This window comes from Saccopteryx leptura, chromosome 1, assembly GCF_036850995.1.
Source record: "Saccopteryx leptura isolate mSacLep1 chromosome 1, mSacLep1_pri_phased_curated, whole genome shotgun sequence".
NCBI classification, from domain to species: domain Eukaryota; kingdom Metazoa; phylum Chordata; class Mammalia; order Chiroptera; family Emballonuridae; genus Saccopteryx; species Saccopteryx leptura.
The window spans coordinates 259,963,702-260,074,024 of NC_089503.1; the positions used below are offsets into that span (position 1 = coordinate 259,963,702).

Consider the following 110,323-nt stretch of genomic DNA (forward strand, 5'->3'; position numbering starts at 1 on the left):
GGTTCGAGACCCCGAGGTCGCCAGCTTGAGTGCGGGTTCATCTGGTTTGAGCAAAAGCCACCAGCTTGAACCCAAGGTCACTGGCTCCAGCAAGGGGTTACTCGGTCTGCTGAAAGCCCGCGGGCAAGGCACATATGAGAAAGCAATCAATGAACAACTAAGGTGTTGCAAGGTACAATGAAAAACTAATGATTGATGCTTCTCATCTCTCTCCGTTCCTGTCTGTCTGTCCCTGTCTATCCCTCTCTCTGACTCACTCTCTGTCTCTGTAAAAATAAATAAAATTAAAAAAAATTTTTAAATAAAAAAATATATATTGTTTTGATTGATAGTGATACAGTTTGGCTGTTTATACAGTATGTAATTATATTTTTATTAAAATATATTTTTATTAAAGTAATATTGTATATTAAAATTTTTTACTCACATTTATTCATAAACAAATTACATAATAAAATCTTGTTTACTTAAATGAATCGTTTTTGTATTTAACATTTTTTTTGTGGCAGAGACAGAGAGTCAGAGAGAGGGACAGATAGGAAGGGAGAGAGATGAGAAACATCAATTCTTCATTGCAGCTCCTTTAGTTGTTCATTGATTGATTTCTCATATGTGCCTTGATGGGGGGGGGGGCTACAGCAGACTGAGTGACCCCTTGCTCAAGCCAGCGACCTTGGGCTCAAGCTGTGCTCAAGCTGGCGACCTCAGGGTCTTGAACCTGGGTCCTCCACATCCAGTCCGACGCTCTATCCACTGTGCCACCGCCTGGTCAGGCCATTTTTTAATTTTAATATTTTGTCCAGCCCATGAAAAAAGTTTTCTTTCTAATCTGGCCCGAGGGCAAAAACTGTTGGCCACGCCTACCCTAGATCCATTAACCAGCCCCATGCAATGATCTAGGTGTAACTCCCATTTCTTCCTTCATTCATTCCACATACATTGATTGAGCACCTACTGTGAGTCCAGTGATGGGGACACACATGAATGACACAAACAACCCCACCTGCCAGCACATAATCTGAAGGAAGAAGGTAACAAAGTTTCGAGGAGAATATATGGTGCCTCTTCCACGGAAGGTAAAGGGGAGTGTTTTAGAGTTCAGTAATCTGGGAGAGGTGTCTCCAAGAGGTGCTGCTGAATGAAGGAGCAAGTCAGGAGATAATCAAGGTCAGAGTATGACAGTGGGAACAGCAAGTGCAAAGGCCTTGGGGCAGAAGCCAATTGGCCACATTGATGCAGTGCAGAGAAAGGTGGAGCTAGACTGGGGACGCCAAGGAGAAACAAAGGAGGGGAAGGAAAGTGAGGGTGGCAGAGCTTCTACCAAAAGTAGAATGGGTAGTATCTGTTCCAAGGCCAGTGGGATTGAGGGAGGAGGAGTTGGTGATAGAGCCCGGACTGGACTGTATTTTCACCAGTTACTTCAGGAGTCTGGGGACATTATCCCACTTGCCAGAGCAATGCCCAGAGGGGGCAACGCGACTTACCTGGAGTCACATAGCCCAGACCTAACCAGAACGCAGCCCCATCCCCACCCCAGCCCTCCCAACAGAGGCTGAACTTGACACCCACCCCCATCCCTGGGTCTCTGGCCTTTGCCCAGCACCAAGAGATCTGCTTTTTTGTTTAAAGCAGCCTGCAGCTTATTTAATGTTTAGTCTTTTTTTGAAGACCCAGAGACCTAAAATCTGTATAAAATGGAAAGCCCCCAAGAAAGAGAAAAAAAGGAGCTAAGCAGGAAGCAGAAAGGGGTGAGGCAAAGGGTCTTCCGTGTCTGAAGCTTGACCTGTATGGTCCCGGGTGCTCAGTACCCCGCAGAGCTGGGTGCAGCTAGAAGAGGCAGTCCCCTAGAGGCTAGGCTCCAAGGACTGAAGAGGGCGAGCTTCGTGGGAATGGGTGACAGGACCCCGCAGGGCGGCCAGGGGGGAGAGGCGCCGGCCTGGGGGGGGGGGGGGCGTCTGGCCTCGCCGCATTCCTGAGGATCGAGTTACGGGTGAAACCGCGGCCTCTCCCTCCACTCCTACCCGCTTCCGCCCTTCCTTGGAGCCGGACAGGCAGCCCCCCACCCCACCCCCATCACCTGAGTCCAGTGCAGGTGTTTGTCGGGCCACAGGGAGGACCCAGGCCCTGCTCTCTGGGTTGGCACTGTCTCTTTCTAGTGGTACTGGTTTCTCACAAGACCATTTTGCAATTCACTGGCCATCAGCCCCCTTCAGCTAGAATGGACCCAGACTGATACCTGGCAGAGTTGGCTTTATGACTGGTGGCCCTGCTGACCATTCCCCAAGACTGTGGTGTGTACCCAGCCTCCTGCAGGATCGGAAGAGTGCTCAGTACAATGTTTGAGGCTTAGCATGAGAGTTGAGTCCAGAAGGAAGGAAAATACCTCACATCAGCCTCCCCCAACCCCAGTACAGGCAGGATCCTGCACTCACCCAATGTACATTTAACGTGTACTTGCTGTATACCCAGGCCCTGATGAGGCCCTTTCACAGGTGGACATTGGGGGAACCAGAGAGTTTGGGGCTCAGAGAGTGTTAAATTCAGTTTCACTAGACCATTTTCAGAAGTTGATTTGTTTTTTGTTTTCCTTTGGGCCAACCTCAAGCACCATCATTCATCAATTCCACCACCCTCTATTGAACACCTACTGTGTGCCAAGGCCTGTGTGCTCGCTGGGTGAGGGTTTTCAGCCTTCCCTCATCACCTCCTGAGCTGATATTCTCATGGGAAACAGGAAACAACATAAGAAGCACATAAGTACTGCCATTTTTCCTTGAGTTTGACCCCCTTTTCTGTTTTTACTTCAGTAAGTATATTTCAGAAGGGAACCTTCATGTCACCACCAAGAATAGAAAAACAGTTTCTCTTGCCATAAATAGAAGGAAACCTATAAAAAAGATGAAATGAGAGCAAAATGCAGGCATTCCCCCACTTCCCCAAGGGACATTCTGGACCAGGCCTGGATTAGGAATGTCCAAATGTCCAGAGAGCAGTAAAGTCAAACCAAAGAAATCTTCAGGAGGGATCACAAGGACCCACGTTTATCTGTCCCACGGGGGCCCCAGCACACAGTTGATGCTCAATCAATGTGCCTAGCCTCAGCTCCGCAATGAGCACCTATTATTTAAAAAAAAAAAAAAAATTCAGGGGGGGAGGGGAAGGGTGGGGCACAAAGAAAACCAGATAGAAGGTGATGAAAGACAATTTGACTTTGGGTGATGGGTATGCAACATAATCAAATGTCAAAATAACCTGGAGATGTTTTCTCTGAACATATGTACCCTGATTTATTAATGTCACCCCATTAAAATTAATAATAAGAAATATATATATATTTTTTGTATTTTTCTGAAGCTGGAAACGGGGAGAGACAGTCAGACTCCCGCATGCCCCCAACCGGGATCCACCCGGCACACCCACCAGGGGCGAAGCTCTGCCCCTCTGGGGCATTGCTCTGCCACGACCAGAGCCACTCTAGCGCCTGGGGCAGAGGCCAAGGAGCCATCCCCAGCGCCTGGGCCATCTTTGTTCCAATGGAGCCTTGGCTGTGGGAGGAGAAGAGAGAGACAGAGAGGAAGGAGGGGGTGGGGGTGGAGAAGCAAATGGGCGCTTCTATGTGCCCTGGCCAGGAATCAAACCCGGGTCCCCCACACGCCAGGCCGACACTCTACCGCTGAGCCAACCGGCCAGGGCCGAAATATTTTTTAATACATTTATTTTGGTTCAAAACCCCAGGCTTGAGAAGCAGCTATGAGTTGATGCTTCCTACTCCCTACACCCTTCTCTCTCTATCTCCTCTCTAAAATAAAAAATTTGTTTTCAATTTATTGGCTGATTTTAGAGAGTGGGAGACAGAGAAGCATTAATTTCTTGTTCCATTTAGTTATGCATTCATTGGTCACTTCCACATGTGCCCTGACTGGGGATCAAACCCACAACCTTGGTGTTTTGGCTGCTTTTTTTTTTTTTTTTTTTTTTACAGAGAGAGAGAGTCAGAGAGAGGGATAGACAGGGACAGAGAGATGAGAAGCATCAATCATTAGTTTATCGTTGCGCATTGCAACACCTTAGTTGTTCATTGATTGCTTTCACATATGTGCCTTGACCACGGGCCTTCAGCAGACCGAGTAACCCCTTGCTGGAGCCAGTGACCTTGGGTCCAAGCTAATAACTTTTGCTCAAACCAGATGAGCCCGCGCTTAAGCTGGCGACCTTGGGGTCTCGAACCTGGGTCTTCCGCATCTCAGTCGCATGCTCTATCCACTGCGCCACTGCCTGGTCAGGGAACCTTTGTGTTTTGGGAGAATGCTCTAACCGAATGAGATAACAGGCCAGCATCCTCCCAAGGCCCTGTGGGGTACTGACCCATTTCAGGGACAAATGAAGGCAGTAGTGGTAGCAGTGGCCTCTTGGCTGCTGTGGGGCAGCTTCAGGTTGGTTCAGTTAAGTGGAAGCTCCCACTTCCTCCTCAAAATCTTGGGGCTGTCCCCACCCACAGTTCTGTGGGCCCCTGACGTCCTTCTCCAAAGAGCTGTGAGCACCTGATGTCCTCCCCTGGCTGCCTGGAGATTGAGGAGGAGGTTGTGTTAATCAATAAATGCATGAATAAATAATTAAATGAATGAGTGGATGGAGTAATGGATGAGTTAATGAAATAATGAATAAGGCAATTAATGAGCTGCTGTGCCTGGCTGGGTGCTTGTTGGTTAGAGTGCTCTCCAGATACACCAAGGAAGCTGGTGGATTCAGGGTCAGGGCAACCAATGAATGCATAAGTAAGTGAAACAAATTGGTGTTTCTCTCTCTATATATATAAAACCAATAAATAAAAAATATTTTTAAATTATACTTATTTTTAAAAAGAGCAGCTTCATTCATACTACCTAGATTGCAAATCCACTCTTGAAATTTTTCCTTAAAATCCCACCGCAGCCCCTCAAGGAGGAACATCTGTCTCCATTTTTCGGATAGACGCAGGGAGGATCTGAGCAAAGCCTGGCTCCAATCTTGCTTGGTAGGGCTGATTGGAATCCAGGTGCTTCTTTGCAGGGATGGGAGGCCGGGAACTGGGGGCCTGGCCTGTACAGATGCGAGCGGCAGCTGCCCCCCCCCCCCCCCCCCCCCCCGCGCGCAACTGCTGGCGGGGCCTCTAGGAAAGGACCCGGCCCCAGTGAGAGAGAGTAGATTGAGTGGGGGCACGGCAGGCAGCGGAAAGAGCAGGGAAGAGGCAGAGCGGAGTGGGGAGCAGCAAGGGGCTCCAAGAAATAAGGTTGGCCACGTCCCCACCCCTCCCTACCCCACTCTAACCTCAACACTTAAGGCACTTACAAGCCAACTCTTCTCTTGGTCAAGGGGGCACAGACCCTCTTCTGAGCCTGCACTCCCCTGAATTTAGCGCTTCCCCCCTGCCTATCTCCCTTCCCCCGTGTCCTCGCCGAGAGGAAGTGGTGAGGTTGCGGGGGAGGGCCCCCCCCATTCTCACTTCCCCTGGGGCAGGGCGGGACTGTAGGGTCCCTTCCCCCGCCGCGAGAATAGGGAGCCCCCCACAGGTGTGGGAGCTTGGGAGCCGCAGGAGCTGGGGGCTTGGCAGGGACCCAGTGACCTCCCTAAGTTTTCTGGGCTTCCCAGGTTCTCATCTGGAAAATGAGGGTAAGAAAGTCAACCTTGAAACAGAGAATTGCTCGCTTAGAGGACCCCGCCCCGAGCCCGAGGAGCTCCCCCGAGGTGAGGAGACTCAGCTGGACACAGGCACGCCCAGGCCTGGAGGGGTCTGGGCCAGGCCGAAGGAGGGATGTCGCAGTAAACAGAACTCGGATGGGGCGGGAGATGCATCCTCGGCAGAAAGAATGGCGGCGCAGGCAAAGTCCTGGAGACTGGATGGGACCTCCCGCGATCTGGCCTTGCCCGGGACTGTCCTTCGTCAGTCCCCACAGCCTGGTCCTCCTCTGGCGAGGGATGGGAAAAAGAAAGGATCATGGGGATCTAAGCGTGGCCAATGGCAACGAAAGAGTTAACTCCACAGGGCGGTGGACTGGGTGGCAAGGGGTCTGGTGGCGTAAGCGCCTACGTCAGGGCGAGGCGGGACTGCGTAGACGGAACGCTAGGGCCACACGGGAGGCCGATGGTGCGCTAGTTGGTTGGGTCCGTCTGCTAGTTTCCCGATGCTGCGCCCACATAGCGGGAAACTGAGGCACAGGGAGGGATGGGGCATATCTAGTGAAGCCGAAAGGCCGGCCCTCCCCTCCCCTTGCTTGCGCACATTCCCTTCCGCCGCCCCCTACCTATAGCCCACGCCCACACGGAGATGGCCCCCAAGGTCGCTCGCTTGGAACGAAGTGGTTTTATTGTCTTGTCCAGTGCGCAAACCATCCAAATGATTGCTGAGTGGCCAGGGCTGTGTCCCGCTTAGTTGTCACATCTGCGTGGGCCCCAATTTCCTCAACCGGATGATAGGGAGAGAGCTAACATTCACTGTGGGAGCACAGCTCAGTCTTTGGGAGTGGAGCGGGGTGGTAGTAAAGGTCAGAATAGAGAGCCCAGGCATCTGAGTAGGAGACCCTGCGATGTGGAATTCGAATTCCTGGCTGGCCCCCGCTCCCCGCCTCCTTTCCTTCCTCCCCTCCATTTCTCTCCCTTCCTCTGTCCCCTAACTCCTCCCTTCCCCTGTCTAGCCAAGCTGGCCGCCTTGCAGGGCTGCTAATTAAATGCAGGGCTGGTGTGTGTGAGTGAGTGTGTGTGTGTAGGGGAAATCTGCACACGGTTAACCCCTTCCCTGCTGGTCCCTGGAAGTCTGCCCTGGCTGGGGAGGAGACTAGTGTCCACTACTGAACTCCCCATCTGCCCAGGACTTGAGGTCCTAAAACGAGCCCATTTGATGAATGGGTAGACTGAGGCCAAGGAGCTAGTTCCAAGATTCTGGGTTAGGACAGTTTAATCAGGGCCTCCTGCTAGTGGTGTGTGTGTGTAGGGGGGGGGGGGATAGTGGGAAAGAAAGAGGAGATAGTAACTGAAATAAACAAAAAGCTAAAGGCAGAGTTGAAGGGAAGGAGGATAGCAGGAGTGGGAAGAAAGAAAAGTTTAGTGGAGCTAGAGCAGCAGTTCTCAACCTGTGGGTCGCGACCCCAGCGGGGGCTCCAACGACCAAAACACAGGGGTCGCCCGGAGGGGGTCGCGACCCACAGGTTGAGAACCGCTGAGCTAGAGGGAGGAGGAGAGACAGCTGGGAAAAGCTAGAGACAAAGAGGAACATGTTTATCAGTTGTGTTTTTCACTGGGATTCATGGCCCTTGGCTAAGGTCTAGAATGAACCAGTCTTCAGTGTTGTTGGCATAAAGAGAAGATGACCCTCTATATCTTTACAATGAAGACGGAGTGACTCTCCTACAGCAGCACAACTGGGGCTGGTGGTGACCCAGTGGCCCCCTCAGTATGTGTGGTGATGGTTGAGGGGGTCACTCACAGGTGACCCCAATCTGTCCTGGAGACTCCAGGATAGGCTTCCTGGCCTGGCTTGCCCACTGCCCACTGACTTCTGTTCTCACTATGGGCCTGAACTGAGGGCCTACCTGCTCAGGGAGCTATAGGTCACCTCCAAGCCTCCATTCTGTCCTTGCAGTTCTGGGTAGGGTGGAGAGAATCCAGATACTGGCCTTTCACTGCCTAGCCCTTCTTTCACTCTGCACACTGGCTACTGTCATTCTTAAGCTGGGTACACTAAGGCCCACATTCTTAGGGTGGGAATAACTGGAAAGACAGATAATATAAAACTTATCAGGCAGTGACAAGAGTTGTGAAAAATTTACAGAGAGGGAAAGTAGAGGGGGTACAGAGATCCATGACACCTTCAGCAAAGGGGATGCTTTAAGAGTACCCCAAGTTAGGGTATTCCTGAAAGCTGAGTAGCATATGCAAAGGCCCTGAGGTAGGAATGTACAATATGTTGGAGGAGAATCCAGGAGGAGGTCAGGAGTGGGTTTGAAGAAGGCAGATGGGGGGAAGGTAAGGGTGGAAGGATCACAGGGGTACCCAGGTCATCAGCAGCTAAGGTGGTAAGTAGTTGGAGTTTTCACCAGCCCAGGTAGAACCCATGACTACTCTCCGTACCTCAGTTTCCCCACCAGTGCCATGGTCCATGGGAGGCTCAGGGGCCACAGGGGCTTCCTTGGGTCACAGGAACCCATTTTCTTCCTTTTAAGTGCCACCCTGGCCTCCCCACACTCTGTGGCTATTTCAACCTGTCTCTCTGTCACCCCCTAGCTCTGCCCATTCCTGCTGTCCACTGCCAGTTCTTGTCCATGATGTTTCCCTAACTGCAGTATCCACTGCTTGAGACAGCTCCTGCCCCCTCCTAGGCAGAGCCTGGAGCCCCTACAGGGAGCTGGAGACTCAGGAGGCAGAGGGGCTGAGAGGAACGAGGGAAGGTGGTCCTTGAGTGCTGTAAGCAGCCTGGGTAAAAATAGCTGCACCCGTCTCCAATGACGTAAAGGTGGCTGCAATGATGGGGGATGTGCCAGAAGGAGCATCTGGCAGGATCCAAGTTGCCATGGCAATGATGACTCAGGCAGAGGCAGGTAGCAGCATCTAGTACCATTGGCCTGCCCCTGCCCTGTGCTCACAGTACCCTGCCAGGCCCCCACTCCACAGCCTCTGCTCTGGAGGTGGCTTCTGAGACTGAAGAGGGGTGGCAAGGTCCTGTGATGGCTGGATCATTTCCTGTACCAACCCATCCTGACCCCCACTGAAAGGTGCTGAGCCCCCATCTTGCCCTCTCATTCTATCTCTTTCAATCTCTATCTCAGAGTTCAGTCCACACATCCCAGAAATGAAACTGCTGTCCACCCCCCTCTTCTCCCTGTCATCTGTTCTCCAGCCACACCAGCCCATTCCCACCTCAGGGCACATGCTGATCTATGCCTGGAAGACCCTGACGGTCTTTAACTGGCATTCATGTTTAATTCTTGGTTTCCTTATTATGTTTCTACCCCCATTTTCAAAGTATAAAGACTTACGAGGTGGCCTGTGGTGCCTCTGGAGGCCTGTCTGCCTACTCTGCCTTAATTTACCCCACTGGGAAGTGAGCAAATGGGCATGGTGGTCACAGTGTGAACTTATGGAGGAGGTACAGGTTAAGCACTTATAACTGTGCCTAGCAGAGAGCAACAAGCACTTCGTTAGAAACAGCCCAAGTTCCATAGTTGGTGAAGGATGAACACAGTGTGGTCCATCCATACAGTGGAATAGTATTCAGCCACAAAAAGAAATGAAGCACTGACACATGCTACAACATAGATGAACCTCGAAGATAATGCTGAGTGAGAAAAGCCAGACACGAAAGGCCACATGTTATATGATCCCATTTATATGAAATGTCCAGACAGGCAAATTCGTAGATACAGGAAACATTCCTGGTTTCTAGAGGCTGGGAGATGGAAGAATGGGTATGGGGTTTCTTTATGGGATGATGAAAATGTTCTGGAACTAGAGGTGGTAACTGCACAACATTGTGAACATATTAAATGCCACTAAATTGTTCATTTTATTTTATTTTTTTTGACAGAGAAAGAGTCAGAGAGAGGGATAGAGACAGACAGACAGGAAGGGATAGAGATGAGAAGCATCAATTCTTTGTTGTGGCACCTTAGTTGTTCACTGATTGGTTTCTCATATGTGCCTTGACGGGGGTGGGGGGCTACAGCAGAGCAAGTGACCCCTTGTTCAAGCAAGCAACCTTTGGGCTCAAGCCATCGACCACGGGGTCATGTCTATGATCCTACACTCAAGCCGGTGACCCCGTGCTCAAGCTGGTGAGCCAGTGCTCAAGCCAGATGAGCCCGTGCTCAAGCCAGTGACCTCAGGGCTTCAAACCTGGGTCCTCCGCATACCAGTCTGACGCTCTATCAATTGTGCCACCACCTGGACAGGCTAAATTGTTCATTTTAAAATGGCTAATTTTATGTTAATGAACCTAACCTCCATAAAACTAGTAAAAAGTACACTGGGTAAAACTAAAGAAATCTGAATAAAGTGTGGACTTTAATCAATAATGGCCAGCTTGCTGCATCTCTAAGATGGCCAGCAGACAACTGTCCTTGGGCCTTTGCACTTGTCATGCCTCTAGCTGGAAACTTTAGGAGACTGAGAAGCTATATCAGACCCCAGTAGGTCAACTCCATTTGCTCCCCTCACCTCTGGCCACCGGAATAGTCAAGGTGCCTGTTGGTTAGGACAGAGTATGACCAAGTGTCTGAGATGATGTCAAGGATATCTGGGTGACTTGGAGGAGACAATCTGCTCCCCAGGGGAGGAAGAAGGACCTACAATCTATGTGGAGTCCCTCAGGGAACGGTTCAGTCCAGCTAGGGGGTCTGCTGGGGAGCCTGCTTCCTGCAGTCTCTTGAACATAAACAGCAAGAACCATTTTCTCATTTTTAAAGAAAACTGAGGAAGATCTTCCTGGACAGTGTTGCTGCACCCAGGTAACCCCCCCAAAACAGATTCCTAAGGGTTTCAGAAAAGGCTGCCCTTCCAAAATGTTCTGGGGAAACCATATCCTAGTCTCCATGGTGATGAGGGAGGCCACCACACTACAGTCCACATGCATTTAAGGACACCCTCCATCCCTGGTCACTAGGGACACTCAACATACTAGAGGGGCATAACATGGGGGGGGGGGGAGACAGACCCTGAGCTGCTCACAGGGATGGTTTCAAAGGAACAGAGAAGGGAATGAGGGAGGAAAAGACTCATGAGGACCCACAGAGTATTTTTAGGCGCTGAATGCAGCCCTGAAATATTTCCATGGCCACTCCCAAGAGTGAGCTGAGTGACTATTTCGATGCCTGGTTCCAGTGGAGGCGGGGTGAGAGTGAGTCACCTCTGGGTGGCTGGGCCTAGCCTGGGAGAAAGCTCTTAGGGTAGGACTGGGGGCCTGCAAGGTGACTGCTCACCAGGCCACGCATCTGGTGCCAGCCTCTGGAGCCCACAGATGGCACAACTTGGGGCCCCCTGGACAATGGGCCAACCATGCTGACCCTAAGTCTTATGTAGAGATGAAGCAGTCCTGAGTGAGGCTTCAAATACTGCACAGGTACTGAAGCTCCAGGCTTTCAAGCATGAATGAAGCACTTGCTATATCAAGCATCCCTCTGTCTGTAATCCTAACAGACACCCATGAGGTGGAGTCCAGTTACCAGCAAGGAAACTGAGGTATGGTGGGATTAAATCTGCCAGTCCTCACGTGTGCCTTGAACCCTGTCCCGCAGTTGAAGTACAGTAATAGGGGAGTGAATTTTTTTTAAAGACTATTGATTTTACAGAGAGAGGAGGGGGACAGTGAGAAATATCAACTCACAGTTGCTTCATTTTATTATAGTTGCTCATTGATTGCTTGTTGTATGCGCCTTGAACGGGCAAGCCCAGGGTTTTTAACAGGTGACCTCAGCATTCCAGGTCGAGGCTTTATCCACTGCTCCACCATAGCTCAGGCAAGGAGAGTGAATTTTTAAGCAGGAGCTGAACTTGCCTGCTCCCTGTCCCAACCTACTCCAGACTCCTGACTGTTGGACACATGGAACTGAGAGAAGTTAAATGGACCCTCCAAGTTCAAGGAGGCAACAAAGGGAGGAACTCTGAGGAGGCTCTGGAGCTGTGTGACCTAGGGCGGGTCACTTACCCTCTCTGTGCCTGAGTTTAGAAGCAGGCCATAATAGAAGCTCAGGGGCTTTGCTTGTTCCCTCCACCTATTCTCTTCCCATAGCCAATGTCTTCTTGTTCTTTCGGAGCTGGTGTGATTATGTCCTCTCACCGAGGCCCCCCCTCCACACTGTAGAAAGGTCTTACCTCAGTGTCCTGGGCTTCCTGTGGAACAGAGACACCATCTATCTGGGTGCTCAAAGCACCTTTGCCCCTTCCATCTCAAGGCCTCCACCCTGGGCTGAGTCCTTAGAACTACCTCTTCCTGTTCATCTGGCTTCTACCCTTACCTCAATGTGTTCTGGAATGCTCTATGGCTTCCCATTGCTCAGGGCCTGCATCCACCACACCATTTCCTGCCCCCTCACTTTGCTCTCATCATCAATCTGCACAGAGCCTTTGCATAGTCTGTTCCTCTGTCTGAATACTTCCCCAAGGTGGCTGGCTCCCTCAAGCCCTTCTCAAGTATCACCCTCTTGCCTTCTCTGACCACCTCTCCTCCTACCCTTGCTTTCTTCTCCCCCAAAGCACCTGGGATGGACTTGTGGCCCCAATTATTCAGTCCCAAGCCAGCCCTCTGCTCTCACCATGGTTGATGACTTCTCTCACTGGAGTTGAGTGGATATCAGGCCTTCTGTACCCACCACTGGCTAAACAGCCGTTTGTCCACAAAGGGATGGCAGAGGATACTGGGGTACATCTGAGCCACTGGAGACACTGCCAGTGTTAGGAGGTGCCCAGCCCCACGGTCCAACTGGAGGGTGGGAAGGACACCTGCCATCAGACCGCCTGGAGGAGGTGGAGGCAGAAGGATCAGGACAGGGCTGTGAGGAGTGACTCAGACATGTGTGTAGGCAGGGGTGACACAGAAAAACAACCGAAATGCCCTCTCAGATGGCGGCATTTATGTTCCAAAAAGGGGCTCTTGGCCCCAAGCTTTCACACCTGAGCACATGAGGCTCCCTGATGGCAACCAGGAGCAAACTCCAGGGGGAGGAAGGAGGTCACTGCCGCACTCAAGAATCTTCCACTCTCAGCTGAGGGCACAGACTCTGCTGACAGATCATCAGGACAAAAAGATTGAGACCCTGGGCTTTGGGTTTCTTTCCTTGCTGAGGGGTTGCGAAACTGGTTTCTTGAAACCAAGATGAAAACAGGGCTGTCCCAACAGCCAGCTCAAGACAGCCTTCAGGAAGCCCAGGCACCTTAGAGGCACGGCTAGGGTGGTGGCTTATACCAGGGTGAGACAGGACAGCTAGCCAGGCTCTTTTGGAAAGGTCAGAGCCAGCTGGGCGTGGCAAGATTACCCAGGCTTGGGGCTGGCCAGTGCTAAGTGCAGGGTGGAGACCAGAGACAGGTTCAAGTCCCTGAATTTCAGAAGGATGCTTGGGGCCCCTGGACACTCCTGGTACAAATCAGTCCAACCACCAGGAGCAGGAAGGAGCAGGTCTCCAAAGGACTTCCCATTGCAACCCATGAGACACCTGATCCCAAAGCCCCCATTTCATCAAAGCTCAACCAGACAGAGAACACCTGTGGCAGGGGAGCCCAGCCTCCTACCAGACTAGGGTGATGAGGGGTTGGAGCAGGGAACAGAGCTCTTCCTTCCCCACCAGTCCTTCACTTCTTGCCCCTTCAGCCCTGTCAGCAGCCCTGACCCCCAGCCCATGCTGCTGGGGGACCACCACCCACATCTCTGATGAGGGAGATGGGCCCCTGCCACATCCCCAACCCAGGCCAAAGAGCTGCTCTGCTGTTAAGACAAGAATTCAGGCAGCAGTGGGTCCCACAAGGGGTGCAACCAGGAAGAAGAAAGGATGGAGATATAGAGGTTGGGGGGAGGGGAGTAGACCACATTCTTGAGATTGAGTGGAAAAATCTAAAACTGCAGGTATCTTCCAGAGTCAGAGACTAGTCTAGCACTTTGAGGATCCCATAAGTGGAATTTCCAGGGCAATGATACCTTTTATCCTGCTCACTCCTCAAAACAAGTCTCAACATAGTGACAAGTGGCTGGTACTCATCTCCCAAAACCGGTGCCTGAACTTAGAAAAGTTAAATCAGTCTTCAAGGACAGCTTTGCAAAGGTGTGGTTCAATGTGTCAGGCAATGTGGATGGCAGTGCCCTGAAGAGGAAGGAAGCTCAAGAAAAGCCGCACATTCCTCGGGCAGTGGCCTATCTCTTGGTGAATCCTGGTGCGAACGGTGCTTGCAAAACAGGGTGGAATGTTGGTGACAAGGCTGGGCCTTGTGGGTGCCCACTGGCTCTAACAGCATCAACTCTCTCTATAAAGAGGGAAGGGGATTACAGGCAAACCTGGGGCAGCCCCCACCTCCACGCTGGTCTTGGACCTTGTCTTTCATAAGGAAATGCCAATCGATATAGATAAGTGCCCTGTTCAAATGCTTACCTTCAGCAAAATGGGCTCTAGCCCTCGAAAAGAAACTTCTTTACAGGGCTGTGACTTCCCCAGGATACCACATCCTAGATGTGTCCAGCGGTTCAAAAGGAATTTCAGATTTGCAGTTTGCAGTTGTGTTTTGTTTTTATTTTTGTAACACAAAGAGGGAAAAAGGAGGCAGAGGGACAGGGTCCAACCATGTCCCTATAATAGCTTCTGAGGCACATGTCTATTCGTATTTGTTTTGAAAAGACAACTTCAGGGCTGTTTCAGGAAAACTCCCTGGACTGTCCATTGCAGTGCAAAGAGCTCAAAATGAAAACGTCTTGACTATTTGCCACACAGGGATCCAACAAGAGATACAAAAGAAAACTGTTTATTAAATGCCCCCCTTAACACAGGGGCGAGGGCACTAAAGATATGTTAGTAAACAGAACCTTCCAGGAATAAGTTGGCTGCAACTTCATGAAATCAAAAACACCAAATAACATTTCCAACTGTAGACATGCTGGCTTAAATACAAAGAACTTTACCTAAAGAGGAAGATCACAAAATGCACAGGTGTGTGTGTGTGGGGGGGTCTTCCCCAACACCTGCCTCTTGTTTCTGTTCCAGACAGACTCATGGACTGGAGCAGACATGCAGCCTGCCTGCTGTGGGACTCAAGTCTCTGGGGGATGCAGGGTCAGCTCACTGTTTGCTCGCCTGCCTGCCTGGCTTCTTTTCTGGTTGACCTCTGCCGGTTCCTGGGATCCCGCCTCGGCCCCGGCCGCCAAACACACCTGCAAGACAAAAGTGGGGGCTTCAGGGGTGCCAGGCTCCAGGGCATTCTAACCCCTCTGAGCCTCAGTGTCCTCTGTAAAGTGAGAAGAGCAGGATGAAAATGTGGGGTGGTGTCTGACCAGAGCTGATCATGGATGGTGCTCAAGAATGTTTTCAGTGTGACAAAGGAGAATACCAAACCTCCCAGGGAACAGAGAATACAAGGGAGGACAGAGGTGAGCCACAAGTCACACTGGGGCTTGAGTCAGGCTTCCTGGGATAGAGGTCCCAGGGCTGGGGTGAGGGTTGGGCTGGGATAGGGGGAGGTCATTGGAAGAACAAAGCCAGGGCTTCCATGAGTGGAGAGCAGGAACCAGGGGTGGGACTCTGGCCAGGGATGAGACAGAGAGCCCCAAATCTGTGGCTGAGGTCTGCACTGAGGATGCAGGACCTCCCTCACACTAACACTGCTCTGTGGGTTGCCCCAACTCACTTCTCATGAGTTAAGACCAGCTCTGCCAAGGGGGCTTCTGTGAGATTTCCACCTGCTGCTGAAGTCACTGGGGCCTTTTTCCAGACAGGCCTGAGCAGGCCATTCCCCTCACCCTCCCAGCAGCCTAGTCAGCAGTAGTGGCCCCTAGGGTGAAGAGTCTGGCCTCAGGTATGAGACACTCTGAGACCCTAGGGCCTCACTAACTCCCAGTCCCTGCTAACCCTCCACCTGGAGTGCCTTCCCACCCTCTTCCCTGTGGCTCACTCCTAACTCCTGAGCCTGGCTCAGGGCTGGCTCCAGGTCTGGCATTCAGGAGGCCTCCACAGACAGAAGAGACAAAGCCAGGCCACTCCCAGAACAGGAGCCTAATCAGGGAGGTAGGGTTTACAGATGACCTCTGAGCTTGGGCCCCGGCTGACTATACAAATTTAATTCTATGCCAGAGTTGTCAAATTTTATGCCAGAGTTGTCATCTCGAGACAGTGAGGAGAAGTCTATCAGAAAGGTGTGACCAGCCCTGGCTTGTTGGCTCAGCGGTGGGGTGTCAGCCCAGCGTGTGGAAGTCACGGGTTAGATTTCTGGCCAGGGCACACAAAAGCGCCCATCTGCTTCTCCACCCTTCCCCCTCTCCTTCCTCTCTATCTCTCTCTTCCCCTCCACAGCCAAGGCTCCACTGGAGCAAAGTTGGCCCGGGCGCTGAGGACGGCTCTATGGCCTCCACCTCAGGCACTAGAATGGCTCCAGTCACAATGGAGCCATGCCCTAGATGGGCAGAGCATCGCCCCTGGTGGGCATGCTGAGTGGATCCCAGTTGGGTGTATGTGGGAGTCTGTCTCTCTGCCTCCCCGCTTCTCACTTCAGAAAAATACAAAAAAAAAAGAGTGTGACATTGGCTTTATATCAAGAAGTCACGTCAGGGAAGGGTCCTGTGCCAGGCCCTTAAGTTGAGGCCCTTGCCTGCGGCCTGATGAGGTGGGCACCACCAGACTCTCTCTACAGAGGGGAAACTGAGGCTTAGGGAAGTGCCAAGTCATGCCTAGATACAGGCAGGTATGGAGACAAGTGCTCCAGGCCCAGGTCTGTGTGGGCCCCAGATCAATCCGCTGGGCAGGACCTGGTGCTCAGAGAGCACCAAGGCCTCAGCTAGGATTCTGGGCTGGGTTTGGGGGCGGGGGCAGGTGACACTCAGCAGCAGCAGCAGCTGCTCCACAGAAGAGCCTGTGAGTCATAGCCCCCTGGCTATGTTGGGGGCAGAGGCTCAGAGCCAGGCCTGCTATACTGTGAGAGCACCAGCCAAGAACGTCAACACTGGGCCGAAACAGATGTTATGTGCTCCAGCCACCCGTGTGTGTGTGTGTGTGTGTGTGTGTGTGTGTGTGTGTGTGTGTGTAGGGCCTACCTCGCCCAGCACCCCCCATGCCACGGCCTTTCTGCTGCTTCTGCTGCTGCAGGCCACCACGGCCACGACCCTTGGCGACCACTTCTTCCTTGACCATGTCGATGATCTCGTCGGGGATGCGTAGGTACTTGATGGTGCTGCCACGGATGTAGCACTCAGGCATCCGCCAGAACTTGTCACCATCCTGCACAAGAGGGAAGCCAGGTCTCAGATCCATGGGGGTTCCTGTAGAGTGGGTACAGACAGCTGGGTGGTCCCAAGCCACCTGCACCTGGCATCATACCTATAGGCTGCCAAGTTCACAGTTGGGGTCTCGACAGACCCTTAGCACCCTGGGCACATGAGGAGGGGCAGGACTACATGGGAGCCGGTCTCCATGGCCTCAGCCTGTCCTCGAGGATAGGTTGGGGTTTGTTACCTGCAGCCCAAAGTCCAGGGTGGGGGGCTATCCCACGTACAAGGTGCTATCGTAGCCCAGTTCCTGTCTGCTCCTGCTCCAGGCTTCTAGAACCCATTTTCTAGAACCTTTTCTATGTGCCTTGACTCATTCATTCATCCAACTGTTTCCTAGCAGGGTCTGGGCTTGGTGTGGGACACAAGGCAGCAGGATGGAGACCCTGCGTGACAGGTGAAGAGGGCCTGGAGTGGGGTAGGGAGGCAGGTCTGCTGCTCACCAGGGCCGGCTCCTAAGATGTCAGTTTTTAGAAGAGCTAACTGAGGCTAGAGAGATGAGGGAGCTCACAAAGTCAAAACCCTGTAATTCTAGAGTCCCCCACCCCATACCCGAGGACCAGCATAACACCTTCCCCTGACGTCTCCTCCTGCTGCCCATGGACAGCAGTCCCAGGCCTCTTCCATCAGGTTCGTTTCCCAGCCCTACCCCTGTTGCCCAGAGCCAGAGGCCTGAGTAACCTTCTCCTCCCCCCACACTCTTAGAAATCAGACCAAGACCTCTCCCTGCTTAGACCCCAATCAGGGCCCCCTTGGCCCAAGGACCAGGTCCAAACTCAGTGTGGCTCAAGGGCCCAAGATCCAGCCCCACCCTGAATCCCTTTTCTCAGCACTTAACACATCTTCCAGATGGAACTTTCTGAAACACACAAGGAAGGCTTCTGGCCCCTAGCATTTTACACACGCTGTTTCCACCTTTTCTTGTCTGGCTAACTCTGGTCCTTGACCGGGCTTGCTCCCAGCCTCCCTGAAATCCCCAGTCCTCCCACATGACACTCGCCAGAAGACTGATCTGGCCCAGCAGCACTCAGCAGGTCAGATGGAACTTTCAAGGGCTGACTCTTCCCAGGAACATACACAGCTCCCATATTACATAGGAACCCCACAAGGCCCTGCACATTCCTTTCCCAGAAAGAGTGGGCAAGGGGCCAAGTCTGTGGAGATGCAAAGTATAGCCAGACAGAAACAGAAGGATTCTGTGGAAGCTTGAGGCTGGGGCTGGCTGCTCCTTCCTTGGCTTTCCCTCAGCCAAGGACAGGCTGGGCCCAGTGAGCTCCCTATGGGAACCAGGGCTCACTCTGCTTTCCATGGTAGGAGCTTAGCGCCTCGCAACTGGGGCTTCCCCTGGGATCTTCGCCCCTGGAGTCTCTGAACTCCACCACCCAGTGCCCAAGGGATTTTGAACCTCACCCCAACCTCTCCTCCCCACAACCACCTGGTCACAGAGACACCTTTCCAGGAGAGTCACATTTCTAGGCTTAGATGACTCTGGAGACTGGACCATCTTTGCCCCAAACATGGTGCTTGGTTCTAGGTTGCACATGTGCAAAAGGACATATGGATGCAGGCTATGCACTACACAATGGAGCTGCCCAGACACTGTTGCCTGGCATGTGGCAAGACCAGGAGAGAGCTTCTGGTAGGCTGGTGTGGAAACTCCACAATGTACCATTACAAGAAGCAGGTCATGGTGCTGTGGAGGTGAGGGAAGGGGTCAGGCCCACCAGGCTGCCTGTTGGGGTGTGACCTGTCTAGAAGGATGGACCAGGGGCCTTATGCTGTGTTATACTCTGGCGTGGCAAACCCTAGAGGCACGCTGCCCACAAGCTCAAGTGGCTTGTGGGATCCCCCTTGGCTGGGACCCCCCAACAGCTTCTTTTATAACCTAGGGACTGTCACTGGCCAGAAGGGGACTAAGACTGGAATCCAGGCAGGGAGAGTTCATGCACATTAGTGAGAAGAAGCCCAGCCTCCACCACTGTCCTTGTCCTCATGGCTCTGGGGTCATCCTAATCTGTGACCCCAGGGACCCCTCTGCCCTGGTGCCTCAGGTTCTAGCCCTGCATTTCCTGGTTTCAGGCCTGGGGAAGTAAACAAGTCTCCTGGTCCATGGGGCCATAGGGCCATCCTCGTCCCCTGGTGACCTGGATACCCCATGGCCCGCAGCCAATAGCAGCCAAGGCTGACAGTAGGGTTGGGTCAGCCTGCCCTAGAAGCCAACCCCAACCAGTACAGCAGGGACGTGTAGCCAGATGCGCTCCCTCAGGTCTTAGTCCTTCCTGGTAAGGGGTGGACGCGGGGGGGGGGGGGGGTTTAGCAGCTCAGTATCTGCTGGGCAAATATCCCCACCCACAGGTACAAAGTCCTCACAGTTTCAAAGTCCAGGGCACAGGGGGACTTGGAGCCCTGTCCCTTAGCAATGTTGCTCTATACCCAGCCTAATCCCTTAGGCCACACCCCTCCCTTAAACCACTCCACCACAGAATGACTTGTGGTAGGCTAAGTAAGCCCCACTACTCCTTACAAAAGGTACAAGGAAGAGCCTTCACCCCATTTAGAAGCCTGAATGCTGAGGTTCTGTAAGCCTCTAGTACAAGAGAGTACTCCTGGCACACTGCCCCTACTCCCCATGCCTGCCTACCACACTCAATGGCCCTCAGTGTCACCACAGACTGGAGCTCAAGGCACTCACCCTGGACGTGCAGATCACCTCGCGCAGGTTGATGTTCATCCAGTTGTCACAGCTTACCAGGTGCCCATTGTATGTCTCCCCATTTTTAAGCTCCACCAACTGGAAAGAAATGGACTCCAAGTCAGCCATAGGCCCCAAGGGAGGTGCAGCTCTACCACTAAGAGCAGCCCTGACCTCATACAGATGTGTCCTCAGCTCCTCCCAGGACCTGGGGTCGACAACATGCAGTGCCCATGCCCAGAGAGGCCAAATTGTACAGGTACATGTTCTGCTTGCTTTGTAGACTGTGCTGGGCATAACAGATTTTCTATGAGTAAATCTTTTTTTTTTTTGGTAGTGGTAGTGGTGGGGAGACCCAAACAAACAATATATCCACGTGAAAATGCATACACAAACATTCACAGCAGCCAACATCTACAAATAGCCAAAAGGTAGAAACAACCAAAATGTCCATCAACTCGTGAACGGATAAACACATTGCGGTCATCCACAGTGGAATATAATTCAGGCATTAAAAGGAGTGAAGCACCTGACCAGGCGGTGGCGCAGTGAATAGAGCGTCGGACTGGGATGCAGAGAACCCAGGTTTGAGACCCCGAGGTCGCCAGCTTGAGCGTGAGCTCATCTGCTTTGAGCAAAGCTCACCAGCTTGGACCCAAGGTCGCTGACTTGAGCAAGGGATTACTAGGTCTGCTGAAGGCCCGTGGTCAAGGCACATATGAGAAAGTAATCAATGAACAACTAAGGTGTCGGAACGAAAAACTGATCATTGATGCTTCTCATCTCTCTCCGTTCCTGTCCGTCTGTCCCTGTCTATCCCTCTCTGTTTCTGTTAAAAAAAAAAAAAAGTGAAGCACTGACACACGCTACAACATGGATGAACCCTAAAAACATGCTGAGTGTAAGAAGCCAGACACACACAGACCACATGTATGATCCCATTTGTATGAAGTGTCTAGAACAGGCAAATCCAGAGACACGAAACAGATTGGCGGTTGCCAAGGACTGGGTGAAAGGGATGGGGAGTGACTGCTAATGGGGACAGGGTCTCCTTTTGGGTGATGAAATATTCTGGACCCTAATAGAGGTGATGGCTGCATAACATTGTAAATGTACTAAAGGCCACTGCATTGTTCACTTTAAAAGGTTGAGCTGTATTGTATTTGAATTATACTGAATAAAAAGAAATAAAACAGGCCCTGGCCAGTTGGCTCAGGTAGAGAATCAGCCCAGCATGTGGACATCCAGGATTCAATTCCCAGTCAGGGTACACAGGAGAAGCGACCATCTGCTTCTCCATCCCTCCCCACAGCCATTGCTTGCTTGATTGTTCAAGCGCATCAGTCCCAGGCACTGAGGATGACTCCGTGGACCCTCCACCTCAGGCGCTAAAAAATAGCTCAGTTGCGAACATGGCCCCAAATAGGGGTTGCTTGGTGGGTCCCAGTAGGGGAGCATGCATGAGTTTGTCTATCTCTCTTCCTCTCACTTGGAAAAGAAGAAGAAAAATAAAGAAAATAGATTGAAAATAATGCGCATCATGTGATCCCATCTATGTTTGAAATAATTGTGTAAAAAATAACATTTACATATACACACAATATCACATAATTTGTTAAGTTGCCAGAAAATGAATTCAGGGAGCTTCTACTCGAAGTGTCTCTCGTGTTTCAAAAACTTTTAAAACATGTTTGACATTTTTAATAAGCATATATTGCTTTTACAAGCAGGAGAAATGACTCTGGTCCTGACCTGTGTGGGAGGGAAGAGAAAAAGCTGCTGTTTGGTGGACAGGGAGGGAAGCAGGTTTGGCTGGAGGCACCTCACCCTTCATCCAGTGTTCCTGTCCCTGTGCTGAGGCTGGTCGCTACTGAACCCTGCCATCCCAGATGGCACATACTCACCATGGGGTGATTCTGAGCCGTCTTAAGCAGTGACAGTGGGAGCTGAAAGGCAATCAAAGGCACAAGATTTGTGTGTTAATCAGCTCCTGGGAGCCCCACGCCTCTAGGCAGGATCCCATGAGAGCACCAGGAGTACAGGAGTGCACGTCTAACCCCCTAAGAGGCATTCACCTTATTCTGCACAACCCCAGGACACACATCTGCCTCCCAGGTTAAGAAAGTGTCTCAAGCCCCATCTGTCTTCTCAGAGGCAGCTGCCACCTGGTCCCAGTGCTGACCTTGGAATTTATTTATTATTTTGGTTTTCTTGAGCGAGGCAGGGAGAGAAAGCCAGGAACATTGAACTGCTCCTGTATGTGCCCTGACTGGGGAATTGAACCAGCAACCTTCACGCTCTGGGATGACGTTCCAACAAACCAAGCTATCCAGCCAGGACTTAATTTTTTTTTTTTTTTGGTAGAGATTGGGGGAGGGGGGTGGTAAGGAGGCAGGCATTCATCTGTTGTTCCACTCAGTCACGCATTTATAAGTTGCTTCCTGTGTGTGCTCTGACCAGGGATTGAACCTGCAACCTTGTCGTTTTAGGACAATGCTCTTAACCAAACTGAGCCCAGCAGCCAGGGCCTTGGAATATTTTTTTTTTTTTTTCATTTTTCTGAAGCTGGAAACAGGGAGAGACAGTCAGACAGACTCCCGCACGCGCCGCCCGACCGGGATCCACCCGGCACGCCCACCAGGGGCGAGGCTCTGCCCACCAGGGGGCGATGCTCTGCCCATCCCGGGCATCGCCATGTTGCGACCAGAGCCACTCTAGCGCCTGAGGCAGAGGCCAAGGAGCCATCCCCAGCACCCGGGCCATCGTTGCTCCAATGGAGCCTTGGCTGCGGGAGGGGAAGAGAGAGACAGAGAGGAAAGCACAGCGGAGGGGTGGAGAAGCAAATGGGCGCTTCTCCTGTGTGCCCTGGCCGGGAATCGAACCCAGGTCCTCCGCACGCTAGGCCGACGCTCTACCGCTGAGCCAACCGGCCAGGGCGGTATTTTTTTTTTATAACTCACGCTGTGCATTTTCCTTAAACCCTCCGTGCTTATCAACAGCATCACAGCACACAGGCCCCTCCACTGCTGTGTTTTGCTCAACTGATGACTGAGATGCATCCACATGGATACATGCAGTTCCAAGTCTTTCATTTCCAGCATCTCATAAGGTTATCGTCACCCATTTACAGATGGGGATACTGAGGCTTACAGACCAAGAATGTTGCCCAGCACTAGAGTTAAGAGACAGAGCCTGGCTTGACCCTGTCTGTCTGTAGCCGGAGGGCAGCCCCAACCGGACTAAGAGGGATTTGGCCAGACACAATGGCGAGTCTACCTTAATCTAAGGAGGCCACATCTGAACTGTTTTCAAAGACAGAAATTCTCCAGGTTCAAGGAAAAAACATTCCAGAAAAAGTTTGTGGTTATTGCAAGAGATGGTAGATAAAAGACAGGACCTTCTAAAGCTCACCCAGATAAGGTGAACTTTTAAGATATATAAATATATTTTAAAGATTTTAGAAAGGGGAGAGAGAGAAGTGGGAGGAGCAGGAAGCATCAACTCCCATATGTGCCCTGACCAGGCAAGCCCAGGGTTTCAAACCTGCGACCCCAGCATTCCAGGTTGATGCTTTATCCACTGCGCCACCACAGGTCAGGCCTAACTTTTAAGATTTTTTTTTCCATTATTACTGAATTTCTTTCTAATAACAAACATGGGCCCTAGGAGCATAGCTTAGTTGGCTGGAGAGTCGACCCCGTATGCAGAGGTTGTGGGTTCGATTCCTCGTCAGGGCATATACAAGACTTAACCAATGAATGCACGAGTAGGTGGAACAACAAATCAATGCTTCTCTCTCCTTTCCTCTCTCTATAAAATCAATCAATAAATAAAAATTTAATGTTTAAAAATAACAAATATGTAACTGGAAAAAGAATCAGTTTTCATTTTGGTGACACAAATCAGGACCCATACACTGGAGCCACCTTTGACTCTCCAGAAGGGTGACTCAGGTAGCAGTGCTTGGGTCCAGGGTCCAACGGCAGGTCATTCAGTATGGCTAGATGAAAGTTCTGACCTCAGGGCTCCGCAGATGAAAAACTGTCTCGGTGAGGAACAAGGCTTTGCTTCATCCTGCCCTGGCCTCACACTACTGATACAATATGAGGCAGCTGTTTCTCTAGGTGGTGGAACTGGAAGGCCGGAAATGGCCTTCTACCCCCACAAAGTGGTGGAACTGTGCAGGCCGGAAATGGCCTTCTACCCCCACAAGGTGGCTTCCCATGAAAGGGCTTGGGTGGGAGGGGAAAAGATCCATATTCCACAAGCCAGGGGAGTCGCCAGGGGAGGTCCAGCGACAACAGGAAGCCAGGCCCAAGCCCACTTCCTGTACTGGCTTCCTGGACGGGCAAGATAAGAAGAGACAGGCCACGTGGAAAAGGGGCAGTTGCTCCAAGGACAGGCACGTTGGGGACTGATGTGGCCAACCCGCAGCTCCTGCCCTCTCATTTTGGTGCATCTGCACCATCTGTGTGACACTGCACCCAGGCTGTGAAGGAGAAACAGGAGGTTCAGATCCATACTTGGGGCCATGCACCCAGATCACCTTTTACTATGGAGAAGCTGCAGGTTTTCCTTGGCAGTGGGAATGTGAACCAAGGTGATGAGATACCTGGGTCCTCCTCCCACAGCACTGGAGATGGGGCAGGGGTAGGCCAGCCCTGGAATGTGAGAATGAAAATGGACTCAGTTGTCAAGAGGTGGAGGGAGGGCCAGAGGAGAGAACTGCCGAGGGACACAGAGCAAGGTCCTAGTAAACCCAGTGAAAGTAGACTGATGCCTGTCAACAGGGGTCCTACAGATGTCTTTTTATGTCATACACAACCCCTATGCTGGTGATGGGCTTTCTCAGGTCACCACCTCGTCCCAGCCTCTAAAAATACAGTTCTGGAGGATCCATAGCTTCTGTGATTGTCGCTGGTAGTGCCCTATCCACAAAGCAGCTAAGAGGACATCTGAAACACAGAGGGGACCAGCACCTGCTCCCAGCCCTCCCCCTGACTTCCCTAACAACCACTTCCCAGGCATGCCACAAGGCCAGACCTGACAAGGCTCCGACGAACTGGCCCACTCTGCTCCTCACACACCATGCAGGTTCCTACTGCTCAACCTCTGTTTCTGCAGTTCCCTCTGCCTGGGGTGCCCTTCCCCAGGCCGGCTGCTGATCATATGTCATGCCAGGCCCTCATAATAACCCCATTTAGGAAATGAGGTTTCCACCTGGGGCACCCTCTGCTATTTCCATTATAAGAGGTAGCCAGTCTCTAATTATCTTGTTTACTTGTCTCCCTGGCTAGACTTGAAACATCACACCTTCTGCTAGACTGGAAAACTCAGAAGGTATGGACTTTGTCTAGTGCCAAGCACTGGGCCACGCACATGAGACTCAGTAAATATCTGCTGAACAAATACAAGGGAAATACACATACTACCCAGGGAGGCACTTAGGGTGGGTGCAATGCTCACCCCACTGCACAAATAAGGAGAGGCTCAAGGGAGAGGTGGCATCCAGGCAGCCCTCCACTGCTGCAATGACGAGGAGCAGTGGCCAGAGCTTGCCAACTACATCCTCGTCCCCAAATTGTGCTGGAGACAGAGAAAAGAAAAAGGAGAGGATACTGGAGCCCTTAAAACTCCATGGGAGCCTGACCTGTGGTGGCGCAGTGGATAAAGCATCGACCTGGAAATGCTGAGGTCACCGGTTCAAAACCCTGGGCTTGCCTGGTCAAGGCACATATGGGAGTTGATGCTTCCAACTCCTCCCCCCCCCTCTCTCTGTCTCTCTCTCCTCTCTAAAAATGAATATAAAAAAAAAAAAAAACTCCATGGGAAAGAGGAAGATACATATGAACCTGTCAAGTGAAACGAAGCAGGGGCAGACACTCAGTTCTGAGGGTCACTGGGCCATCTGGAATTGGGAGAGTCAGAAAAGCTCGAGGAGAGAGGATTCCTTTTTCTGGGCTTTCTCACAAAGATTGGGGTCTGGTTCTCAGGTCTGGACAAATCCAGGACTAGACCCAATGGGTTCCTGAGGCTCCCAATTCAGGAAACTGTCACGGGCCATCCCCACATACACACCCAGCTCCCTGCTTCCAGCCACCAAGACCACAGGGAACTGGGGGTGTGTCATGCCTTGTCCACTCCTGGACACTGAAAACGAAGATGCACAGTAAGTTGTGCTGCTAACATTCTAAGAGCCTTGCAAGCCCTGAAATTCCCCCAAATTGGTTTAATTTGATAACTCAGACGGGCCTTCTACTCCCTGGCACTCTCGCTTCCCATTATAAGGTTAGATAACATAGGATTCACTCAGGCACGCATCCCTGCCAAATTCACTCTGTTGCATTCAGCGGGCCCTTCGGCGGTCCTCCTCCTCTCCGGCCGGTTTTCCCGTCTTCAAAATGGGAAGACTGCGGCTAGGCCGCTATACTACGATTACACGGTCGTTCAGCCCTAAGTTCCCCGAGACCAATGCATCTTGAGTACCCTAGGCGAGCCCCATTCTCCGTTCTCAGTTTCCCCGCCTCGGCCGAGGAACAGGACTTGAGGCCCGGATTATACGGTCGCTCTGTGTCGCTCCTTCCCAGCGCCAGCCCCGAGGGGCCTTGGCGGCCGTGTACCCCGCCTCCTGGCGAGAGCTCACCATCGCCCTGTCCTCACCATGATATCGATAGGGACCTGACCGGCTGGTCACTTCCGTCGTCGCCGCCGCCGCTCACGCACCCACTAGTAGTCGCCCCGCTGCCCGCCACTAGGCTGAATGGAGTGGCAGCAACTTGAGCCAGTCAGCATGGGGCTCAAGAGAAGGCCACCCTATCCACGTGTAGTAGGGCGGGGCCTGCTAGGCACAATGGGCGGGGCGAGTCGTGCTGCCGGAGGAATAAGGGAAGAGCCGTAAAGCGCCTCAGTGAGTGCTGCAAAAGGGAGCGGAGCAACGTGCTCCGGCGCTGGGGACCTTCTGGGTAAGGCCCACATGCAACATGGTTCCAGCTTGTTGTTGGAGAAACTGAGGCTCCATGGTTATTAGGAAGTGCTTTCGGGCTCCTACTTTTATGAATCTCACTATTGTAGTTGGACCTTATCCAAGGCACATCTTTTGGTAATTTGAGATCCTGACTATGCCCTGCTGAGCCTTAGTTGTCTCTCCTGTAAAATGGGTGTAATGATAGTGTCTGCTCTAGAAGGTTGCAGTGAGGAACTAAAACTAGTTAAGCCATATGAAAGCACTTTGGACATCTGACAGATACTAAGCACAGTGCATGGGCATGCAAAAAATATGTATTGAGTTCCTACTACTTGCCTGCTCTTGGAAACACAAGTGAACAAACCTGATAAAACTGGCCCTCCTTGGGCTTAGGAGCCTATTGGGGAAACAGACAATAAACAAAATAAATAGGCAAATGTATTCTTCCTTTGGGTTGCTGTAACAAATTACCACAAATTGGGTGGCTTAGAACTTGATTCAGAGTTCTTTCTTTAGAGAGGACAGACAGGGAGAGTGATGAGAAGTATCAACTTGTTGCGGCACTTTAGTTCACTGCTGCTCATATGTGCCTTGACCCGGGGGCTCCAGCAGAACCAGTGACCTCTTTCTCAAGCCAGCGACCTTTGGGCTCAAGCCAGCAATCATGGGGTCACATCTATGATTCCACACTCATGCCGGCGACCCCACGCTCAAGCTGGAGGAGCCTGCACTCAAGCCACGACCTGGGGGTTCCAAACCTGGGTCCTCAGCCTCTCGGGTTGACCCTCTATCCACTGCACCACCGCCTGGTCAGGTGATTCAGAATTCCAAAGTTGGGGTCAGCAGGTTTGCTTCCTACAGAAGGCCCTGAGGGGCCATTCCTTCCATGCCTCTGTCCCAGCCTCTGCTGGTTGTTGGTAATCCTTATAGTTCCTGGGTTTGTGAACACATCACTCTAATCTCTTTCTCTTCACAGGGCTTTCTTCTGTGTCTAAATCTTCCTCTCCTTTCAGGACACACCTTTCTCTTAATAGACTCACTTTAAATCCAAATTAATGCTATCTCGAGATACTTAATCACATCTGCAAAGATCTTATTTCAAGTAAGGTCATACTTACAGGTACTGGGGCTTAGACCATATCTATGTTCTGTTAGCGAATTGATCAAATTCAGAACCCATATAAAGTGCCAGGCACTTATCACCACTGGACCAATACTTGTCCTTCTTGTTTTAGTTTTCCTCCCTCCCACACACACAAGCCGGTCCTGAGCTGAGTACTCAAGGGCAGAATAAATCAAGGGCATATAGTGTTTTTCAGGGGATGGAGACTTGATACAGGGAGGGAAAGAATCCTGGAGGGACACCAATGAGTAGGTGACACAGAAAGCAACGGGTCAGTCCAGCTGAGGACCTCAGGGAAACATCGTATGAGCTCATGTCTCATCGTGGTCCCGTCCAGGGTCAAGGCAGCTGGTCCGTATATTCTCCAAGTCTCATCTATCATCAGCTCAGTGCTTCTCCTAGGGGAGCTGCTGAGGTCAGGGGTGTGTGCAGGACGCTGGTAGGCAGCCAACAGTGATGTGCTAATTGGGTTAGAGGGATCAGGGTGACCTGCCAACCCTTGTTTGTTAAGGGTAAAGGCCACTTGATGTAAACAACAGAAACCGGGGTACATGAAATGTCCCAGCATTAATACGGTGGTGGAAGTAGGAAGAAAATCTTGTGCTGGATTACTCTTTTCTGACTTTTCTAGACTTTTCTATGTGCAGAGGCTTTCTTCTTTCGCTGAACTGGCCAAGTATTCATCCTCAAAAATACTGCTTGGGTGACCCCATGTGGCGGGCTGAGGTCACTGCGGTTTTTGTCGGCTCTTTCAACATAGGAGTGGCCAATCAGAGTTCTCCATTCTCCCTGCTATAGTGATTGTTTGAAGGAGAAGCACCTGACCAACCAAGGCCAATTAAACTCTGTCTTGAGAGTGTTCTTGAAGGCTAGGAGAGAGAAGAGTGCTTTTCATGGAGGTTAATAGTGAAATAGTAAGATAATGAAAGCCCAGGGCCATCAGGTTCCAACATATACAAGAATTCAACCTACATGGGAGCTACTTGTGGACAGGAAGGCATGGTTTAAACCAATGGTAGTCAACCTGGTCCCTACTGCCCACTAGTGGGCGTTCCAGTTTTCATGGTGGGTGGTAGCGGAGCAACAAAAGTATAAATAAAAAGATTTAACTATAGTAAGTTGTTTTATAAAGATTTATTCTGCCAAACTTAGTGAAAATCCGACATAAAGTACTTGGTAAGTAATTATTATTATATGCTTTAACTTTCTGTAACTCTGCTTTATAAATTTTATAAAGTAAAGTTACTTCCCTACTTTATAAATTACCATTACTGTGGAACTGGTGAGCAGTTAGAAAATTTTACTACTAACAGAGATACAAAAGTGGGCGGTAGGTATAAAAAGGTTGACTACCCCTGGTTTAAACCCTGGATCCAGCTATTCCTGAAGCCATTGGGTCTGACTTTCCACTTATGTTAAGGTGACCGACTTTTTTACAATGGAAAGAAGGACAAAAATAAATTGAAGAAAACAATATAAATAAAAGAAACATTTTATTCATTGCAACAATAATACATTATAATATGATAAATGCATAATAAAAACATTTATAATATTTTATACTGTAATTATGCTTACATGCCTATTAACTTTTAATAATTATAAGAGAAAAGTACTAATTTAGATACAAATACCTCACATCACACACAATGGATCGACTGCATCGATCGAATATGGACATTTACAGATTAGTCTTCCAATATCAAAAAAGAAGACATGTAGGAGGACACTTTTCAAGGGAGGACGGAACTTACAAAAGAAGGACTGTCCTCCCTAAAGAAGAACGATTGGTCACCTTACTTATATGAACTCAAGAAGTTGTTTTTTATTGCTTATCCACTTGGAGTTTGGAACTCTGTTCCTGGAAATTTTCAAAACCTGAACATAGCTTCTCTGTGAACTCTTCAATTTTGGGTCAGAAAAAAAATCTAATCATTCCCTCTCTTATACTTTGAACTTTAGTACCTGACATAGATTTTCATCATAACCTGTCTTGTGCTACTTTTAATTGCTCTTTTGTACACTTAGGACCTCAGGACTCTGAATTGTAGGAGTAAAAACTTGAGAGGTTGCATGAGCTACTATTTGAGGCAGTCAGCATAGTTCCTCCTCCTCCCTCATAATGGACACATGACCCAAGCTCAACCAATTAAAGGACTTCCCCTGAGCGGTGCTGGAATTGCAGAGTTAGGGTAATGTGAGTCCTGTACAGGACAAGACCATCTCTCTCCACTTCAGTCTTGGCCCTGTTTGATCCACCTGTACCTGATGCTTCATAAATCCTTGCCCTTTTTAATCACTTGAATCAATATGCCTATTTTTTTCATTCTAGTTGAAACAGTATTTCTGTCAGCAGAAACTTAGAGTGTGGACCAATGTACTTATCAAATTAACAAAAATACCCTACCCTCCACTAAAAAAAAAGAGGGAGTATTGTTAAATCCAATGCTGGCAAGGTTATGGTTAAGCCAGTAGAGAGAGAGAGAGAGAGAGAGAGAGACACACACACACACACACACACACACACACACACACATTTTTGCAAGAGAAATATTTAGATAGACAAGAAGAGAAAGCAATGAGAAGCATCAGCTTGTAGTTGCGGCACCTTAATTATTCATTGATTGTTTCTCATATGTGCCTTGACTGGAGGGCTCCAGCCAAGCCAGTGACCCCTTGATCAAGCCAGAGATCTTGGGCTCAAGCCAGCGACCTTGGGCTTCAAGCCAGTGACCTTTGGGCTCAAGTCAGCAACCATGGGGTCATATCAGTGATTCCATGCTCAAGCCAGCAATTCCATGCTTAAGCTAGTGAGCCCATACTCAAGTCAACAACATTGGGGTTTTTTTTTTGGTTTTTTTTTAATATTTTATTTATTGATTTTTTTTTTTTTTTAGAGAGAGAGAGGAGTGAGAGAGAGAGAGAGTGAGAGAGAAAGAGAGAAAGAAAGACAGAAGGATGAGGAGCAGGAAGCATCAACTCCCATATGTGCCTTGACCAGGAGAGAGAGAGAGAGAGAGAGAGAGAGAAGGATGAGGAGCAGGAAGCATCAACTCCTATATGTGCCTTGACCAGGCAAGCCCAGGGTTTTGAACCGGCGACCTCAGCGTTTCCAGGTTGACGCTTTATCCACTGCGCCACCACAGGTCAGGCCAACAACATTGGGGTTTTTAACCTGGAACCTCAGTGTCACCACCACCGGTCAGGCCCAATAGACATAGACATATATTTTAAGTGGGAAAAAATTGGCATTATGTCTCAAAATTCATAGAAGTATCACCCACTTCAACTCAGTAATCCATTTCTGACAGTTTATACTGAGGTCTTATAAATAAAGGGAACCACCACTCTGCCAGGCCTTGCAGCAATGTTGCCAATTCTAAAATAGCAGAAAGAACATAAAGGTCCGAGAGCAATCATACACTAGACAGAATATTTTCCATTCTGGACTTAGTGTGCCACTTCCAAGAAATAGAATAGAGCAAGGGGAAAATAGTAAGTTGAAAGAAACTAGAATAGTGGAGACATCTGTCAGATACCACATGTAGTGAGTGAATGGTGATCCCCCTCCACCCTAAAGACATGTCCAAGCCCTAACTCCCAGAACCTGTGAATGAGACTGTATTTGGGAAATGAGTCATTTCAGATGTAATTAAGTTAAGGATCCTGAGATGAAGTCACCTAGAATTTAGGATGGAGCCAAAACCCAGCAACTGGTGTCCTAAGAGAAAGGCAAAGGGCCCTGGCCAGGTAGCTTGGTTGGTTAGAGTATCATCCAGATATGCCAAGATTGCACGTTCAATCCCAGCCAGCGCACATACAAGAATCAACCAACGAAGCCTGACCAGGCGGTGGCGCAATGGATAGAGTGTCAGACTGGGATGCAGATGACCCAGGTTCAAGACCCCCGAGGTCGCCAGCTTGAGTGCGGGCTCATCTGGTTTGAGCAAAAGCTCACCAGCTTGGACCCAAGGTCGCTGGCTCGAGCAAGGGGTTACTCGGTCTGCTGAAGGCCCACGGTCAAGGCACATATGAGAAAGCAATCAATGAACAACTAAGGTATCGCAACGAAAAACTGATGATTGATGCTTCTCATCTCTCTGTGTTCCTGTCTGTCTGTCCCTGTCTATCCTTCTTTCTGACTCTCTCTCTGTCTCTGTAAAAACAAACAAACACAAAAACAAAAACTAGTGAAGGTATAAATAAATAGAACAACAAATTGATATCTCTTTCTCTCTCAAATCAATAAATTAAAAAATAAAAAAAAGGAAAGAAAGGCAGAGGGAGATTTCAGACACAGAGAAGACAGAGGCAGAGACTGGAATGATGCAGCCACTAGCCAGGGAATACTAGGAACCCCTAGAAACTAGAAGAGACTACAAAGGACCCCTCCCTTACAGCCTCCAGAAGGAATGTGGCCCTCTTACACTGATTTTGGACTTCTGGCCTCCTGAACTTCGAGAGGATAAATTTGTTGTTTCAGCTTCTCACCTTTGTGGTCGTTTATTATGGCAACCCCAGGACATTTATCACCTGAACCAAGAGATCCAAGTTACATTTCTGTGATAAGCCATGTGGTATCAGGGGTCCCTGATATAATGGGATGAGAAGAGCATCTCACCTCTGTGGGCTTCCCCAAGCACGAATAACCCAATTCTAATTGTGACAGGAACATCAGTCAGATACGGATTGAAATCACCCTGTAGGATGTATAGGCAGTTCTCCCCAAGACTGCCAAGGTGATGAACAACAAGGGAAGACCCAAGAGCCATCCCCTACCAGAGAGAACTGGGGAGATGTGACAATGAAATGCAATGTGGTTTCCTCTACAGGGTTCTAGAACAGGGAGAGAACACAAATGAAAGAACTGGTGACATATGGATAACACCAGGAGGTTGGTTAATAGCAATGTATCAATGTCAATTTCTTAATTGTACAAATGCATCTGATAATGTAAAATGTTTACATTCTGGGAAGTTGGGTGAGGGCTATAGGGGAGTTTCTGCACTGTCTTTGCAAGTTTTCTATAGATCTGAACTTATTCCAATATAAAAAGCCTGCTGTGCCTGACCAGGTGGTAGCTCAATGGATAAAGCATTTACCTGGGACATGGAGGACCCAGGTTCAAAACCCCGAGGTCACTGGCTTGAGCATGGGCTCATCCAGCTTGAGTGCAAGCTCATCTACTTGAGTGCAGGGTCACCAGCTTGAGCACAGGCTCACCAGCTTGAACGACAGATCACAGACATGACCCCATAGTCGCTGCCTTGAGCCCAAAGGTCAGTGGCTTGAAGCCCAAGGTCACTGGGTTGAACCTAAAGTTTCTGGCTTGAGCAAGGGGTCACAGGCTCAGCTGGAGCCTCCTGGTCAAGGCACATATGAGAAAGCAATCAATGAGCAACTCAAGTGCCACAGTGAGATGCTTCTTACCTCTCTCCCTTCCTCTCTCTGAAAAAAATGAGAGAGAACCCCATTGATACACTTGAACAGGATCCCTGGATTGTTTGGGTAGCAGTGAACACAAGCCTTTACCCTCTTTTTTTTTTTTTTTTTTTGCAAGAGAGAGGCAGCTAGAGAGGCAGACAGGAAGGGAGAGAGATATGAGAAGCATCAACTCATAGTTGTGGCACATAAGTTGTTCCTTGATTGCTTCTCTTATGTGCCTTGACCAGGGGGCTCCAGCTGAGCCAGTGACCATGAGATCATCATGATCCCAGGCTCAAGCCAGTGAGCCTGTGCTCAAGATAGATGACCCCATGCTTAAGCTGGTGATCTCAGGGTTTTAAACCTGGGACTTCAGCATCCCAGTTCAATGCTCTATCCACAGCACCACAACTGGTCAGGCTACCCCCCTTACTCTTGGCAGTAGTATGGGACTCAGTTTCTCACCCTCAGTGCTGTCTCTGAGTGTTACCAGTTTCCTCCCTTTTTTCTGATGCAATGAGGGGAAATGAAACCCATTGGCTTCCCTCTCTTCACATCCCAGGCTTCTAGCAAGATGGGCACTTTGTACCAGACACTTAATACATGCTCAAGGTATAAAACCTGATTCTGGGTGAGATTTTCATTCTGTTCTCTTCTGCCACTTGGTTCAGGTCTCACTCACACAGCCAGACCTGGCCTGCTCTGAATTTTGTGAATTCTACCTGAAGCTGCTAGAGACTCAAATAGCCAGAATATTTGATCTCCAATCTGAGCTTGCAAACAGGGATCTGGGGCCTGACCAGGCGGTGGCGCAGTGGATGGAGCATTGGACTGGGATGCGGAGGACCCAGGTTCGAGACCCTGAGGTCGCCAGCTTGAGCGTGGGCTCATCTGGTGTGAGCAAAGCTCACCAGCTTGAGCCCAAGGTCCTGGCTTGAGCAAGGGGTTACTCGGTCTGCTGAAGGCCCACGGTCAAGGCACATATTAGAAAGCAATCAATGAACAACTAAGGTGTTGCAACGAAAAACTAATGATTGATGTTTCTCATCTCTTCGTTCCTGTCTGTCCCTGTCTATCTCTCTCTCTGACTCTCACTCTGTCTCTGTAAAATAAAATAAAATAAAATAAAATAAAATAAAATAAAAAACAAACAGGAATCTGGGTAGTCCAAAGACCTCTTCCCTGGGTATGCTGAGGCCTGGGCCAGAGCTAGCTGGTACTTCAGCAGTATTCTGGCTAATTGGGACCAAGACTGCTTGGAATGAGATGTCAGTGACGCAAGTCTAAGGTCCTGTTTCTGGGGCTGTGGTCAGAAACTCAGCTTTAATTTTCTGTTTTTGGAGGAATCTCTGATGAATGTTGGTGAGGGACCAGCTGTGTGCCAGGCTTGTACTGGGTGCAGGGACACGGATATAATAGAGACACCCCGTTGGTATGAAAGTGGTAACCTCTGTGTCAGAGGAAATGGGAAATAAACCAGAAAAGCAGTACCTTTTTCTGAATGATTTCTGAATCATTGTTATAAGAGGATGAATTAAGGAAATGAGACAGATCTCCTGGGGTGATGGTGATTTCAGCCAGGGGTGGTAAACAGGGCCCCTAAGCAGGCAGTGACAGCAGGGGAGAGGAAACAGCTAGGTTTGCAGTAACTGCAGGGCGTATTTCTGACAGAGGGGACAGCAAGTGCAGAGGCCCTTGGAAGACTGTTGGGGCTAGACTGGGGTGAGTATGGGGAGATGGAGGGAGGGGAGGCTGAGCTCTCTGGGTCACATCAGCCTCCTTAGTAACATAAATGACTGCAGAGAACCTTCCGGTAAGCAACTGTTTGTTCCCTAGCACAGCCTCCTGGCCTAAATGTTACTTCTGTGACCCCAGGAGGCTCTAGCCGAGAGGCCTGCAGAATTGTGCCTCAGGTTCCTCATCTGTAAAACGGGATGAACAAATCTTGCTCACAGGAAAGAGTGGGGACCCCCGATTATTCACGCAGGCAGTCAATGAACACTTACGGAATAAGTGACCAAGCTCATCCCCAGAGCCTGATTCAGTGAGTTCAGGCGGCCACACCCTACGGGAAGAACTGTCTCCATATTACAAGTGGGGAAACTGAGGATGGTAGAGGGGGCAACCAGGCGTCCCTGAGTTGACCTCCCGGCGTCGGTTCGCACATGCATGCGTCTCGGGCCCCGGGGGCGCGCACGCCGAGCGGGGCGGGGCGGGGCCAGGGGCGTGAACGTGGCTGGGGCATGGGCGGGACCGGGGCGTGGCTGGGGGCCGGGCCTCGGCAGCGTAGAAAGCGCCAGTCCATACTCTAGCGAGTCTAAGGCGCAACCCGAACGCCATGGAGCAGCCCCGGAAGGCGGTGGTGGTGACGGGTACGCACTGATGGCGGCGGCGGGGGCTGGGGGTGGGCGGTGGCCGTGGGTGGGGCGCGGTTGCCCGGGTCAGGCAGGTGTTGGAAGTCGTGCCACGTTATGAAAGATGTCATTGCCAACGGGAGCTCAGCTCGGTCCGTTCAACGTAGAAAGTGGAGAAGGGGGCGCCCCTGTTGTCCCAGTGTCAGGGTCCAGACAGGCAATGTCGTGGGGGACCAGTCAAGTACCCCGCGCTGAGCAGGCTCCTCTGGCGTCCTTCTTTCCACTGGTAGACACAGTGACCCCCCGGGCACCTGCCCTGTTCTGTCTGCCCGGCGGATGCCCTGGACTGGATTCCTCCTCCCTGTCCCTCCCAAGGTAGGGCCTGTCCCCACCCTCGGCCCCAGGGGACAAAGGTCTATTTGAGGGCAGGCACTGTACCGGTGATAGATGAACCTTCTGACGGCTAGTGCTCCCTATCCAGCGCTAATAGGGGCCGCTCCACCACAAGGCAGGACAGGTGGAGCTCAGTGGAGCTCAGGGGATCTCGGGTGCCTGGCCACTCTCCCAATTAATTGTCCTAGGGACCATCTTTTTCAAAATATTTTCTTCCCGGGCTGTCTGTGGGTGAGTCCGGCCCCCACTGTCACCAACTCCCCTAAACTAACTACCTTCTGGAGGAGACTCGCCTCAGGACCATGTAGGCGTCAACTTCTGCCAGGAATGTGGCTGAGGGTCATTTTGACTCACTTTCTGGAATAGTCCCAGTGGGAAATCCAGCTAAGGTTCACACAGTTATTCTGTGGCCGGGGCTGATCCTGGATGGAGTTCCCAGGAAAGGTGAAGATGCCACCTAACAGGTGCGTGTAATTGGGGGGAGGGTCACCACCCCCTTGAAGCCCTCCTATATCAGACTGGGCATTTTCCTTGCATGAGTTCACAACACCTTAACTGTCTCCGTGTTGCAGAGGGGGAAACTTAGGCTCACAGAGATCACCCTGTCTGTAAGTGTCGGAGTTGGGACTTCTCAGTTCATGCCAGGAGATGGAGGAAGTGAAGAGGTCCTGACTGAGCTCGGGAGAGGGGGCCCAGCTGTTCCAAGGCACAACATTCTTCCCAGTGTCTTCCCTTGACACTGCTTGGGCCCCTCAGCCCAACTGGAGTGAACCACACTTCCAGGGCAGCCTGTCTTGGAGATGTTTATTTTTTTTAGGCAGGTGACATGGTAACGAGAAGAGGGAAGTCATGGATTCATGCATCTGTGTTTGAATCTCAGCTCTTTCGTCTTCTCGCTGTGTGACCTTGGACAGCTGGCTTTACCTCTCTGGGCCTCAGTTCAGCTCCTATAAAATGGGCCCAGGGGCCTGACCTGTGGTGGCACAGTGGATAAAGCGTTGAACTGGAACGCTGAGGTTGCCAGTTCAAAACCCTGCACCTGCCTGGTCAGGGCACATACGGGAGTTGATGCTTCCTGCACCTCCCCCCTTTCTCTCTCTCTCCTCTCTAAAATGAATAAATAAAATAAAAATTAAAAAAAAAAAAAAACGGTCCCAGGAAACACCCGTTCCTGAAAGGGGATGGAGTGAGGCTGAATGCCACAGTGCGCGCAGAACACTTAGCACATTTCCAACTGACTGTCTTGGTTTGTAAATGAGGCTGGAGTATTACCAAGTGAGGAAGAGGGTGGTAGGATGGTATTGGGACAACCTGGCCTGGGAGACACCCACATGTGTCCTTTAAGGGCCATTCTTCATTTAGTGGTAACTCATGAAGCACCTACAGCCCCCTGCATTTTCTGAGTGGGGGAGAGGCCCTGCAGGAAGACAGGGATAAAAATAATTGTACACTGGGTCAAGGACAGGGGAGGAAGCTGAGAAGGAAGCAAGACTAGCCTTTTCTGGGGCAAAAGGAAGCCACTGGCCTTTTGTTGGGCACAAAAGTCACATGAAAATAAGGACAGAAAAGGACACACAACTTAAGAGCAGACAAGTAGGGGGCAGTTCTGGAGCACTACTTTGTGTGCCCCAGAACTCAGGACAGGCTCCCAACATTGTCCCAGGGCACAGCTGCTCCTGTAGCTCCCTGCTCTGTTCTCCCTGGTGGAGGCAGCAGCCTGACCACCTGCAGTGACATGCTGCTTTTGCTTTTTTTTTTCTAGGGTTTGGTCCTTTTGGGGAGCACACCGTGAACGCCAGCTGGATTGCAGTCCAGGTAACTTGATACGAAGGGTAGGAATCAGTCTTGGGGCTGAGCTCCCGCTGGCAATATTTGGCACCAAAGAAAGGAAGGAATCTACAACTAGAACCTCTCTCGTGAAGCTTCCTGTGAAATATTTCAGTGTGATGTGTACATCTTCCCAGTTAGCAACCTCTGTAGCTTATGTGTGTTGAGAACCTGCACCCACCTTATGGATGAGGAAACTGAGGCCTGAAGAGAATTATCTGAAATCACACAGCCAAAAAACCAGAGTAGCATTGCCCCAGCCAGGTTTTGGGAGAACCTGGCAGGGATATTGGGGGATATATTAACCTTGTAGAGGGGGTGTGCCGTGACCCTCTCTAGAAGAGAAGGCTGCATATTGTGCGGGGGTCTTTCCCGCTGTATTGAGCAGCGTGTCAGCCATTGAGCCTTCCAGTTTCTTTGTCAGATGGGGCATTTGGAGGAACAGACTAGGGAACAATGGGTAGAGAGAGAGAACATTTTCTCCTTATATAAATCAGATCTGCATCACTTCTCGGCCTTTTGGCTAAGATCAAGTGTAAATCAGATCTGCAGAGCCCAGAGCCAAATTTGTATTAATCCTAGCCCATTAGCTGCTTGATTTAAAGCATATCCTGCTTTCTATTCCAGAGATCTGAATTTGGATAAAAATCCAAGTTGAAACTTTGATGAGTCAACCCCTAGTTGGAGTCCCCACCATTTTATCACCCCCCTACTCCAGTCCTCAAATATCTTTCTTTTTTTTTCCACACCATTTTGTGAGTGGGACAGAGAGATGGGCTCCCCAGGACTCTGCAGATGGGAGCAAGCTCAAGGCCTTCCTCATAGCACCCGCTCCCTGGAGCCCCAGACAAAAAGGAAACAGCATGTTTCTGAAGACGTGTGTGTCTGGCTTTGTGCAAGTTTCAGACTGGAGCCTTCACGGGGCTGAGTGGACACAAAGCCATGTGTCTGAATTCCTGGGCCCCAGACACGATGATCTGCATCTAAATAGGAGAAAAATCAATTAAATAATCTTTGGAAATCCCCCCCCCCCCAGCTTTGGGACTTGGATGGAGGGCGGGGGTGGCTGCTTTTTATCCTGCTCCCTGAGGGGAAATACCCCTTCTGTTTTAGTCACTCATCTCTCCAGACTTTGCCTCTGGAAGACTTTCAAATTTTCTTCCCCAAGTTTGTGAAACAAGAAAAGACTTTCCATCATTACCCAACTAAAGACACTAACCTGCCCAGATCTGATTGTTAACATTAGAAAAAACAAAAACTAGAGTGGTATGGATATCCCCTGAATGCCTGTGCTCATATTCAGGCGCATCTGTGCATCACCTGCGTACGAATCAAGATTTAAAACATTCCAGCCCCTTCCCATTCTTTCTCGTTTTAGAACCCTTGTACCCATCGCTGCCAAACCCCCCTTCCCCAAGGTGTAAACCCCTCTATTGACTTTATTGCCACTACAGGTGAGTCTTGCCTAGGCTAGAATGCCGTGTCAGTGGAGTTGTGCTCCTCCGGGGTCATCTGCATGATCCACCCAGGGGTTGCTTGCAGCTGCCGTGGGTGCTTTTTAGTTGACTGGGATAAAGCAGGTTTGCCTGTGAAAAGAGTGCAACTGTTGGACAGGTCAAATGCATACCTCAAGAAAATAGACTTGAGTGTGCTTGGTGTGGTCCAGACTCAAGTTGCAGGAGCAGCTGATGTCTGTCACTTGACTCTGAGTAAGGGGGTTTGGTTACACAGAATGAGCAGCGTCCTTTGCTGTCCCAACTGATTTTTCAGAAGCCCAAGTTGTGATCTGTAGAAGGAACCCCTCATTTTCTCTCAGGAACTAGCTAACTTCTTTCTCTGTCTGTCTCTTTTCTCTTCCTATCTCTCTCTCTCCTCTCTCCCCTTCTGTCTCTTTCTCTGTCTTAATCTGTGTCTCTCCTTTTTTATTTTTCTTTATTTTTTATTTATTCATTTTTAGAGAGGAGAGAGAGAGGTAGAGAGAAGGGGGGAGGAGCTGGAAGCATCAACTCCCATATGTGCCTTGACCAGGCAAGCCCAGGGTTTCGAACCGGCGACCTCAGCATTTCCAGGTCGATGCTTTATCCACTGCACCACCACAGGTCAGGCTGTGTCTCTCCTTTTTAATATCTCTATATCTCTGTTTCTCTTTTTTTCTATCTCTTTATTTTTCTTGGCCTCTCTGAGAGTCTCTCTCAGTCTCTCTGTGTCTCTCTTCCTTTCCTACTCCATCTCTCTCTGTCTTTGTCCTTCTTTCCCCTTTCTTTCTGTAACCTTTCTTCTTCAGCCCTGGGTGAACTTCCACCAGCCGTATCAGGAGGTGGGAGTCCTGGGGAATTGAGGGGTGATCCCCCACTTTGGTCTTTCCCCAGCATGGTGCTCTTCAGCACGTCTTGCAGGATAGACTACATTTTTCATATGTCCTGTCTCTCCCAGATGGCATGGGACACCAACTGCGTGTCTCTCTTGCTAGGAGGCCCAGGTAGGTGTAGGTGTCAAGGGCCCCTGGTTTGGGGCCGTCTTGAGCATTCCCTGCCTAAGCAAGTGAGGAGCTGGGTCACAGGTCTTGGTGACATTATAGAACAATTACTGCCACAGTGAGTCTAGACAGACCTGCTAAGGATATTAACCAGGGAACAAAGGGGGTCTTTGTTGTGGGGTCAAGGGAATCAGTCAGATGCGTCCAAGTGGCAGTCTTGTCAGGTAGACACGGTATAGACAATGCACCATCTGGGCACCCAGCCCATTGCCTTCCTTTCATGGAGTTCATGGAGTATGCTCAGATTGTTGTGGGACTTGGGGTGTGCTGCCTGCCCCCAGGAGTCCCAGTTGGTCCTATTGGAACAGAAAGTGTTCAGAGGTAAAGAATTTAGCAAGATTATGGGTCAGCCCTGGCTGGATAGCTCAGTTGGTTGGAGCGTCATCCCGAAGCACAGAGGTTCCCTGTTTGATTCTCGGTCAGGGCACATACAGGAGCAGAGTTATGTTCCTATTTCTCTCTCTCTCTCCCTTCCTCTCTCTAAAAAGAATCAATAAAATATACATTAAAAAAAAAGATTATGGGTCAACCACTCCTCATAACTTCAGATGAACATCATAGCTGCTCTTTGACCTCCATTGCCCTTTTCTTGGTGGGGTGGGGAATGGGAACAAGGGAGAGAGATGAGAAGCATCAACTCATAGTTGCATCACTTGTTCATTGATTGCTTTTCATATGTGCCTTGACTGAGGGGCTCCAGCTGAGCCAATGATGCCTGCTCAAGCCAGGGACCTCAGAGTTTTGAATCTGGGTCCTCGGTGTCCCAGGTCAATGCTGTATCCACTACACCACCACCAGTCAGATTCCATTCCCCTTTTTAAATTTGGGAATAATTTGCATAAAGTAACATGTACTGGTCGTCAGTGTTCCTATCACTTAGAAGAAAAGTATTTATGCCCATGTCTCCAATAGAGAACATTGTCATCCACCCAGAATGTTCCTTCCAGCCTCTCTATTCTACCCCAGGGACAACTGCCATCCTGAGCTCAGTCGCCATAGAAGAGTTTTGCTTGGTCTTGAATGTATGGCCCAGCCTCTGTACCCAAGTGTGCCTGTTACTTTTGACCAGCCTGCTTTGGGATGGCTGTGGCACTTTTCCTGATTTACCCTCTCCTCCCATTGACATTGGCATTTGAGGACTTCAGGGGTTTCTCCCTAAGAATAGAGCAGCAGTGACACTCCCTTCAGGCCCTTTGAGAATAGGTAGGTACCTCGCTGTGGGTCTGCTGGCTTCAAGGTGTGTGCATATTCTTTGATGGTGGTTTGCATAGTTTAGGTTTTTTTCCCCAGTTGGAGAGGCGTAGGTGGGCACCCAGAGAACAAGAGGAGAAAAGCTTAGGTCAAGTGGTAACTCGTTCTAAGGTTTCCAGCTCATTTCCTACCACTAAGATGACATGGGCAAGTGGCGTTCATGGGAGAAGTGGGCAGAGAGGGTGTGTAGGGAGGGTTGCCACCAGAGCGGGACGTCCAGCCTTGACACATCACATGTCACGGTGGCCACTGGAAGGGTTTCTCTTCCCCAGAGAGGATTCCTTGAATTGGATTGGTCACTAATCAAATTAGCAGCATCCTTGGTCTTTCAGCCCTTAGAGGTGATGCCACCAAATTGACTTGCTTGGATTTGTTAGGGGCTCAGTTTGGGACAACTTCCTGACTGAAACTCTGAACAAATAGAGACGATCCTTTTAAGTCCCCACTTAGCCTGAGAGATGGATCCTTTTCATTTCCAGCCTTTAAACCTATTTTCTGTTGCCAGAAAAGACTGCCAGGGCCACAGGATGAAGACACAGGGTGGGACAGGATAATTTCAAACAGTGGAGAGCAAGAGGGTAAGAACAAATGGGGTTGTGGTTGGTGGGGTATAAGGATAGATGAGATGACACCCAATGCCAAGATAGAACCTTCGCTGGAGACTTCTCCCCGCCCTGCAGGCAGAAGAAGTAACCATCTTTATCCCCATTTAACTAAAAGGTTTTTTTTTTATTATTCATTTTTGGAGAGGAGAGGGAGAGACAGAGGGAGAGAGAGAGAAGAGAGACAGAGAGAGATGGGGGGGAGGAGCTGGAAGCATCAACTCCCATATGTGCCTTGACCAGGCAAGCCCAGGGTTTCGAACCGGCGACCTCAGCATTTTCAGGTTGACACTTTATCCACTGCGCCACCACAGGTCAGGCATAACTAAAAGTTTTTTGAAAAAATATAAGAATAATGCAAAGTAGTCTTCATGCCCAGATTCCCCAAATGTTAACGTTGTATTACATTGACTTTTTCTCGAGAGAAATAGATAAAAAGATAAGACTAATTTAAAATTTTTTTCTTGACTTCTAAGTCATTATTTATTCTGGTAAAATATATATAATGTAAAATTTACCTCTTAAGCATTTTCAGTGTTCAGTTTAGTGGCATTAGGTACATTCACATTGTGGTGCTGTCATCACCATCACCATCTCTAGAACGTGTTCATCTTCCCAAATGAAACTCTGTCCCCACTAAACACTGACTCCCCAGTGCTGCCCCTCTCCCAAACCCTGGCATGTACCATCTACTTTCTGCCTCTAAATCAGACTATTGTAGGGACCTCATATAAGTATTTGTCCTTTTGTAACTTGCTTATTTCACTCAGCATGATGTCTGCAAGGTTCATCCACGTTGTAGCACGTGTCAGGATTTCTTTTCTTTTTATTTACTTACTTATTTATTTTATTGATTTTAGAGAGAGGTGGAGGGAGAGAGAAAGACACAGGAACATGTGCCCTGACTGGGGAACCAACTGGCAACGTTTGCACTTTGGGACAAACTCTAACCAACCAAACTATCCGGCCAGGGCTCTCTTTTTTTTTTTTTTAAAGAGAATTTTTATGAGTTTATTTGAACCAAACTGACCCTATATGTCAAGGAGCAAGATCTCAAATATTGCCCAGAATTTTTTTTTTAAGGCTTAATAATATTCTACATATGTATATACTGCATTTTGTTAATCCATTCATCGAGTGGTGGATATGTGTGTTTTTTTCAGCTTTTGGCTATTCTGAATAATGCAGAATATGTGAACAGAGGTATACAGATATCTGTTGTCTTTTTCAAATCTTTCAGGGATGTAACTAAACATGGAATTGCTGGATCATGTGCTAATTACATATTTAATATTTTTGAGGAATGGCCATACTGTTTTCCATAGCAGCTGCCCCATTTCAGATTCCCACCACACGCCATAGTGCACGATGTTTCTTTTTTTTTCCTTTTTTTATTCAGTGAGTGGAGGGGAGGTAGAGACAGACTCCGGGATACACCTCGACCAGGATCCACTGGGCGAGTCCACTAAGGGGTGATGCTCTGTCCATCTGGGGCATTGCTCTGTTGCTCAGCAACCAAACTCTTAGCATCTGAGGTGGATGGAGGCCATGGAGCCATCCTCAGCACCCAGGGCCAGCTTGCTCCAATTGAGCCTTGGCTGTAGGAGGGGAGAGAGAAAGAAAGGAAGAGAAGCAGATGGGTGCTTCTCCTGTGTACCTTGACCAGGAATTGAACCTGGGACTTCCACACGCCCAGCTGATGCTCTACCCCTGACCCAACTGGCCAGAGCCACCAAAGGTTTCTGATTTCTCCACATCCTCACCAAGACTTATTATTTTTTTTAATTAAAAGAAAAATAGCTGTTCTGATGGATGTGTGGGTATGAGGTGGTATCTCACTGTGCTTTTTATTTTCATTTCTCTAATGACTAATCATGTTGAGCATCTCTTCATGTGTATATTATTGGTCATTTGTATATCTTTTTTGCAGAAATGTTTATTCATGTCCTTTGCTTGGTCTAAAATGGGGTTAGCTTTTTTGTTGTTTTGGTATTGAGTTGTAGGCATTTTTTATATATTCTAGATATTAAGGCCTTGTCAAGTATGTGATTTGCAAATATTTTCTCTCATTTCACTATGTTGACTGTGCCCTTTGCACTAAAGTTTTTATTTATTTATTTATTTATTTATTTTTACAGAGACAGAGAGAGAGTCAGAGAGAGGGATAGATAGGGACAGACAGACAGGAACGAAGAGAGATGAGAAGCATCAATCATTAGCTTTTTGTTGTGACACCTTAGTTGTTCATTGATTGCTTTCTCATATGTGCCTTGACCGTGGGCCTTCAGCAGACCAAGTAACCCCTTGCTTGAGCCAGCGACCTTGGGTCCAAGCTGGTGAGCTTTTGCTCAAACCAGATGAGCCCACGCTCAAGCTGGCGACCTCTGGGTCTCGAACCTGGGTCCTCCGCATCCCAGTTCGACACTATCCACTATGCCACTGCCTGGTCAGGCTAAAGTTTTTTATTTTTATGGAGTATAATTTCTCTATTTTTCTTATGTTATCTGTATTTGGTGTCATTGAATTTGTTCTTTCTTTTTTCATTGATTTGAGAGGGGAAGGAGAGGGGAGACAGAGAGAAGCATTAACTCATTTCACTTAGTTGTTCCATTTAATTGTGTACTCATTGATTGCCTATTGTATGTGCCCTGGTGGGGGTTGAAGCTGTGACCTCTGGCACGTGAGGTCAACACTTCATCCACTGAACCACCCAGCTGGAGCCTCACTGAAATTTTTTTTGTGTGTGTGACAGAGACAGGAACAGATAGGGACAAACAGACAGGAAGGGAGAAAGATGAGAAGCATCAATTCTTCGTTGCAGCACCTTAGTTGTTCATTGATTGCTTTCTCATATGTGCCTTGACCGGGGTCTACAGGAGACCGAGTGACCCCTTGCTCAAGCCAGTGACATTGGGCTCAAGGTGGTGAACCTTGCTCAAACCAGATGAGCCCACGCTCAAGCTGGCAACCTTAGGGTTTCAAACCTGGGTCCTCCACATCCCAGTCCAACGCTCTATCCACTGCACGACCACCTGGTCAGGCAAAACCTCAGGAAATTATTTTGTCTTTTTTCCAGCGAGAGAGACAGAGACAGAGGCAGACAGAAAGACAGACAGGAAGGGAGTGAAATGAGATGCATCAATTCTTTGTTGCAGAACCTTAGTTGTTCATTGATTGCTTTCTCATATGTGCCTTAACTGGGGGGGGGGGCCTCCAGCTGAGCCAATGACTCCTTGCTCAAGCCAGCAACATTGGGCATAAACAGCGACCTTTGGGGTTAAGCCAGCAATCATGGGGTCAGGTGTATGATCCCACTCTCAAGCCAGGGACTCGCACTCACTCTAATGAGCCCACACTTAAGCTGATGAGCCTGTGCTCAAGTTGGCAATCTTGGGCTTTCAAACCTGGGTCCTCTGCATCCCAGGCCGACGTTCTATCCACTGTGCCACCACCTACTGTGGCTTATTGAATTTTAAAAATTGATTTTAGCGAGAGAAGAAGGAAGAGAGGGAGAGAGAGAAAGGAGAGACAGGAACATAAATCTGTTCCTGTATGTCAGGGGTCGGGAAACTTTTTGGCTGAGAGAGCCATGAATGCCACATATTTTAAAATGTAATTCCATGAGAGCCATACAACGACCCCTGTACATTATGCATTATCCAATAAAAATTTGGTGTTGTCCCGGAGGACAGCTATGATTGGCTCCAGCCACCCGCAATCATGAACAGGAGCGGTAGGAAATGAATGGATTATAATACATGAGAATGTTTTATATATATATATTTTTTTCATTTTTCTGAAGCTGGAAACAGGGAGAGACAGTCAGACAGACTCCCGCATGCGCCCGACCGGGATCCACCCGGCACGCCCACCAGGGGCGAAGCTCTGCCCACCAGGGGGCGATGCTCTGCCTACCCTGGGCGTCGCCATGTTGCGACCAGAGCCACTCTAGCGCCTGAGGCAGAGGCCACAGAGCTATCCCCAGCGCCCAGGCCATCTTTGCTCCAATGGAGCCTTGGCTGCGGGAGGGGAAGAGAGAGACAGAGAGGAAAGCGCGGCGGAGGGGTGGAGAAGCAAATGGGCGCTTCTCCTGTGTGCCCTGGCCGGGAATCGAACCCGGATCCTCCGCATGCTAGGCCGACGCTCTACCGCTGAGCCAACCGGCCAGGGCTGTTTTATATTTTTAACGTTATTATTTTTTTTATTAAAGATTTGTCTGCGAGCCAGATGCAGCCATCAAAAGAGCCACATCTGGCTCATGAGCTATAGGTTCCCGACCCCTGCTGTATGTGTTCTGACCAGGGATCAAACTGGCAACCCCTGCACTTCAGGACAGTGCTCCAACCAATAGAGCCATTCGGCCAGGGCTCATTGAATTTGTTTTTGTTTTGTTTTGTTTTTGTTTTTTTCAGAGACAGAGAATCAGAGAGAGGGATAGACAGGGACAGACAGACAGGAACGAAGAGAGATGAGAAGCATCAATCATTAGTTTTTCATTGCGCATTGCAATCTTAGTTGTTCGTTGATTGCTTTCTCATATGTGCCTTGATCATGGGCCTTCAGCAGACCGAGTAACCCCTTGCTCGAGCCAGCGACCTTGGGTCCAAGCTGGTGAGCTTTTGCTCAAACCAGATGAGCCCACGCTGAAGCTGGTGACCTGGGGGTCTCAAACCTGGGTCCTTGGCATCCCAGTCCGACGCTCTATCCACTGCGCCACCGCCTGGTCAGGCTGAATTTGTTTTTAAGACAAAAATGTGGCCCTGGTCAGTTGGCTCAGTGGTAGCGCATCGGCCCAGTGTATGGATGTCCCAGGTTCGGTTCCTGGCCAGGGCACACAGGAGAAGCGACCATCTGCTTCTCCACCCCTCCCCTTCCCACTTCTCTCTCTCTCTCTTTCTCTTTGGCCTTCCCTCCTCTCACTGAATAATAATTTTTAAAAAGACAGAAAAGCCCTGGCCGGTTGGCTCAGTGGTAGAGCGTCGGCCTGGTGTGCAGTAATCCCGGGTTCGATTCCCGGCCAGGGCACACAGGAGAAGCACCCATCTGCTTCTCCACCCCTCCCCCTCTCCTTCCTTTCTGTCTCTCTCTTCCCCTCCCGCAGCCAAGGCTCCACTGGAGCAAAGTTTGCCCGGGCGCTGAGGATGGCTCTGTGGCCTCTGCCTCAGGCGCTAGAATGGCTCTGACTGCGGCAGAGTGATGCCCCAAGATGGGCAGAGCATTGCCCCCTGGTGGGCATGCCGGGTGGATCCTGGTCGAGCACATGTGGGAGTCTGTCTGTCTGCCTCCCCGTTTCCAGCTTCGGAAAAATACAAAAAAAATAAATAAATAAAATAAAAAATAAAAAGACAGAAAACAGCTCAGTGGGTCTCCTCTTGGGAATAGAGCTTGAAGATTCATTTATAAATCCTGAAGTTTTTCCTCTGTCTCTAGGGTGTTCTGAGTCTGAGGTCAGAAAGCATCTTTGATTTGACAGCATCACTTGCTTGTAAAGAGGTACTGATCTTGCACTGCAGCAAGACCACGACCACTTAATGCCTTTTATGTCTCAACATTGTGCAAGAAATATGCACAAGGATGTTTGCTGCAGCATAGCTTTTAATTGAGGAAAATTGGAATCCATTTAAGTATTCCTGTATAGGGGAACATTTAAATCATGACAACTAGTTTCCAAGATGGAATATTATTATTATTATTATTATTATTATTATTTATTCAGTGAGAGGAGGGGAGGCAAAGAGACAGACTCCCACCTGTACCCTGACTGGGATCCACCCAGCAAGCCCATTAGGGGGCGATGCTCTGCCCATTTGGAATGTTCTGTTGCTCAGCAACCAAGCTCTTCTTAGTGCCTAAGGTGAAGGCCATAGAGCCATCTTCAGCACCCACAGCCAACTTGCTCCAATCAAGCCTTGGCTGCAGGAGGGGAAGAGAGAGTGAAAGAAGCAAGAGAGGGAGAGGTGGAGAAGCAGATGGGCGCTTCTTCTGTGTGCCCTGACTGGGAATTGAATCTGGGACATTCACAAGCTGGGCGGACACTCTGCCAGAGACATCCAGCCACGGGCCCAATATGGAATATTATGCAGCATGGAAAAGGGAAGGAACAAGATGTATATGTGGCCTTGGCCAGTTGACTCCATTTGTTGGAGCATTGTCCCAAAGTGCAGAGGTTGCCAGTTCGATCCCTGGTCAGGGTATATACAGGAACAGATCAATGTTTCTGTCTCTCTCCCCCTCTCCCTTCCTCTCTTGCTAAAATCAATCAATAAAATTTTTTTTAATGTTTTAAATCAATTTCACACAAAAACATAACTCCCTCCAGCCATCTGTTCCAGCAGCTTTCTGCAGCCTCCTGTGCTCCAGTGTTTGGGGTGCAGGTGTGTACTCTGTACTCTGCCTTCAAATGTCCAGCTGTGGTATTTCTCTGGGGTCCTTCCTGGTTCCATATGTCACCAGACTTGGCGAGAAGAAAGGAGTTACAGTTCCTAGTGTTGGCATTTGAGAGTCTCCGTCCATCTATACATACCCATTATGCCCCACTCATCTTCCAGGTGTCCTTATTTCTGGGTGACCTGATGCACCCTCTTTGGGGAGCAATTTGAAATTATCTGTCAGTGAGAAGGGACCTGCTTGTTCAAGTGTCAGATACTCTCCAGAATAAACTGCAGTGATCGGTGCAGAGTTGGAACAGCATGGATAGCAAGGTCAAGGCGACTGGATGAGGAAATCCTGAAGCCACTGCAGGAGATGCAAGAACTCACCTATGGCAGATCCAGCAAGACCAGTCACACAAATGCTTCACTCTGTGGGACCCGCCCACAGAGCTGGATAACATCCACCAGTGGTAGCATTTTCAAATTACTGCATGAGACCTGAGAATGATGTGAAAAGCCTTACTGGTCATCATTAATTGGAGTATTAATTTTACTGTGAAGAATGCCTAGATTTTCATGCGGAGCTGAAATCTTCATCCCCAAATATCTCTGCTTGCCTCTGGGTGCCAGGCTGTCAGGATCACTGTCCCTCCAGCAAATCTGGTTCTGTACTGTGCTTTGGGCCAGCCAGGTGGTAGGCTTTGCCTGCATGGAGTTAACAGGCAGCCCGCTGGTGGAAAGCATTGGTGTTTCCCAAGAAAAGTGTGCATGCAGTAATCCATAGCCCATGTTTGTATGTAACTCATAATGGGTTTTTTTGTGGTTTTTTTTTTGTATTTTTCTGAAGTTGGAAGCGGGAGAGACAGTCAGACAGACTCCCGCATGCGCCCGACCGGGATCCACCCGGCACGCCCACCAGGGGGCGACGCTCTGCCCACCAGGGGGTGATGCTCTGCCCCTCCGGGGCATCGCTCTATTGCGACCAGAGCCACTCTAGCGCCTGGGGCAGAGGCCAAGGAGCCATCCCCAGTGCCTGGGCCATCTTTGCTCCAATAGAGCCTTGGCTGCGGGAGGGGAAGAAAGAGACAGAGAGGAAGGAGAGGGGGAAGGGTGGAGAAGCAGATGGGCGCTTCTCCTGTGTGCCCTGGCTGGGAATCGAACCCGGGACTTCCGCACGCCAGGCCGATGCTCTACCACTGAGTCAACTGGCCAGGGCCTGTAACTCATAATGTTTTTAAATGACCTCATGACCAAGATGGTTATAGGCTCCCTATTCTGCTATGTACCATGCAGCAAGTCTATAGATAATTCTTATCAGGTATAATAGAGGGGAAAGTGTAATAACAACAAAAATAGTACTAATAGTAGACAACATTATTTGAACATTGCTTGGAACTCTTAGTTCACTTCATTCTTATAACCACCGTGTGAGGTAAGTATGTTTTTATCCCCATTTTACAGATGAAAAGACTGAGGTTCAGAGAGGATGCGTAATGTGCCCAAGGTCACACAGGTAGGGTTCAGACCTGAGAGCCTAGCTCCAGAGGCTGTAGCCATCAGACCTCTGCCACTCATGGACCTGCAGAAGGAGTTCGAGAAGAGTGGGTGGGGAAGGGGACGAGGGAACAGCTTTAGGGTGGACCAGAACACCTGCCTACCCACTGTGCCCAGAGTCAGGAAACCTGCTGTTTTCTGAGGGTTGTCTCTGCAGCCCTCACCTAATGCCATGACACTCCCTCTCCTCTCGCATTTAGGAGCTAGAGAAGCTGGGGCTTGGTGACAGTGTGGACCTACACGTGTATGAGATTCCAGTTGAGTACCAGACGGTCCAGAGGCTCATCCCCGCCCTGTGGGAGAAGCATAGCCCACAGGTGAGTGGGGCAAAGGCAGGTGCTTCCTTATCAGGGTTTGCAGGTGGGCGGCCCACTGGGATGATTTGTGTGGCTTTGTTCCTCTTTTGATCACATATACCATATTTCCCCATGTATAAGATGCACCTTAATTTGGGGGCCTGAAATTTTAAAAGAAATGTATTAAAGTTATTGAACTCAAGTTTTATTCATCATAAAATTCATACAACTCCTCATCCACACGAAAAAGCAGGAAATGCAAGTAAAAAAATCTACAACCACTGTATTATAAGATGCACTCAGTTTTTAGACCCCAAATTTTTTAAAATAGGTGCATCTTATACATGGGGAAATGCGGTAATCAACATTTTAAAAAGTTACTAATGAGACATTTTACATTTGCTTGTGCCCAATCTACAAAATCAGACATGTTTTACACTTGACTGTACATCTCAATTTGTACCAGCCACGTGTCAAGTGCTCAATAGCCACATGTGGCCCATTACTGCCTATATTTTAAATGTTCACATATTTTCTTACTGTGCTCCTTCTGTGTATAAGCATAAACACCAATAATTGATAGTTGAAGTTAAACTGTATTCCATTTGTTATCATGCTTTTTATAAATATTTTATAAGTATTTTATCACTTAGGTCATTAAAAATTCTCCCTAAACAGGCCTGACCTGTGGTGGCTCAGTGAATAAAGCATCAGCCTGGGAATGCTGAGGTCACCAGTTCAAAACCCTGGGCTTTTGCCTGGTCAGGGCATATATGGGAGTTGATGCTTCCTACACCTCCCCACTTCTCTCTCTCTCTCCTTTCTCTCTAAAAATGAATAAGTAAAATATTAAAAAAAAATTTCTCCCTAAACACTATTTTAATTGTTGGGTAATTTTTAGTAATTAATATAACCATTCTCTTATTATTGGGCATGCCACTTGTTTCCACATTCTTTCTAATTTTTTTTTTTTTTTTTTAAGCTGGAAACGGGGAGAGACAGTCAGACAGACTCCCGCATGTGCCCGACCGGGATCCACCCGGCACGCCTACCAGGGGCCACACTCTGCCCACCAGGGGGCGATGCTCTGCCCCTCCGGGGCGTTGCTCTGCCGCGACCAGAGCCACTCTAGCGCCTGGGGCAGAGGCCAAGGAGCCATCCCCAGCGCCCAGGCCATCTTTGCTCCAATGGAGCCTTGGCTGCGGGAGGGGAAGGGAGAGACAGAGAGGAAGGAGGGGGTGGGGGTAAAGAAGCAAATGGGCGCTTCTCCTATGTGCCCTGGCCGGGAATCGAACCTGGGTCCCCCGCACGCCAGGCCGACGCTCTACCGCTGAGCCAACCGGCCAGGGCTCTTTCTAATTTTTATAAATAACCCTGAAGTATTGAAATATTATTACATCCCTGATTTGTGTATGTGTGTGTGTGTGAGAGAGAGAGAGAGAGAGAGAAAGAAAGAGAGAGAGACAGGAAGGGAGAGAAATGAGACACATCAACTCATAGTTGCATCATTTTAGTTGTTCATTGATTTCTTCTCATACATGCCTTGATGGAGTGGGGAGGCTCAAGCCAAGCCAGTAACTCCTTGCTCAAGCCAGTGATCTTGGACTTTAAGCCAGTGACCTTTGGGCTCAAGGCAGTGACCGTGGGGTCATTTTGATGATCCTGCACTCAAGCTGGTGAGCCTGCACTCAAGCCAATGATCCTGGTGACCTTGGGGTTTCGAACCTGGGACCTCAGTGTCCCAGGTCAACACTCTCTCCACTGCACCGCCATCAGTTAGGCATCTTTGATTATTATTAGACTAGATTCCTAGAAGTTATATCTTGTCTTTTGCATTTGGCAATATGTCTTGAAGATCATTCCTTATAGAACTGCTTTGGGCATTTTAACAGCTACATAGTAGTTCATAATTTATTTAGCCAACCCCCACAAATGGCTAATTACATTGTTCCCAGTATTTGATTATACTAAAAGGTATTAAAAAGCTTCAAGGGCCTGACCAGGCGGTGGCGCAGTGGATAGAGCATTGGACTGGGATGTGGAAGGACCCAGGTTCGAGACCCCGAGGTCGCCAGCTTGAGCATGGGCTCATCTGGCTTGAGCAAAAACTCACCAGCTTGGACCCAGGGTCGCTGGCTCCAGCAAGGGGTTTCTCGGTCTGCTGAAGGCCCGCAGTCAAGGCACATATGAGAAGGCAATCAATGAACAACTAAGAAGTCGCAAAGCGCAACGAAAAACTAATGATTGATGCTTCTCATCTGTCTCCATTCCTGTCTGTCTGTCCCTTTCTATCCCTCTGACTCTCTCTCTGTCTCTGTAAAAAAAAAAAAAAAAAAAAAAGCTTCAAGGAACATCCTTGCATGTTTCACTTGGCATAACTTTCGGCAACAGTGAGAATAGGGTCTATTCCAGCAGCAAGAGGTCAGAAACAGGCCTGACCTGTGGTGACACAGTGGATAAAACATCAACCTGTAACTCTGAGGTCACCTGTTTGAAACCCTGGGCTTGCTTGGTCAATGCACATATGGGAGTAGATGCTTCCCGCTCCTTCCCCCTTCTTTCTCTCTTTCTCCCTCTCTCCTCTCTAAAATGAATAAATAAAATCTTTAAAAAAAATCGGAAGAGGTCAGAAACAGTGTAATCCCGGGTAGAGCCTAGTGAGGATACCACCCTCTCCTTGACCTGAGGAGTCCTCTAGTCCCATAAATAGAGCCTGTTAACTCTGCCTGTCTGTCTGCAGCTAGTGGTACATGTGGGTGTGTCAGGCATGGCGACCACAGTCACACTGGAAAAGTGCGGCCACAACAAGGGCTACAAAGGGCTGGACAACTGCCGCTTTTGCCCGGGCTCCCAGTGCTGCGTGGAGGATGGGCCTGAAAGTATTGACTCTATCATCGACATGGATGCTGTATGTAAGAGGGTCACCACACTGGGCCTGGATGTGTCAGTGACCATCTCGCAAGATGCCGGCAGGTAGGGTACCTTGGAATGGGTGTGAACAGGGGTTTCCATTTTCTACAGGCCCAGGCTGGTATTGAATAAGCCAAGTGTGTTGACTTTGACCTCTGTGAGCTGAGCATTCACCATGAATAAGCCACAGAGTAAACTATATACACTTTACAGGTCCCACTAATTCTGCTTCCAGAACTCCTTACATATGGATCTGTCCACTTTCCCCATCCAGGCCCTTGCCATCACCCACCTGGACACTGCTCCTGCCAACTCACTGGTGTCCCTGCTACCTCTGCCCCAACCCTGACAGTCCTCCTCTAAGTGGTCTATTTCTATATTAGCTTCCTGTGGCTGCTATAACAAAACCATAAACCAGGTGGCTTAGGACAACAGAAATTTATTCTCTCCCAGTTCTGGAGGCTAGAAGTCCAAGAAAAATGTGTTGGCAAGGTTTGCTCTTTCTTAAGGCTCTGAGGGAGAATCTGCTCCCTGCCTCTCTCCTGACCTGTGGTGGCTGCCAGCAACCCTTTGTGTTCCTTGGCTTGTAGATGGATCCCCCCAATCTCTGCCTCTGTTTTCATATGGCCTTCTTATAGGGACACCAGTCATTGAGTTTAGGACCCACCCTAGTCCAACGTGACTTCATCTTTCCTAATTACATCTGTAAACCCCCATATCCAAATAAGGTCTCATTCTAAGGTTCTGGGTGAGCATGAAGTTGGGAGGGAAACTATTACAAGGTCTTTTATAGATTTAAGTCAGATTTTGTCCCTTCTGTGCATAATCCCTCCTAAAGCTTCCACCGTACCTAGAGTAAATCCCAGTCTCTCTCCACCATCCCCAGATGCTATGTGGTCTGGCCCTTACCCACTCTTCACCCTCATCTGCCTCCAGTTTCTCCTTACCCACTGTACTCCAGACCCACAAACCAGCTTCCTCCTGTCCCTCAAACACACCAATCTCACTCTAGCCTCAGGGCCTTTGCACTTGTTGTGGCCTCTATGCAAACTTGCCTCCCTCTGATAAAGCCTCTTTCAGGTCTCAACTCTAACATGTGTCCTCAACCTCCCAGACCAAGTTGTGTCCTCTGTTCTACTCCCTCTTAGTGCTGAGCGCCTTGATTTCTCAACACTTCTTATATGTCTCCAGCCCAAAGGCAGCAGGTGACAAAATTAGCTGACTGAATGTAAGAGTGACTGAATTTATTATTCTCTTTTTAAAACTAGTTTTTTAAGTTACACAGATAATTCTGGAATATGTTCTGTTTCCGTTGTGAAAAATTCTCTTGCCCTCTCTCCTTCCCCCTACTGATCCCTCTGTTAAACCAGAGGCTTAAGTTATGAAACCTCCTATCACCTACATGTTTTCATACATATATAGAAATAGAGCACTTGGCATGCTGCTTTAGGATTCTGTCCTGTTTAGCTTTGCTTTTATGTGGATGGTGTTACATGTCATGGATTTTCCTGAGTATCACCTTCCTCCGTTTTACTTATGGACACGTGACTGGTCTTAGAGGGTTCTCTGTCTTCCTCTGGATATACCACAGGCCTTGTGAATCACTGCACAGTGTTCTACCATGTGGGTAAACCAGAGTTTATTAAGCCATCTTCTGTCACTGGACCTTTAAGTTGTATCTTAGTCTGTTTGAGCTGCTATAGAAAAATACCAGCAACTGGGGGGGGGGGTATAAACAACAGAAATGTATTGCTCACAGTTCTGGAGGCTGGGAAGTTCTAGATCAAGGGGCCAGCATGGTTGTGTTCTGAGGAAGGCCCTCTTCCAGATGGCTGGATTCTCGCTATGTCCTTACACGGTGAGAGAAGCAAAATTTCTCTCTGGGGTCTATTTTTTTTTTTTTTTAATACAGAGACAGAGAGAGTCAGAGAAAGGGATAGATAGGGACAGGCAGACAGGAATGGAGAGAGATGAAAAGCATCAATCATTAGTTTTTCGTTGTGACACCTTAGTTGTTCATTGATTGCTTTCTCATATGTGCCTTGACTGTGGGCCTTCAGCAGACTGAGTAACCTCTTGCTGGAGCCAGCGACCTTGGGTCCAAGCTGGTGAGCTTTGCTCAAACCAGATGAGCCCGCACTCAAGCTGGCGACCTTGGGGTCTCGAACCTGGATCCTCCACATCCCAGTCCAACGCTCTATCCACAGAGCCACCTCCCAGTCAGGCTCTGGGGTCTCTTTTATAGGACAATAACCCTACCTCTTAATACCATCACACTAGGAGTAAGGGCTTTCTAATGTATGAATTTTCTGTGTTTGGGAGGGACGCAAACATCAAGACCCTAGCAGGTTGCTTCCTGTTCCCCTGCTGTCATACAGAACACTGCAGTGAACGCCTTATTAATCTTTCTTGTGCACATGTGCAGATGGCTCCTGAAGCTAGATTCTATAAAGTGGGTTTTTAAAAAAAATTTATTGATTGATCATTAGAGAGAGAGGAAGGGACAGAGACAGAGAGAAACATCAATTTGTTGATCCACTTTTTTTTTAAAATGAGAGTAGGGGAGATACAGAGACAGATTTCCATATGTATCCCAACCAGGATCCACCTGGTAACCCCCATCTGGGGTCAATGCTGTGCCCATCTGGGGCCACTCACAACCAAGCTATTTTTAGTGCCTGAGTCAGAGGCTCAACAGAGCCATTCTCAGCACCCCAGGCCTATGTGCTTGAATCAGTCAAGCCATGGCTGTGGTAGGGGAAGAGAGAGAAAAGGGGGAGTAGGGGGAGAAGCAGATGGTCACCTCTTTTGTGTGCTCTGACTGGAAATTGAACCCAGGACTTCCACATGCCCAGTCGATGGTCTACTGCTGAGCCAACAGGCCAGGGCTGTTTTTTCACTTATTTATGCATTCATTGGTTGATTCTTGTATGTGCCCCTGATCTGGGATTGAACCTGCACCTGGTGTGTAGGGACGATGCTCTAACCAACGGAGCTACTGGGCCAGGGTCCTTGAAGGTAGATTCTAAAAACTGGAACTATCAGTTTGTAAAGACTGTGCATTTATAATTTTTCTAGCCTACCAAATTGCCTTCCTCTGGGGCAATTTACATCCCTGCTAGCATCATCTCATACTGCCTACTCTTCCACATATATACCAGCCCTGGGAGTTAGGTTTTTTCATTTTTGCCAGCGTGGGGAGTGAGAAGCAGTCTTCCTTTTCTTTTGAGGATTTCTGGTGAGGTTGGGTGTCTTGTGGGGATTTTGGATCGAGGCTGACCATGTTTTGATCCCCCTCCTGCCTCCTATGCCCTGCGGCTTAGGTACCTCTGCGACTTCACCTACTACACCTCTCTGTACCAGAGTCATGGCCGCTCAGCCTTTGTCCACGTGCCTCCATTGGGCAAGCCATACAACGCAGACCAGCTGGGCAGGGCACTGCGGGCCATCATTGAGGAGATGTTGGGTGTCCTGGAGCAGTCAGAAGACAAAATCAACTGTTGCCACAAACACTGAGAGCTACTCAGGCTTTTCAAGACATCGCTCCATCAGAGACCACAGGAAAAGACAAACCTTTCAGCTGGGGATCTGATTTGGATAAAATATTTCAATTCACATACCTCCTCTTCCTTTTTCTCTGCAAAAGCTCTGATTGATTTGCAGGAGGTGGCTGAAGATTTTTTCTCAGTTTCCCTTTGCATCTGAGGAAGTAGCCATGATGTCTGGGAGGCCTTTGGGAGCAAATTTCTGCAAAGAATCCTGAATCTCTGCACTGCAATTCCACGATTGGGACCGCCTGTGTATCTGCTTTTTAAGGTTTCTGCTGAAAGGATTTCGGAGTTTCCTCCATCCCGTGACTGGTTTGGCCCAAACTTAAAAGGCTCTCAAAGACTCTGCCCTGATCCTTGCCCCAACAACTTGGATAGTCTCAGAAAGGACTGCCTTGGGATATAGCATGACTTTCTTTCTGTCTTTCTCTTTTAATTCTCATTCTCTTTTTAAAAACAATAGTGCTAGTTTGGGCACAGAGTAATTTATATTCCCTTTGGTTAAAATGCAGGCTTTAGCCAACAACAGAAGTGTCTTTTCTTTTTCCTGGGGTGCAGCTCCTTCTGCCTTCTACCTCGAAAACTGGATCTACATCTTTGTTTGGGGACTGGCACTGAGGCCCCCTTGCCTGAAGTGGAGAGGCAGGGCCCTTAGCAGACCACAGGGGAGAGGGATCTGCTGCCTCAGGGGATGGAAAGGGTTGGCTGACCCTTTCAGCACCGAGCTGTGAGCTCTTGGAGTAGGGGCCATCGGTGGGAAAGCAGACTCTGTCATTTTGACATGCACTTGACTTTTTTTAATATGGAAAAATTTGTAGCAGCTCCAAACCTACCCCACATCTGGCCTGGATTTCCCCAGCTTTGGTGCTAGGGACCAGCTTCTTGTTTTTCTTGGGGGGGGGGTGCAAAGCAGGGCCTGAGGGCTAGAGTTTGCTGAGCTCCATGTGTGTTGGCGCATTGGAGCAGGAAGGCAGTGGGCAGCCAGCAGGCTTTTGTGTAGATGGTTTTTGGAGACACCAGATACAGGAGTAAATTTTTATCTTCCTCCCTGGTGACTTTGAACTTACCAGCCAGGGATAAGAGTGACATTTCCCAGGAGGCAACTAAATTCATCTGGACCTTGACACTGTCAGAAGGAAAGGACAGCAGCAGCAACCATGAAGTCAATTGAGAAAAAGACAAGTTTTGAAGTATTCTTTTTCTTTTTTTGATTTTTGAGAATGTGTGGTTTTATCATTTTCCAAAGTGTGAAGCATGCTGGAATTGGATCCTGTACCGGATCACATCGTTTTCCCAGCATGCAATTTTTGTTTTTAAACAGTTGAGATTTTTATTCTGTTTTCTTAAATATTCACCCTCTTTCCCTCCTGCTCAGATTGCTGGAACGGTTCCTGCCTCTGCTGAGTGCCTATGTTGATTGAGAACTGGGATGATGGGTTTCTGAGTTAAAGGCATTTTCTGAGTCCTGGGCTTAGAAGACGAAAGTGGGCACAGGTGGAAGACTTCAGGTGGATGCTTGGCAGTGGGTGTGGACTGTGGCCAGTAGATTGAAACGATTGGTCCTCTGCTTCCCTCTCTGTGCCAATCCTCCCTTTGCCAGAAATGCCCCCTCCATGTCCCCAGTCTGAGTTTGTGATCTCCTGAGAAATCTGGGGATGTCATTGCATCTGCTCCCTCCACTGGTTTCTGTGAGCAGAAGTTGTGGCTCTTTTGAATGTGATGGGGCTCAAGGACAGGGAGTTCCGCAGAGGTTCTACTCACAACAGCATCAAGCTCCATCTAGGTCTGTTCCCCAAAGGTCTGATCATTGAGGCTCTGAGGAGAAAATAAATCTAGGCAAGGTGGGGAGGGGGTGAGAATTGGAGGTGAGCCAGATCCAAGCTTAGCCAGACAGCCACAGGAACCCAAACACATCCTCCCCAAATGCCACATTTTCGGCCCTGGCCGGTTGGCTCAGTGGTAGAGCTTTGGCCTGGCGTGCAGGAGTCCCGGGTTCAATTCCCGGCCAGGGCACACAAGAGAAGAGCCCATCTGCTTCTCCACCCCTCCCCCTCTCCTTCCTCTCTGTCTCTCTCTTCCCCTCCCGCAGCCAAGGCTCCATTGGAGCAAAGTTGGCCTAGGAACTGGGGATGGCTCTATGGTCTCTGCCTCAGGCACTAGAATGGCTCTGGTTACAACAGAGCAATGCCCCAGATGGGCAGAGCGTCGCCCCCTGGTGGGCATGCCAGGTGGATCCCGGTCAGGCGCATGTGGGAGTCTGTCTGACTGCCTCCCTGTTTCCAACTTCAGAAAAAAAAATACAAAAAAAAATCCAAATGCCACATTTTCATCTTTCTTTTATTCTTATTTCACCTCTTTCTTTAAAGTCTAGCAACTTAGAAATGTAACTTATTGTCTGATCATTGTCAAATGTGTGCATGTCATTTTTGTGTTCCTGCATTTGTTTTCAATTTCCTCAAGTGGAGCTGGAATTCTGTCTTTGTCCATGATACAGAACATTTAGGCCATTTTTATTTAATCAGACAGCCATTGAATATTTCACTCACTCCCTGCCAACATTTTATTTTCCTGTTGTAAATTTTTAAATCTTGCCTAGCCAGTCAGTCAGTGGCACAATGGATAGAACATCGGCCTAAGATGCTGAGGACCCAGGTTTAAAACCCCAAGGTCACCGGCTTGAATGCAGGCTCACCAGCCTGAGTGTGAGGTTGACGGCTTGAGCGTAGGATCATAGAAATGCCCCCACAATCACTGGCTTGAGCCCAAAGGTTGCTGGCTTGAGCAAGGGGTCACTGGCTTGACTGGAGTCCCCCAGTCAAGGCACATATGAGAAAGCAATCAACAAACAACTAAGGTGCCACAACTATGAGATGATGTTTCTCACCTCTCTCCTTTCCTGTCTGTCTGTCCCTGTCTGTCCTTCTCTCTCTCTCTAACTTAAAAAAACTTTTTTTAAATGTATTCTTTTGGGGTAAACTCATCCATTCACTCCATATGTCTGTCTGCACTTGTTGGGTCACAGACTAAAATGTTCTTGTGTGAGAAATGGGGACCAGGTCCCATTCCTCTCCCTTATCATATTCAGTCTCAGATTGGGTGTGCAGAGTAGAACAAAAGGATGGGCCTGTGAAATGGGCCCAGCTTGTCAGGCGGGGAGAAGAGTGCTGCCAGAGAGGTGGGTGTGGCGTGGGTAATGGTGGAAAGATGCACTGAGGGGTGTGGTTTGTAAAGGCTGGGGGCGGTGATGCTGGTGGGTCTTACAGGAAAGTTGAGGGGGTCCTCTCCCTGGTGAGCCCTGTGGGGGTGCTGAGGTGCGGAATAGGGGCAGGGACAGGGATTTGGGTGTTTGGTTTAAGATACCGGAGTCTTTGCACCTTAACACCTTTACTCTTTTCTCAGCTCCTTTGGCTCCCTTTTCCCCACCAAAATGATAGTCTGTGGTATGTGCATGAGTATGTGGCCTGAAAAAAAATAGGACAGAGATGAAGGAAAGAGGAAGGAAGGAAGGAAGGAAGGAAGGAAGGAAGGAAGGAAGGAAGGAAGGAAGGAAGGAAGGAGAGAGAGAGAGAGAGAGAGAAAGAAAAGGAAAGAGAAAGGGAAAGGGAAAGGGAAAGGGAAAGGGAAAGGGAAAGGGAAAGGAAGAAGGACCTGACCTGTGGTGGCACAGTGGATAAAGCGTTGACCTGGAATGCTGAGGTCGCCAATTCAAAACCCTGCATTTGTCTGGTCAAGGCACATATGGGCGTTGATGCTTCCTGCTCCTCCCCCTTCTCTCTCTCTCTCTCTCTCTCTCTCTCTCTCTCTCTCTCTCCTCTCTAAAATGAATAAAAAAAAAAAAGAAAGGAAGAAGGAAGAATTCAAGTTGGTGTTCTGGGCTGGGTGCCACTTGGCTCACTTTGTCCAGTCAATGAACAGCCAAGGTCCCTTGGCCACTGGGAGAGACAGGCCAGGTAAAGGCCAACATCATGGCTTCCTAGTCAGTGCCAGGTCTTTGGGAGAAGATCAGATTGCAATAATTTCATCAAGGAAAATAATTTTCAGCTGCACTGCTGGTTGCTGGCATGGAAACTTACAGAACAGAAAGGGCCTACTGAGGGGGACAGCTGGAAAAGTAGATTCAAGATACCTTATTGTCATCTTTTCTTAAAAAAAAAAAAAGGTTTATTGATTGTTTTTAGAAGGAGAAGAAGGGAGAGAGAGAAGAGACAGAAACATTGATCTTTTCCTGTATGTGCCTTGAGTGGGTATCGAACCAGCAACCCCTGCTTATGGAGCTATCTGGTCAGGGCACCTTACTGTTATCTTAGAAGTTTCTGTTGGGAAGCTAGGCCAGCTGGGGGGTGTGTGCACCAGCATATGCCTGTGCCCATTGGGGGTGACCAGGTGGGGGAGGGGAACTGCTACGGGGAAATAGACCCACCACAGCAGCCTCTTTTTTTGCTGCCACTGTCTCGACTGTTGACCTTTTACCTCTCCACCCCTTAGAGTGTCTGAGCCAGAATTTCCCTTTGGGGATGGTGGGACAAAGCCACATTCACCATGTCTCCGGCCTCCACCTGAAGGTTGAGACTACAGCCAGCATGGGGCACTGATAGTAGTCATAGGGGCAAGAGGCAGGACATCTTAGTGCTAGGTTGCCCCCTCAACCCTCGTGACCATGAAACCCATGGCATCCATGAACTGGGAAGCGCCAAAAAGGGCTTTTTTCCATATTCCAAATGAAATGTTCCTTCTCCAGGCACAAGTGCCTTGTAAGTGCCTGGGCTGCTGCTGGGTGAAGAAGAATGTTAAAGGCCCAGGTCCCTCTTAGACCCGTGCCAGAATGGCTGTTTGGGGTGAGGGGCATATGCCAATGTTACATCTTGAAAGTCAATTCCTAGCTGGATGGTGAACATACCTGCCAAGAGGCCCAGTCTTTTGGGGGCAGTTGTCACAAGCTGAGTGTGTCTGGGGCTCCCAGACCTCAAGGAGCTTCGATCCAGCCTTGAATGACACTCTCCCTCCCACTCCGCAAGAAATATCTGTTTCTCCTCCTCCTTCTCCTCACCCAAGCCTTTCCTTCAGCTGCCCAGAGACCCACAGAAGTGCCTGCCTCATACGAATGGGGCACAGAGAGGAGAGACAGGCCCCCATTTTCCAGGAGTTGGCCCTGGCCTCCAGGCTGCCCATTTGTAGGGATGAGGCCTGAGGTGAGCAGTTTTCCTGACCCAATCACTTTATCTCTAGGGAATCCCAGAGAGAGCTAGTTTGAAGCAGGCTCTGTTCCCAAGGCCTGTGGAATTCCCAGAACAGGGGAGGCCCTACCTGGGCCCTGGGAAGCAGAGTTGGCTTTCCACCTGCCCATGGGGTACCTGGCATGTTTCTAGGGCTCCTCCTAAATCTCAGGTTTCTATCTTTTCTCTAGGAAAACTTTTCCTGCCCAAGGTGGCCGTGTCTTCTGTCCCCAGCAGAGGGCCCCACACCCTCAGGGTAGCTTCTTCATAACCCCAGAGTTCCTGTGAGTGCCTTGTTCAAAACCCCAAAGTCTGGGGCCTCAGGGCAGTGAAGTGTCTACCAGACTTTGCTGGGGGCTGGGCCCTGGGAGACCCCAAACTTGATACCCCAAAGACAAATAAATCTGTTGAGATATGTAATTTCTTGTGTGTCTTTGTGAGAAGTTGAAATCCACTGGAGCCATCTTCAACCTGGAGACATCGATGGACAGAGGGTGCCCCAAATCACCAGAATTTCTATCCTTGATATTTGACCTGGGGCTCGATTTGTGGTAGTTGCTACAAGTGTACTGAATGAATAACGAGAGGATTTCTGTACTGATGTTCTCCCTCCTCACAACCCACTGCCTTTGTTCTGATGCACAGAGAGGCTGATAGCTTGATCATGGTTGCACAGCAAGGGTGGAGGTGTCCCTGGGATTTGAATCACAATTGTGTCAACTCCCAGCATGTGCAGGATTTCCACTCAGACAACCCTATGAGGGGTTACCATCACTACCTTTTACAGATGGGGAAACTGAGGCTCTGCCAGTTGTAGCCCTTTGTCGCACATGTCATGGCCAGGGAGAGGAGGGGCTGGAATATGAACTTAGGTTGGCTTTTCTGAAGCTGGGCAGCTTGAAGACTGGAAACAGAACTCAGTCATTCCCCCATGTCTGTCCTTAGCGGAAATGAGAATACTTTGGAGTTAGTGGCCTTTTTTTATTATTATTCATTTTAGGGAAAAGAGAGAGAGAGAGAGAAAAGGGGGAAGGAGCAGGAAGCATCAACTCCCATATGTGCCTTGACCAGGCAAGTGCAGGGTTTCGAACTGGCGACCTCAGCATTCCAGGTCGATGCTTTATCCACTGCGCCACCACAGGTCAGGCAGTGGCTTTTTTTTTAATTTATTGATTTTAGAGAGAGAGAAAGTGGTGGTGGGGATGAATTTGTTGTTCCATTTATTTATACACTCATTGGTTGACTTCTGTATGTGCCCTGACCTGGGATTGAACCTTCAACTTTCTTTTCTTTTTTTTTTTTTTTTAATTTTTTTAATTTATTTATTCATTTTTAGAGAGGAGAGAGAAAGACAGAGAGAGAGAAGGGGGGAGGAGCTGGAAGCATCAACTCCCATATGTGCCTTGACCAGGCAAGCCCAGGGTCTCAAACCGGCAACCTCAGCATTCCCAGGTTGACACCCCATCCACTGTGCCACCATAGGTCAGGCTGAACCTTAAACTTTCGTGTTGAAATGATGCTCTAACACAAGGGTCCCCAAACTTTTGACACAGGGGGCCATTTCACTGTCCCTCAGACGGTTGGAGGGCCGGACTATAAAAAAACTATGAACAAATCCCTATGCACACTGCACATATCTTATTTTAAAGTAAAAAAACAAAACAGGAACAAATACAATATTTAAAATAAAGAACAAGTAAATTTAAATCAACAAACTGACCAGTATTTCAATGGGAACTATGCTCCTCTCACTGACCACCAATGAAAGAGGTGCCCCTTCCGGAAGTGCAGCGGGGGCCGGATAAATGACCTTAGGGGGCCGCATGTGGCCCGTGGGCCGTAGTTTGGGGACCCCTGCTCTAACATCTAACCAATTGAGCTACCCCTAGCAAGGGCCAGAGTCAGTGGCTTTCAAAGAATAAACCTTTGAAACCAAAGGGGGCTCAGCAATAGACAATGTCTTACTTCAGGGAATATGGGTTCCAGGGAAAGGAGGCACCTCCTCAAAATCCTGGAGACCCAAGGCTTTTTCACTCTGAGAGAGAGTGTCCATGACCAGGGATTTTTCTCCTAAGGCTACTCTGTCCTTGGCCCTGGGGGGTGGGTTGCAGTCCCAGGAGTGTCTAGTTGCTCCTGTGGCCGTTGGGCTGCAGTATTCTGTGTGTCCTCTTAAGATGGGGATCCTTTCCCCATCTTCTGAAAAGCTCCCCTGACTCCCCGTGGCTGCTCTGCTTAGGAAAACCCCAACAGTACCCTTGTGTTACAGGGCAAGAGACAACAAGGCTGTGTGTGGCAGGGAGTGGGTGATCCTAGTATAGGGTGTGTGTGTGTATGGGTGTGGAGAGGTAACAGTGCCAATACCACAGGACCTCAAAACCTGGGGAGAGGTTTATATGTTATTCTAAGGGCCATGAGAAGTCAAGGGAGGGCTCACTTTGCTTCTTGATCCTCAGTTTCCCCATACTCATGAAGCTTTTGAAGAATTCAGTGAGATTCTGCTTCTATAGTCCTTAACTGGGTGCCTGGCACATATTAGTTGCTTAATAAATACAATTATAATTACTTCCTCCTCCAGAAAGCCCTCCTGTCTGTCCAGGTACCTCCTCTGGCTTCCAGAGCTGCCTAGGTGCCCCTTGCCAACAAGTAATATACTGCTCACAAAAATTAGGGGATATTTCAAAATGAATATGAGGCTATAAACTATCCTCTAATTTTTGTGAGCAGTATATATTCTGGGTAGTAACTGACTGGTTCTATGGGAGCTGGGGAGGGCCATTAGGTCTGTCTGGGGTCCCCTGTGTCCTCTGCGCCCAGTACAGCACCGGGCAAGAAATAGGTATGCAATAAACTACAAGAGGAAAGAGAGAGATGAGTGCTGGATGTTCCAACCCGCGGCCAGCAAAGGGCGCAGGCAGGTGCTGGAAACTCCCCGGAGTGGAAGACATGCCCTAGAGAGCCAGGCCACCCTCCAACTACTGTCATGATGGAACAGCGAGATAACGAAACAACAGACATCCTGCCACGCAATCAGTCAATTAGCCAGATTAAGAAATTAGGAGTCTTGCCTGACCAGGCAGTGGCGCAGTGGATAGAGCATTGGACTGGGATGTGGAAGGACCCAGGTTCGAGACCCCGAGGTCGCCAGCTTGAGCGCAGGCTCATCTGGCTTGAGCAAAAACAGCTCACCAGCTTGGACCCAGGGTCGCTGGCTCCAGCAAGGGGTTACTCATTCTGCTGAAGGCCCGCAGTCAAGGCACATATGAGAAGGCAATCAATGAACAACTAAGAAGTCGCAACACGCAACGAAAAACTAATGATTGATGCTTCTCATCTCTCTCCATTTCTGTCTGTCTGTCCCTGTCTATCCTTCTGACTCTCTCTGTCTCTGTAAAAAAATAAAATAAAATAAATAAAAATAAAAAAAAAAGAAATTAGGAGTCTTAAATTGCCAGCTACACGGACCACATGGAAACCTAAGTTGTTTAAATCAATGTGGCACTGATTTAACACAGTTAGATTTTTGTTAGATTTTTATAGGGGGAATTACATAATGGGGAGGGGAGAAAGTATAACAGTAAAACAAAGCAGTGAAACAAGCTTTCTTACAATGTTTATCTATAGGAGAAACATTCTGAGAACACCTGCTACTTTGCAAAACTAGTCCAAGGCCACAGTCTGGGAAACCAGCCTCAAGGCTAATGGGGAATGCTTACTCTCAGAAAAAGTCAGTTCTTCTAAAAGTCTCTTTGTTTTAGAGAAAGTAAGTTTGCCAAAAATTATTTATTTTACAAGCCTTTCTTTTCTACACTTCTGCACAGCCCCACGCCACCTGTTCCCTCGCCTCTGGAAAACCCCACCTCCTAATGCCTGCACCCAGCACTTAGGAAGTGCCTACACCGCATTGGGCTCCAGGTTAGGAACATGCCAGGGACAGAACTGTGATGGAGGTTCCAAGCTGAGAGTACAGTGCGGAGTTCTCAGCTGTGGAGGATACACAGTGAACTGAGGTATCCAAGTGACATGCAGAGAGTTCATTGGGGGGCAAGGCTTGGAAAGGCCCTGCTTGTCCTCTTTCAACAGTTTCCCACAGGTCTAGGCTAAACATTCTCAGTCTTACTCCAAGGTGAGGGGACACCAGTCTTATTCTTCCAGTCCACCCCATTCTGGGGACCTGCCTGGGCCCCTCCTTACCTCTCACAGTCCCAGTGGCTCCCTTTGGCCCACAGGAGAAAGCCATATGCTTCTGCTGGGTATTTGAACTCCTGCTTCTATATCTTTGCTGAGACAGTTGGCCAGGCTGTCTCCTCTGCCTGGAAGCCCCCCCCCCCCCCCCCCCCCAGTTATGCCTGGAGAACTGTGTATCCTTCAAAACCCAGGGTTTGGGGGAAGATGCTATAGTCATCTTGGAATGTGTTGGGTGGGACAGGCTAGGTAGGGGTAGGGAGAGCAAAATACTGCACCGGAAATCCCAAAGTAGTACTTCTCCCATGCCCTCTTTAACTTGCCTACCCCCTCCTTCCTGCTCTGGCAGCTTGCCACCAGGCATTAAGTAATATTTCTACAAGGAGTGCCTCAGACTTGCCAGGACACGTCCCAGACCCCCGGAAGGGTGGAGTGGGCTCAGGCTCCCTCCCTTCCCAGCATGGAGCTGATGGGGGGTGGGGGGTGGGGCTGGGGAAACAGAAATGAGGGACTGAAAAGCAAAACTGTAGATAGAGTAGGGGAGAGAGTAACCAATTGTTACTGAACCAGGTGTATGTGTGTGTGTGGAGGGGAAATCTGGCCCTTCAGGTCTGCCTAGGGCTAGCCAATAATGTGTGTTCTTGACTTCATGAAGAAAAAATTTTACAAGAGTCTGGGTGATCTTTTTTTTTTTTTTTTTTTTGTATTTTTCTGAAGCTAGAAACAGGGAGAGACAGTCAGACAGACTCCCGCATGCGCCCGACCGGGATCCACCCGGCACACCCACCAGGGGGCAACGCTCTGCCCACCACAGGGCGATGCTCTGCCCCTCCGGGGCGTCACTCTGCCGCGACCAGAGCCATTCTAGCGCCTGGCGCAGAGGCCAAGGAGCCATCCCCAGCGCCCGGGCCATCTTTGCTCCAATGGAGCCTCGGCTGCGGGAGGGGAAGAGAGAGACAGAGAGGAAGGAGAGGGGGAGGGGTGGAGAAGCAGATGGGCGCTTCTCCTGTGTGCCCTGGCCGGGAATCAAACCCGGTGCTTCTGCACACCAGGCCGACGCTCTACCACTGAGCCAACCGGCCAGGGCGAGTCCGGGTGATCTTGAGAGTATGTTTATTAAAGCTGGGGACAGTGAAACGAAGAAGGACGGATAAGAAGCAACAGGATAGAGCCTAGGCTGGGCTGCCTTGGCTCTCTAGAAATCTTATGTGAAAGAAATGAGGGAAGAAAAGGGAGCCTTGGAGACAGGTTTAGGGGGTGAGCCTAGGATGAGCTGCCACTGCCAACTACTCCCTGGTTGCCAATCTCATGAGACTCCTTAGAGTTTAGGAGATACACACTTGACACACTTGTTGTGCTAGAGGGTGGCACAGGCATGCTCCCTGGAGGGAGAGCCCACTGGGTCCTTTGTTTTGGGGGTTTTTAAAGGCTAGGAGTTTAGGGGAGGATTTCAATAGAATGTTCATTAGCTTTTCCAGGTGTGGCCCCCAGGGCTGTGGTCTCCACTCATCAGCCAGCCCCAGGGCAGGAGCTGGCCCCAGGGCAGGGAGCCATCAGCCACTGCAGCTGGCCCAGGGGCCATCGCCAACCTGAGCCTGGAGTCAAACACAGTTGAGGCCTAGATGTTACCTCTAAGGAGGTGGTGACCTTTTGCATATGGCTGTAAATTGCTTGGCCAGTTTATTCAGCTCTCTGTCTCAGTTTCCCCATTCTACTTACCAAGGAATTTTTCTAGCTTCTTGCTATCCTGTCTCAAAATAACACCAAGGGGCATAGATTACTCTAGCCAAACAAAGAGGCTTTAGAACTTTGGGTGACTAGGACTTTGTGAGGTGTGACTCACGCACAGAGCGGCCCCACTCTTTCCCTCTTTGCCTTACTTTCCCTCTGTGACATGAAGCTGACCACTGCACCCAGCTATCAGGGCTGTGTGTCTATGGTCAGCCAGGGCCTGGCACACAACAGGCGCTTCATAAATGCACATTGTGGTCTGTGGAACTATTATAGGGTCATGTGTGCTAACCAGGCGCTGGAACAGGGTGTGCAGGGGGGTGGGTAGGGGTGAGGATGTGATGGGGAGGGTTGGGGACATCCCAGCAGATGCATTCCGGGCAAGGAGCACATGGGGTCCCAAAGCCTGCCGCCTCAGCTGACCTACTTCCTGCCTGGCCTAAGCTATCCATTGCCCCACCCCCACCCCCAGCAGTCTGAGCCCTGCTGAGTCACAGTCAGCTGTCCCCACTCTTCCCCCACAGAGCACTGAAGGGGGAAGAGGAGTGGCTGTCAGAGTCCCAAGCCCAGAACGCAGGTAGGTCATGCCTGTGGAGAGTATCTCAGAGGAGAACCATACACCACCTTTAATGCCCAGGCAAATGAAAATACGTCCTTGACATGAAGAAAATGAATAATTAGATGGGTTTTTTATTTGTTTGTTTGTTTGTTTTTTGGTACACTTAAACTCAGTCACAAGTTTTTAAAAAATGTCCTTGGGAATGTTTCAGAGATCAAAGGTTACTTTTTAAACTTTATTTTATTGATTTGATTTTATTTATTCATTTTTAGAGAGGGAGAGAGAGAGAGAGACAGAGGAGAGAGAGACAGAGAGAGAGAAGGGGGGAGGGGCTGGAAGCATCAACTCCCATATGTGCCTTTACCAGGCAAGCCCAGGGTTTCAAACCAGCGACCTCAGCATTTCCAGGTCGACACTTTATCCACTGCACCACCACAGGTCAGGCATTTTATTGATTTTAGAGAGGGAGGAAGGGAGGGAGAGAGAGAGAGAGAGACAGAAAACAGAAATATCAATCTGTTTCTGTATGTGCCCTGGTGGGGATGGAACTGGCAACCTTTGAATATGGGGACAATGAACCAACAAGCTATCCGGCCATGCTCAGTCACAATTTTGACAGATTTTTGTGATGTATTTAACGGACCAAGGAATAGCTTCCAGAACATATGAAGGTTCCCAGGCACACTAGAAGGAAGGAAAAGTAACCAGACAGAAAAGTGGACAGATTGTTTTCTAAGCTTCCATAACAATGACCACAAATTTGGTCTTGTGTGTGTGTGTGTGACAGAGAGAGAGAGAGACAGAGAGAGAGACAGAAAGAGGGACAGATAGGAACAGACAGGAAGAGAGAGAGATGAGAAGCATTCATTTTTTGTTGCGGCTCCTTAGTCTCCTTAGTTGTTCATTGATTGCTTTCTCATATGTGCCTTGACCCGGAGGGGGGCTATAGCAGAGCAAGTGACCCCTTGCTCAAGTCAGCAACCTTGGACTCAAGCCAGCAACATGGGGTCATGTCCATGGTCCCACACTCAAGCCCACAACCCCGCGCTCAAGCTGGTGAGCCTGCACTCAAGCCATCGACTTCGGGGTCTCGAACCTAGGTTCTCCTCATCCCAGTCTGACATTCTATCCACTGCACCACCACCTGGTCAGGCCACAAATTAGGTCTTAAAGCACAGTCCTGATGACATCAGAGTAATGACAGCATGAGAGATACCCCTGATCTCTCCCCATGAAATTTCAACAAATTGAACAGCTATAACAGTGAAATAATCCCAGTTGGGCTCTCAGGCATGCCTGAAAAGATCTGTGCTTGGAATCAGCTAAAGGATCACTCTGCCCCACTCCCCAATTGCCATGACAGTTCCGGGAGGCCAAAAAGGAAATTGTTATCTGGAGAGAAAGACCAGGAGGTTTGACAGTCACCCCACCAGCATCAGAAGATGAGGATCACCCTATCTACTTTTTCTTTTTTTTTTAGCATGAGAGAAAGAAGAGAGAGAGAGAGAGAGGGATGGAGGAACAGACAGGATGGGAGAGAGATGAGAAACATCAGTTCATAGTTGTGTCACCTTAGTTGTTCATTGATTGCTTTCTCATATGTGCCTTGACCAGGGGGCTGCAGCCAAACCACTGACCCCTTGCTCAAGCCAGAGACCTTGGATTCAAGCCAGCAACCATGGGCTCATGTATATGACCCCATGCTCAAGCTGGCGACCCTGTGCTCAAGTTGGTGATCTTGGGGTTTCAAACCTGGCTTATCAGCATCCCAGGTTGATGCTTTATCCCCTGTGCTGCCGCCTGGTCAGGCCCCCTACCTGTGTTTAATAAAAACTTTCTACCCAGACTCCCATCAGGGTGTCTCATTCTCCGAGGTCACCTGCTCTCATTTCCTTTTCTCTTAAATAAATATACTGTTTAGCTGAAAAACAAAACAAAACAAACAACAACAACAACAAAAGAAAAACACAGTCCTGCAGGCTGGAAGTCACAAATCAAAGTATCAGCAGGGCTGGAGGCTCAAGGGAGAATCAGTTTCAGGCCTCTGTCCTGGCTTCTGTTGGCTTCTGGCAATCCTTGGTATCCCTTGGTTTATGGCTGCATCACTCCAGTCTCTGCCTCTGTTTTTATATGGCCTTCTTTTAAGAACACCGGTCATTGGATTTATGGCCCACACTACTCCAGTGTGACCACATCTTAACATAAAGAATTACATCTTTAAAGATCCTAAACTTGGCCCTGGCCGGTTGGCCCAGTGGTAGAGCGTCGGCCTGGCGTGCAGAAGTCCCGGGTTCGATTCCCGGCCAGGGCACACAGGAGAGGCGCCCATCTGCTTCTCCACCCCTCCCCCTCTCCTTCCTCTCTGTCTCTCTCTTCCCCTTCCGCAGTGAGGCTCCATTGGAGCAAAGATGGCCCAGGCACTGGGGATGGCTCTTTGGCCTCTGCCCCAGGCGCTAGAGTGGCTCTGGTTGCGACAGAGCAATGCCCCGGAGGGGCAGAGCATCGCCCCCTGGTGGGCAGAGCGTTGCCCCCTGGTGGGCGTGCCGGGTGGATCCCGGTTGGGCGCATGCGGGAATCTGTCTGACTGTCTCTCACCATTTCCAGCTTCAGAAAAATACAAAAAAAAAAAAAAAAAAAGATCCTAAACTTCTGAGGGGCCAGGTGCTGGAATTTGATTACAATGATTCTATTTTCTCTTGTCTATATTTTATTGATCTTTTCTCTATCTTTATTATTTCCTTCCTTCTACTAGCTTTGATTTTAGTTTACTCTTCTTTTTCTCCTTCATCAAAATGTAAAATTCGGTAATTTAAAAAATATATTTTATTTGTGATTTTAGAGAGAAGCTAGAGAAAAAGGGTGAGGAGCAGGAACCATCAACTGATAGTAGTTGCCCAGGGTTTTGAACTGGCAATCTCAGCATTCCAGGTCGACACTTTATCCACTAGACCACCACAGGTCAGGCAAAATCAGGTTATTGAGCTGAGATCTTTTGCAGTGTAACCAGTTATAGTTCTCAGTTTTCTTATAAGCACTGTCTTTGCTGTGTCCATAACTTAAAGTGTGTTGTTTTTGTTTTCATTTATCTATAAGTATTTTATAATTTCCTTTGTGATTAAAAAAATGTTTTCCATTGATTTGAGAGGGGGATAGAGAGAGAGAAAAGAATCAACTCATTTCACTTAGTTGTTCCATTTAATTTTGTACTGCTTCTCCCACGTTCCCTGATAGAAGTAGGGTGAGGTCAAACCTGTGACCTCTGGTGTGTCAGGTTGATGCTCTATCCATGTGGCAACCCTGCCAGAGACCCTTTGTGATTTCTTTTAACCAAGTTCGAGTGTGTTCTTTAATATCTACATATTTTTTAACATTCTAGTTTTCTTTTTTTTTTAAAACATTTATTGTTTGTTTTTTTTAATTTTTATTCTTTTTACAGAGACAGAGAGTCAGAGAGAGGGAATGATAGGGACAGACAGACAGGAACAGAGAGAGATGAGAAGCATCAACCATCAGTTTTTCATTGCGACACTTTAGTTGTTCATTGACTGCCCTCTCACATGTGCCTTGACCGCAGGCCTTCAGCAGACCAAGTAACCCCTTGCTGGAGCCAGCAACCTTGGGTCCAAGCTGGTGAACTTTTGCTCAAACCAGATGAGCCTGCGCTCAAGCTGGCAACCTCTGGGTCTCGAACCTGGGTCCTCCGCATCCCAGTTCGACGCTCTATCCACTGCGCCACCGCCTGGTCAGGCTCTAGTTTTCTTTTTGTTGTTGATTTTTCGCTTTATTCTACTATAGTTGGAGAGGATTCTTTGTATAATTTCAATCTTTTAAAATTTATTGAGCCTGACCAGGCAGTGGCATAGTGGATAGAACAATGGACTGGGATGCAGAGGACCCAGGTTGGACACCCTAAGGTCGCTGGCTTGAGCACGAGGTCATCAGCTTGAACATGGGGTTGATGGCTTGAGCATGGGATCATGGACATGACCCCATGGTCGCTGGTTCAAGCCCAAAGATCACTGGCTTGAGCAAGGGGTCACTCACTCTGCTGTAGCCCCCTGGTCAAGACACATATGAGAAAGCAGTCAATGAACAACTAAGGTGCTGCAACGAAGAATTGATGCTTCTCATCTCTCTCCCTTCCTGTCTGTCTGTCCATCTCTCTGACTCTCTCTGTCTCTGTCAAAAAGCAAAACAAAACCATTATTGCTAAATATAGAATTCTTTGTCAACAATTTTTTTCTTTCAGTACTTTAAATATGTCATCCCACTGCCTTCTAGCTTCTTTCTGGTGAGAAATTTACTGTTAATCTCATTGAGGATTTCTTGTACATGACTAGTAGCTTTTTTTTTTTTTTTAATTAAGTGAGAGGAGGGTAGGCAGAGACAGACTCCCGCTAGCGCCCTGACCAGGATCCCCCCAGCAAGCCTACTACAGGGTGATGCTCTGCCCATCTGGGGCATTGTGCTGTTGCTCAGCAGCTGAGCTATTCTTAGCACTTGAGGCGGAGGCCATGAAACCATCCTCAGCACCAGGGGCCAAGTCACTCCAATGGAGCCATGGCTGTGGGAGGAGAAAGAAGGGGGAGGGGTGGAGAAGCTGATGGTCGCTTATCCTGTGTGCCCTGGCTGGGAATCGAACCCGGGACTTCTGCATGCCAGGCTGACGCTCTACCACTGAGCCAACCGGCCAGGGCCTGGAAAGTTTTTGGCTATTATTTTTTAAATATTCTTTTGGCACCCCTCCCTCTCTCTACTCTTCTGGGACTCCTATAATGTGTATGTTGGTCCTCTGGATGGTTCCCCATATCCCTTTTGGACTGTTAACTTTTCTTCATTTGTTTTTCTTTCTGGTCTTCAGATTTGATCATTTCAATTGTCCTATCTTCAGGTTTGCTGATTCTTTATTCTGCTTGATTAAATCTATTAAACCCTTCTAGTGAAATTTTCATTTCAGTTATTGTACTTTTCAGATCCAGAATTTCTGTTTGGTTTCTTTTAATATCTCTCTTGGGAATGTTTCTTTCAGGGGTTCGAGGTTGGTAAGTATTTGTTATTTTATTATTGACACTTTTTTGTCATGCCTGAAATATTTCATAATGAAAAATAAAACTGACAGGAGAAGATTTGATGGTTTCTCAACATGTTAAACATAAAATTACTACATGACCCAGCAATTCCACTCCTTGGAATATATATTTCCAGGATAACTGAAACAGGGTTTCAAGCAAAAATTTGTACACACATGGTTATAGCAGCACTATTCTCAATAGCCAAACTATTGTATAATAACAAATATTGTATGCTTTGATTTATATAATGAAATGTCCCAAATAGGTAAATTCATAAAGACAGAAAGTAGATTAATGGTTCCAGGGACTAAGGGAGGGGATAAAAGGAATGATTGCTAATGGAAATAGAATCTGTGAAATGGAGATAATGTGTCTATCTCATCAGGTTTTATGAGGCTTGTGTGTTAAGCACCTGAAACATAGTAGGGGCTCAAAAAATTTCCCTGGTATTTATTCTTCTCCACACTCTGCTGCAGGAGTAAATGTGCCCCACCACCACCACCACCATACACTGTTAATGATGTCCCTCAGAGTTTCAAGGCCCTTGTCTGGACTGTACCTTCCTGTGAGGATCTAAAGTCCTAACTCTCAGCCCATGAGAATGTGACATTATTTTGAAAAAGTCTTTGCCAATAGAATTAAGTTAAGAATCTTGAATAAGATCATTCTGGATTTAAAGTGGGCCCTAAATCTAATTATAGGTGTCCTTAGAAAGAGAAGAGGAGAGATTGACAAAGAAGAGGAGAAGCCATGTGAAGACAAAGGTAGAGATTGGAGTGATGCAGCCATAAACCAAGAATGCCTGGAGCCACCAGAGCTAATAGAGGTGGGAAGAATTCTCCTCTAAAGCTTTCAGAGGGAGCATGGCCCTGCAGATCCTTGATTGCAAACTTCTGGCCCCCAGTACTGAGAGAATAAGTGTTTGTTACTTTAAGCCACTCAGTTTTTGGAAATTTGTTACAGCAGCCAAAGGAAACTAAAATACTGGTATATCTCACTTTATTATATTTCACAGATACTGCATTTTTTGTGTGTGACAGAGAGAGAAAGGGACAGATAGGGAGAGACAGGCAGGAAGAGAAAAAGATGAGAAGCATCAATTCTTCGTTGCAGCACCTTAGTTGTTCATTGACTGCTTTCTCCTATGTGCCTTGATGGAGTGTGTGGGGGGGAGGCTACAGCAGAGCAAGTGACCCCTTGCTCAAGCCAGTGACCATGGGGTCATGTCTATGATCTCATGCTCAAGCCAGCAACACCGCTCTCAAGCTGGTGAGCCCACACTCAAGCTAGTGATCTCGGGGTTCTGAGTCTGGGTCTTCTGTGTCCCAGTCTGATGCTCTATCCACTGCACTGCCTCCTAGTCAGACACAGATACTGCATTTTAGTTTTTTTATTTTGTATTTTTTTGTATTTTTCTGAGGTTGGAAACGGGGAGGCAGTCAGACAGACTCCGCATGCGCCCGACCGGGATCCACCTGCATGCCCACCAGGGGGCGATGCTCTACCCATCTGGGCCATTGCTTTGTTGCAACCAGAGCCATTCTAGCACCTGAGGTAGAGGCCATAGAGCCATCCTCAGCAACCGGGCCAACTTTGCTCCAATGGAGCCTTGGCTGTGGGAAGGGAAGAGAGAGACAGAGAGGAAGGAGAGGGGGAGGGGTGGAGAAGCAGATGGGCGCTTCTCCTGTGTGCCCTGGCCGGGAATCGAACCTGGGACTCCTGCATGCCAGGCCAACGCTCTACCACTGAGCTAACCGGCCAGGGCCAGATACTGCATTTTAAAAAAGATTTAATTTATTAATTTAAAGAGAGGAGAGAGAGAAAGAAGAGGTGGGGAAAAGCAGGAAGCATCAACTTTTAGTATGTCCCTTGACTAAATAAGCCCAGGGCCTTGAACCAACAATCCCAGCACTCCTGGGTGGCGCTCTATCCACTGTGCCACCAAAGGCCAGGCAATATACATTTTTTATAGAATGAAGGCAAGGCCCTCCTCTAGCAAAAAGATTTACAACTTGCTGAAAGCTCAGATGATAGTTAGTATTTTTTAGCAATAAAATATTTTTAAGTTAAAGTATGTACATTTTTTAGATATAATGGTGTTCTACTCTTAATAGACTACAGTGTAATGTAAACATAAACCTTTATATGAACAAGGAAATAAAAAGATTTATATGACTTGCTTTATGGTGATATTTACTTTATTGTAGTGGTCTGGAACTGAATCTGCAGTATCTTTGAGATCTGTCTATAGTGACACTGGAGTTTAGTCCTTGAGAAGACACTTGTCTGAAAAAGCACAGAGCCAGACACAGACACTCCAGCCCTGTATGGTCATGATGGGGCCATAGACTGGCCCCTCACCCTGAGGGAGCCTGGGGAGAGAGCAGGGAAAGCTTATTGGAACATGGGACATCAAAGCTGGGATCAAAGAAATAAAAGGAGTTTGCCAGCAGGGCCATCCTTTCCAGACTTGCCCAGGCATAACTGAACCCAGCTCTAGCTAAAGCTGAGACAGCATTGCTAAATATTGAGATGGTAGCTCTAATCAAGCCCCATCTATTCAGTGCTGCTCTATAAAGGGTAATAATGAGAAACTGGGGTTTGGAAATATTAAAAAGAAACAATAGTCTCAAAATGGAGTCCTTCGTTTTAAGCCCCACTGAGATTTTTTTTGTGTGTGTGTGTGTGTATTTTTCTGAAGCTGGAAACGGGGAGAGACAGCCAGACAGACTCCTGCATGCGCCCGACCGGGATCCACCCGGCACACCCACCAGGGGCGATGCTCTGCCCACCAGGGGGCGATGCTCTGCCCCTGGGGGGGGGGGGTCACTCTGCCGCAACCAGAGCCACTCTACCACCTGGGGCAGAGGCCAAGGAGCCATCCCCAGCGCCCGGGCCATCTTTGCTCCAATGGAGCCTTGGCTGCGGGAGGAGAAGAGAGAGACAGAGAGGAAGGAGGGGGTGGGGGGTGGAGAAGCAAATGGGCGCTTCTCCTATGTGCCCTGGCCGGAAATCGAACCAGGGTCCCCCGCATGCCAGGCCGACGCTCTACCGCTGAGCCAACCGGCCAGGGCCTCCACTGAGATTTAATACCTAATTTAACTGTAGTTCCAGTCTTTCCCAGAGATGGAATTTTAAAGCAATCAGTCTGCAATTTCCAGGTCAGCATTAGGGAGGTCTTATGCCTGACAAGACCTCCCCCCAGGGTTGACCTAGGGCAGGGGTCCCCAAACTACAGCCCGCGGGCCACATGCGGCCCCCTGAGGCCATTTATCCGGCCCCCGCCGCACTTCTGGAAGGGCACCTCTTTCATTGGTGGTCAGTGAGAGGAGCATAGTTCCCATTGAAATATTGGTCAGTTTGTTGATTTAAATTTACTTGTTCTTTATTTTAAATATTGTATTTGTTCCCATTTTGTTTTTTTTACTTTAAATTAAGATATGTGCAGTGTGCATAGGAATTTGTTCATAGTATTTTTTATAGTCCGGCCCTCCAACGGTCTGAGGGACAGTGAACTGGCCCCCTGTGTAAAAGTTTGGGGACCCCTGACCTAGGGGAAGGCAGAGGTCTTTACCTAAAACCATGACTCTTAACTTTCTTGTCTTTCCCCATTTCTGCCTATAAAAATGTTCCATAATCTGCAGCTCCTCAGAGAACTTTTCTATTTACTAGATGGGATGCTGCCTGATTCAAGAATCATTCAATAAAGTCAATCCAATCTTTAATTTTACTTAGTTATTTTTTTTTTTTAACAAGAGAGATAGAGACAGAGAGACAGAGAGAGGGACAGATAGGGACAGACAGGCAGGAAGGGAGAGAGATGAGAAGCATCAATTCTTCCTTGTGGCACCTTAGTTGTTCATTGATTACTTTCTCATATGTGCCTTGACCAGGGGGCTCCAGCAGAACAAGTGACCCCTTGTTCAAGCCAGCTACCTTGGGCTCAAGCCAGCGACCTTTGGGTTCAAGCCAGCAACTATAGAGTCATGTCTATGATAGCACACTCAAGCCAGCGACCTCAGGGCTCGAACCTGGGTCCCATGCGTCCCAGTCCAAAGCTCTATCCACCGCCTGGTCAGGCTGAATTTTTGTTTTTAATTGGCAATAGGACAACAGTTATCCTTGTCCCTCAAATTTGTAGATTTTTAAATAATCTGCTTTTTTGCCTCTTCCAGATCTCCTGCCATGAATGAGTTTGTCTCAAATCACAAGAAATAAACATTAAAAGTGACTTTATGTGTTTTCTTGTGTGTTGCATTCATCTGATGAGGACGACTACAGTCAATCAGTGAGGGAAAATTCTGGGAAGTTTGGGGCTGAGTCAGGTGGAGGGAATGGCCTGGCCCCATGGCCTGCATGCTCTGTTTACCTTCACTCTGGGTCATCCTCCAGTGAGAAGGCAGTGTCCTGACCTGCTGAGCGCATTGCTGGCTGGATACCAGAAGCCTTCACTACCATTTCTCCCAGCTTGGCCACAGGACTGGCAATGAAGTCATCAGCTAAAGAAATTTTGAAGGGGAGCCAGATGGGCCTGGAGTTAACATCCCCCTTTCCTGTCCTAGGGATTTCCCTTACCCTCACTTGTGCTGTGTCCCTTTGAGAAGTTCCAGGAATTAAATGAACTATTGTGGACAAAATAAGGGGCCACATACCAAACCAGACAAGCTCAGGGGAGACCTTACAAACCCAGAGACCAAAAATAACCACATAGGGTGACCTGAAGTTAAAACTTCTTAACTAAAATTGAATCATAGCAGTAGTCATGTCCTAAGCCAGTATCTTCCTTGACAATGGTCAATCTTTACTTTAACTGAGCCTATTTGTTATCTTTTTGCATTGTCTGTGATAACATACATACCTTTGGAATGTTAGAGAAATCCCCTCAGGATTCACTGAGCTGAGCATTAAGATTAGTCCTTTATTTGACCCTGGCCGGGTAGTTTAGTTGGTTATAGCACCATGCTTATATGCCAAGGGTGCGAGTTCAATCCCTGGTCAGGTTACATACAAGAATTAACCAATGAATGCATAAATAAGTGGAATGACAAATTAATGTTTCTCACGCTCTTTCTCTCCCTTCTTCCTTCTCTCTAAAACCAATAAATAAAAATTTTTAAAATTTTAGCTTGGCCAGGCGGTGATGGCGCAATGCATGGAGTGTCAGACTGGGATGCCGAGGACCCAAGTTTGAAATCCCAAGGTCACTGGCTTGAGCGCAGGCTCATCCAGCTTGAGTGCAGGGTCGCTGGCTTGAGCGTGGGATCATAAACATGACCCCATGATCACTGGCTTGAGCCCAAAGTTGCTGGCTTGAAGCCCAAGGTCGCTGGCTTGAGCCCAAGGTCACTGGCTTGAGCAAGGGGTCACTTGTTCTGCTGGAGCCCCCTGGTCAAGGGACATATGAGAAAGCAGTCAATGAACAACTAAAGGAGTTGCAACAAAGAATTGATGCTTCTCATCTCTCTCCATTTCTGCCTGTCTGTCCTTATCTGTCCCTCTCTCTGGCTTTCTTAGTCTCTGTCACAAAAAAAATTTTTTTTTAAAGATCACTTCTTTTTCCTTATGAAATCTGTATTTCAATAAAAGCTTGAAAAGAAAAAGGCAGAGCTTGACCATGGGGTGGCGCAGTGGATAGAGCGTAAGCCTGAGACACTGAAGACTCAGATTCAAAACCACAAGGTTGCCAGCTTAAGCACAGGCTCATCTGGCTTGAGTGCGGGGTAGCCAGCTTGAATGTGGGATCATAGGTATCACTTAAGCCCAAAGGTCCCTGGCTTAAGCAAGGAGTCACTGGCTCAGCTGGAGCCCCCTGGTCAAGGCACATCTGAGAAAGCAATCATTGAACAACTAAGGTGTCACAACTATGACTTGATGCTTCTCATGTTTTTCTCTTCCTGTCTGTCTGTCTCTCCTTCTCACAAAAAAAGGGGGGGGGGAGAAAAGAAAAAAGAAAAAGGCAGAGACTGACTGGTGGTAGTGCAGTGGATAAATCATCAACCAAGAACACTGGGGTTGCTGATTCGAGGCCCCAAGGTGGCTGGCTCTGAGCATGGACTTGTCAGCGTGGGATCACTGGTTTGAGCAGAGGAATCATCCACATGATCCCAAAGCTTGCTGGCTTGAGTCCAAAAAGGTCACTGGTATGAAAAGCCTTGAACAAGGGAACTTTGGCTCAGCCATGGTCAAGGCACATGCGAGAAGCAATCAATACACAACTAAAGTGAAAGCAACTATGAGCCGATGCTTCTCACCCTCTTTCTCCCTTCCTGTCTCCCTCTATTCCTTTCTCTCTCTAAAATTAATAAAAAAAATTTTTTTATAAAGTTAGACATAGAATAATGGTATAACTCAGTAATTCCACTTATGAGTATATACCCAGAAAAATTAAAAGGTCTTCAGAACTTATATGTGAATGTTCATAGCAGCCCTATTCACAAATGCCAAAAGGTGGAAACAACCCAAATGACCAATAATGGATGAATGGACAGACAAAATAAGGTGTATTTATACAATTGAATATTATTCAGCCATAAAAAGGAATGAAACACCAACACATGCTACAATGTAGATGAACCTTGAAAACAGGCTGAGTGAGAGAAGCCAGACACAAATGGCTACATAGTATGCGATCCCATTTATATATGTGATATTCTTAGTGTAGGTAGCATGTTAGTATTAATTAATAAAGAAAGAGAGCAAAGGGAGCTGAATCGGACATTAAACCTCATTCACTCGGAAGCCACAGCATTCACAGGCTCCCTAGGGAACTGCTGCATCTTCATCATCCTCAGAGTAGACCTAATCCCTGAAACAGGCAGGAAGAATTGCTACTAGTTATTAGCAGGGATTACTAAGGGAGAGGAGTAAAACAGCAGGGAAAGTCCCTTTGCTAGGCACAAGCACAGCAGAAGGCAAGATGGTATAAGGGGAAGTAAGCACAGGTTCAGTAGAAAGGAGATGATGCAACAGAGCTTTGGCCATGATGAATGGAAGCCAAAGTGGTGACAAAAAGGCGCAGAATCTAGCCTAGGAAAATCTGGAAAAAGGATCAGAATGGATGAGGGCATGGAAACCTGGAAGGTCCAAGAAATGGATTGGTTGGGGGAGGGCACAGCAAAAGATCCCTCAAAGAATTAGGAAGAAGGTTGGACAATTTGAAAGACAGCTTACCTATTTCCAAAAACCAAGAAAATATATGAAGGATTATAAGGAGTCTGGTGGCAGTTGCTACTAGAGCCTGCCTGCCCTTTACATCCTTAAAGGAGTATTATTTCCATTCACCCCAGTAAACTTTGCCACTACCCTTAAACTTCTCACACGCATGTGCCCTTTGAAATTCCATTCTTGTGACACAGCAAGAACCCATTTTCACTGACAACAATATTGTAATTTACAATATGAAATATATATTTGGTTTTCCACCCCATTTCTGGCACCAAGCTCCTTAAATCCTTTGAATTTCCTGTAAAGAGAGTGAGAAAGGTATATTTTGTTATGTTAATGAGGTGACTTTTAGAAACCACACTTAAGGATGGAGGCTGGTGGCCTGTGGAGACAACCATGTGATTAGAAGGTTAGAAGTTCAGCCTGACCTGTGGTGGCACAGTGAATAGAGTGCTGACCTGGGATGCTGAGGACCCAGTTTTGAAACCTTGAGGTTGCCAGCTTGAGCACAAGCTCAACACAGGCTCACCAGCTTGAGCACAGGATCAACATGATGCCAAAGTGGCTAACTTGAGCCACTTGATGCCAAAGGTCACTGGCCTGAGCAAGGATTGACCCCTCCCCCCATCAAGGCATGATGAGAAGCAATCAATGAACAACTAAAGCGATGCAACTACAAATTTATGCCTCTCTCAAAAATAAAATTAAAAAATTAAAAAAGGTTAGGAGTTTCAGTCTCATCCATGACCTCTGGTGAGGGGAGAGAAGAGGCACTGGAGGTTGAATCAATCACCAGTGGTCAATGATTTCATCAGTCATGCCTATGTCAGGAGCTTCCATAGAAACCTAGAAGGATGAGGTCCCAGGTTGGTGAACATGTGGAGGTGCTAAAAGGGTGGTGCATTTGGAGATTACATGGAAGCTCTGTGGCCCTTCTCCATACTTTGCCCTGTGCATCTTTTCATCTGTCTGCTGATTTTTTTTTTTTTTTTAGGTGAGAGGTAGGGAAATAATGAGGCAGACTCCCGCATGTGCCCCAACTGGGATCCCGCAAGCAACCCTGTCTAGGGCCAATGCTGGAGTACCAAGCTATTTTTAGCACCCGAGGCTGACATGCTCTAACAGAGCTACCCTTGGCACCCAAGGCTACACTCAAACCAATCAGGCCACTGGTTGTGGTTGGGGAAGAGGGAGAGAAGGGGGAGAAGAAGGGGTGGGGGAGAAGCAGATGGTCACTTCTTCTGTGTGCTCTGACCAGGAATTGAACCTGAGATGTCCATACTCTAAGCCAATGCTCTATCCACTGAACCACCAGCCAGGGCCTTTGCTGTTGATTCTTATATTTTAATATCCTTTGTAATAAATCAGTAATCTAGTGAGTAAATGGATTCTGAAGTTCCCTGACATGTCTAGCAAATTAATCTAACCCAACAAGGGAGTCATGGTAACTCTCAATTTATAGCCAGTATGTCAGAAGGATAGGTGATAACCTGGACTTGCAATTGGCATCTGAAGAGGAGAGTGACAGTCTTGTGGGACTAAGAGCCCTGAACCTATATGCTCTGATGTTATCTCCAGGTAAATAGTGTCAGACTTGGATTGAATTATAGGACACCCAGGTGGTATGGGAGAATTTTTTTTTTTCCATTTTTCCAAAGCTGGAAATGGGGAGGCAGTCAGACAGACTCCCGCATGCGCCCGACCGGGATCCACCCGGCATGCCCACCAGGGGGCGATGCTCTGCCCCTCCGGGGCGTTGCTCTGTCACATCCAGAGCCATTCTAGCACCTGAGGCAGAGGCCACAGAGCCATCCTCAGTGCCCGGGCCATCTTTGCTCCAATGGAGCCTCGCTGGGGGAGGGGAAGAGAGAGACAGAGAGGAAGGAGAGAGGGAGGGGTGGAGAAGCAGATGGGCGCTTCTCCTGTGTACCCTGGCCAGGAATCGAACCCGGGACTTCCACACACCAGGCCGATGCTCTACCGCTGAGCCAACAGGCCAGGGCAGTATGGGAGAATTTTTGAGGCAGGGAATCTCCCCTCCTGACATTAGAAATTGGATGCAGAATATTTTATTTTATTTTATTTTATTTTTTTATTTTAGAGAGGGGAGGGAGAGAGAGAGAAGGGGGAGAAGCAGCAGAAAGCATTAACTCCTATATGTGCCTTGACCAGGCAAGCCTGGGGTTTCGAACCAGCGACCTCAGTGTTCCAAGTCAATGTTTTATCCATTGCGCCACCACAGGTCAGGCCAAGAGTACAGAATATTAAAAAAAAAAAATCCAGCCCTGGCCAGATAGCTAGGTGGTTAGGCAGTGTTTTTCATCCAGTGTGCCGTGAGACATGGTCAGGTGTGCCGTGGGGAAATTAAACATGGGTCCCCAAACTACGGCCCGCGGAGGCTATTTATCTGGCCCGCCTCCAGCCGCCTCCATCCGAACATAAACATTCCCCTCACAATCCCTCCAGCTATCAGCGACAGAAAGAGTGGAGGCAGGGGGAACGCTCACTGACCAATCACCTTCTAGGATTCATCCCGACCACTAGTGATGAACCAATAATAGGCCGCCTCTCATCCACACCCAGGAAGGTCCCCGTTCGGGCTGCCGCGCACTTGTCATTGTGTGGCCCCAGTAAGTAGTTGAAGCTGCTACTCCTCCCCATGGTTCCCGATTTCTAATCCTGGTCAGGACTGGAGGTAAATGTTGCCACCACTAGATGAAGCCTCAGCCTCAGCTGGTTATGTCTATCCTGATGGTGTATATAGATATTTTACCTTTTTCTTTTTAAAAGAGGCCCCCGCAGAGGGTGATATACAATGCATCACAATGTTATCTATATTGTATATGGCCTCCTGAAGGGTCATCTTCTTAAAGAGCTCAAATCTCTATATACACCATCAAAACAGACAGAACCAAGGCCCCTGCACCCAGCTGACCATGGGATTTGAACCCACAACCTCAGGGAGAACTCTAGTATTTATCAGAATCCTTACCTAGAAAGCAAACTTCTCAATCTGACAGTAGAGATGCTCTGAGGACTTATGATGTTACACAAGTACCCAACATTTTCTAAAATTAATTTTGTCCAGTCTCTATATAGAGAGAGTATTTGCCAAATTGATTTGAACCCACAACCTTGATGAAAGCTCCAGTATCTATTAGCGGGACTGGATATATGAGAGGATACATGGGACTATATATATGAAGGGTTACATGGGACTGTATATATGAGGTTACATGGGACTGTATATATGAGGTTACATGGGACTGTATATATGAGGGGATGTTACATGGGACTGTATATGAAGGGATGTTACGTGGGACTGTATTTATAAGGGGATGTTATGTGGGACTGTATATATGAGGGATGTTACATGGGACTGTATATATGAGGGGGTTATCCTTTCTTATTTAACTTTTTTTTTAATAAATGTAATTTATTTAAAGGACCTCTGCCAGGCATATTTCACTCTTGTGACAGTTTGGGATCTCAGCAAGATGAGCAAGTGACAGTGATGGAGAAGTTTTTGAGAAGGGAAAATGCAAATGCCGAACAGGGCCCTGGACAAAATTCTGACCCAGATGAAGGCCCTAGTATTAGTGGTCGACAAAAGAAAAAAGACAAGACGGTGAGCTCGAGGCAATACAGCGAAAGCTATCTTTCATTTACTTTCACCAGGGATGAGACAGCACCGGCTCCGCTGTGCTTGGTGTGTGGTGAGAAGCTATCCAATAGTGCCATGGTGCCAAGTAAGCTTAAACGCCATCTCCAAATGAAACACCCTTCCGTTCAAAACAAGCCAATGGACTATTTTGTACGCTTACGTACAAACAATGAGAAACAGGCAACTTTTTTGAGAAAAACCACAAAGGTAAATGAGAGAGCCCTCAAAGCTAGCTACCTTGTTGCTGAACTCGTAGCTAAATCAAAAAAGTCCCACACTGTGGCAGAAACATTAATACTGCCAGCTTGTAAAGCCATTGTAAATGAGATGCTTGGCCTTACCGCGGCCAAAGAAAGGCCCTGGCCGGTTGGCTCAGTGGTAGAGCGTCGGCCTGGCGTGCAAGGGGTCCGGGTTCGATTCCCGGCCAGGGCACACAGGAGAAGCGCCCATCTGCTTCTCCACCCCTCCCCCTCTCCTTCCTCTCTGTCTCTCTCTTCCCCTCCCGCAGCCGAGGCTCTATTGGAGCAAAGATGGCCCGGGCGCTGGGGATGGCTCCTTGACCTCTGCCCCAGGCGCTGGAGTGGCTCTGGTCGCGACAGAGCGACGCCTCGGAGGGGCAGAGCATCGCCCCCTGGTGGGCAGAGCGTCGCCTCTGGTGGGCGTGCCGGGTGGATCCCGGTCGGGCGCATGCGGGAGTCTGTCTGGCTGTCTCTCCCAGTTTCCAGCTTTGGAAAAATACAGAAAGAAAAAAAAGAAAAAAAAAAGAGAGATAACTAAAGTGCCTCTCTCAGATAACAATTGCCAGACGTATTGATGACATGTCTGCAGACATTGAAACAGTTGTTTTGGAAAAGGTGCTCTTCAGTAAGAAATTTGCCTTGCAACTTGATGAGTCGACGGATATTAGTGGACATTGTCAGCTCTTGGCCAACGTGCATTTGGTGGATGGAGAAGCCATTAGAGAAAACTTCCTATTTTGCAAGGCACTGCCAGAAAAATCCATAGGAGAGGAAATATTTCGGGTCACGTTGGAATATCTTGATAAAAGCGGGCTTACATGGGAAAACTGCACAGGTGTCTGCACTGATGGAGCCGCAGCCATGGTCGGGCGCATCAAAGGCTTCGTAAGTAGGGTCAAAGAAAGAAACCCAGATGTTATTGTTACACACTGTTTTTTGCACTGTGAGGCCCTTGTTGCAAAGACCTTACCAGCAGGTCTAGCTCCTGTGTTGGATGATGTTGTGAACATAATAAACTTTGTGAAGACGCGACCTTTGAGATGTCGCTTATTTGCATCTTTGTGTAAAGAAATGGGAGCAGAACATAAAATCTTATTGCTCCACATGGAGGTCCGGTGGCTGTCACGCAGCAAAGTGCTGGCCCATGTGTATGAGTTGCGAGAGGAACTTAAAGTATTTCTGACAAATGAGAGGTCCAATTACTCAAAGCTGCTTGCAAGTGATGAGTGGTGTGCAAAGCTGGCATACCTGGCTGGTATATTTCATTATCTGAATGAACTGAACACACGGATGCAAGACCGAAATGAAAACCTGCTCACAAGCACTGATAAAATGAACGGATTCCGTTTAAAGGTGCAGCTCTGGCAACAACATGTGCAGCATGGCAACCTTGAGATGTTCCCGCTCACCGAGAAACAGCATGATGGCAACACTGCTGCAATGTGCGGAGTGATTGGCAGACATTTGAAAACTCTTGAGAAGACATTGTCATTTTATTTCTCTTCAGCCTTCACAGACTGCCTTGACTGGGTTAGGGACCCATATAGCTCAGTATCTGTTGCTGGAAAGGACATGACTTTAAAGGAGCAAGAGGAACTCATTGAACTGAAACAAGATCGTGGTTTAAAGCTAAAGTTTGCTGATCTTCCTTTGGACAGTTTTTGGTTATCTATTGCCAAGGAGTTCCCCATTCTGGCCAACAAAGCTATTTTGACATTGCTCCCATTTTCAACCACATATCTATGTGAGCTGAGCTTCTTAAGCTTGACTGCGATAAAAACTAAAAACAGAGAGAGACTGAGAACTGTTGAGGAAGAGCTTCGTGTGTCTTTCTACCATTCCTGCCAGGATATCCCTTTTGTGTTCATCGAAACAGGCCCAGGTCTCACACTAAGTGAGTATAAATACATTTAGAAACTATATTATTAACTATATGTATAATATGTACTGTGTTAGAGTGTCATTTTGGTCATTTTGGGTAGGTGGTGTGCCCCAGGATTTTGTAAATGTAAAAAATGTGCTGGGCTCAAAAAAGGTTGAAAATCACTGGGTTAGAGCATTGTCCCGAAGCACAGAGGTTGTTGGTTTATTCCCTGATCAGAGCACATGTAGGAGCAGATCATTGTTCCTGTCTCTCTCTTTTCCTGTCTCTCTAAAGTTAGTAAAATAAACTTTTTTTAAATTAAAAAAAAATCCCACTGATTTGAGAAAGAGAGAGAGGGAGGGGCAGGAGGGAAAGAGCGAGAGAAGCATCAACTCATTGTTTCACTTAGTTGTTCTATTTAGTTGTGTACTCACTGATTGCTTCTTGTATGTGCCCTGAATGAAGGTTAAACCTAAGACCTCTGGTGCTCCGAGTCAATGCTTTATCCACTGTGCAACCCAGCCAGGGCCAGGTGTAGAATATTTTAATACAAAATGTTCAAAACAGGCAAATCTATAGACAGAAAGCAGAGTAGATCAGTGGTTGCCAGGGCCTGGGGCAGGGGATGGGAGTGACTGTTCTTGGAGACAGGGTCTCCTTCTGGGGTGATGGAAATGCTCTGAAAAGATGATTGTATAATATAAATGTGCTAAATGCCACTGAACTGTCCACTTTCAAATGTTGACTTTCTTGTTAATTTTCTGTGGAGCATTCTACCTGGGCAGTCCCCAGGAGAGCTAGGGAGGCGAGCAGAGATGGTTTTCAGAGAACCTCCCACCTCTGGGTTCATGGGAACCCAGGTGTTCTGACAGAACTCAGACACAACCCGCATGGCCTGGGTAAACATGTGCAGGTTCCACTTTACCTGCGCCTTCATTTCCTTATCACTAGAGATGGAATGAGTCTGAGTGGAAAAAGAGGCTGTGTTTAACCTTCAGCTGCTGTCAGGATGGGAAGATGAGCAGCTGCTAAGTACCAGGGCTTAACGGGGCGTGGGGAGATTGGGGTTGCCTCAGGACCTTCTGTTACTTGGCGATAATCCCACTTCACAGAGCTGAGGCTGAGTCTCAGGGGGGCTGAAGGCTTGGCTGGCCTCACACAGCCAGTGGGTTTGTGCTGGGGGAGGGACTGAACCCCATTATTTTAGTGGAAGCATTGCTATGTGGCCCCCATTTATCTTTGTACCTCTTGTCTGCACATTTTTGTCATACTTTACACCCCCCCACCATCTGCCTATCTTCTCTGTGGCACAGGGTCCTGAGCAGTAGAGAAAGGTCTGGGTGACTCAGGGGAAAAGGTCCCTGGGGCATCCCATTCCCCTTCACTATCTGGTGGCTAGTTTTGACACTAACCCTTTCTGTCCTAAACTATAGCACCCCAATTCCTTTGTACCTCCTCTCTGGGGCCAGCCAGGGGACTGGGGCCCAGAGTAACTTCATCCTTGCCCCAGCCTTCCAGGAACCCCCAGTCTGGGACAGACAGAACCAAGCACAGACCCTCTCAGCCACATAGCAAGTGGGTGGCACTGGAATTTGAATTATGATCATGTTGATCTCCCGCATGTAGAAAATCCTCACTCCTTGTATATCTTCCTCACAGCCCTGACACAAGTTCTGTTACCACCTTTTACAGATGGGCAAAGTGAGACTCTGCCACTTGAAGCCTCTTGTCCCACGTGTCGTAGCCAGAAAGAGGAGGGGTGGAAAAATGAACCCAGGTTGGCTTCTCTGGAACTGACAGCTGTCCAGGTTGTTGGGACATGGATCAAACAAACTCTTGGAGGCTTTTACATTCGGGAAGAACTATAAACAGACAAAGGGAACTTCAGAGTCCTATACCAGACCTAGAAAGGCCTGGGAAACAGACCAGTGAAAGGCTATAGCCATACGCAAGATCCTCATTGCAGTCATCCCCTACAACCTATGCGCCTACTTGAGCCTTTGGGGCTTGGTTTCCTTATCCATTCATGGAAATGTGTGTAAATGGTGCCTGCAGCCTGGAGTCCAGTGAATGTTGCAGTCTCTTTTTTTTTTTTTTTTTTTGTATTTTTCTGAAGCTGGAAACGGGGAGAGACAGTCAGACAGACTCCCGCATGCGCCCGACCGGGATCCACCCGGCACGCCCACCAGGGGCGATGCTCTGCCCATCTGGGGCGTCACTCTGTTGCGACCAGAGCCACTCTAGTGCCTGAGGCAGAGACCATGGAGCCATCCTCAGCGCCCGGGCCAACTTTGCTCCAATGGAGCCTTGGCTGCGGGAGGAGAAGAGAGAGACAGAGAGGAAGGAGAGGGGGAGGGGTGGAGAAGCAGATGGGCGCTTCTCCTGTGTGCCCTGGCCGGGAATCAAACCCGGGACTTCCGCACGCCAGGCCGACGCTCTACCACTGAGCCAATCGGCCAGGGCCTGCAGTCTCATTTTTAAAACTTTTTAAAAATTTTTTACAGAGACAGAGAGAAAGTCAGAGAGAGGGATAGATAGGGACAGACAGGAACAGAGAGAGATGAGAAGCATCAATTATCAGTTTTTCATTGCGACACCTTAGCTGTTCATTGATTGCTTTCTCATATGTGCCTTGACCGTCGGGCTACAGCAGACTGAGTAACCCCTTGCTCAAGCCAGCGACCTTGGGTCCAAGCTGGTGAGCTTTTTGCTCAAGCCACGAGCCCGCGCTCAAGCTGGCAACATCGGGTTTTCAAACCTGGGTCCTCTGCTGAGGACCTGGGGTCTCGAACCTGGATCCTCAACGTCCCAGTCCAACGCTCTGTCCACTGCGCCACCGCCTGGTCAGGCTTGAATATGATTTTGAAGAATGAGTATGTATTTCCCAATTGAGGATGGGAAACTGCAAAAAACATTCAGTATATGAAGTACCTACTATATGCTTGGCCATGTCCTTCATATATCATGTAACAGTCTCTCCAGCAAAAGTCTCAGTCCTTATTTTCTTTCTCTTTCTCTTCTTTCTTTCTTTCTTTCTTTCTTTCTTTCTTTCTTTCTTTCTTTCTTTCTCTTGTGACAGAGACTGAAAGAGAGACAGAGAGAGGGACAGATAGGGACAGACAGATAGGAAAGGAGAGAGTTGAGAAGCATCAATTCTTCACTGTAGCATCTTAGTTGTTCATTGATTGCTTTCTCATATGTGCCTTGCTGGGGTTCAGGGCTACAGCAGAGCCAACAACCTTGGGCTCAAGCCAGTGACCTTTGGGCTCAAGCCAGTGACCATGGTTGTCATGTCTATGATCCCACACTTAAGCCAGCAACCCCGCCCTTAAACTGGTGAGCCCGCGCTCAATCCAGTGACCTTGGGGTTTCAAATCTGGGTCCTCCGCATCCCAGTTCCACGCTCTATTCACTGAGCCACCGCCTGATCAGGCCTTATTTTCTTTTTAAAAATATTTTATTTATTTCCTGACCAGGCGGTGGTGAAATGGATAGAGCATCGACTTGGAATGATGAGGACCCAGGTTCGAAACCCGAAGGACACCAGTTTTAGGGGCTCATATGACTTGAGCATGGGGTCTCTGGCTTGAGCGTGGCATCACAGACATGACCCCATGGTCACTGGCTTGAACCCAAAGGTCTCTGGCTTGAGCAAGGGGTCACTGGCTTGGCTGGATCCCCTGGTCAAGACACATATGAGAAGCAATCAATGAATAACTAAAGTGGCACAAATACAAGTTGATGCTTCTTGTCTCTCTCCTTTCCTGTCTCTGTCTCCCTCTCAAAAAAACTTTTTATTTATTTGAGAGAGAGAGAGAGAAAGGCAAGGGGGAGGAGTGCGAAGCACATCCCTTGTAGTGGCTTCTCATATGTGCCTTGACTAGGCAAGCCTGGGGCTTTGAACCAGTGACCTCAGCATTCCAGGTGAATGCCTTATCCACTGAATCACCACAGGTCAGGCTTAGTCCTCATTTTCAAAAGGAAGAAATAGAGGTGTGATGGAGATGAATAACTTGTTCCAGGCAACACTTTTTGGTTGTATCTGGCCGTTCCTCCTCTGCTTTGTTTTTCAGCATCTTCAGATTTTAGCCCTAACCAGAGAAGGGAGAGAGGAAGCACCATGGGGAAGAAACCCATTTCGTAAGCTCTTGCTATGGAATTTAGCACATAATGATTTTTTTGAGAATATCATTCTTCCCATAAACCTACCAAGCTTGGATGATGTCCCTATTTCACAGAAGAGGATACTGAGGCTCAGAGGCACCCTAGGTGGGAGGTTTCCAGCTTCCCCAGGAGCACCACCCACCAAGCATCTCTCTCTCAAAAGCAGCCACAGACCCTGCCCAGCTGTGGACCCTTGAGTGTTTACTGTGCACCCCGGGCGGGCTGGACTAGGCAGGCGGGGGCGGACAAAGTCCGGGGAATATAAAGGCATGGCCAGCAGCGTCCGGTCAGTCCCAGCTCAGAGCACGAGGAGTATATCCATTCACCAGCAGCGCCCAACGGCTCCGTGCTGCCCCGCGATGCTGCTGCTGCCGTTTATGTTCTCGTGGCTGCGGTCGGGAAGCGCCCTCATCTAGCCCAAGAGCATCTCTCAGCTTTCCCAGCTCCCTTCGACGCGCACTCCAGTCGGTATGTTTCCAGATTCCAGGAGTTGCAGAAACGTTATGAAGATTTACTGACCAGGCTTCCAGCGAACCAGGCCCGGGAAGATTCGAACGCAAACCTCATCCCTGCGTCTCAAGTCCAGATACTCACCCCAAAGCGTGAGGGAAATTTCATCCCCACCCGCGATCCAAGCAGTATCTATCATCTAACCCAGTGGTCCCCAACCTTTTTTGGGCCACGGACCGGTTTAATGTCAGAAAATATTTTCACGGGCCGGCCTTTAGGGTGGGACCGATAAATGCACAAAATAAAATTATGCAACCGGCGTAAAAACTGTGGTATTTTTAAATATAATTGTCGGACTTACGAGACAAGCGTCAAGAGTGAATCTTAGATGGATGTAACGGAGGGAATCTGGTCATTTTTTTAAAACATCGTTTAGACTTAAATATATATAAAACGGAAATAATGTAAGTTATTTATTCTTTCTCTGCGGACCGGTACCAAATGGCCCACGGACTGGTACCGGTCCGCGGCCGGGAGGTTGGGGACCACTGATGGAACGGTTAGATTCTAACCAGTAGTTTTGAGTCATAGAGCGTGGCGCCAAGACTCAGTTTCCCAACGTGTGAGCGAGAGAAGAACGTCCTCCCTTGGGGTTGATGGAGGAGCTAGCATCCCTGTTTGCTTTGGGAGCAGGCGAGACTTAACTAACGTGAGAGAAGAGAGTTACATCTCCTTGGATACCAGATGGGGAAACTGAGCTCAGAGAAGCGAGTGGCTTTCCTGAGGGTGCTCAGAGTCTGGAGAGACCTGAGACGAGGTGGGGCAGGGGGCGCGGTCCCTGTACTTGGATGTACTTGGACGGGGTTTGAGGGAGGGTGAGATCCAAGAGGAAGAATGCAGGGGCGGGGCGAGGTATGGGAGGAGGCCTAGGTAGGATTTAGCAGTGCACAGCGACTGGCAGAACCCACTCAGTCTGGTTCCGAACTTGAGGGAATTGAGTTACAAGGCATTGCTAAAGTCGCACATGATAGGTGTCTTGAAAGAAGGAGAGTATTTTCGCGCCCTCCACGGAGGCTCCGGGAGGCGAGAGGGCGGAACAGAATCTGGGCTGCGGTAGGAACTGGGAAGGGTGGTGGAGGGGGTGGCAAGCCAGAGGCAGCACTCTTATCGACCTTAATCCCTTTGATGCTTTGAGACTCCGGGTAATCCTTTCTGAGCCCATGGTACCCCAGTCTCGGTAGTATCCCCATCACCTGTACCAGTCTGGGGCTCTGCGAATCCCAGGGAACTCGGTACCCTTCATTTCTCAGGTAGGAAACCGAGTCCCAAAGAGTTGAAAACACAGTGGGTCTTGCTGAATCCCTAGCCCCGGGCACTTAGTAGACCGTCAATGAAAATTTTTCTGATTGCCAGGAAGAGGCAGAATCAGCATTTGAATCTCAAGGTCTCTAAATAGTGAATATTTATTCATTCCTTCAAGTATTTACTAAGCACCTACTGTGTGCCAGGCCTGGTGGTGTCTAGGCAGACAGAAATCCCTGCTGAGGTTCTAGTAGGGGCTATGAAATGATATACAACCAAATAAAACAAGGTGGTGCCTATTTAGACAGGCTGGAGAGATTCGGAGAAAGTGTGGCTGGTGGAGGAAGCAGTTTATGCAATATTCCTAGGGTGGAATCCAACCTGGCCTTTGGGAGGAAAAGGGCACCCTCACGTCCAGCACATAGTAGGCCCGTGGGTAACTGGAGCTTCCTCTCTCTTCCACAGTGATACTTGGACCAGGAGGCCACCTGCACCTGGGCATCCCCTGGGCCAACCTAAGGGGCTTCCCGCATCTTCCCGCCTGCATCTAGCCCTGCTCAGTCTGTGTCCGACGGAGTCGAGCTCGTGGGATGTGACGCGACCGCTGCAACGTCAGATCGGCCTCGGTGTCTCCCGAGCACAGCCGCTCCGCCTGCATCTGACGCCGCAGCTATCTGATCGGTTGCTGACTGTATCGCCTTCTGCTAGGGTCCGGCTGGAGCTGCACTGACAGCTACGCGCCGGCAGGGGACGCCGCAGCGCGCATGCGCGCGCCCAGGACGGCTGCCCGCTCGGGGAGGGGCGTTGCTGCCGCCTGCAGAGCTTGCGCGTCGCTGGAGGACTTGGGCTGGGCCGACTGGGTGATGGCGCCACGCAAACTGGATGTGCGCATGTGCAGCGGCGCGTGCCCAAGCCAGTTCTGGTCGGCTAATAGGCATACGCAGATGCTGGCGCGTCTGCACCGCTTGAACCCCGAGGCCGTTCCTGCGCCGTGTTGCGTGCCCGCCAGCTACGAGCCAGTGGTACTCTTGCACCGGGACAGCGAGGGCCGCGTGTCCCTCACGCCCTACGACGACCTCGTGGCCAACGACTGCCATTGCTTATGAGCGGACCTAAGCATTCACTAACAGCATGAGCTCAATGGAGGTGACCTCAGCCCTTGCCCGTTGAATGGAATGGGCTAGTAGGTTCTGAAATACTCTATTATGACCACTGCTATCGGCGGCCTCCCGCCCAAACTGCTGTATTTATAAGTTGGTATTTATTATTAATTTATTGGGGTTACTGGCCTGGGGACCAGAGGCCGGGGTGGGCTGGTCCATAAGGGTGTGCATTTATTTAAACTCTGGTAATAAAAATGGAACTGTCTGACCTGACTCCTGTGATGCCCAAATGGAGCTGGAGACATTGGGAAGAGCCCACCCCTCCCTGGCTTCATTTCCCACGGGGGACCTGATATAGGGGTGATTGGAAGGGTTTAGGGAATGAGCAGCAGGGCATTCTTAAAGATGACAGGAAGCCTGGCCTGTGGTGGCGCAGTGGATAAACCTTCGGCCTGGAATGCCAAGATTGCCAGTTCGAAACCCTGTGCTTCCCTGGTCAAGGCACATACAACAAGCAAGCAATGAACAACTAACATGAAGCAACTATGAGTTGATACTTCCCATTCCATGCTCCCCTTTCTCTCTTGTCTCTGTAAAAACCAATAAATAAAGTATTAAAAAAAATGACAAGAAATTGGGTGGTGCTTATAATGACCTCAAGGGCAGCTTGGGACATGCCTCTCTTTGTCTCCATGCTTGTCTAGCTCCCTGTTTCTCTGGGTCTTGGTTTCCATGCCTTCTCATCTCTCAGTATTCCTGTTTCCTAACGAGTTAAGATATATGGTATATTAGAGCCAAAACAGACAGACCAATTCTAATATTGCATTGAGTTACAAAAATCCCTTGAGGTTGGTGTAGGCTGCACTGGAGGCTGACTGAGTCTGGGGGACTGAGACCCACGGAGTTATTGGAGTTAGGACTTGGACCCATGCCTCCTGAGGCCCTACCATAGTTCGGCATCTGTATTAGGATGTTTAAGAAAAAGGAGAAGGCATTCTGGGCAAAGGGAATGGCATGGGTAAATGGCTTAGGGAAATGAAAGCTTGAGGAGCGAGGTAGGCTTGGTGGGGAAGAAGCCCAGATCAGAAGGGCAGATGGATAGGAGAGGACAGTAAGGTGGGCAGGGTTGGATCATGTAGTCCTCAAGTACCCCACTGAGTATCCAGGACAATAGGAAGCCATGGAGGGTGAGTGAGCAGGAGAGGGGCACAATCCCGATTCATGAGTTACAAAAATCCCTTGGGGTTGGTGTGGGCTGCACTGGAGGCTGAGTCTAGATGCCAGGTGCTTGGGAAGGGGGCCTGAGAGGGATAGAGGGGAGGGACTTGGGAGAAATTCAGGAGTCTTGAGAGTTCAGGAAGTCCTACTGAAAGGAACCTCCTCCCTATCAGTCAGCAGCTTCATCAGCTCCGTGGTGTTTATTGAGCACCATCTGCATACTGAGGAAAGTGACAATGGAGTTTACAATTTGAACCTCCTGTGTCTATGTTGGTGTCTCTCCTCTTCCCTTTCTAGCAGCTGAGGGGGCTGAAGAGCAGAGCAGGGGACGGAGCTACAAGAACAGTTCTTCCCTGTCCCCATTCTTCAGACTGGGAGACTGAGGCCAAGGGAGATCTAGAATGGCCTGGATCACCTGGAAGGAGGAAGGCTGGAGATCAGGCCATTGCAGGCTCAGTGCCCGGGGATCACGTACTCCTCTTCGACTGGTGGGGCCTGGCCCAGGAACTGCAGGTTGCCATAGACGGGCTGGGAGGCCTGCTGGAAGCCCTCATAGTTCATATAGAAGTCATTGTCCTCTGAAGGGTGAGCCCTGTGGAGACAGATCAGTGGGAAGGAAGACTGGAGGTAGGCACATCTACTTTGAGAGGATAAAAAAATTCAGGGTGACCAAATCCACTCTTAATAATTACATATCAGGAAACTGAAGCATGGGGTACTGTTCCCCCAGCCTGCAACTTTCTCTGAGGAATGGAAGTCAGTAAATCTGGGAAGATTCTGTGGATTCAGCATTGTAATGCTGTGGTCCGAGGACCTCGAGCCATTGTAGCATTTTTTTTTTCTTCCTTAAGTTGAGATGGATGCTCATTTTTTACATTAAAATCTAGTCTTCAGTTTCCTCTTGAAGAAATTGCAAGCTCTGGTCACACCAGCCACATGAATATAAATGGCTGGAGACACTGTCTGCCCCTATAAATAGGAAATGTTTCCACAGTCCCTGAAACAGCAATTTTGTGGCCACAATATAAAGATTAAGTCTCAGGCCCTTGCTAGTTGGCTCAGTGGATAGAGCGTTAGCCCAATGTAAGGACATCCAGGGTTCAATTCCCAGTCAGGGCACACATGAGAAGCAACCATCTGCTTCTCTTTCCCTCCCTCTCCCCCTTCTCTCTCTCTTCTCTTCTCACAGCCAGTGGATTGATTGGTTCAAACATCGGCTTTAGGCGCTGAGGATAGGTTGGTTGATTTGATCATTGGCCCCAGATGGAGGTTGCCAGGTGGATCCTGGTCAGATCCCAGTTGGGGCATATACGGGAGTCTGTCTCTATCTCCCCTCCTCCCACTTAAAAAATTAATTAATTTAAAAAAATTAAGTCTCTGATGCTTAGTTTCTACATCCATAAAATTAGTTGGGGAGGAAGATGCTTCTTAGGAATGTCTACCTCTTGTAGGCAAGACCCCAGAAAAGAACTCTACTGCCTTCAGAACATCCTAATTCCACCATAGGTCCTCCTATAACAAAGGCCACTTTGGGTAAGTAGTGTCTATCAGTCATTCATACTTTAGTATGAATTACTTTAAACATATATGGTTGTACAGGGATGGACAGGACTGGGATTCAGTATTTGTTTCCTACCTCTGCTTCTGACTTACTGTGTGACCTTGGGCAAGTCATTTCCCTTCCTCCCACAGCCTATCCTGCAACTGTAAAATGTAGAGTGGGAATGATATCCAGTCCTAAGTGTGTTTGTAAGAGTCTGGCCCTGAGCCCTTTGTGAGGCAGAGGTGAATGAACATCAGAGCACAAGCTGCTTTAGCAAGTCTAGTTCTTTCAAATCATTACCATAGAACACTTCTTCTTTTAAGCCATATTTTCATCTGCTTTGCATATTCTCTCATCTCCCTTCAATAGGCTTCCACCAGCCTCCCCACATGTGGATCTTGCTACCCAAATGCAGCCAGGACCCTATACCCTTCTTATTTGGATCCTCCCAGCCCCTTCAGCCTCTGCTCTGATGTCTTACTGTCTGCAAACCCACTGACAACAGATTCTCTGTTCTCTCCCACCTCCTGATATTTGTTTCTTCTAGTGCCTCCCTCTGAAATTCCCTCCACTCTTCATCCAACCTGGAAAAGTTGAACCTATCTGTTTAACTCCAGCCTGGTCTAGAGGCATTGCGGCTTTGTAGGAGAAAATGGACACAGATGGCTTTCTTAGCATCTCCCATGTGTCAAAGGGAGATGGAGGAGAGCTGTTCCCATTACACAGAGACAGAAACTGTGGTTCAGAGATAGCTCAGGGTTGTGTGAGATCTGCACTCAGGCTGCTAACTGCTACCACAGAGTCCCCATTCTGCCTAGCGTACTTGCCTCTTCTTTTCCTGTCGTTAGTGGCTAGAAACTGGGTTTATAGGTCATGCAGTAGGAGCTTGTTCCATCTATAGGAACTCACTTCATTTTTACCCCAACACCATGAAGTAGGTTGCTTCATGGTACTATTTTCCCCATTTTACAAGTGAGGAAACTGAGGCCCAGAGAGGGAAAAACTACTTTCTCAAGGTCACAAAATCTGCAAGAGGCAGAACTGGGATTTGAACCCTGGCCGTCTGGCTTCCAAGTCTTACAGGCAAATATGTGTGGATCACTCACCTATGTTTGGCCCACTGGTGCTCGCCAGGTGGCTGGCCTATGAACACATTCTCATAGTCAGGCGTAGGGGGTCTGGGCAGGTTGGCCACTGGTTGCTTAGGGCCAAGCTTTTGGCTACTGTACTTTGGCTGTCGGCGTGAACTGGGCCTGGGACCATCTGGAGCAGCCCATGTTTTGCCTAGGGTCAGGCTACTGGGTGCCTGGCGTGCCCGGAGTCTCCAGGCCAGCAATGGGCCAGCTATGGAGAGTCCAAGAAGCAGGCTTCCACTTGCCACCAGTGCCCCAATGGTTGTTGAGGCCAGGCCAGAGGAGCAGCTGACATTCAGGAAGTTGGTAAGGTTGTACCAGACGCCAATGCCTGCTTCCAGGCACTGCAGAGGCAGCTGGTCAGAGCAGTTGTCCCTCCGGACTTGGTACCAGGGGGCCAGGACGCAGCGGCAGTCAGCTCTCAGGTCAAGGTCACAACGTGCTGCCAGCATTGTGTCCACGTGGTCCAGAGGGTTGTCTGTCACAATCAAGGTCTTCAGCTCTTTCAGGCTAGCAAAGAAGGATGATGGGAGCTCTTGCAGGCCGTTCCCAGACAGGTCGAGGAGGAGCACGCTGCTGGCCTGCAAAGACCTGTTCCAGAGTGGGTTTAGGCCTTGACCGCTAAAGTTCAGGCAAGTGACTGTGAAATTCGTAGTCCAGGCCACCTCCTTTGAGGACACGTTGCAGGACAATCCCAGGCTGCCTGGATCCTGTACTAGCAGCAGCAACCACAGCACCCATGCCAGGGTAACCCCCATTCAGGCAACCTAGGCAGAGACACAGGAATCTAAGCCCTGACCTCCGCCTGTGGTCACCCTCACCCTCACCAAATAGACCTGGGTTTATTATTAGGTTGTTGTTTTTTTTTTAATACCTCAGAACAGCTCAGACTGCTTCTAGTAATAGGCAGCCCCTCACTTGCTCTCTCATTGTTTGGCTCTGGCCTCCAACTCTGTCTCTCCTCCAGGGAATGGGTACATAAACCCGGTGCCCACCAGGCTTGGATAGAGAGGAGGAGACTCAGCCCAGGCATCCCCTTCCCCTTCTCCCAGATGAGTTCCTTGGGCTTGGCCCAATTCCCCCAACATTTTGGGCGGCCTTATTGGCTAAGACGGGACCATATATAAATGAGCGCTTGCCCCACAAATGCTCCCCACAACTATGGGGACTTGGAGTTCTGGGCTGGGTTGGGTGGAGTGGGGGCTGCCCAGCTCTCATTTACAGCTCCAGCCTACACCCAGGTTCTGGCCTCCACCCTACCTTTGCGGTCTCACTGCCACCCCTTTACCTGGGTGGTACTGGAAAGCTCCCACGTGGAAGAACTTTGTGGTGGCTCACCTGGACCCAGGGCCACAGCGGTCGGCACCCTCTCAGATCCCCTGTAGTTCCTGGTGCTCCTCAGACCCAGCAATGCAGGGGAAGAGGAACTGGTGTCCAGGGGAAGTGCAGAGGACAAGAATGAAGAAGACAGAGAGGAGACCCGCCCCTCTGCAAGGCCTCCAGGCCCAGGATTCTCATGAGAGGGGGAGGGGTGGCCACTTCCCTCTTGCTGGAACCTAGTCAACCCCATTAACACCCCAACCTCATTAACTCACTTCCTGGTATCAGCTCAGTTGACTCGCAACCCTTGCATTTATTTATTTATTCAGCAAACATCATCTATGGCCTCAAGAGGCCTCAGCCCTGTCCAGGTTTTCGAGGAATACCCAGTCTTGGGAGAGGTCATAGAGGGACACAGACACCCCTAGTTCCATAGAGTCAAGAAGGTCAAAGACGCCTCCACGCTGAGGGGTGGGGGTGGATGGGTGGGCTTGGGGGCTTCCTGGGGGCGGGGACCTTGAGTCTGGGACTTGGAGGATGAGTTGTAGTGGCGGGCAGAAACAAACGCATTTACAGGTTTCAGGAAGAAGGCACAGCAGGAGCAAAGGCCTTGGGCCCTGGGCTCAAAGCCTGGGCCCTGGGACTGGTGGTTAGGAGTAGAATGGCTGGAGCGGAGATGTTAAGAAGAGAATCTGGTGGTGTGGTGGGGGGAAGCAGACTGAGGAGTGAAGCTTTATTTCCAAGGCTGTGGGAAGCCAAAGCAGATGTGTGAGCAGGGGAAGGGCACTGTGTCAAGACATACATCTGGAGTGAGCCTGAGGTCTGGAGGTGAACCTGAGGAAGAGGCCAGAGTCCCAGAGGGAGAGGGGGTCCTCAGTCAGACCTGAGGGATAGTGACAAAAGTGAGACTGAGGAGGGAGTGGGCAGGGGTGGGCTGGGAGAAGGTCTCAGCTTCTCTGGAGTCCTGCTATCAGGCAGACCCTGTTTCATTCCATTGTAGCCTCTAACTCACTGTGTGACCTTTTTTTTTTTTTTTTACAGGGACAGAGAGAGAGTCAGAGAGAGGGATAGACAGGGACAGACAGACAGGAACGAAGAGAGATGAGAAGCATCAATCATCAGTTTTTTGTTGCGAGACCTTAATTGTTCATTGATTGCTATCTCATATGTACCTTGACCACGGGCCTTCAGCAGACTGAGTAACCCCTTGCTCGAGCCAGCGACCTTGGGTCCAAGCTGGTGAGCTTTTTGCTCAAGCCAGATGAGCCCGCGCTCAAGCTGGTGACCTCGGGGTCTCGAACCCGGGTCTTCTGCATTCCAGTCCGATGCTCTATTCACTGTGCCACCGCCTGGTCAGGCTATGTATAACGATTTAAAAGTAGCACTTATTTCATTTCCACAATGCGTTGTGCGGAGAATATTAAAAATTTAATCACGGGCCGCATAAACTCATTACACGGGCCAGATCTGGGCTGCGGGCCGTATGTTGGCCATGCCTGTTCTAGACTCTGGGAAGCTTCAGTCTACTCCCTCTACTATCACCTCTCCACAGACTCCACCCTTTTCCATCTCTAAACTCAGAGGAATTCAAAGGTTTTGAACCAAGACTTTGCAGAAAAGGTTGCAAGTTGTTCTTCAACACACCCAAAGATACTCCTAATAAGAAAGTGCAAATCACAACTCTGAGATACTGTTTGTTTTCACCTATCAGATTGGCAAGAATTGAAAAGTGTGATAGCGCCTGTGCTATTTAGGCTGTGAGAAAATAGGCAACCCCACACATTGCTGGGGGAATATCCATAGTGCTGCCCCCATGGAAGGCACCCTGGCACAGGCCACAAGACTCATGAACAGGTGCCTCTGACCCAACAATCCCATCCTGGAACTCCCCCAAATATCTACGGTACGTGTTCACAAAATGACGGGGAGTGTGAATTGATGAAGGAAGAACACAATTTGTCCATCCACGTATGGAATATTACTCAGTTATAAAAAGGAGTGGTGCATGGCTTGACCTGTGGTGGCACAGCGGATAAAGCATCATTGTGGGATGCTGAGGTCACCAGTTCAAAACTCTGGGCTTACCTGGTCAAGGCACATACGACAAGCAATCAGTGGACAACTAAAGTGAAGCAACAATGATTTGACTCACTCCAGCCCCATGCCCTCCTCTCTCTGTAAAATCAATCAATAAAAAAATATTTAAAAAGAAGTGGCGTAGTGGATAGAGTGTCGAACTGGGATGCAGAGGACCCAGGTTTGAGACCCCAAGGTCACCAGCTTGAGCGCGGGCTCATCTGGTTTGAGCAAAAGCTCACCAGCTTGGACCCAAGGTCGCTGGCTCGAGCAAGGGGTTACTCGGTCTGCTGAAGGCCCGTGGTTAAGGCACATATAGAAAGCAACCAATGAACAACTAAGGTGTTGCAACACGCAACAAAAAAACTAATGATTGATGCTTCTTATCTCTCCGTTCCTGTTTGTCTGTACCTATCCCTTTCTGACTCTCTCTCTGTCTCTGTAAAAAAAAAAAAAAGGAGTGAAGCACTGACATGCTACAATATAGATGAACCTGAAGAAGAGGCACATCTGCTCTCATGCATGGATTGGTTAAATAAAAAACAGTTCATCTGGCCCTGGCAGGTTGGCTCAGTGGTAGAGCGTCGGCCTGGTGTGCAGGAGTCCCGGGTTCGATTCCCGGCCAGGGCACACAGGAGAAGCGCCCATCTGCTTCTCCCCCCCTCCCCCCTCTCCTTCCTCTCTGTCTCTCTCTTCCCCTCCCGCAGCGAGGCTCCATTGGAGCAAAGATGGCCCAGGTGCTGAGGATGGCTCTGTGGCCTCTGCCTCAGGCACTAAAATGGCTCTGATTGTGGCAGAGCGATACCCCAGAGGGGCAGAGCATCGCCCCCTGGTGGGCATGTCGGGTGGATCCCAGTTGGACACATGCAGGAGTCTGTCTGACTGCTTCCCTGTTTCCAGCTTCGGAAAAATGCAAAAAAAAAAAAATACAAAATACAAAAACAAAAAACAGTTCATCTGTCCTGGGGTGGGATGCCACAAAGTCATGAAACAAAATTATAGATCTTTATGAACCAATAAAGACTCATTATATCCTTCACAAACCTAAGCTCTACTGTGTGCCAGGCACTGGTCTAGGAGCTGTGGATACAGCCATGAACAAAACAGATAAAATGGCTGTTCCCATGGGATTCTTGTAGCTCTCAGAGTGAGAGGAGACAAGCAGGATCCATCAGGAAAATATGTAATGTGTGGTAGGGAGTAATGCAGAGAAAAATAAGGGTGAGAATCAATCAGGAAGGGTGGCAACTTTTTGATGGGATGATCAAAGGACAACTTATTGAGAAGGATAAAGGAACTTATTGAGTAAGGAGGTGGGGAAGGGCATCCAATGTATGGAATAGCCTGTGCAAAGGCCCTGGGGTAGAAGCTGGTCTGGATGAGAACAGATGTCTCCAAGAGAAAATGTTAACTGAAAAAAGCAAATAATAATTTTCTAGATTTCATATGCCTAAAGAAACTTTGGGTGAAACACAAAAAAATACATATTATTACCTCTTTCTGTTTTTACCTGACAAGCACACACATTGCATTCTTTTATTTTTCTCTCTTTTTTTTTTTTTTTTTTTTGTATTTTTCTGAAGCTGGAAACGGGGAGAGACAGTCAGACAGACTCACGCATGCGCCCGACCGGGATCCACCCGGCACGCCCACCAGGGGCGACGCTCTGGCCACCAGGGGGCAATGCTCTGCCCCTCCGGGGCATCGCTCTGCTGTGACCAGAGCCACTCTAGCGCCTGGGGCAGAGGCCAAGGAGCCATCCCCAGCACCCGGGCCATCTTTGCTCCAATGGAGCCTTGGCTGCAGGAGGGGAAGAGAGAGACAGAGAGGAAGGAGGGGGCGGGGTGGAGAAGCAAATGGGCGCTTCTCCTATGTGCCCTGGCCGGGAATCGAACCCGGGTCCTTTGCACGTCAGGCCGACGCTCTACTGCTAAGCCAACCGGCCAGGGCCTCTTTCTCTTTTTTTTAAGACTTTATTCATTTTAAAGAAGAAAGAGAAAGAGAAAGGGGAGGAGCAAGAAGCGTCTACTTTCATATGTGCCTTGACCAGGCAAGCCCAGGGTTTCAAAACCGTGGCTTCAGTGTTCTAGGTTGATGCTTTATCCACTGCGCCACGACAGGTCAGGCCTGTTTCTGACCTCTTGCTGCTGGAATAGACCCTATTCTCACTGCTGCAGAAAGTTATGCCAAGTGAAGCATGCAAGGATATTCACTGCAGCTTTTTTTTTTTTTAATATTTAAAAAAAATTTTTTTTTTTTACAGAGACAGAGAGAGAGTCAGACAGGGACAGACAGACAGGAACGGAGAGATGAGAAGCATCAATCATTAGTTTTTTGTTGCGACACCTTAGTTGTTCATTGATTGCTTTCTTATGTGTGCCTTGACCATGGGCCTTCAGCAGACCGAGTAACGCCTTGCTTGAGCCAGCGACCTGTGTCTAAGCTGGTGAGCTTTGCTCAAACCAGATGAGCCTGCGCTCAAGCTGGGGACTTTGGGGTCTGGAACCTGGGTCCTCCGCATCCCAGTCCGACAGTCTATCCACTGCGCCACCGCCTGGTCAGGCGCTCACTGCAGTACAATCAAAAACTGGGAACAATGTAATTAGCCATTTGTGGGGGTTGGCTAAATAAATTATGAACTACTATGTAGCTCAGGGGTCCCCAAACTTTTTACACAGGGGGCCAGCTCACTGTCCCTCAGACTGTTGGAGGGCCGTACTATAAAAAAAACTATGAACAAATCCCTATGCACACTGCACATATCTTATTTTAAAGTAAAAAAACAAAACGGGAACAAATACAATATTTAAAATAAAGAACAAGTAAATTTAAATCAACAAACTGACCAGTATTTCAATGGGAACTATTCTTCTCTCACTGACCACCAATGAAAGAGGTGCCCCTTCCAGAAGTGCAGCAGGGGCCAGATAAATGGCCTCAGGGGGCTGCATGCGGCCCGCGGGCCATAGTTTGGGGACCCCTGATGTAGCTGAAACACCCAAAACAGTTCTATAAGGAATGATCTTCAAGACATATTGCCAAATGCAAAAGACAAGATATAACTTCTAGGAATCTAGCCTAATAATAATCAAAGATGCCTGACTGATGGCGGTGCAGTGGAGAGAGTGTTGACCAGGGACACAGAGGTCTCAGGTTCAAAACCCTGAGGTTGCCAGGCTCATCTGGCTTGAGTGTAGGCTCACCAGCTTGAGTGCTGGATCATCAACATGACCCCATGGTCACTGCCTTGAGCCCAAAGGTCACTGGCTTAAAGTCCAAGATAACTGGCTTGAGCAAGGGAAGGGCTCACTGGTTTGGCTTGAGCCTCCCCACCCCATCATGGCATGTATGAGAAGCAATCAGTGAATAACTAAAGTGACACAGCTATGAGTTGATGTGTCTCATTTCTCTCCCTTCCTGTCTCTCTCTCTCTTTTGTGTGCCCTGACTGGAAATCAAACCTGGGATGTCCATAGGCCAGGCTGATGCTCGATCCACTGAGCCAACCGGCCAGGGCCCATTTTAATTTTTTTTTACATTTTAATATTTTTTATTTTAAGATCCTATCATTTCATATGAATGCAAACCATAGTCAACACATTCAATTAAAACATTAAAATTATCATTAACAAAACAACACAAGATAGGTGCTAGCAAGGATGTGGAGAAAGGGGAACTCCCCTGCACTGCTGGTGGGAATGCAGACTGGTGAAGTCACTGTGGAAAACAGAATGGAGATTCCTCAGAATATTAAAAATGGGCCCTGGCCAGTTGGCTCAGCGGTAGAGCGTCGGCCTGGTGTGCGGGAGTCCTGGGTTCGATTCCCGGCCAGGGCACACAGGAGAAGCACCCATCTGCTTCTCCACCCCTCTCCCTCTCCTTCCTCTCTGTCTCTCTCTTCCCCTCCCGCAGCCAAGGCTCCATTGGAGCAAAGATGGCCCGGGCGCTGGGGATGGCTCTGTGGCCTCTGCCTCAGGCACTAGAATGGCTCTGGATGCAACAGAGCGATGCCCCAGAGGGGCAGAACATCGCCCCCTGGTGGGCATGCCGGGTGGATCCCGGTCGGGCACATGCGGGAGTCTGTCTGACTGCTTCCCCGTTTCCAGCTTCAGAAAAATTAAAAAAAAAAAAAAAAGATTAAAAAAAAAAATGGAACTGCCTTTGACCCAGCCATCCCACTTTTAGGAATATATCCCAAGAACACCATATCACTGATTCAAAAAAAGAAATGCACCCCCATGTTTATGGCAGCATTGTTCACAATAGCGAAGATCTAGAAATAGCCCAAATGTCCATCAGTGGACAAGTGGATTAAAAAGCTGTGGTTCATATATACAACGGAATACTATGGGGCCATGAAAAATAAGGAAATATTACCTTTTGCAACAATATGGATGGACCTGGAAACTATTATGTTAAGTGAAATAAGCCAGGCAGAGAAAGAAAAATATCATATGACCTCACTCATTTGAGGAATCCAAGGAACAATGTGAACTGAGGAACAGAATTAAACCTGAAGGGAAGGGGGGAGGGAGCTGTTGGGAGGGGTGCAAGGGAGAAATTGAGGGGAATATGGGGGCAGGGGGATGCATTCGGGGAGACACTAAAATCTATGTAAACACAATAAATTTTTAAAAATACATTAAAATTAGCCAGCAAGCATACACAAGACTCTCAAGCTTTCAGGTTGAGAGAGCTGACTTGGGTATAGGTGGGCCAGCTCTCACACTTCACAGTCTGGGAGGAGTTGGTAGTGTCCAGCACTGAGGTCTCTTAGAATAAGAGGAAATTGCCTAACCTGTGGTGGTGCAGTAGGTAAGATGTTCACCTGGAATACTGAGGTCACTGGTTGAGACCTCGGGCTTGTCCGGTCAAGGCAAATACAAGAAGCAAATATGAGTTGATGCTTCCTGCTCTTTTCCTACCACCTCTTCTCTCTCTTTCTCTAAAATCAGTAAAGTCTTAAAAAAAAAAGACTAAGAGAAAAAGAGGAAGCACTGAGCACTCGGGCTGTGGGGAAAGGTATGGGGGAGGGGATAAGCTAAGGGTTGGGGAGGGAATGGGGTGGAGGACAGGAAGGCCTGGGGCCTGGGATACTGGGTATGAGGGACCTTGGGACTTGGGGTTGATATATCTGGGGGTCCTGGAGTTCGGGAGGCTTAGGTCCTGGAGCTTGGGGGTCTGGAAATTCCTGGCATTTGGAAGTCCATTGGAGCATGTTGGGTTTGATGGGGCTGGGGTCTGGGTCTCCTACTGAAGCCCTATCTGGCCATGCCCAGGCCTGATAGGGGTAGCTTTGGGCCCTGTTGACCCTCACTCTGGCTGAGGGATTTGAAAGCTTCTGGAGGGCACATCTTCATACTACCTTTTCTGCTTGCCTGACACATGCTGAGCAGGTCCTGGGCCTGAGTCCCAGGCAGGGCCAGCACATCGTCACAAAAAGTTTCAGAGACCCTCAGAGACACTCAAAGACAGAAAGATATGCAGGGAGTTCCCTCAATTCAGTGACATTAATACAGCACCCTCTGACTGTCTGGTACCCACCCTGCACTAGGTGAGGCCTCAGCTGAGCTCCTATCCCCAGAAGCTCCTAAACTTTCTGGCCCAGCCCCCTTCCTGGCTTCCTGCCATCTCCATTCTCTCCAGACAGCCTTTAAAACTTCGCTTTTCCCTTAGAGTCCAATCTCTGTATGGGAGGGTGGGGGCCAGCCTGACACAACAGCAGGAGAGGCCATGTAGGGCTCCTTGGGGATCTTCAAGCGTCTGAGGGCTCTGGAGCCAGCAGGTCAGGACAGAAGACAGGTGTGATGACCAAGGGCTGGCCTGGGGCAGTGAAGCCAACCAGAAGCAAACCTGGAATGTGGGCAACTGCAGACCTCTATGTATTCATTCAACAAACATGGTTGAGATCTGCTTGACCATTTCGTTACTGTGTGACCTTCTGCCAGTACCTTAACCTCCCCATGCCTCGGCTGGCTTCCTCCTCTTAAAACAAGGACAGTAATAACCACCATGTACAGTGTCTGTGAAGAGCTGGGAGGCAGACGTGAATGTGAGCACGAGCCTGGAGCTGGGGACATGAGGAACCAAAACACCAGCTGTGGCCATGGAGTGTCCCATGGAAGAGTAAATAATGGTCCACCAACATACAAAAAATCAAATTCAGAAGGTAAACTTCGATTTAAAAAAAAAAAAAGGGGGCCTGTCCTGTGGTGGTGCAGTGGGTAAAGCATCGACTTGGAACACTGAGATTGCTGGTTCGAAACCCCAGGCTTACCTAGTCAAGGCATATATGGGAGTTGATGCTTCCTGCTCCCCATCCCTTCTCTCTCTCTCTCTCTCTCTCTCTCTCTCCTCTCTCTAAAATGAATAAATAAAATCTAAAAAAAATAGAAAATAAGTGGAACACTTCATGCTAATCTCCTCTGTACCATTCCAATTTTAGTGCATTTGCTAAGTGAGCACTAAACCTTGATTCTCTTAATGATACAGGAAGACCTTATTTAAGGCCACATGGCCTTGTTAATTACAGTAAAATTTGAGAAGCCACTGAATATCTTCAGGAGGGGGTGGGCAAACAAAATGTGGCATTAAGGCAACTGTGGCCAGCAAATGTCCCCACCTACCAGATGGCATTTCGTTGCTCTGACCACAGGAGGCCACGCTGCTGGCCCAGAGAGTTCTCCTAGGAGAGTTGATTATAAACGCCCCAGCTCCTTCCCTCCAGTAGGACAGCTCTGAAGTACATGTGCTACTGTCTTCTTGGGGGCTCCCTGGAATCCCAGCCGCTGGAAGCCAGCTCACCAATGTCCCCTGCAGGATGCCTTCTCTCCTCACTGGGACCAGGGCTTCCTAGAGTGAGTTCCCAAATAATTATGCTCTTGAATTCAGTAAGAGAGGCTGCTTCATGGGGATCCCAAATTAAGATAGGTCAAGTGCTATAAATAAATACCATATGATCTCATTTATATGTGGAATCCAAAAAATAAACAAAATAAATGAATAAACAAAACAGAATTAGAACCACAGATATAGAGAACAAGTTGATGGTCGCCAAAGGGGAAGGGGTAGGAGGAATTGGAACAAAAAAATAATCATTTATCTCATGATTAAAAAAATGTAATGTGGCCCTGGCCGGTTGGCTCAGCGGTAGAGCATCGGCCTGGCGTGCGGGGGACCCGGGTTCGATTCCCGGCCAGGGCACACAGGAGAAGCGCCCATTTGCTTCTCCACCCCCCCCCCTCCTTCCTCTGTCTCTCTCTTCCCCTCCCGCAGCCAAGGCTCCATTGGAGCAAAGATGGCCCGGGCGCTGGGGATGGCTCCTTGGCCTCTGCCCCAGGCGCTAGAGTGGCTCTGGTCACAGCAGAGCGACGCCCCTGGTGGGCAGAGCTTCGCCCCTGGTGGGCGTGCCGGGTGGATCCCGGTCGGGCGCATGCGGGAGTCTGTCTGACTGTCTCTCCCAGTTTCCAGCTTCAGAAAAATACAAAAAAAAAAAAAAAAATTAAAAAATGTAATGTTATACAACAGTTAGATTTTTAAAAACATTTTAAATTTATTATATATAAAGCATATAAATATTAACATATTAATATATAAGTATATAATCAAATATTTAGAAATAAGTGTTTTTTATAATATTTAATTATAACTAACAGCATCCAGGCACTGGCTACTTAATTAGTATTAAGCAGTGTAATCCTCACAATAGCCCCTTGAAATCAGAACTGTCATTGATGCCCATTTTACAGAAGGGAAAACTGAAGCACTGTGTTTGAGTAGCTTGCCCAAGGCTCTGCAGCTACTGAGGGGCAGCCTTGAATCTGTATGATTGACCAACAGGCTACAGTGCTCAGAAACAAGCTGCATTTGTCTGTGTCCACCTGGAAGGGTATGCAGAGCCATTGCACAGCACACGATGACTCTAGGGTGCCTGTGGACGCACAGATGTAGACTTCATGGTAGCGACTGCCTGGGGGTGGGGGCTAACGAAGGTATTTAGCTTTATTTGCTAGATTTTATTTTATTTTTGGTTAGATTTTGTTTGTTCCACAAATATTTACTGAACACCTACTGGATGCAGCAAAATCCTGCCCTTGGGTAGCTGACATTCCAGTGGGGGAGGTAATGAACTGTAAACTAGAAAATTCAAAGGAGGTTAGGAAATAATAGCACTTTTGAGAGAAAAAAAAAAGGCTGAATTGGGTAGGTACTCTGACAACTAGACAGGGCAGTTGACAGTTTTGAGAGTTAGTCACAGAAGGCCTCTTGAGAAAAAACAAAAACAAAAAAAAAAAGGAAAAACTAAAAAAAAAGATTTGCAGGTGAGAGTTCAAACTGCAAACAAGGTTTTTTTAGGCGGGGGAGAACTAGGTGATTTTTTTGGTATTTTTCTTTTTTTGCTAGAAGTCATTCAATTTCTAAATATGTAAACATCTATTTAGAAGCCCACTTGGAGACAGAGGCAAGAGAGAAACCTGGGATCTCAAAAGCTGCTCTCAAGGGGCGCCAGGGCAGGCAGGGCCTGTGGGAACCTCAGGAGTTGGACCTGTCTCTGCTTCCCTCCTCTGGTCATGCTCGGATTTACAGGGGTAGGTGGTCTTGGACAGGTAGAAAATTGGTTCCTCTCTCTTCTGACCCTCACAACCCACTCCGCCACAGGAGGGTCGTTGACAGTCTGTGTGGCCCTTAGACTAAGATCTCTGAGGACACTGGAGGTCCAAACCTCAGCAAATAGGGGCATTTAGTTGCTGAACTGTAACTTTCAGCTCAGCAACAAGTATGTATTTATTGAGTGTCTACCTACTGTGTTTCATGCTTCATTCTCAGGGCTAGGGACACAGAATTGAACAAAATATTCAAATTCCCTGCTCATGGAACTCATGGATTACTGGGAACATGAACAATCAACATGCAAAAACAAGATTTTAGAAAAATTCAGCAGGGCAGTATGACCCAGTACTTTGGAGGGTCTCTCTGCAGAAACATCGCTGGAGCTGAAGACTGAAGGAGAAGGAAGCCAGCCATGGGGAAGGGTTGGGGAAGAGTTGGGGAAAGGGTGTGCCGGGCAGGGAAAACAGCCCATGCAAAGGCTCTGGGGTGGGAATGGGCGGGGTACATGCAACAGGATCATGGACAAAAAGTGCCTAGTTTCTGGTGCTTAGCAAGCATCTACACCCTGTTGTTAAACTGAGGGACCTGAAAAGGGGCAGAAGAGATTCCTCCCCCTGTACCATCCAGAGGGAGAGTGCAACCTTAGGGTGCCAAGGAGACACTTTCCTCCACCACAAGAAAGGCATGGGCTCTGGAGAGAGAAAGTGAAAGAGGGGCACTGCCAGTCCACCCCCAAGTGGGACCTGCTATCTCCACTCTCTGCTATGTGTCCTAGGGAAAGTTGTTTCCCTGCTTTGAACTTCTGTTTTACCTGTAGAACTTTGTCAGTGGCTGCTATAGACTCCCCCACTTCCATTTCTCCCTTTCCTGTCCCTCCCCGCAGGCTTGAGTTTC

General features: G+C 48.7%; 4 protein-coding genes across 14 annotated transcripts; 2 read left to right on the top strand and 2 right to left on the bottom strand.

The window, feature by feature from the left end:
* Nucleotides 1–14,453: 14,453 nt before the first annotated feature.
* Nucleotides 14,454–26,451, bottom strand: LSM4 (LSM4 homolog, U6 small nuclear RNA and mRNA degradation associated). Of its 4 annotated transcripts, none has more exons than XM_066349956.1 (6): nucleotides 26,331–26,372; nucleotides 24,283–24,331; nucleotides 21,575–21,616; nucleotides 19,671–19,769; nucleotides 16,748–16,931; nucleotides 14,454–14,875 (listed from the first exon to the last, which is right to left on the bottom strand). In XM_066349956.1, the coding sequence occupies exons 3-6, from the start codon at nucleotides 21,575–21,577 to the stop codon at nucleotides 14,784–14,786; spliced, it is 378 nt and encodes a 125-aa protein (XP_066206053.1). In that variant the 5' UTR covers nucleotides 21,578–21,616; nucleotides 24,283–24,331; nucleotides 26,331–26,372; the 3' UTR covers nucleotides 14,454–14,783. The 4 variants fall into 4 exon arrangements, with proteins under 4 accessions (XP_066206053.1, XP_066206062.1, XP_066206033.1 ...); XM_066349965.1 differs by lacking the exon at nucleotides 26,331–26,372 and adding an exon at nucleotides 26,314–26,330; XM_066349936.1 differs by lacking the exon at nucleotides 24,283–24,331 and having other exon boundaries at nucleotides 26,331–26,451.
* Nucleotides 26,452–35,455: 9,004 nt separating this feature from the next.
* PGPEP1 (pyroglutamyl-peptidase I) lies at nucleotides 35,456–62,450 on the top strand. Of its 6 annotated transcripts, none has more exons than XM_066350287.1 (5): nucleotides 35,456–35,553; nucleotides 37,691–37,743; nucleotides 50,270–50,386; nucleotides 53,106–53,338; nucleotides 62,228–62,450. In XM_066350287.1, the coding sequence occupies exons 1-5, from the start codon at nucleotides 35,520–35,522 to the stop codon at nucleotides 62,322–62,324; spliced, it is 534 nt and encodes a 177-aa protein (XP_066206384.1). In that variant the 5' UTR covers nucleotides 35,456–35,519; the 3' UTR covers nucleotides 62,325–62,450. The 6 variants fall into 6 exon arrangements, with proteins under 6 accessions (XP_066206384.1, XP_066206382.1, XP_066206386.1 ...); XM_066350285.1 differs by lacking the exon at nucleotides 62,228–62,450 and adding an exon at nucleotides 56,599–58,006; XM_066350289.1 differs by lacking the exon at nucleotides 62,228–62,450 and adding an exon at nucleotides 56,639–58,006.
* A 28,445-nt stretch (nucleotides 62,451–90,895) lies between these two features.
* Nucleotides 90,896–94,803, top strand: GDF15 (growth differentiation factor 15). The gene is given in 5 exon segments (XM_066349979.1): nucleotides 90,896–91,083; nucleotides 91,086–91,277; nucleotides 92,893–92,937; nucleotides 92,940–93,255; nucleotides 93,257–94,803. Coding segments are annotated over 5 exon segments (969 nt in total). The 5' UTR covers nucleotides 90,896–90,944; the 3' UTR covers nucleotides 93,534–94,803.
* A 129-nt stretch (nucleotides 94,804–94,932) lies between these two features.
* Nucleotides 94,933–98,859, bottom strand: LRRC25 (leucine rich repeat containing 25). Of its 3 annotated transcripts, none has more exons than XM_066349997.1 (3): nucleotides 98,763–98,859; nucleotides 97,398–98,191; nucleotides 94,933–95,340 (listed from the first exon to the last, which is right to left on the bottom strand). In XM_066349997.1, exons 2-3 carry the CDS (start codon nucleotides 98,180–98,182, stop codon nucleotides 95,202–95,204), a joined length of 924 nt encoding a protein of 307 aa, XP_066206094.1. In that variant the 5' UTR covers nucleotides 98,183–98,191; nucleotides 98,763–98,859; the 3' UTR covers nucleotides 94,933–95,201. The 3 variants fall into 3 exon arrangements, with proteins under 3 accessions (XP_066206094.1, XP_066206103.1, XP_066206086.1); XM_066350006.1 differs by having other exon boundaries at nucleotides 98,685–98,832; XM_066349989.1 differs by having other exon boundaries at nucleotides 94,934–95,340; nucleotides 98,713–98,832.
* Nucleotides 98,860–110,323: the final 11,464 nt, after the last annotated feature.

Bases quoted from the DNA above. Each gene is read 5' to 3' on its own strand.
- LSM4 (XM_066349936.1), bottom strand. The intron at 19,770-21,574 runs GTGAGTATGTGC...ATTTCTTTCCAG, and splicing joins CGGCTCAGAATCACCCCATG to TTGGTGGAGCTTAAAAATGG. The intron at 14,876-16,747 runs GTAGGCCCTACA...TTTGTCTTGCAG, and splicing joins CATGGGGGGTGCTGGGCGAG to GTGTGTTTGGCGGCCGGGGC.
- PGPEP1 (XM_066350289.1), top strand. From the start codon at position 35,520: ATGGAGCAGCCCCGGAAGGCGGTGGTGGTGACGG. The intron at 35,554-37,690 runs GTACGCACTGAT...TTTTTTTTCTAG, and splicing joins GAAGGCGGTGGTGGTGACGG to GGTTTGGTCCTTTTGGGGAG. The intron at 50,387-53,105 runs GTGAGTGGGGCA...GTCTGTCTGCAG, and splicing joins GGGAGAAGCATAGCCCACAG to CTAGTGGTACATGTGGGTGT.
- LRRC25 (XM_066349997.1), bottom strand. From the start codon at position 98,182: ATGGGGGTTACCCTGGCATGGGTGCTGTGGTTGCTGCTGCTAGTACAG. The intron at 95,341-97,397 runs GTGAGTGATCCA...CTGTCTCCACAG, and splicing joins CACCAGTGGGCCAAACATAG to GGCTCACCCTTCAGAGGACA.